The following is a 144,179-nucleotide window of genomic DNA, read 5'->3' as shown; positions in this document are numbered from 1 at the left end:
TTGTGTCTTTTTTCAACCTATGTAGTGTATTAATTGAATTTGATTGTTCTTAATGTAGTGTCTGTATTTATTTTTTGTTTACTATTGATTTATGTCATTTAGTCAAATGTATCTTTGAAAGTAGTTTGTCATTATGATCAATTAATTTATGTAATATATGTTTTTTTATTAATTATAGATTATAAATTAATATCACCTTATAATAAGTAGTTTTCATTGTAATGATGAATTTCTATTTTAATACATTTGTGATTATGTGTTGTATGGTTATATATGCAGAATATATGAGTTTATACTTGGCGGATGCTAGATATATCATTTCCGTGGGGACACTGGGTGGGTCAGTAAATTAATCTTTGCTATTTGAGAGTGGGAGTACTTAAATGAGGTTGCCGTGTCGTACAGACAATCCCAGGATGAAGTTGGTATGATGAAACGCGTCAGTGCATGACTGTACGGCAAGTTACGTTCCTGAGTGTTTTGATGAGGTCGGGTGAAATTTTTAGTATTTCTTATGCTCGCCACGACAAGATATTTCTGGCACTGTACACGATACCAATGCAAGCATTCTATTACCTCCTGGTAAGTGCACTACCATTAGGCAAGTGATGTAATGTTATGTTTTAATAAAGCTTTTATATAAGGTATCACACGATTTGGAGTTTATTTCCTCCAAATATTACAGCTATCTTTGGATCTCTACCTGATGGGATGTCGTTTTAACCCTGAGGGGTGATTTCTGTTTTTGCCAATACACGAGAGAGTGAGGCAATATTAGCTGGTGAGTGTACATTTGATTGGGGAAGCGGTGGCACATTTGCTCACATGGTGTGGTGACAATTGGAGCTCAGCAACAAAGTGTATGATTATTACACTACTCATGGACTATTAATTTAATCTCTCTACACCCTATTACTGTGGGGTTTTATATGGGTAGCACTACCGCTTACCTTCATTATTTATATATATATATATATATATATATATATATATATATATATATATATATATATATATATATATATATGGTATATTATTGTTTTTAAATGCTTTTCTTTTCATAGTGGCTGCCATATATCTTAATATTCAACAATCAATTATTATTGATTTGCTTTGTGGCGTGGTGTTTTTATCTTTGTTAGTGGTGCATATTAAGATTTTTATTACTGTTTAAACAGTATCACAAACTAATTTTGTTAACATAAACAGCTAGTTCTTGTAAGTTGTTAGGACCCATTCACAGAATCACATTGTGGCAATACATTGTAAGCCCTTGTACACACGGTCGGAGATTCCGACAACCAAATCCGTCAGATTTTGTCCGAAACTGTTGCATACACACGGTCGGACAAAGTTGTCGGAAAATCCGATCTTTCAGAACGTGATGACGTAATTTCAGGCTAGTAGCCAATAGCTTTGATGTAGGAATTTGATCTGAGCATGCGTGGCACTTTGTCCAATCGGAATTCTCTACACATGATCAGAGTATGTCCGATCGGAGCATTTTGTCGGAAAATATTTCCGGCAAGTTGGAAAAGTTGGTCCGATGGAAATTTCAGACGGAAACAGTCCGATGCAGACCACACACAGTCGGAATATCCGACAAAATGCTCCGATCGGACACATTCCGTCGGAATCTCCGATCATGTGTACAAGGGCTTAATGTGTTAATGCAATACCATTTCATTCTGAATGGCACGCCAACACACCTGCTGACAGATCTGCATTACAGCAGTGTGGTGTGCTGCCACAAAATGGTGCATGCTCCATGTATTGGCAGCACACCACACTGCTGTAATGCACATCTGCACAACGCACTAAAAAAGCACATTTACCGGAAGGCGTGTCAAGTGCCATTCAGAAAGAATGGCACTGCATTGTATCAATGCATTTAACGTGTGCTAATTTGAGCTACAGCAACAAGATGGTGTGTGAGTGGGCCCTTGGAAAACTAACTGAAACCCGACTCAACTCTGTTGCAATTTGAGGAAACATTAACCACTTAAGGACCGCCGCATGGCAATGTACGTCGGCACAATGGCACCGACAGGCACAAGCACGTACATGTACGTGCTTGCCTTCCAGCGGGTAGGGGGTCCGATAGGACCCCCTCCCGCTGGCTGCGGCGGTCCATTTCGCCTCAGGAGCGATCCGGGATGAGGGGAAAAGGAAAGGAAAAAATTTGTTTCGTTTCGTTTTAATTCGTTAATTAATTAATTTTGTTTAGTTATATTCATTAAATTCTTTAAATTCGTTTTCGTATTTCGTTTAGTTTTCTGCCGAATTAGAAAAATCGGTGGCATTCGAAAATGTTTCAACCAAATTCGAAAATATTTCTACCGAATTCGAAATGATTTCAACATGATTCGAAATTATTTCAACCGCATTCTAAACTATTTGAACCGGATTCGAAAATATTTTGTGACCCGACTTTAGGGCCATGTATCTCGGGGTCAAATTTGGATGTGTTGTAGTGCTAGTTCTATTGTGTTTGCATACCAAATTTGGTGTTTCTAACTATAAGTGACCCCGAGATATGTGGCCCCAAATTCAGGTCGCAAAATGTAATTCTCTGCTGCACAAAAGTGCTTGACATTTTGTGACCCGACTTTGGGGCCACATATCTCGGGGTCACTTGGTGCTAAATGTCATTCTCTGCTGCAGAAAAGTACTTTCATATTGCCCATATCTGGGGTCGCTTGGTGGCAGTTGACGTGGCAAGTGGACAATCCACAACTTGGTCACATGGCACTCATGTTAAGTCATGTGGCACTCGTGGCCGGTCACGTGGCACTCGTGGCAGGTCACGTGGCACCCGTGGTAGGTGTCGTGGCAAGTGGACAATACACAACTTGTGACAGGTGACGTGGCAAGTGGACAAATACAATACACAACTTTTGGCAAGTGGAAAATGACATACAGCATACTTGCCTTGCGATCGACATCCGTGACTTCTTCAATCAGGCATGCTGACAACTTCATTGATACCATAAATATAAATAAGATGTGTGTGTTTTTTTGCACTGGTACACTGCAAGTATGAAAAGTTGATGTGGGACAGATATATATAAGTACGTATAAGTAACTAACCATCTTCCAAAATTTCTAATTCAAATCGAAAAGATTAGAACAGAATAGAAAAAAAATAATTGAATAGAATAAAATAGAAAGAATATACAACAATCTTCTGAAATTCAAATTTGAATAGAATAAATTTGAATTTCAAATAGTATGAATTCAAATTTTTAAATGAATTAATTTTAAATTTGGATAGAAAAGATTATAATAAAATAGAAAATAGACTAGAAAAACGATAGAACAGAATAGAATATATTATATTTTATTCTGTTCTATTGTTTTTCTAGACTATTCTTTTATATTCTATTAAAATCTTTTCTATTAAAATCGAAATCATTATATACTAAATTTGAAAAAGATTAGATGCTAATAGTCTGCAGGAGTTCTTTCTATTTTATCCTATTAAATTATATATTTTTCTAATCTTTTCTATTTGAATTATACATTTTGGAAGATGGTTAGTTACTTATATACATCTGTCACATCAACTTCTCATACTAGCAGTGTACCAGTGCAAAAAAACACACACATCTTATTTCATTTATATTACTTTTCTGCAGAAGAGAATGACATTTTGCGACCCGACTTTGGGGCCATGTATCTCGGGGTTATAGTGTTATAGTGCTAGTTCTACTGTGTTTGCATACCAAATTTGGGGTTTCTTGCTCTAAGTGATCCCGAGTTATGGGGCCCCAAAGTCGGGTCGCAAAATGTCAAGCACTTTTCTGAAGCAGAGAATGGCATTTTGCGACCCGACTTTGGGGCCCCGTAACTCGGGGTCACTTGGAGCTAGAAACTCCAAATTTGGGGTTCCTAGCTATAAGTGGCCCCGAGATACATGGCACCAAAGTCGGGTCACAAAATGTCATTTTTCTAATTTGATTTTCGTTTGAAATCGTTAGCATTGCAATTCGGTAATTCGGATGCATCCGAATGTCCGAATAATGAAAATTCGTCCGAATTTCGATTCGTAACGAAACAAAATGCACATGTCTACTCGATCGCTCCTGGCGAATGAGAAGCTTCCCCCGACTGTGTAGTGTAAACACAGGCAGGGAGGAAGTGATGTCATTCTCCTCGGGTCTTTTTGACCGGACTGCAAGGAGAACACATAGTAAGTGCACCAAACACTACACTGACATGTAGGTACACATAGGCACTTTTTTTTTTTTTGGTGTCATTATTCATTCACTTGGGACAAAAAAAAAATATTCAATGGGCTCAACATGCCCCTAATCAATTTCCTTGGGGTGTCTACTTTCCAAAATGGGGTCATTTGGGGGGGGGGGTTTGTACTGTTTGTACTGTAATGTAAATTCCAGAAAATGTACTCTAGTTTGTAGACGCTATAACTTTTGCGCAAACCAATAAATATACGCTTATTGACATTTTTTTTTTTTTTACTAAAGACATGTGGCTGAATAGATTTTGGCCTAAATGTATGACTAAAATTTAGTTTATTCAATTTTTCTTATAACAAAAAAAAAAACGGAAGGCGGCAGCGACAGAAGACCGGGCCACCGCTAGTAAAAGAGCTGGAAGAAGCGGTGGCCCGGCAAGAAGAACCGAAGAGGGGGACAAGACCCCCGAAGTCGGAAGAAGAGGGCGGCGGTGAAGAAGAAAGCCGGGCTCCACCGCTAGTAAAAGAGCTAGCAGAAGATAGCGGAGGAGTCCGGCGAGAAGACCCCAGAAGACAGAAGACCCCCGGAGCTGTGCAATAAACTATTTTAACCCTGTGTTGTTTTGTTTTTTTACTTTTTTCACAGGTGCATGGGTAGGGGTACATTGTACCCCATACTCATTCACATAGGGGCTGCCGGATTCCGATAAGCCCCCCCGCCCGCAGACCCCAACAACCAACGGCCAGGGTTGTCGGGAAGAGGCCCTTGTCCTCATCAACATGGCCGCACGCCCCCCTTCCCCAAGGCACCCCCCCATGTTGAGGGCACGTGGCCTGGTACGGCTCAGGAGGGGGGGGGCTCGCTCGTCCCCACCCCCTTTCCTGGCCGGCCGGGTAGCGTGCTTGGATAAGGGTCTGGTATGGATCTGGGGGGGACCCCCATGCTGTTTTTTTGGCCTAGGGGGTTCCCCTTAGAATCCATACCAGAACTAAGGGCCTGGTATGCTCTCGGAGGGGGAACCCACGCCAATTTTTTTTCATAAATTTGGCGTGGAGTTCCCCCTTCAGAGCTAATAATTCTGTCAGAGTCGCCTCCGTATATACGGAGATCCGACTTGGAGGCGACCTCCATTGAAATCAATGGGTACCAGTCCCCTACAAGTCGGATTGAAGTAGTACAGGAACCTCTTCTGAAGTCGGAGCGACTTCAGTAGCGTGCATTAAGACGGCTCTCATTCACTTACATTGATTTTTAAATGTTGTCCGACCTGAGGCGACTAGGGGCGACCTGAAGTCAGATCGGAGTCGCCCCTGTGTGAACCGGCTCTAACTGTTACGTAACAGAATAACGTTATCTCACTGATTTTAGATCTGCTTATCAGCATGTTTTGTAACTACGTTCATCATTCCACTATTCAACCAGACACAGATGACTTACTGCTGTTAGATTAAAAGGGACATTTGTGTATCTTGCATATGAATTCAAATTTCCTAACTATGACTCTCAATCGTGAGGGACATGACATTTTCTTAGTGTGGACTCTACTCTCATTAAAGTGGTTGTAAATCCTTACATAAACCAAGTGAATTGACTGGCCACAGGTGACACACAAATCAATCTTCCTACCTCTGCTGTACCTGTTTGCAGCCCTCATCTACAGTAGTCTCCAAAAGCACACATTTTACAAAGCATTTATGAGCTCCAGATGGTAGAAGGCAGGGATCTGATTACACTTGGTGCTATGCTGTGCAATATGTCTCATCTGAGACCTGGCTGGAGGAAATGCACATTCCCTTTCCTCTAAACCAGGGATATGCAATTAGCGGACTTCCAGCTGTTGCAGAACTACAAGTCCCATGAGGCATAGCAAGACTCAAGCATGACATCCAGAGACAGAGCATGATGGGACTTGTAGTTTTGCAACAGCTGGAGGTCCGCTAATTGCATATCCCTGCTCTAAACAGTCGCCTTAGGAAAGATGCACAGCCAAGGCTGTCAATCACATGCTGCGTGCTGCAAGGGGTGGGGGGCGTCTCCTGGGATTGCTTGGCATAGACTGTCAAGAGGGACATATGCAGATAGCAGAATAATTTGAGCGCAGACAGGCATTCTACTAAGTGCTTTGTATAAAGGCAAGTACACACTATAGAGCAGGGATATGCAATTAGTGGACCTCCAGCTGTTGCAGAACTACAAGTCCCATGAGGCATAGCAAGACTCTGACAGCCACAAGCATGACACCCAGAGGCATGATGGGACTTGTAGTTTTGCAACAGCTGGAGGTCCGCTAATTGCATATCCCTGCTATAGAGTATATGCTTTGTTCATATCAAGAGCTTTATAACCATTTTAGCATGTCATAACTGGGGTAGGGCTAAAGCAAAAAGATAAAGGCTTATTCTTTGGTCAGTGCTCTTTAGGTTTACCATCAACTGTGTAGTACAAGGGCTATTTAACATTTTATTATTTTTTTTAATTTGATTTATTACCCCCTCACACTTCATTTTTGCTTCATTTTTGTAAACAGCAGATTGTAATGTGTGTGGCCAGTTTGGCTATAAATGTAAATCAGCATGTGTGACAGTTGCTGGCTAGACTGAGAACTGAGGGATCAGCAGTCTTTGATTGATCAGTTCTCAATCTTAGAAGCTGCAGGGGACAGAGGCAGTATTGAATCAATGCTGCATCCACTTAGGCAAGTATAAATGTTAATATTTGAAACAAACTCTTTATGCCGGTTCTAAACATAAAGCTGTGTTAACAGTCCGGCTGCAACAGTTAAAGTGTTAAAGAATATCTAAAATACCAATAGCAAAAAGGAGAAAGCATTGCTCCAGGCTCCCTTTTGTTCTTGTCGCATGATCAAAAGTCCAGACATTTAGTCATTTGACCTCTGCCTAAATGAAATCTTTTTGAGACAAACCTGAGGGTTATCATTGCGGACATCAAATTCTAATAGTGCTAGCTTGTCATCTATTGTCAGACCCAAGTATGAAGATACTTCTCTGACTTTACTGCTATGCATACATGTTCTAAGTAATGCATTCAAAGTACTGAAGGCAGTCATGAAGGGGAAGTTCCACAATAGTGAACTTACATTTTCTCCTTTTATTGAAGACAAATGTGACCAAATGTGTAGTATTTTGGATTTGACCAAATACCTACATTACTATTTATTCATTCTAGTAGGACTGTTAAGATTTAGGAAAAAGGACGGCTTTAACCACTTCAATACAGGGCACTTTCGCCCCCTTCCTTCCCAGCCCAATTTTCAGCTTTCATCGCTCTAGCGCTTTCAGTGACAATTGCGCAGTCATGCTACACTGTACCCAAATGAAATTTTTATCATTTTGTTCGCACAAATAGAGCTTTATTTTGGTGTTATTTATTCACGACTCCGTTTTTTTTTTTGCGATATAAGCGCAAAAAAAGCGGAAATTTGGAAAAAAAACAATATTTTCTTTTTTCTATTTTAAAAGAAATCCAATAAAATCAAATTTTGTCATAAATTTAAGCCAAAATGTATTCTGCTACATGTTTTTGGTAAAAAAAATTCTGTTAAGTGTATAATAATTGGTTTGTGTGATCACGGACATATGTACGCAAATGATCATGTACATATGTGTGCAGGTGATCACATACATGTGTGCAGATAATCATTGAGACATGTGATTTTAGTGGGACATATGTGGGGGACATGTTTTTATTATTAGGGACATGTGTTTTTATTATTTGGGGACATGTGTGTTTTAGGGACATATGTGGGGACATTGTGTTTATACTGTGTGGTGTGTTTACACTAGACTGATGATCAGTGAGTAAAAAGCTGTAAAAACAGCTCATACTCACTGATCATCAGCCGGCTGCAGCGATCTGCTCTCCTCTCCTCAGTGATGACTTCTGTGTGAGGAGAGGAGGAGCCGATTTGCCTAGCAACCGGCTGTTTGTTTACATCACATGACGGCCGTGATTGGACATGGCCGTCATGTGATCAGGAGGGCCAATCACAGAGCCCTCCTGCCGATCTGAGATGCGCCGTGTCCGGGTGATACAAGCACATCGGGATCACGCCGCTGCTCGCGCGCGCGATCCCGCTTCTTCCTATCAGAAGTAGACGTCTCCCACCCGGCCGTATATGTGCATTGGCCGGGTGGGAAGTGGTTAAAGAATGACTAAACAATGTTTGTTCCAAAACAAATACACAACACTTAATTTTAAATTCTAAAAAATTAAAAGAAAAATAATGTTCCAAAGTCTTTGCGAAGTGCAAAAATTTTACTACACATTCTTTCTAGCATGTAACAGCCGATTAGGAAAATTTACACTTTGTAAAATAAAGATCAGAGAGAATATTTTATAAGCCTGATCTGCCAATCAGCTGGACTCCGTGGAGGGTCTGGTTACAAGCACATAGTACATCAAGAAGAATATCTAAACCCAAAAAACATTCAATAAATTGCAGGATAACGATACTAAAGTGTAAGTAAGCCCCCCATAGTTTTTAGCCAAGGAAGCTGCCATCTTTGCCTCTGTTTAATCTACAACTGCCATGATGCAGCATATGTGATCAGTTATAAAACCAGCCATTGGATGGTTTGACAGTTTGGTTGAGAGCACAACCAATGGGAGTCGTCACATACCGGAAATGAAACTTTTATGTATGGGGTTCTTCTGCTTGAAGATGTGGCAGCTGCTTTAGTTTTCAGTTTACAGGCTGTTTTTCTATTAATTTCACCATGTGATCTGGCCAGTAACACACTTCCTGTCTTATGCCGCATACACACGGTCGGAGAATCCGTCGGAATGCGTCTTATCGGACCGTGTCATCAGATAATCTGACTGTGGGTGGTATGCATCGGACTGATTCCGTCCGAATCTCCGTCGGACCCAATTTTCCAACATGTTGGAAACATTTCCCGACCAACTGGGCCGGTCGGACGTAATCCGATCATGTGTAGAGAATTTTGATCGGACCAAGTGCCACGCATGCTCAGATCAAATTCCTACATCAAAGCTATTGGCTACTAGCCTGAATCTAGTCCCATCGTAACGAAATTACATCATCACGTTCTGAAAGATCGGATTTTTCGACAACTTAGTCCGACCGTGTGTATGCAACAGTTTCGGACACAATCCGTCAGACTAAATCTGACGGACAAAATCCGACGGATTTGGTTGTGGAAATCTCCGACCGTGTGTACAGGGGCTTAGAGTCTCTCCTCAATCTATGAAGAAGCAACAGAGACACCCTTAAACCTCATACACACGATAGGACTTTATACAAACTTTCCCTTGGATTTTTGTAAAAGGGCGTCGGCCCTGAACTTGTATTGCATACACACAGCAGGACTTTTTCAGCCGACTTTGCTCCATCAGACTTTTGTTGCCAGAAAGTTTGTCCGTTTGCACAGCCAACAAAAGTCAGATGAAAACCAAAAAAGTTTGTCCGATGGAGCGTACACACGGTCGGGTGTTGCTCCAAAACAGCTAATTTGCATGTTTGTTGTCAAAAAGTCTGATCGTGTGTATGGGCCTTTAGACAGCAGTACTGTCTGGAGCCAGTCTATTAACCACTTGACAACTGAGCACTTAAACCCCCCCCCCCCCCCCCATGTGACCAGACCAATTTTCAGCTTGTGCTCTTACACTTTGAATGACAATTACTGTTGTGTAATACTGTATCCAAATTAACATTTTGTCCTTTTTTCATACAAATAGAGTTTTCTGTTGGTGGTATTTAATCACCTCTGGGTTTATTTTTTTTGTGCTATAAATGAAAAAAAGACTGAAAAAAAAACCAAACAAAAAATCCCACATTTTTCTGTGATTAAAATTTGTCTTTATCTTTGGTAAAAAAAAATAACCCAAAATTAGTGGATATTAGTTGGTCTTTGTAAAAGTTAGAGAGTCTACAAACTGTGGTGCAAATCATAAAAAATTTATCACACCTGATGTACTGGTGGCCAATCATTTCTTGTGACCCAAACAGAAAAGTACAAATACACCCCCCCCCCCCCCCCAATAACCCCTTTTTTGAAAGTAGACATTCCAAGGTATTTAGTAAGAGGCATGGTGAGCTTTTTGATGTCATTTTTTTCCCACAATTCTTTGCAAAGTGAATTTTTTTTTCCCACAAAATTGTCATTTTAATAGGTTATTTCTCTCACATGGCATGTATATTCCATAAATGACACCCCAAAATACATTCTGCTACTCCTCCTGAGTATTATGATACCACATGTGTGGGACTTTTCCACAGCCTATCCACTTAGAGGCCCCACAGGCAGGGAGCACCATCACATGTTCTAGGAGCATAAATTACACATCTAACTTGTTGACTACCTATTACACTTTTGAAGGCCCTGGAGCACCAGGACAATGACACGAGACACTGACGTGGCACTGAGGACAGGTGGAACTTACATGAACTGTGGGCACTTTATTTTATTTATTTTTTACACTCACCACTGCAGCAGTTCATCTCTCCCTTCTCACACCCCGTCTCTGAGATGAGAGATATGTTTACACAAGATCATCTCTCATTGGAAGCTCCGATCACGCTGTAAACAGCCACTGTGATTGGCGATTTACAGCGATCTGTGACTGGCTGTGTCCAAGGGACACAGCCAGCACAGAATCTCCGATGCGTGCTTGTGGGAGCACGCATATCGGCAGTAAACAGGACGTCCAGGGATGCCTTCCCAGCAATTGGCATCCGCACTGTATCTGTGTACACCCCAAAATACATTCTGCTGCTTCTTCCGAGTACAGGGATACCATGTGTGTGGGACTTTTTGGCAGTCAAGTTGCATACAGGACCCCAAAAACCAGGCTAAGAGTGTCAATTTTTTTATTTCACTCCTCACTACCTATCAGTTTCGGAGGCCATGAAATGCCCAGATAGTACAAACCCCCCCAATTACCCTATTTTGGAAAATTGACACCCCAAGCTATTTGCTGAGAGGCATGTTGAGTATTTTGCAGATCTCGCTTTTTGTGACCATTTTTCTTTCTTCAATTTCCAAAACAAATAAGAGCTGCAAAATACTCACCATGCCTCTGAGCAAATACCTTGGGGTGCCTACTTTCCAAAATGGGGTCATGGGGGGGGGGGGGGGGGGGAAGGGATGAACTGCCACACATCACCCACTCTAACCACTTGAAGACAAAGCCCTTCCTGACGCTTTTTGTTTACATGTAAAAAAATTTTTTTTTTTGCTAAAAAATTACTTTGAACCCCTAAACATTATATATATTTGTAAAGCAAAGGCCTAGCAGATTAACTTATTCAGAAATTCCACGCTATAGGTGAATGACTGCTACAGCGCAGACCTACTTTGCCGTGACGTGCTCTGTGATCAGAGAGTCAGACTCGGCTGATCGGAGTAAGGGGTCGATCCCGACTGCTTACCACGTGATCAGCTGCCAGCCAATGACAGCTGATCATGTGATGTAAACAGAGCTGGTAATCGGCTATTTTTTCTCCTCGCGCCGATCACCGGCAGCTCTCAGAGGGACATCGGTCCCAATCAAGGAGAGCTGCCGACAGCTCATCTGTGCCCCCCTGTGCCACCTACCAGTGCCCACAGTGCCACCAATCAGTGCCTCATCAACAGTGCTGCCCATCAGCGTCACATACCAGTTCCCAGTAACACCCATCAGTGCCATCTTAGTGGCCATCAGTGCCGCCTCATCAGCACATATCAATGAAGGCGAAATATTACCAGTTTGCAAAATTTTATAACAAACTATGAAACATGATTTTTTTCTTCAGAAAAAAATAAAAACTCCAGCTGTGATTAAATATCACCAAAAGAAAGCTCTATTTATGTTGCATGACCACGCAATTGTCATTCAAAATGTGTCAGCGCTGAAAGATGAAAATTAGTCTGGGCAGGAGGGGGGTTTAAGTGTCCAGTAAGCAAGTGGTTAAAATGGTGGGTGTTGCAATTTTTTTTCACATAGTATTTGCTCAGCGATTTTTCAAATGCAATTTTTTGGGGGAAAAAAAACACTTTAGAATTTGAATGCAGTAAAACACACTATATTGTACAACAGGTTTGGTAAAATATAAAAAGATGATCTTATGCTGAGTACATGGATACCAAACACGACATGCTTTAAAATTGGGCACAACCGTGCAGCAGCGACAAACTTTATACATTTTTAAAAGCCTTAAAGGCTTACCACTTTTACAGTTACAGAGGAAGCCTATTGTTAGAATTAGTGCCCTTGATCTGACGTTCACGATATACCTCATATGCATGGTGCAATTGCCATTTACATACGACACAAGACTGACGCTTGTGTTTGCCTGAACGGCTGGATTTTGCCTTCTTATTTTTACACTGTTACTTTCATTTTTTTTTTTACCTATTATCACAGGGACTGTAAATATCCCCTATGATAGTAATAGGTACGCTTTAAAAAAAAAAAAAACGGTGTCCATTAGACTCTATCTCTCTCCTTTGCCCTCAAAGCATTCGACCACACTAAGATTGGTGTAATCAGATACTTTTCCAAATTTCCCAATGTCACCATTTATATCTGGCAAAACCCAACTCTTAAAATGCTCGTAGCTTCCGGTTTCTTAGGCCATAGAAATGATTGGAGCCATTCTGGTCTTCGATCAACTCTATGGTCAGCTGGCAGAACCCCGGCTGCATTCTCAGGTTCCCCGGTGGGACAGGAGAGCCTGAGAAAATCATGGAAGACGGCGGGGGGGGGGGGCTGCTTCTAAAAGCAGTCTAGCTGCTAGGATTGCTTTTACATGAAAGCCAATCGCTGGCTTTAACCACTTGCTTACTGGGCACTTAAACACCCTTCCTGCCCAGACCAATTTTCAGCTTTCGGTGCTCTCACACTTTGAATGACAATTACTCAGTCATGCAACACTGTACCCAAATGAATTTTGTGTCCTTTTTTTCCCACAAATAGAGCTTTCTTTTGGTGGTATTTGATCACCTCTGGGGTTTTTATTTTTTGCGCTATAAATGAAAAAAGACCGAAAATTTTGAAAAAAAACGCATATTTCTTTGTTTCTGTGACAGAATTATGCAAATTATTAATTTTTCTTCATAAATTTTGGCCACAATTTATACTGCTACATATCTTTGGTAAAAATAACCAAAATTAGTGGATATTATTTGGTCTTTGTGAAAGTTAGAGAGTCTACAAGCTGTGGTGCGAATCGCACAAAATTGATCACATCTGATGTACTGGTGACCTATCTCGCTTCTTGTGACCCGAACAAGTCAGGAAAGTACAAATACCCCCCAAATGACCCCTTTTTGGAAAGTAGACATTCCAAGGTATTTAGTAAGAGGCATGGTGAGCTTTTTGATGTTGTCATTTTTTTCCCACAATTCTTTGCAAAATGAAGATTTTTCATTTTCTTTATTTTTCTCCACAAAATTGTCATTGTAATAGGTTATTTCTCTCACGTGGCATGTGTATACCACAAATGACACCCCCCAAAAAATTCTGCTACTCCTCCTGAGTATTTCAATACCACATGTGTGGGACTTTTTCACAGCCTGGCCACATAGAGAGGCCCAACATGCAGGGAGCGCCATCACGTGTTCTAGAAGCATAAATTACACATCTAACTTGTTGACTACTTATTACACTTTTGAAATACCAGGACAATGACACGTGACACTGATGACAGATGGCACTGATACGTGGCAATGATGACACTTATACGTGGCACTGATGACACGTGGCACTGATGACAGATGACACTAATATGTGGCACTGATGACACGTGGCACTAATACGTGGCACTGATGACACGTGGCACTAATACGCGGCACTGATGACACGTGGCACTAATATGTGGCACTGATGACACGTGGCACTAATACGTGGCACTGATGACACGTGGCACTAATACGTGCCACCGGTGACAGATGGCACTAATACGTGGCACCAATGACGCGTGACACTGATGACAGATGGCACTGATAAGTGGCATTGATGACACGTGACACTGACAACAGATGGCACGTGACACTGACAGGTGGCACTGATGACAAATGCCACTGATACGTGGCACTGATGACAGATGGCACTAATACGTGGCACTGATGACAGATGGCACTATGTGGCACTAATAACACGTGGCACTGATGACAGATGCCACTTATACGTGGCACTGATGACAGATGGCACTGGGGACAAATGGCACTGACAACAGGTGGCACTGGGGACAGATAGCACTGCGGGCAGGTGGCACTGGGGTGGGGTGGATTGCACTGGGGTGGATGGCACTGGGGCAGGATGGCACTGGGGGGGGGGCATGGCACTGGGGGGGGTGGCACTGGGGGAGGATGGCTCTGGGGGAGGATGGCACTTTTTTTTTACTTTTTCTTTTTTACACTGACGGCTGCTGCAGCCGTTCTTCTCTCCCCTCTCACACGCTGTCTGTGTGAGGAGGGAGAGCGGCGCTGAGAGATGATCTCATATGTTTACATATGAGATCATCTCCCATTGGACACGCCGATCACGCTGTAAACGGCCGCTGTGATTGGCCGTTTACAGCGATCTGTGTTTGCCTGTCCCCGGGGGACACGGCAAACACAGAACTTCCGCGATGCGCGCCCGCGGCGGCGCGCATTGCGGAAGTAAACACCAGGCCGTCCAGGGACGGCCAGGCGAGGGAAGCCGCCCGCCCTAAAGCCGTCATTCGGCTATAGGGCGGGCAGGAAGCGGTTAAAGAACGATACCTAGATGATACCTAAACCTGCAGGCATCATTCTGGTATAACCACTCAAAGTCCAGCAGCATACCAGTACATTACTGGTCTTTGTTGGGCATAGATTGTAATGTTCTTTTTTTCATGCAGCCTGTGGGCTGAATAAAAAGAGACTGATCGGTGGGTATGCCCACCATTAGAATACTGCACCTGCATCCACCCACTTCTAATGATGAGTATACATGCACAGTTTTAACTGTGGTAGTGAAATCACCTCCTACAGTGCTGGAGTTGCTGATTTACATATCATGAGAGCAAACACTGTTGCTGTCAAGATAAATAAATCAGTGCTGCAGCTGAATGGCATACCTGAAAAGAAAATAATAGTTAACGATAAAACACAAATGCTAAGGTATAAAAGAATTACATACCTGAAACGCAAACATGATAAAACATAGTAAAAATAAAACATTGCATAAAATACAGTAAAACAGAGCAGAACAATAGAGGGAGAATAGAGAAAGAAGAAAAATGACAAAAAAGTGTGTAGCAGTGTTTGAAACATTCACCATTGCAAAGACCAGGTTGGTTAAGACAGGAAGGACAATAATAGAGGGTATATCCGCATTTTCTATAGACACGACATCTTCTTTGGGGTGATCATTGGGTAGTGGTACCAGCAAGGACAGACCGAAAATGCCTCTCATGCAACCAATTCCACAATCAAACAAGTGTCTAAAAAGTGGCACACTTGTGTAATAATTGTCCACATAAAAGTGGTACTCTTTCCGAACAAGGGTGACACCAAGTCCCACACAATCTTACCAGCGCTCCCTATGTAAACTGGGCAGTTCTCTGGCTCCGGACTATCCTTTCCCTTGTAAACCATAAAACTATATGTATAGTCTATTGCCCTGTCACAGAGCTTATACATCTTGATCCAATATCTGGCACGCGTGCTGAGAAGATGCTGTTTGAAAGACAAGCGGCCAGAAAACGTAATCAGGGACTCATCAAAATGCAGACAACTTGATAAGGAGTAAACAAGGCTGCAAACTGTTGGTTGAAATGGTTTACGAGGGGGCCAAATTTTGTGGAGTCGATCGTATTCAGGGTTGCCCTGAGGGTAAGAGTTCATGGTCATTAAAATGAATGAAACGCAAGATCTGCTCGTATCGTGTCCTGGTCATGCAAGCAAAGACCACAGGCATATGGTGAATTGGGTCAGTGGACCAATATGACCGCAACTCACTTTTTTTTTTTTTTTTTTTAACTATGCCCATGAGGAGGGATAGGCCCAGAAAGGTCATAAAATCGGTAACTGCAATAGGTTTCCATTCTCTGGCAAGGGTCAAATGGGAATTAGTGATGAATTGACCAGCATATTATTATTAGGCAGGATTTATATAGCGCCAACAGTTTGCGCAGCGCTTTACAATATGAGGGCAGACAGTACACTTACAATACAAATCAATACAGGAGGTATCAGAAGGCCCTACTCGTTAGAGCTTACAATCTAGAAGGGAGGGTCAAGTTGAAACAAAAGGTAATAACTGCAGGGGAGGAGCTGATGGAAAAAATGAAAATACAGTTGCTAGGTGTGGGTAGGGTAGGGTAGGCTTCTCTGAAGAGAAGGGTTTTCAGGGACCGTCTAAAAGCTAATAAAGTAGAAAATAGGCGGACAGATTGGGGTAGGGCATTCCATAGGATAAGAGAGGCTTTGGAAAATTCCTGGAGGCGAGCATGGGAGGAGGCGATGAGGGAGCTAGAGAGCAGGAGGTCTTGAGAGGAACGTAGAGAACGAGTAGGTTGGTATTTAGAGACTAAGCTAGTGATGTAGTTGTGGATGGCTTTGTACATAGTTGTTAGTACTTTGAATTTAATTCTTTGGCTGAGTGGAAGCCAGTGGAGGGATTGACCGAGGAGTAGCAGATACAGAGCGATTGGTAAGGTGGAGGAGTCTGGCAGCAGTATTCATGATGGATTGAAGAGGTGATAGAGGATGCAGAGGTAAGCCAATGAGAAGGGAGTTGCAGTAGTCGAGGCAGGAGATGACCAGCGAGTGAATTAAGAGTTTTGTTGTGTCAGTGGTTTGAAAGGGGCGTATTTTGGAGATGTTGCGGAGGTTGAGGTGGCAGGATTTGGACAGTGATTGGATGTGTTGCTTGAAGGAGAGTTCAGAGTCCAGGACTACACCTAGAACCTTGGTGTGTGGGGATGGGCTTATGGTTGTGCCATCGATTTTGACAGTGAGATCAGGGGAAGGGGCATATGGGGAAGGAAAAATTATAAGTTCGGTTTTGGATAGCTTGAGTTTGAAGAAGTGGTGTGACATCCAGACTGATATATCCGATAGTAAATTAGTGATACGTGAGGAGACAGAGGGAGTGAGCTGAGGGGTAGAGAAATAGATTTGGTCAGCATATAGGTGGTATTGGAATCCACCATCAGTTGACCCAGGGAGGAGGTGTAGATTGAAAATAGGAGCGTTCCAAGAACAGAACCTTGGGGGACCCCCAACAGAGAAAGGAAGAGGAGAGGAGGAAGTAGAGTTGTAAGAAACGCTAAAGGTGCAGTTGGTTAAGTAGGAAGAGAACCATCAAAGAGTAGTCACGGAGACCAAAGGTGTGGAGTTTTTTGAGGAGGAGGGGGTGGTAAACCATATCAAAGGCAGCAGAGGTGTCCAGGAGAAGGAGTACAGAATAGTGTCGATTGTGGTTTTGGCCTTTAGTAGATAGTTTCTTAGGCCGCGTACACACGGGCGGATTGTCTGCCCAACTTAGTCCGCTGAACAGTGTTTCAGCGGACAATCCGCTCGTGTGTGGGCTTCAGCTGACTTTTTCAGCGGATTGTCTGACGAACAAAGTCTTACGGAATTTCCGTAAGACAGTCCGTCCAAACTTTGTTTCAGCGGACAGTCCGCTCGTGAGTAGGCTAGTTCGACAGACTAAGTTTGGCGCATGCTCAGAAAGGATTTACACGGCGAAGGTTGCATTGCAGTGTATTGGACGTCAAATTTTTCGTCCCGTCGTACGTGCCGTACACGTCATCGCGCAAGCTTTCAGCGGACTGTCTGCTCATCGTGTGTGGTCAAGTCCGTTCATGCAAATTTTGAACGGACTGTCTGTCGGATTGTCTGACGAACTTAGTTGGCCAGACAATCCGCCCGTGTGTACGCGGCCTAAGTTTTAGGAGAGCAGTTTTTTTGGAGTGTTGAGGATGAAATCCAGACCGAAGGGGATCAAGAAGGCTATTATCAGTGAGGTGGACGCTTAGTCGGTTGTAGACCAGACGTTTGAGGAGTTTAGATAAGAAAGGGAGCAAGGAGATGGAGCATAGGTTGTTAGGATTGGATGGGTCCAGTAAGGTTTTTTTTTGTATGGGTCTGACAAGTGCATGTTTTAGAGAGTTGGGGAAGATGCCAGAAAAGAGGGAGAGATTGAAGATGTGGGTTAGAGAGTGTAGCATAGAGCCAGAGGGTGAACGTAGCATTTGTGACGGAAGGGGATCCAGAGGGCAGGTGGCAAGGTGGACATTACCAAGTAGTTTAGCAACTTCATCTATAGTGGTGGGGTTGAAAGAGGGAAGTAATGATTGTGCCTGTAGACATGACATGTAAAGTGTGGAGGGTATCAGAACAGTAGAGATCTCTGCGCAAATTGTATCAATCTTCTGTTTGAAGTGATTGGCAATTTCCTGGGCAGTGAGTGAGTTGGCTGGTGGAGGACAAAGAGCGTTGAATGTAGAGAAGAGTTGACGGGGACGGGATGATAGGTTGCTGATGACAGTGATAAAACAGTTCTGCATGGCAGAGAGAAGGCTGGAATTGTATTTTTGGAAGGCAGATTTATATTGGTTGAAATCTCTCTAAGACTTGGTCTTGCGCCACAGGTGCTCATGAGCACGACTATGTTTTTTCAGACTTCTAGTAACATCTCTGTTTGCCAAGGTTGAAGGGGTCGGGGCTTGATTCTGTGTGTAGTGAGGGGGGCCAGTGAGTCCAGGGAGGCTAGAAGTGAAGCATTGTAGACAGAAGTGGCTAGGTTGGTGCAGGATAGGGGTGAGATTGTTGTAGAGGTTGTCAATAGAGAAGAGAAGGGTTGAGATGACGTAGGTTTCTGTGGGTAACTTTAAGGCGGTTGGAGGGAGAAGATGAGAGGGAGAGAGTGAAACTTATTAGGTAATGATCAGAGAGGGAATGGATAGTTAGAGAGGTTGCATGGAATGCAAAGGTGAGAGAAAATGAGGTCAAGCATATTGCCTTCAGAGTGAGTGGGAGCATGTATCCACTGCTTCAGGTCAAAGGAGGAGGTTAGGCTGAGAAGTTTGGAGGGGGCAGGAGTGTTCGTATTAATAGGGATGTTGAAGTCCCCAAGAATGATTGTGGGGATTTCAGAAGAAAGACAGTAGGGCAACCAGGCAGAGAAGTCGTCAAGACATGTTGATACTGGTCCAGGGGGCCTGTAGATCACAGCTATCCTTAGAGAAATTGGAGTGAAAAGACGAATGCAGTGTGCTTCGAAAGAGGAGAGTGACAGAGAGGGAGGTGGCTGAAGTACCTGAAAGGTGCTATGTGGGGCTAGGAATCCGACACCTCCTCCCTTACATCCATTGGATCTGGGGGAGTGAGTCCAAAGAAGACCACCATGGGATAGGGCAGCAGAAGACGCAGTGTCGGATTCATGGAGCCAGGTTTCGGTAATGGCGAGTAGGTTAAATGAGTTGGCGATAAAGATGTCATGGAGAGAGATGAGTTTGTTGCAGACAGAGTGGGAGTTCCAAAGGGCGCAAGAGAAAGGGAGTCTGGTCTTGGGAAGAATAGAAATGGGAACTAAATTGTTATGATTGCAGCTGCTGCCAGACACAATAGATCTGTATAAAGGTCTTCCGTGAAAAACAGCGAATAAAAATCAAGTGACGTAAAATCAACCGTTTCCACCTGAATTATGGGTTGGCCAGTAAATGGGGGGGGGGGGAATAGTACGGTTCCTGCAGAAGTGGTGGGCTCCCAATTCGTATTGGCAAATGCAGCAGGGAGGGCACTATGAGCTTGATGGGCCTGTGCTCGTCTTATTGGTGGCTGCGGGACACTACTTGTGTTAGCCATGCACCATCTTGTACTGCACTTATGGGACTTGCCAAGTCACCATGTCATACTGCAGTGCTGGATGTACAACCAGGATGTACTAGGCCACTGGCGCTTGCCAGTTCACCAGAAAGATGAGCGGCACTAGTACTGGCACTCTGCTCCATACGAGAGCCCTGCGGTTCTTGCACCTCAACAGACGCACAGAGTCGAGTACGCCTGACTTTAGCAGGGACCACTACTCTGTTGTCAGAGCTGTCAAGGTGCTGCTGCTGTCTACTGGATTGTATTCTGAGCCTGAATTTGACAGATAGGGGACTTCTTCACGAATCTGTCATGCTCAGAAATGTGTAGACCTCTTTACTAGTGGACATTGTGGCCTCTAAATTTACTGGTACAACTAGTGAGACTCACAGGCAAAAAGAGCACTTGACTGTCAGAGCCTGCTTCAAGCGCTACCAAAAAAAAACTAAAAAACTGTTAGCGGTCACAGGGATCAGGCCTGACTCTGCAGTTTTGTAAGCGACTGATAATGCACTTGGGTGGGCTGGGCGGAGGGGGTAAACGCAGGTGCTAGCAGGTATCTAGGTTCCCAAAAACGTAGTGGGATCAGCCCAAACTACTGGGGGACGTTAGTATAGATCTGAGCAAAGATACTGATCCGTTCAGACACTATAATAAGGGAAGTGTATATAGTGCGTACGTGGGTGTCAGTGCTACTGGCACTGGGCTGACACAGACCCTAACTGATGCTAAAACCTGATGTCACCCACCAGGTGATCAGGGGGTTAAACCTTTATTAGGCAATATATGGCAGGTACCCTGACCCTATAAAAAACAAACTAACCATTATCATTAGCTACTTGGACCTACTACTAACTGCCCTAATGCTGATTAGTGTCACAAAATGACACCAGTACAGTGAAAAATCTGAAAACTGCACTTAGTGACACTGACAGGGAGGTGAATGGGGTAACTGGGGGGGGGGGGGGGAGATTGGGGAGTGACAGTGTGCCTACGTGTACTGGTGTTAGTGAAACTCAGTTAGAGGTCCTCTCTAGAACAGAAAAAGAGTTCCACAAGGGGAGATGACATCACTTCCCCTGCCTGTGTTTACACTTACAGGCAGAGGAAGCATTTCATTCATCAGAACCGATCAGCAGGTCCAGGCCAGAAATCATTGGCCTGGACTTGAAGATTGATCAGATTCCTTACAGAAACTGATCATCGCAGGCGCCGCACAGGTATGATGATTCACGCAGTGGTGCCATTCTGCCATTGTATATCGGGGTTGGCTGGTCAGGAACCAGTTAAAATATACCATGGAGATAAATTTATTATACAGTTGTGCTCATAAGGTTACAGACCCTGGCATAATTTATAATTTCTTGGCAATTTTTCAAAGAATATGAATGATAAACACACTTTTCTTTCACTCATGGTTAGTGTTTGGCTGAATCCATTTATTATCAATCAACTCTTTTTAAATCATAATCAAAACAGAAACTACCCAGATGATTCTAAGCAAAAGTTTACATACCCTGGTGATTTTGGCCCGATAACATGCACAAAAATTGACACAAATCGGTTTGAATGGCTATTAAAAAGGTAACCATCCTCGTGTGTGTGTCTATAAAAGGTTAATGAGTTTCTGGACTCCCGCCAGACCCTTGCATCTTTCATCCAGTGCTGCACTGACATTTCTGGATTCTGAGTCATGAGGAAAGCAAAAAACTGTCAAAGGAGTCGGACAGTCGCAGTATAAGATTTCGGCTTATGCTGAAGACATGCTTTTTACGCTGACCAATCCAGGGATATCATTACCAAATCTGCTTCAGGAATTTGAGAGATATGGGAGGTTATCCAACATGAAGATAAACTTCACCAAAGCAGAAGCTATGGGACTTTTGATATCGCCACGATTACTGCCTGCTCTGCAATCTAATTTCCAATTTAAATGGACATTCACCACCCTGACCTATCTCGGGACTAACATCCCATCTGACCTATCGGACCTGTACGAACAAAATTTTCCCCCTCTGCTCACGAGGGTGAGGCTGCTCTTGGACTCATGGCACAAAGGGATTCACTCATGGTTCGGTAGATGCAATTTGCTGAAAATGTGCATCTTGCCCAAATTTCTATACCTTTTTCAGGCTCTGCCGATCAAAATTCCACCCGCATATTTTAAACAAGTACAGGCGTTATTTACCCGTTTTGTCTGGGCACAAAGACAGCCTCGGATACCACGATCCAAACTCTGCCTACCGAAACCTTATGGGGGGTTGGCGCTCCCAGACGTTAGGCAGTATTACTCTGCTGTACACCTAGGTAGGATGTTAGATTGGGGTCGCAACCTTGATGCTAAGTTATGGGCACAAATTGAGCAACAACAATGCTCTATTCCATTGAAGACGGCTCTCTGGTGCAGAGAGGCACTACCGCGAGCGGTGAAATCCCACCCCATCATAGGTAACACGATCTCCCAAGGCGCGAAGGCGGCACTGCAACAGTCCCTGACGACCACAGTGTCACCGTTGACACCGATCCTAGGTAACCCCAGATTTACACCAGGTTTGTAGAATATACAATTTCAGTCGCTACGGAACTCCAATCTCTCTACGGCCTCTCAGTTCGTAATACGGGGTAACTGGACTTCCATCCCGGATCTTATGGACCCTTCTGGTCCGTATCGTCTGGATTTCTGGAACGCCACACGCTTACACCACTTTCTTCAATCTCTCCCGAACCCCTTAGACTATGCCAGACCAATTACTGCATTCGAGGAATACTGCTCTGACACTGAACTGATTTCCCGAACCCTTTCTAAAATGTACGTCTTAATACGCCTACACAACCACCACGCATCGCATGTCTCACAAAATGGGAAGAGGATCTAGGCCGCACCTTTACACAAACACAAATTAATAACATACTGCGGTTCGCTCGGAGGTCCTCGCTATGCACCAAAATACAAGAGACGAACTATAAAATTCTTGTCAGGTGGTACTTGACGCCTAGTCGCCTGCACCTTATCTACCCTGACGCATCTGAGTGCTGCTGGCGCTGTCGCGAGGAAAGGGGCACAATTCTTCACATTTTCTGGTCCTGCCCCTGGCTTTCGGAGTTTTGGGCAGCGGTCTGGACCATCTCTCAAAAATTTACCGAGTGGCAAATCCCTAATGACCCAGCCTTCTTTTTACTGCATGTTTCAGACATACCCCCTAGGAAATACACACGATCGATACTACGTCACCTAACGAATGCGGCCAAGTCCTGCATCCCCTTGCTTTGGAAACAACAGACACCGCCTTCCGCGGCAATGTGGGTGCGGAAGATATAAACAAAATGGAGGACCTGGTGCTTACAGCCCAAGATCTACAGGAAACATATCGAAAGACTTGGTCTCTCTGGAATGCGTTTGTGTACTCAGACGAGGGCAAAGCCCTGTTTGGCAACTAATTGACTTACTACTTGTATCTGGCAGACCGCGTTGGGAACGCCAATCCCACCCCTCCCCCCCACCCCTCTCCCCCATCTCTCCCTCTTTTCTGTTACTCTCATCTCAGTCTTCACTCTTTCTCTTGGCCGCGGCCCCAAACCTGCTCACGGTGACCTTATGCCGAGGCGCTAGATTAGGCTTCGGCATGACTGATTCATATGGAGTGGCAAGGGCATCTTTACCAGCTCTGGCCAAGTGGGTGTTACCTACAAGGCCGGAAGATAGGGCATGCTATGTTGATAAATCATATGTTGCCATACCAGTACATGTACAGCATGTTTGTGAGGCTGCGACCTCTTTTGTTTCAATTATTATTGTTTGTTTTGGGGCTTTCCCCATATGTGTGTTCTTGATATTCATAATACTAATAAAATATTTGCAAAAAAAAAAAAAAAAAACTGTCAAAGGATCTGCAGGGAAAGGTAGTTGAACTGTATAAAACTGGAAAGGGATAGAAAAAAAGATATCCCAGGAATTGAGAATGCCAATCAGAAGTGTTCAAACTAATCAAGAAGTGGAAAATGAGGGGTTCTGTTGAAACCAAACCACGGTCAGTTAGACCAACTAAAATTTCACCCACAGCTGCCAGGAAAATTGTTCAGGATGCAAAGAAAAAACCCACAAAACAACTGCAGGTGAAATACAGGACTCCCTGAAAACATGTGGTGTGGCTGTTTCAAGACTCACAATAAGGAGGCACTTGCAGAAAGCTAGGCTACATGGTCGAGTCGCCAGAAGAAAGCCATTACCATGCAAATGCCACAAAGTATCCCGCTTAAAATAAGCCAAACAGCATAGAGACAAGCCTCAAGCCTTCTGGCACACAGTTATTTAGAGTGATGAGACCAAAATGTAGTCATGTTTTCAGGCTTTCCATTATTTTACAGAGGTGATTTGATCAATCACATTGCCATAGTAATTACCACATCTGAGGGAGAGCCTGAAAACATGACCTGTTGGTGCACCTTGAGGACTGGAGTTAAAAAACCCTGCTCTGGGGAGATCTCAAAACGTGCAGTTCACGCAAGACAGCCCAATAAATTTACACGAACTGGAGCTTTTTATCAGGGCCATTTGAGTAGTTTCTGTTGTCATTATGATTTAAAAAGAGTAAACACAGTTGTTTGACAATAAATTGCTTCAGCCAAACTAACCATGAGTCAAAGAAAAGTTTGTGTGTTATTCATATTCTCAGAAAAATGGCCGTGAAATAATAAATTCTGCCAGTATGTGAACTTATGAGCACAACTGTATATAAAAGTTCGAAAAAATACAGGTTGATCTTGCCAGAAATACAGTCAGTGGAGAACAGTTCCCAGAGGCAGAAAGCACAGAAGGTAATTGGTTACTATTTTTCTTAGCGCTCTCTCAGGACTACAGAACCCAACTATCTATGTTATGGAATAAAGCGAGCATTGTGTTGGCTGTCCTGATACAGTAAGGGTGAGTTTTCCTAGAACAGAAAATTTGTTACTGTCAACAGGTGAAAATTAAGGAAGAATACCTGAAAAAAAAAAAAAGAAGAGAAAATGAATGCAACCATTTTATTCAAGGAATGGTTAGCTGCAATATATATTTTTTTCCATGTTTAAATAAAATTGCGCATCTGGGATATTGCGCCTCATAAAAGGGCACCTGATGTCAGGTACGTCTGACGCAGAACTGTGGTATGATTGTCCCTATGGTTCTTGCCATAACATGCATGCCCAAATATATACAGCAAAGTCAGGGTCTGTGAGACAGGTGGACCAGCTTGAGCATGGAATACTTCAGTAAAACTTACACAAGTTTTTTTTTTCTTAATAGTAAGTGGCTTCTTTTAGGTTTGAACATGCACAGGATACTGGCACCATTATTGCCTCCTTCAGCAATGCAAGGTTCGGGCTTGCCCTCTTTGGTCCATCACCACTGCTGCAATCTTCCTCAGTCTGCAGCCTTCTCTAATGGCTAGCTTGGGATGACATGATGCTACCATGTGCACCAGGGTTACTTACTCCTGGCATTTGTATACATCTCAATTTACCATTTTTAAAGAAACTGATATAAGGAAAGAAAAAGGAGGAAAAGATTATGTTGCTATATGGGCCATAAACAGACTTTAGAGCAGCTTGGAAGACAGGTTGAAGCATCTAAGGCTAAGGGGTTTCGAAGGCATTTCTAAGCCAATAGTCTGCAAGCGTTTGGCCCCTTTCACACTGGGGCGGGAGATGTGTCACCAGTAAAGCGCCGCTATTTGGCTGCTAGCGGGGTGGTTTTTGACCTCCCCGCTAGCAGGCAAGGGTTAAAAACCACTGCAAAACACCTCTGGAGAGACGCTTTGCTGGCAGTATAGCCGCAGTGCCCCATTGATTTGAAAGGGGCAGGAGCGGTACACATACCGCTCCCAAAGATGCTGCTAGCAGGACTTTTTTTTTACAGTCCTGCTAGCGCACCACTCCAGTGTGAAAGCCCTTGGGGCTTTCACATTGGAGACACAGCAGCGGCTCTTTCAGGGCGCTATTTTTAGTGCTGTAGCGCCTGCAAAGCACCCCAGTGCGAAAGGGGTCTTAGAAATATTTGACACGCTCTAGAAGAAAAATCAGACACAGTGTCAAATACCCCCAGGGTGGCACCCAAGAGCCAATTTTTACTACCATGGGACAAAGTTTGCAAAAAAAAAAAAAAAAAAAAAATGAACTCCAATCTGCATCAGGATATTCAGATGCAGATCACACTGAATCCAAGACTGTACTAAGGGTTCACAAACAAATTCTTTCATTAGATTTAATGTAGATTTGTCTTCCCCCCCCCTATAGCAAGCTATCTAGGTAAAATGTGATAACCAGATAATTTAATCATTCCTACAGCCTTTCATGTTATGATTTTTTTCCTGCTATTCTGCACTCTTTAGCTTGTGCTCTAAACAAAATATATAGATTAGTTTGGAGTACGCTTACTAGAAAAAAAAGCAAGAGACACATATTGGGTAAATAAAATACCTCTTGTCTACAGATATTTGAAGTTGCTAATTCAGTAATTTTAAACTATACTCATTACAGTTCAACTGAAACTAAAAAGTGATAGCTGGTCAGGATGCACTAAAAAGGCACTTTGTTATAATTGAAAATACATAATAAAAAAAAAAAGCAGTCTGAGAACATCCATTCACATCCCTTTTTAAAATGGTAAAAACATAACCCTTACAACTTCATTGTAACATACATATCTCAACAAAACGTTTAAAATGGTTACATTTGTAAACAAATGTAGTAGAGTTTAATAGCTCAAGCACAATATTAATCTATGGGTTAATAATCTGCATACATTTTTTTAAATGAGAGGTACCAATCCAAATGCCAAGAGTCACCACTGTTTACGTGTCAGAGTAAATGAAGCTTCTTAAAGCTGAACTTCAGTAATTTTTTTCATCTTTCTATTAAATCGTCTGCTCTTGTTGTTTTAGCTATGGGTAGTAAAACTTTTTTTCTGCCGGTAAATACCTTATACAACCCACTTCCTGTTTCTTGTCTGTCATTAGCCTAGGCTTATGACATCTTGCTCAGTTCTCTTGAGAGTTTGCCAGGAAGGGAGTCATAAAAGCGCCAATGAGAGCTGCAGAGCTGGAGGTGTGCCCCTGTGTAAATCCAGGAAGTGAACAGGCAGCAGCTTCAGCTGCCCACAGTTAAAATTATTGCAGCCAGACTCAGAGGGAGAATTATGCAGCATATTTGGCAAGTACAGAATCACAGTATATATAAAATATGCAAAGTGGTTGGAGGGAAGCTTAAGAATGGCAAAGATGTTTTTATTACAAATTATATGAGCAGACTGCAGTTCCTCTAACTCATTTACAAGCAAAGTGGTGAAGGGAAAAATTTGTGCTGAATGAAACTATTACCGTATTTATTGGCGTAAAACACACACCTTAAATTTTAAGGGCCGGTTCACACAGCGAGGCGAGGCGACACGGCTCGGCTCGCCTCGCCTCGCTCCCGCAAGTCGCCCCCATTCAGTACTATGGAACCGTTCTGAGAGGAGCGACTCGAGTCGCTCCGACTCAGAAAAAATGTACTACTTCGGGGCGACTTCGGGGGCGACTTGCATTGACTTCTATACAGAAGTCCTCTGCAAGTCGCCGCTGAGCTCCCCGCAGGTCGCGGCGAGGTAAGTCGGAGACGCCTCGCCGCGCCTCGCTGTGTGAACCGGCCCTAAGAGGGAAGTTTTGGGGGGGGGGGGGGGGAATAAAATGTACTTTTTAAATAAAGACGTTTAAAGCAAAATAAAGGTCAGTGCCCATCAATGCAGCCTTATCAGTCCCCATTAACCACTTAAAGACCAGTCCTCTTTTTCAGACTTGGTGTTTACAAGTTAACACTTTTTGCTAGAAAATTACTTAGAACCCCCAAACATTATAAAAAAAAAATTTCTAACACCCTAGAGAATAAAATGGCGCTCATTTCAATACTTTGTCACATTGTAATTGCACAGTGGTCTTACAAGCGCACTTTTTTGGGGAAAAAAATTCACTTTTTTGAATGAATAAAAAAAAGTTAGCCCAATTTTTTATATTGTGAAAGATAATGTTACGCTGAGTAAATGGATACCCAACATGTCACGCTTCAAAACTGTGCCCGCTCGTGAAATGGAGTCAATAGCAGCGATACCAAAACATGTGGTCTGACCACCGGTTTCATATGCAGGTGCTACTCACGCATGCGCTCGCTTCTGCGCGCAAGCTCGTTGGACGCTTTAGAATTTTTTTTTTCTTATTTTTGTACTTAAAAAAAAAAAAAAAAATTTGGGTCACTTTTATTCCTATTACAAGGAATGTAAACATCCCTTGTAATAGAAAAAAGCATGGCAGGTCCTCTTAAATATGAGATCTGGGGTCAAAAAGACCTCATATCTCAGATTTTGGACTTAAAGGCAATTAAAAAATAAATCTGTCATTTGAAAAAATGACAATAGAAAATAGCCCTTTAAGACGCATGGGTGGAAGTGAAGTTTTGACGACGCTTCCGCCCCACTATGGTATGGAGACGGGTGGGGGCCATCTTAGCCTTACCTGCCTCTATACCCAGCCAAGACAATGACCTGATCGCCTCTGCTGCTGGCTCCGGTAAGCTGTGGAGGGCACGGGAGCTCGGCAGGTGCACCCCTCTCCCGCTGCCAATAAAAGGTGATCTCGCTGCGAAACTGCCACAGAGACCACCATTATAGTTTACCGAACCGCTGCCTGAAGAGATGGATACCTCAGTTGTGGCAGCAGCTGCTGTCGTTATCAAAGTCAGGACATATATAGTCGTGTGGTGGTCGGTTAGTGGTTAATGAAGCCAGATCAGTGCCCATCTGCAGCCTTGCCATTGCCCATCATTGCAGCCTAATCAGTACAAATCTGCAGCCTTGCTCATCATTACAGCCTAGTCAGTGCCATCTGGCAGCCTTGTCCATAATTGCAGGCAGATCCATGCCCATCTACAACCTCATCTACGCCAGGATAGACAGAGCCTGATCTCCTGTGGGCTCGGCTCGCAGTCACGCCCAGTCCCGCCCCTTGGCTTTGCTCCTATGATGGACATAACAGTGGTCCAATGCCAGGACATAAACACTAGGAGCTGTCCAGGGGGTGGGACTGGGCAAGACTGCGAGTCAAAGCCCACAGGACATTGAAGCTCTGTATTTCAGCGGGGCTCGTTCCCTCCTCCTCCAAGGCAGCCTATATAGGCATATAACACGCATACATGATTTCCCCCCTATTTTAGAGGGAAAAGTGTGCGTTATACGCCGATAAATATGGTATCTGGGGGTAGTAGTGCCAATAGAGCACATACAAAATCTAAAATGTTATCTTGTCTGTAAGCCAGTTAAGCATTAAATGTTTGTTTTATTTAACATGGATGTAATTTTTGCTGATAATTAGAATGTGATAGATGACTTTACTTTAAAATACCACACCACATTAAGGTTATTCATACAAGATTAGCCTGTATCAAGGCTATTAAAGATGCAACATGGCTATTTCAAGCTCTCTGGTTAAAGTTAATCAGGATGAAATTCCACAGGGCCAGCACAATCCTCAACATTGTAGGCCCAATATCACCTAACTAGCAAAAGCACCCTGAAGGAGTTGAAGGCCAACTGTGTTCTGAAGAATTATACTGTTCCACTAGTGAAGGCATCAGCTTCACCAAGTATTCATTTCATGCCCATCAGAGATGAAAAGTCAATATCTATCATGGAGTTCAAACTTTCGCCTTGCTGCATGTCAAAAATCCCATTCATTAAGGTGCTGTCAAGTCTTTCAGAGCTTTCCTCTCCACCAGGCCCTTCATTAGATCCAGATGCCATGAGCCGAGCAATCGATTCTGGATATGCCATGAGGGTACTCTGATTATGCCCAGATTCATGCAGGGCCTGTGAAAGAGAACTTGAAGACTGAGATTGACTGAGAAGCTGGCCAAAATCGCTATTGTCAATGGAACTTAGGCTGGCACAATGGTTGTCAGGGTCATTTTGCAGCATGTTTACTAAATCAAGGTTTCCATCATCTGTAAAAGAAGGGTAGTCCATATCTATACGATCTTCAGGTGATGGTGGAGGCTGATGCATTGGAGGCATAGGGGAAAAGCCAATACTGGCAAAATCACTAATATTCACAGTAGAAAGAAGTGTGGACATTGCATCTCCAGCATCAGGTTTTACCATGTACGAAGGGACAGAAGAAAGGACTGGTACCAACATCTGAGAACTTGGACGAATGGGAGTTGGTGCAGGTTCTAAATCAAACAAAATAATAGAAAATGGTTCCATTATCGAGAACAAATAAGAGGAGAGAGAAATGAGCAAGAAGAGGGACAAGAACAAACCTGGTTTTGGAATGTTGCGGTTTGGTATAGCAATCCTGCGCTGGTGCTTAGTTTCATTTCCTGAAAGTATATTAATATTTGTGTCAGGATATTTGGATGTTCTTTTCTAAGGACACATGCCCCAGTGGCAACTACACACACACACACACTTTAGGGCAAATTTCGTTTTTGCTTTACCTCTAATGTGAGGGCACTGAAACTAAACAAGTACTAAAGATAACACAAGAAATGTCTGTTGAAATCAAAATGTCCTGACGGCTAAATGAAAGCTAATGCTTTTTGTCCCTTGTAAAAATAAAAAAAATAAAAATATTAGGGGGTGGGTGATGGCTAAAATGTAGCAAGTTTCTCCCACATATTAACTACTTCCTACCCAGCCAAAAAAAAAAAAATATATATATATACACACATATATACACACATACATATACACACACACAGGAATGTCCTTCAGAAGGAAAGGGATTGCATGCAATCCCGAAGCGCTCCTGCCGGACACGGCGCATCTCAGATCGGCAGAAGGGCTCTGTGATTGGCCCTCCTGATAACATGACAGTCATGTCCAATCACAGCCGTCATGTGATGTAAACAAGCAGCCCGTTTCTAGGCAATCAGCTCCTCACACGGAAGTCAACGCTGAGGAGAGGAGATCACTGCAGCCGGCTGGTGAGCAGCGAGTATGAGCTTTTTTTTTTACAGCTTTTTACTGATCACCAGTCTAGTATAAACACACATGTCCCCAAAAAAACACACATGTCCCCAAATAATAAAAACAGGTGTTCCACTAAAATCACATGTCTCAATGATTATCTGCACAATTATGTCCGTGATCACCTGCACACATCTGTACATGATCATTTGCGTACATATGTCCGTGATCACACAAACCATTTTACACTTAACGGAATTTATTTTAACAAAAACATGTAGCAGAATACATTTTGGCTTAAATTTATGACAAAATTAGATTTTATTGAATTTCATTTAAAATAGAAGAAAATATTGTTTTTTTTCCCCAAAATTTCTGCTCTTTTTTCGCAAAAAAAAAAAAAAAAAAAAAAAAAAAACGGAGTCGTGAATAAATACTACCAAAATAAAGCTCAATTTGTGCAAAAACAAAAAAAATTAATTTGGGTACAGTGTAGCATGACCGCGCAATTGTCACTGAAAGTGCGAGAGCGCTGAAAGCTGAAAATTGGTCTGGGAAGGAAGGGGGTGAAAGTGCCCTGTATTGAAGTGGTAAAAAAAAAAAAAAAAAAAAAAAAGAAGATTTGGGGGTTGATTTACTAAAACTGGAGTGCAAAATTTAGACACAGATCTGCATAGAAACTAATCAGCTTTTAGTTTTTTTTTTTTGTAAAAGCTAAATTGAATAAGCTGAAGTTGGAAGCCGATTGGCTATTATGTAGAGTTACACCCGATTTTGCACTCTCCAGTTTTATTAATTCACCCCCTTAGTATCAAATGGTGGCCATACGTGGTTATTTTCCAATTACACAAGTTTCCAAATCTGACATCAAGTGACCTAGACAAAAATGTCATGGCCAAGCGATGAGACAGACAGCCGAGATTTCGATAGCCAATTGCTTGTGGCGTGATTAAAAAAAAAAAAAAAAAAAAAAAATCATGCGGGGTCAATCAAATGGTCTACATGTAAATAAGCATTTCTCAGATTGTGAAATTATGCAACCATCTCTCCACTTCACCAATCCTAGGAAGCACTGTACCTGAACGATAAAAATACAAAATACAAGGTTCCCTCTAAATGGCTGACTTGATTTTGTTCTGGCAGCAGACAAGAAGCTGGAACACAGCACAGCATACTGTATGCAGCTGATGCTAATACAGTATGATGCAGTGCTCATTGCTGCCAAATAACTAGCATTGAAAATAGTTTGTTTGGGCCAGCTTGGCCCAAAATGAACTATTTAAAGTGACAAGAAACCTAGACTTGGGCTTCAAGCTGTCCATACATTGATAGATTTATTTTTGTTCAGACCACAGGCTGAACTAAAATTTTTTAACAGGATCCCTGCTATACAGTGCAGATGGACAAATTCTCCCGCTGGGCTACTGTCTGAACAACGGAATGCTGGCTACAATGCTGCATACAAGATTAAAACACTGCTATGGCTGAAATTCTCTCACCTGCAAATGGATTCCTTTTTACAATGTGCTTGAAGTTTTCCATTGTTCTCTTTCTTTTCTCCTCAATGTGATGAAAATCTCCTGTAAAAATAGGTAAAAAGATAATTGAAAGAAAAAACAAAAAAAAACAAAAAAAAATTCACTACACACCCACCTATTTTAAACAAAGCCAACATACCTTCATCTGGTAGATATTGAAATTCCATAGGTTCGCTAACCTCCTTATCAGATGGCCGCCTCAACTGCATTTGCACCTTCACAGGTTGACGTATTCCTGGATCATGATAAGGCGGCGTTCTAAAAACTATAGCCACTTGTCTGTGCACATCTGCTTGGGAAAATGATCCTCGTGCCTCCCAGTTACCTACTGCAAACACCACTTCGATATCTTCTGAAAAAGAAAACAAGATAAGTTTATAGAACAAGACACCCTTCTAAAAATAAGATTTTTTATAACAGCTTACCTTTAAAATCATTTTCTTGGAGTACATCACAGGACACAAAACCATAGTCGTTACTATGTGGGTATATAGGCCATGTATATGCGATGGACACTGGCAAGCTCACTCCTTATATAACCCCTCCTATTACTGGGAGTATCTCAGTTTTGTAGCAAAGCAGTAGACTTAACCAAAGAGGGGAGGGACCTGTGTCCCGTGATGTACGCCAAGAAAAGGATTTTACAGGTAAGCGGTTATAAAAATCCTATTTTCTTTATCATACATCACGTGACACAGTCATAGTAGTTACTATGTGGGAGGACCCAAAAAACAGGGCACCAGACTTTAGGACCTATACGGCAGCCTGCAGCACACTGCGCCCAAAGGAGATATCCTCACGCCTTTTTACATCCACCTGATAGAATCTAGTGAATGTATGGACTGAAGATCAAGTTGCCGCCTTGCAGATTTGAGCCATGGAGGCATGGTGACACACTGCTCATGAAGCATTAACAGCCCTGGTAGCGTGCGCTTTGATTTGAAAAGGTAGAATCTTCCTCTTCAAACCATAAGCTTACACAATTTGCTGAATCCACTTAGTAATAGTAGATTTCGCTGCTGCCTGTCCTTTCCTAAGACCTTCAGGTAGCACAAACAAAACATTTGTTTTTCGAATCTGAGCAGTCTTTCAAGTAGACTGACTGCTCTCACTACATTCAGCTAATGCAGCAACTTTTCCTCTGTAGAACAGGGTTCTGGAAAAAAATGAAGGCAGAACAATATCCTGGTTTAGATGAAAACTGGACACTACCTTTAGTAGAAAGTTAGGATGCGGATGCAATACTATACTACCCTATCCTTGTGAATAATTAAATATGGCTCTTTACAAGAAAGAGCAGCCAACTCTGATACCGTTCATGCAGAAGATATGGCTACCAGAAAAACTAGCTTCCTTGTCAAAAGGACCAAGGGAATATGTCGTATTGGCTCAAAAGGCTGTTTCTGCAATACCAACAGAACTAAATTCAAGTCCCAAGGGTTCAAGGGTTGCTTAATGGGTGGATTGAGCCACGTTACCCCCTGTAAAAAGTTACGGACCAAAGAATGCAAAGCAAGTGGTCATTGAAACTGTACAGATAAGGCTGAGACCAGGCCTTTGCTAGTACTCAAGGCCAGCTTCATCTCTAACCCTATTTGTAGAAAGGCAAGGATTCTACCTTTGACATATGTTCTGGGATGCCAACCCCAGGATTCACACCAGGAAACAAATGCCTTCCAGATTCTATAATATATGACTCTGGAGGCCGGCTTTCTTGCATTAATCAAAGTAGATACAACTGATCCTAACAGCCCACACTTCCTCGGAATGTGGGTTTCAATGGCTAAACCATTAAATTTAGCGCTTGTAAAGTAGGATGGAATACCGGACCCTGCAAGAACAGGCCCGGACGTGGTGGAAGGGTCCCATGGGTCCCCTACCACCATCTTTACAATCTCTGCATACCAAGATCTTCTGGGCCACACAGACTTTCTTTCTGGCTTGATCCTGCAAAGAAGTCGTGGAAGCAGCAGAATAGGAGGGAATGCATAAATCAGTGAAAACAGATCCCACCGGGTTATCAAGGCATCTGTCCCGCATGCTGGAGGATCCCTTGTTCTTGACACAAAGTTGTTGATCTTTTTGTTGAACCTGGACGCAAATGGGTCTACGTCCAGGATCCCCCATCTCTGGCATATTGCCAGGAAGATATCGGGTGAAGGGACCATTCCCCCAGGAACAACTGCTAGCGACTCACTCAAGTAGTCCCCCTGCCAATTTTATATTCCTGGAATGAAGACTGCCAATAGGAAAGGAACATTTTCTGCCCAAGCTAGGATATGGTTTACCTCTCTGTAGACCACAAGACTTCCTGTGCCCCCCTGGTGGTTGATGTAGGCCATTGTCGTGGCATTGTTGGACTGGATTCTGACAGGACAATTCTGTAATCTGAATTTCCAGGCCCTCAGGGCCGAGCATGCTGCCCGAATCTCTAGAATATTGATGGGCAAGGTCATTTTGGATCTGGACCACTTCCCCTGGGCAGTTGCCTCTTCCAGGACTGCTCCCCAACCCGAAAGGCTGACATCCGTTACCACTTTCCATGTGACCGGTAAGGAGGATTTCCCCTTCTGCAGATTCTTGGTTAGCCACCACCAACTGAGGCTCTGGCGCACCCTTGGAGATAGAGGCATTGGGACCTCTAAGGCTTGAACATTTTTTGTTTCGAGCGGATAGGATACTGTGTTGCAGCAGTCTCGAATGAAACTGAGCATAGGGAACAGGAAAAACATGCATAGCTTGGGGAGGCTTTAGGGAACCCAAATAAGAAGTGGGTTTTTCAGCTGACTCATTTAAAAAAGGTAGCTTAAATGTGGAGTGAACCATTTGTCAGCAATTGCACCAGCAATTTTTCAGATTGTGAAGCTGAAAAAAGCTCTTCCACAATTGATTCCTTGGAAGAGTAAATGTGCCTTGGGGAATGCCTGTGTCCCACACTCACATGCCCAGGACTGCTTCTGTGTCTTTCCGTTAGTTCAAACGAGGCTGACAACAGAATTTATTATTTTTATTTTTTATAAGCCAATCCGCCCTGCGCCGCCCGCACCAATGCCGTGCTAAGCCACGCCCCCTTACTTCCTCACTACGCCTCCCTTTTCCAAAAAAAAGTGCATCCCGTCCGCACGCCGGTCTCCGATCAGCATGGGGGGGGGGGGGGGGAGCACAGGTGAGAGGAGAGCCGCCACTGAGTGCAGTGGCGAGGGGAGAGAAAAAAAAAAAAAACATTCCCGGATGGAGAAACTTCAGCCAAATCTCCTCCCTCCAACCTCTTACTGGTGGCCAGGACGGATAGCTGGAGGAAGCCATGCAGCTTCTGCTGACAAAGAGCGAGATATGAATGCATGGAAACAGGTACCTGCTCTTTACAGCCCCCAGTGGTGACTTTAGGCATGACGACATTTACTGTATAGGAGGAATCCAAAAGGAAATGTTAGAATAATAATTTTATATATATATATATATATATATATATATATATATATATATATATATATATATATATATATATTTTTTTTTTTTTTTAATTCCTTCGAAATCTCCACTTACCTTATCCCGCCGCAGGGATCTGTGGTACAAATCCAATAGTCGCCCATCACAGTGGGCGCTGTTAAAAAAACCTTCAAGGACTGGGGTCCCTTTTTATTGGGGTTCCACTGCCCTGGACCCCTGTAGCACCCTGTCAGTAAGCTTTATGGCACTGCAATCTGACCAAAGCACTAAATCCCAGGGTCCAGCTCTCAAAAAGAGAAGCATTACAGGCAAAACCTTGTTTTTCTGCCACAAGGCCCAGGTACCATCCACATTGGCACTCTGGATTGATCCAGTTGCAAAGCTTGCTTCAGCATAGCACATCTTTACTCGTGACCAACACCTAAGACATGGGCGAAAAAACTGAGGTACTCCCAGTAATGGGAGGGCTTCTATAGGGGGTGAACTTCCTGTTTTAGGGTGAGTCAGTGTCCATCACCCAACGGTGGCTTATATACCCACATAGTAACTACTATGGCTCTGGGTCCTGGGATGTACGATAAATCTACTTTTAATAAATCTACAATGAGAAAAAAAATATATAACTTTATAAACAAAACCTAAAAATTGGATTTCTTTACGTACTACAAATCAGTTTTTGGCATCCATCCAAGGACATAGGAATTTACAGACTGTCAGGCTATACTGCCATCTGCAGGAGGTTATAACACTGGCAAATAAAAAAAATAAAAAAGGTGGTGGGTTAGCCCAGTATAGCCCCCCCCCCCCCCCCCCCCCCACTCCCAAGCATTTCTCAGCTTTGAGATAAAACAGTGACACCAAGAGCATAAGCAAAGGACTCAAAAAATTGGATTTTATGCCAAGTACAAAAATAGGATTTCTGTATTCACCGTAAAATCCTTTTCTCTGAAGTTCATTGACGGACACAGCTCCAGTAATCTTGACCGTAGGGTTATTATGCCACATTCAGGAGAGGGCTAGGCAGAACATGTAACACGTGAAAAACAATAGAACTTTACAGTTCCGCCCAGGGGGCAGTCCCTCTGGCAATAACCCCTCAGCCTGCTTCCTGCAGCTCAGTATGTCAACAAGCAGTATAACGTAAACCAATAGGAGGGGAGGGTGCCGTGTACGTCAATTAACGTCAGAGAAAAGGATTTTACAGTGAGTACAAAAATCCTATTGGCCTAGGGGTACTAAGGACGCCGAAGCCAATCAGTATCACTGGATTGATTGGCAACTTGGATTCCTCTCTCGACCAGAGACCCTAGTGCAGCGATGGCAAACCTTGGCACCCCAGATGTTTTGGAACTACATTTCCCATGATATGCTACTACACTGCAGAGTGCTTAATCATCATGGGAAATATAGTTCCAAAACATCTGGGGTGCCAAGGTTCACCATCATTGCCCTAGGGTGACTGTACCCCCAGTACTCCACCCCTGCCGGTCAGGCTGGTGTCCGTTGTGATCACTGTCCAATGCAGAGGTAGGAACAACTTCCTGGACCAAAGGGCCAGAGATCTCAGCCAGAGCAGGGAATCCCTGACTGACTCGCCTGAATCTGGGGATAACGGAGATTTGTCCCATTTTGTCAATATCTCCTCCTGCGAGACTCTGGTGTGAAATTGGGAATACGGTACCGCCTTGAAGGAGGCCATCGCGAGGCCCAGGACTCGCATGCAGAAGCGCAGCGACGACCACCTGCGGTTCATCAACAGCTTCACTGCAGCTCTGAGAGTCTGCAATTTGTGGAAGCGAGAGTGTTTCTCCCTTCAGACAGAGTCCAGCAGTAAGCCTAGGTACTCCAGGCGCGGAGTCGGCATAAGAACCGACTTTTTGAGGTTCAACACTCACCCAAATTCCTGCAGGGTTTGCATGGCGATTGCCACATCCTTCCTTAATTATGAGGCGGGAGCTGCTCTCAGGAGATTGTCTAGGCAACCCACACTTGCAATCCCACGTTGTCGCAACAACGCCAAAACTTGAGCCAATATCGTGCTAAAGACTCTGGTTGCTGAAGCCAAAAGGGGAGAGCCACAAACTGGTAGTGGTTTTTCCCTACTGCAAATCGCAGAAACCTCTGATGCCTGAGGCATATGGGTATGTGCAAGTACTTGTCCTGGATGTCCAAAGCCGCCAGGGAGTCCCCCTGATTGAGTGCAGCGACTACGGAGCAAACTGATTCCTTTCTGAACCTCTGTACTTTCACAAAGCAATTGAGGTCCAAGATTGAACATATCCCTTCTTTTTTGGGGACTATAGATTGGAATAGAACCCCTGAAACCTTTCCGTTTCTGGAACAGCCATTATCACCCTGCTGCTTAGCAGGTCCCTTACTGCCCCAAGCAGGGCCTCCCGGGGAGCCAGGATTTCAACAGCCATATGCCATTAAAGTCAGCTTCTGCCAAGAAATCTGATCAAGTCAGAATACCAAATCCACCCAGGATTTCATATTCCAGAGCTATGAGGTTCACTAGAATGTAGTTTGTCACAAATTCTGTGAAGTAGTCAAGGAAGAGGTTTTAGGAGAGGAGAGGCGCAAGTCAGGCTGTACTTATCCCACAGAACCACTAGAGCATCCACTGCTTCTGATAGAGCAGGGATCTGCAATTAGCGGACCTCCAGCTGTTGCAAAACTACAAGTCCCATCATGCCTCTCTGTGTCATGCTTGTGGCTGTCAGTTTTGCTATGCCTCATGGGATTGGTAGTTCTGCAACAGCTGGAGGTCCACTAATTGCATATCCCTGTGCTAGAGGATCCATGTATCAAAGAAAAAACAGGTGGCTATTGAACCTAAAGACCAGGAGTTCCACAAATCCAGCAAATCATACCTGTAACACAGGTTCTGAACATTTTCAGTTGTAAAGACCATCCCCCCAGGTCCAAGCCATGCTGGCTGAGGAGGGACTGTCTGCCTGCCAAGTCACAACACCTTGGATTGTAAGGTTAAAAAAAAAAAAAAAAAAAAAAAAAAATCTAGTTTAGACAAACAGTCAAAAAATAAAAAATAAAAAAATAAATAAATAAATAAATGTAAAAAAATGTTACTGTGGTGATGTAAAGTGTGGACAAGGCTGGAATATAAAGGACAGGATCTTTAACTCTCCTGGTGCGGTGACACATCTGGTTCCTCCTGGATGCCATGGCATTATCTGACTGAAACAAGACTGGATGACCAGCCAGATTATTCAAAGCTCCAGTATGTTGATTGGGAGACGAGATTGCTCAGACATCCAAGCTCCCTGCACCAACAATGTACCCAGGACCCCTTACTATTCCAACAGGATGGTAGCCATCATGAGTAACACTAGGGAAGGAAAGGAAGAAAGGTCTTATCCTAACTCCAGAGCCAGTCTCCAGGGTCATCAAGCTAGAACAGTCTGTTCAAGAATTTGATTGACATGCCCCATGATGACAGGATGTTGTGTTGTAAGGGTCTGGAGTGGAATTGGGCAATGGGAAGGCCTCCAAGAAGGCTTGAAGCCCCTTGCAGCAGTGAAGATCAGATGACTCCTGAACAGCCTTGAGTTTGGGAGTGGAGAGTTTGAAGATTCCCCTGGAACAGTCTAGAGCAGTGATGGCAAACCTTGGCACCCCAGATGTTTTGTAACTACATTTCCTATGATGCTCAGCTACACTGCAAAGTCCATGAGAATCATAGGAAATTTAGTTCCAAAACATCTGGGGTGTCAAGGTTCGCCATTACTGGTCTAGAGCGTGCTAGAGAAAACAAGGTTTTGGAAAGGTCGATGGGGTCCTTAAGGGAGGGCACATCAAAGCTTTGTAAATCCAGGATCCTGCCAGATCCACAGAGGAGGCAGTCCACTTTTCTTTATCAAATAGGTACAATATTGACAGTCATTTAGGAAGGATACACAACTTGTCAGGGTTCATCCCGTTTCCATAAAAGTAAACCATTGGAACAAACAGGAGAAATCCTGGCAGACTTGGAGAGCCTAAAAAAGCCTATACTTAAGACAACACTGATAAAAGCTACAGGCTGAATTTCATGCTTTAAGGTGGCATGTACTGTGCCCATATGAGCCAAGACAGTCTCAAAGTTTGAGTAATGGCAGAGGCCTGCAACACCCCAGGAGTAGGATTGTCTAATGACTTAGAGAGATAAAGTATTTTTTTTGGTTTAAAAATAAACATGTTATGCTTACCTGCTCTGTGCAGTGGTTTTGCGCCGAGCAGCCAAGATACTCCTCTTCTCGGGTCCTTTTTGGTGCTTCTGGCCCCTTCCTCCTGTTGAATGCCCCCACAGCAAGCAGCTTGCTATGGAGGTACCTGAGCCAAGCCGTAGCTCCATATGTCCATTCAAACATGGAGCTGCGACCCCTCTCATCGGCTCACTGACAGCGGTGGGAGCCAATGGCACTTCACTCCTGTCTCAGCCAACGAGGGAGAGTCTCAGACAGCCGAGCTTCTTGTGCAACATTGCTGGCTCAAGATGGGGCTCAGGTAGGTATGGGGGGGGGGGGGGGGGGCTGCTACACACAAGTTTTTTTTATCTTAATGCATTAAAAGGAGTTGTACAGACAGGTGCTTTTTATCTTAATGCATGAAGATAAAAATCTTTGTGTCCAGAAGCCCCCCCCAGCACCTCCTAAAACTTGAGTCATCCAGGACTCTCTTCCTGATTGGCGGAGACACAGCAGCGGCGTCATTGGCCAATCTTAGTTAGCCAATTAGGAGAGGGGAGGCAGGGCAGAATGGCAGCTCCGTGTCGGAATGGACACAGCTCTGACTCTGCTGGGTGCTCCCATAGCAAGCCGCTTGCCGTGGGGGGCACTCGACAGGGAGGGTCTAGGAGCACCGAAGAGCCACTCGAGAAGAGGATTCAGGCTGCACTGTGCAAATCTACTTTTTTTTTTAAACACACGAGACTTTACAATCGCTTTAAGATCAAAAACCTTCTGCCTTTACAACCGCTTTAACAGAGATCAGATATAGATTCTCCAGGGTAAATCGATGAAAGAACATGACCTCTGTAGTCAGAGTCAGCAAAGAAATGCACTATTTGGCCAAAAAAAATCATCCTGCATTACTGGTGAAATTCTCCCAAGATGAAGCCAAGAAGGGGTCATTCCTGATGGAGCCATTGTAGACTCCAAAGATAGACTCCAGCAGAGGGCAACATTCAGTCTTTCTGTATTTGGCACCTTGATGGGGAGGATCGGAGTCACACTGCAGGTAGCACTGGAGCGCTTAGTGGATTTTGATATGAAGGCATCTGGGACAGTGGGACTATTCTGCACCAGAAGTTAATAATGTAGCTCAAGGTACAAGGCTATCCCTCAATCAATCACAAATCCAGCTGCAGGTAGCAGGAGAGTAGCATATTGCCAAAGGTGTCAAAGTCACTGTAGATGGGCAGCAGAGATGAACCAAGGAGGTTTTCATGTGTCACTTGAAGTTAAAGAGCAGCAGTGAGAAACCTCTTCGGCAACACTGAATGGCACAAAGAGCAAAAAGCCTAGCCGATATTAACACTCAGTCCCTCAGCATTAACCCCCCCGAGCCTGGCAGGAGACTGGCAGGGAGACTGGCACAAAATGTGATTTAAACGGTGCCTGCAGTCCTTTGGTTTCCAATGCTCAGCTCACATGGCCTATTCACTATGCAGGGTCATAATACATGCACATTAATGGCAGAAGTCTCCCTTATTGTGTCCACATGCAGTGACCACTTCTGTTACTGTTTCTGGGTCAGCCATTTGGTAGCCACTGATGAGGTCAACTCCTGCGAATGTGCGCAACACACTCAAACTGCAGAGAAAAAAAAACGCTAATATTTAGCTTCTTTGCAGTGTTTAGGAGCATTTTCGTTAAGGAGTGAGAGGTCACTGGCTTCCATAACCAGTGAACAGTTGGTTGTTAATCACTTCAATACTGGCTCTATTCTGGCACTCCTCTCCTACATGTAAAAAAAAAATTTTTTGCTAGAAAATTACTCAGAACCCCTAAAAATTATATAATTTTTTTTTTTAGCAGACACCCTAGGGACTAAAATGGTGGTCATTCACGTTTTAGGAATTTAAAAAAAAACAAAAAAAAAAACAGTAAAGTTAGCCCAATTTTTTTGTATAATGTGAAAGAATGTTACGCCGAGTAGATGGATATCCACCATTGTCACACTTTAAAATTGCGGGAAATTTATATATTTTTTTTAAATTCACCGATCTCATGCGAACAGCCAGAGCTTCGTTTACATGCGGGGTCCAGGTGCGACGTCATAACATCAAGTCCGGGTCTCCAGCGGTCATAGGAGATGACTGGGGACCATCTGGTCATCGAAAATCTCTATGGTCATCATCCGGTGGCATCCGATTCTTTCTCCGAACCCCCGATGGCATGGGAGAGCCTTGAGAAGCACCAGACACGTCCCCTCCCGTCACCTATAAGAACGATCAAGCGGCGGAACTGCCACTATGATAATTTTTTTATTGTGCACAGAATCACTGCCTGCAAATGACATCTGTCGGTGGTCAGGCTCAATGGTGGGGGTCATCTATTTCATATCTAACATATGGGTCAAATTACAATTATACTTTGTAAAACAACATTGCTAGTGGTGTATTGGATCAAGGGCGCTATATATATATATATATATATATATATATATATATATATATATATATATATATATATATATATATATATATATATATATATATATATATATAGCCTATGAATCATTGCACTTAATTACCAGATTTTAAACTTTTTTTTATGTTTTCTCATCGTTTGGCATAATTTTTTTTAGTGTTTTAATGTCTCTGTAGCATATACATTTCCAGGAACCATGTAGTATTGAGGTGGTGCTCCCCTGGATTCCATTCTCCAAAAAAGTGGGAGCAATTAACCTTAATAGTTCTGTTGACAATTAACAAAAAGTTAACAATGTAGTCAAAATGCCATGGTTTTTACAACAATTAGTCCAATAACGTTTACCTTTTTGCACTTTATCACAGAGTAAAAAGATTTCATCTCCACCTAAACAGGTACCAGAATTCTTGTTAACTCTGCAAATCTTCAATTCGGCAGTGTTCGGAGCTCCTAAAGAACAAAAAATATACAACAAAAAATAGTGTCACAAAGAGGGAAATTAATAGACATTTGCAACATGCCTAAGCATTTAACAAAGTATTAATAAAACATAGTGCTTTTGTCTATTAAATCAGCTCCAAATGTTCTCAAATTAGGAAGGTACTGTCCTAAGCAATAAAACAATCCAACAAGGGCTTGTGTTGACATGCTGAATGCTTTCAGGGGCATTCAGCCTGCATTTGAGATCAGCTTGTAATGTGTTTAAAAAGCAACACGACAAGTTCTTCACAGGTGAGCCTAAGCTACACTAAGCGGGTTTTGTTTTTCCAATTGACTTGTATTGGGAGGGAGAAAAAAAAAAAAAAAAAAAGACTTTATATACCAGCTTACCTGTAAAATCCTTTTCTTTGATGTACATCACGGGACACAGAGCCATAGTAGTTACTATGTGGGTTATAGGCCACCTTCAAGTGGACACTGGCACGCATTAAATTAAAAAGTGCACTCCCTATATAACCCCTCCCACAGGTGGTAGTACCTCAGTTTTGTAGCAAAGCAATAAATGTGTATAACAAGAAGGGAAGGACCTCTGTGTCCCGTGATGTACTTCAAAGAAAAGGATTTTATAGGCAAGCGGTTTTAAAAACGTTTTTCTTATTGTACATCATGGGACACAGAGCCATAGTAGTTACTATGTGGGATGTCCCATAGCAATGCCAACTGAAGGGAGGGAGACACAACAAAGTAGGGCACCAAGACACTAGAGGACTCATACTGCAACCTGCAGTACACTGTGCCCAAAGGCAATGTCCTCATGCCTTTTACATCTACTTGATAGAATCTGGTAAAATGTATAGACTGAAGACCAAGTTGCGGCCTTGCAGATTTAAGCCATGGAGGCATGGTGATGCACTGCCCAAGAAGCACCAACAGCCCTGGTGGAGTGCGCTTTAATATGAAAAAAGGAAGAATTTTCCTCTTTAAACCATAAGTTTGAACAATCACTTGACAAATCCATTTAGAAAAAGTAGATTTTGATGCTGCCTTTCCTCTTTTAGGACCATCTAACAGACAAAACATTTTTTGTTTACGAATCTTAGTGGCCACTTTCAATAGACCTTGACAGCTCTCACCACATCAAGAAAATGTAGTGACCTTTCTTCCACAGAAATGAAGATCTGGGGAAAAAAAAAAAAAAAGGAATGCAGAACAATATCCTGGTTTAAATGAAAACCTGATACTACCCTCGGTAAGAATTCAGGATGAGGCCGCAACATAGCCTCATCCTTATGAACAACCGATTTGGCTCCTTACAAGAAAGAGCAGCCAACACTGATTCTCTTCTTGCAGAAGATATGGCAACCAAGAAAATTTTCCCCCTGTTGAAGACCTAGGGAATCTCTCATACTAGCTCCATAAAATGCTGCTTCTATAAGCCGACAGAACTAAAATTAAGTTCAAGAGTTCAGGGGTGACCAAACCGGAGGATTAAGCCACGTTCATAGGATTCAATAGGGTTAGAAATTAAGCTGGCCTTGAGTACCATCAGTAGGAATTCAAGGATCCTACCTATGACATTTCCTGGAGTGTCAACCCCTGGATTTATACCAGGAGACATATTCCTTCTAAATTCTTGACTCTGTAGGCCGGCTTTCTAGCATTTAACCAAAGTAGAACTACTGAGGCTAACCACACACGATCTTACAAAATGTGGGTCTCAATAGCCAAACCGCTAAAGTTAGCATTTGTAAAAAGGTAGGATAGGATAGGATAGGATAGGATAGAATACCGGACCTCACGAAAGAAGGTCTGTCCATAGTGGTAGGGTCAAAGGGTCCCCCACCGCCATCGTTATGATCTTGGCAAACCAAGATCTACTGGGCCACACGAATCACCTCCTTCCCTTCCTGCTTGATCCTGTGAGGAAGGTGTGGAAGAAGCAGAACAGGAGGGAACGCATAGATCAGTAAAAAACTGACCCCACTGAAAAAAATCAAGGCATCTGTTTCGTATTCCATCGGATCCCTTGTCCTTGACATCTTCTGGTATATCAACAGAAACATGTCGGGGTGAAGGGATCATTTTCCCGGGAACAATTGTTGGCGACTCAAGTAGTCCACCTGCCAATTCACTATTCCTGGAATGAAAATTGCTAATAGGTAAGGAATGTTTTCTGCCAAGATAGATTATTCACCTCTTTCTGGGCCGCATGACTTCTCATGCCCCCTTGGTGAATGAGAAAAGCCACAGCGGTGGCACTGTCGGATTGGATCCCGATAGGACAATTCTGTCGTTTGAAGGTCCAGGCTTTAAGGACCAGGCGTACTGCCCGAATCTCCAGAATATTGATGGACAAGGTCATCACTGACTTGGACCATTTCCCTAGGTCAGATGCTTCTTCCAGGACTACTGCTCAGCCCAGAAGGCTGGCGTCTTACCATCCTTCCAGGTAACTGGTAGAAAGGATTTCTCTTTTTGAAGATTCTTGTATACCAACCACCAACTGGGGCTCTGACGCACATTGGGGGATAAACACATTGAGAAGCCCAGAGCTTGGGCCTTCTTGTTCCCAGTTGACAGGATACTGTTTTGCAGCAGTCTTAAATGAAACCACACAAGGAACGGCCTCGAAAGAAGCCATCTTTCCCAACAAATTCATGTAAAGTCGAATAGAATTCTTCTTTGACTTGAGTAACTTAGACAGTTCCCTTATGGAACAGATCCTTTCCTGGGGGAAAAAAAAAAAAAATCCTCTTCTGAGCTGTATCAATGATCAGCCCCAAGTACTGCAATCTCCTTGATTGATACAAGGAGGATTTCTCTAGGTTAAGAATCCAACCTAGGTATTCCAGGTAGCTCACTGCGGTGACCAAAGTTTGCATTAGCAGGCTACCGAATTGATCTATGAAGAGAAGATCTAAGTAGGCTAGTATTTTTATACCTCAAGCCCTTACCCTGGCTAAAGGAGGAGCCAGGACCTGTCTAAACTCTCAAGGTGGAGTAGCTAGACCGAAAGAAGATTTTCTACCTTGGAACCGTAAAAAAGGTTGGAATAAAACCCTAATCCTTGCTCTACCAAAGGAACAACCGACATCACTCAGACAAGAGATGATCCAAAGCTAGAAAGACTTCTTTTCACTGGATCTCTGGGAACGTTTTGATCTGATAAAACAAGGAGATGGGAACTCTGACATTGTTCCTGAGACCTTTGAAAACTGTAGAGAAGCCTTCCCCCCACTTGACTGAGTGGGGGCGCCCTTTCATAATGCTTTAGTATTTTGTTTTGTGGGTTACCTCCTCCAGGTCCTCTTGACCCTGGGACTGACCCTATTCAGGTTCTTCAGAATACGAGACATCAGCCTTTTCCTGGTCCTAGAGAAATTTGCCATCCCTCGCTCCTTGTTCCTCAGTATGAGGGTCCTGAGCAATGGAAGGGGACCTGTTATGCTTAGTCCCACTCTGGGATGCGATTAAAGCATCAAACTTTTACTTCAAGCCTAAAATGGTTGACGAAAAAACCTAGTAATATACACAGCCTGCAGTGTTTAAGAGCAGCTGCAACACCTGCCCCTCCTGACAGCTCACCATGACCAGCCATAATTACTCTCAGGGGGAGGATGCCATCTTACTGGGATGGATCTAGGCTTCTGTGTGACTAAATAAGTGTTTCTAGAGCCCTTTATTGAGGTGTTTTTACCCCCTTTCTGCCATAGCCCGATACACAAAGCAGAGGTACTACCAGAAGGAATACATCCACTGCTTGTAAAATAGTTCAGCTCCATCACTGCTATTAATGCTCATCTAGATGCAGTAGTAAAATGTGTTAAAGGAATGCCTGTGTCACCAACCTCATTGCTAGTGTCCCTCCTGCAGCATAAATAACACAATGGTGCTTTAAAAACCAGACATTTCTGCGCCGGATGTTGGACGACACCAACGCCGCGCTAAAACCCGCCCCTCTCCCTCTGCCGTCTACGGCCCTCCCTCCTTAAAAAAAAAAAAATAAAAAAAATAAAAATAAATAAAAATAGCCTTTTCCCACGCGAGTGGGTGCCCCAGATCCTATAGGCTCCACCGAGAGGAAGGAGGAATGTCGGAGGGGGGCCTGGAAGCCACCGAGCGGCAAGCCGTTTTTAAAAAAAAAAAACCTTTGACGCTCTTTTCCCGAGAAGAGGGGGGGGAAGAAAAAATGTCAGTGTGGGGAGAGGGAACCCCCCCCCCCCCAGACTTATCTGGAGGTCTTGCTGCACCGGAAGAGAAACTTGCTGTTTGCTGGACAAACGTGAGCTCCCTGAGAAGCATGAGACACAAGTGCTCAATACAGCCCATAGTCATAAGAAATTCTTTAAAAATTTCTTAGAAAACTCCACTTACCTTTCCCGCTGCAGGGTTTTCTGTGGTAAACCAACAGACCCAATCTTCACCCTTCACGGTGGGTTCTGTTAAACCTTCAGAAGCTTGGTATCCTCAGGAAACCCACTATCCTGGACCCGCAACAAACAGCCCCCCCCACCAGTAAAACTATGGGCTTACTACCAAAAAGTACTGGATCCCGGGGTCCAGCCCTCTAAAAAGAGAAGCATTTACAGGCAAAACCTTGTATCTTCGCATACAAGGCCTGGGTACCATTCAATTTGGCCAGAAGAGACACTTTGCATGGATCTGGGCAGCATAGCTAGCCCCAGCAAGGACTGCTCCAGTGGAGCTCAGCACAGCTTTACTCGTGACCAACACCTGAGATCAGCCTTTCTCAACCTTTTCAACACAGAGGAACCCTTGAAATAGTTCTCCAGTCTCAGAGAACCCCCTGCTAAAAATTTGAAATCTACAACTCATGATACATTAGTGTGATGTCCGTGGGAAGAATGGTCCTTACACTTGTGGTCACTGGGAAGAATTACCTCCTTACAGATAGCTAAAAAGCTCAATGTTGTCAGTTCAAACTTATCCGAGAGGCAGGAATGGCCCAATGCTGAAGGAACCCCTAGCAACCTCTGGAGGAACCCTGGTTGAGAATCACTGCCTTAGACACTGGCAAAAAAAAACTGGAGGTACTCCCACCAGTGGGAGGGGTTATATAGGGAGTGCCCTTTTTAATTTAAGGCGTGCTAGTGTCCATCAACTAAAAGGTGGCCTATAACCCACATAGTAACTATGCCTCTGTGTCCTGTGATGTACGATAAGAAAGCAACTAAATGCTCATTTACACAAGCCCTGCTTCTGGTTTCCAGAGTCCTCAGTTTTTAATCTCGACACATACAAGGCAATACTGCCCAATGCTTGCGCCAGTACTACCTATCGATTGTGTCATAATTAATTTTGCAATGCATGTCAAAATTAAGATCTACATTTAAAAAAGGTATTGCTTGCTTGTGGAAAGAACAGATTTTTTTCAGAAGCACAGAGGCAAGATCTCTGCAGCAGTGCTTCTGGCTATTTACCATAGCTACTGTCAATGAAGAAACAATAACCTAAGCAATATTCCGTAAAATAAAATTCCAGTTGGAATCTAGCAAGTCTTAAAGGCCAAGTTCACCTTTTTTGTTTTTCTAAAATTCAAGCTCCCTTATGTACCAATATAACATTTATGTACTTTTGCAAAAATAAAAACAGCTTCTCATTAATTCTACACCAGTTTACCTTTCTTCATAGCTGTTTAAACACACTGCTCGATAAGTTTGGCCTTACTTCCTGGTCAGACTTGATGATCTTATGTTCTTAACCCTAGGGTTCCAGACTTATGTTCTGTTAAGCGTCAAAGAATAAAGCAAAGGGCATCTGTTGTAACTGATCTCCCTCCACCTCCTCAAACAGATATGAAGATAGCAGTGGTAATACACATGTAATAACACCACTCTGCTTTGCACTTCCTCCCAAGCAATACTCTGAAGCAAATCTTTCAAATCATGAAGCAGGTACAGGGATCCTTGTGCAGCGCAACGATCATATAAATACAAAGAAACGACATCGCTCATTGTGCAGATATCTTATAGAACATTCATCAGTTTATTGTTAAAAAAAAAAAAAAGTTCCACTCACATTTTAGTTGAATCAAAAAAGCAAAAAGCTGAAGCATCCAGCGCTTCAGAAACAGTCGCTGCAGTGTGGTTTGTCCACGTCCCACGTCAAGCCAAGCTCCGCCCAACATTTCGTCACACAAAGTGCATCATCAGGGGCGTGGTTGACGTCTAGAGGCACGATTTTAAATGGACAAACATACCCGGAAGCGGAAGTGCTGTGCGTTCTGCGCAACAAGCGGGAACAGCCAGCGTAACCGGAAGTATCCGTTTACCGGAACCCCCAGTAACCAACCGCTACTATTCGTCAAACAAAACAAAGTTCCTTAAATACTTAAAAATACCTCTCCGCTTTATCTATAAAAATAGAAAAAGGCATCAAATAGGTGATCTAACCTACTAACAGACTTAATCCTACGGCAAGGCTATACTAGAATGCGGACAAACCCCAAAGCAGCGACACCTTCTGGTAGTACAATAAACATGCATATATAAAACATTGAATGGCGCCATATTCAAAAAATGAAAAATAATGACAATGAAAACAGCAGAATTATCCCTCTAGAACCCCAATTGACAGCAACTGGTGGCAACAGTTTGACTATCCCCTATGACTAGGGTCTTTTTTCCATGTGTGATGGTATGTTATTAATTGGTTTGGCATATTTTTTAGGGTTTCATTAATTTTTTTTATTGTTGATTGCCGTTTTTGTATTTACGTAATTTTTTATTTTTGTTTTCATTTTTTTTTTTTTTTTTGAGTATGGCGCCATTTAATGTTTTATATATGTCCGTTTATTCTACTACCACAAGGTGTCGCTGCTTTGGGGGTTGTCCGTGTTCTATTATAGCCTTTGCGTAGGAATTAAGTCCATTAGTAGGTTAGATCACCTATTTGATCCCTTTTTTTCTATTTTTATAGATAAAGCAGAGAGGTATTTTTAAGTATTTAAGGAACTTTGTTTTGTTATTTGCCGAATAGTAGTGGTTGGTTACTGGGGGTTCCGGTAAACTGATACTTCCGGTTAGGCTGGTTGTTTCCGCTTGTTGCGTAGAACGCACAGCACTTCCGGGTGCGTTTGTTTAAAATCGTCCCTCTAAACATCAAAACCACACCCCTGATGATGCACTGTGTGTGACGAAACATTGGGCGGAGCTTGGCTTGATGTGGGACGCAGACAAACCACACTGCAGCGACTGTTTCTGAACTGCTGGACGCTTCAGCTTTTTGCATTTATGATTCAACTAAAATGTGAGTGGAATTTTAACAATAAACTGATGAATGTTCTATAAGATATCTGCGCAATGAGCGATGTCATTTCTTTGAATCTCCCACTTTGTCCATCCAAACATAGAAAATTTGCAGATAATCTATAGGTGCATGGCCAGCTTTACATGCCCGATTTTAAGTATTACCTTGGGGATATACAGACTAGAATACTGCAGTCACTGAGCAGCAAATTATCTCACCTGTGATGTATTTCAGTTATCTTGCAAACCTGGGCTGTTAGTGGATGGAGAACTATAATTTTTTTTCCCACTTCACAATTAAGTGCCAATTGGTCCATCACATAAAAGCCCAATAAAATACATTTAAGTTTTTGGTTGTAACATGACAAAATACAAGGCACTGTATATAAGAAGGGATCATCACCTGAAGCAGTGGTGGCCCGTGCACGGTGGGCGCCACCCCCCCATCCATGCACCCGGCCCCTTTCAGGACACCAGACGCATGGATTCCTATGGCAGGGGCGAGAGGGGGTGGTATTTTATTAAGCACGCGATTAGAGCAAGAGGCTCTAATAGGCTTCAAAATAGGGTGGGCTCAGTGGGCGCAGAGCATGAGCCCTGAGCCCACCCAATTGTGTGACCATAGCGAATTACATAATTTTTACACTAATCTTCCTCCCCACCAATCAGGAGGCAGGACGTCAGACCTGCTTCCCGATTGGCCAAAGCACCAGGCCACCATATTGGATGCTTGGCGCTTAGAAAGAGGAGCCTCGAGCTGGAGCAGAGGTCGCCACCGCTCTGAGGTGGTAAGTCCCCTTGACTGCACCCCCCCCCCAGGTCAATGATCTCAAGGCAGCTGGGTCCACAATCCCCAAGAAAACAATTGGTAACACTATGCCATGAAGGAATGAAATCCTACAACACTTGCAGAAAGCACATGTACAGGCTGTCTGAAGTTTTGTAACAAAAATCTGAATGATTCAGAGGAGAACTAGATGAAAGTGTTGTGGTCACATGAGACCAAAATCGAGCTCTTGGGCATCAACTCAACTCATCACTGTGACTCCAAGAACACCATCCCCACTGTCAAACATGGAGGTGGAAACATGCTTTGGGGATGTTTTTCTGCTAAGGGGACAGGGCAACTTCACCGCATTAAAAGGGAGGATGGACGGGACCATGTCCGGTCAAATCTTGAGCAAGAACCTCCTTCCCTCAGCCAGGACATTAAAAAATGGGTTGTGGATGGGTATTCCAGCATAATGACCCAAAACACACGGCGAGGGCAACAAAGGAGTGGCTCAAGAAGCACCTTGAGGTCCTGGAGTGACCTAGCCAATCTCCAGACCTTAATTCCATAGAAAATATGTGGAGAGAGCCGAAGGTTCGAGTTACCAAACGTCAGCTTCAAAACCTTAACGACTTGGAGAGGATCTGCAAAGAGGAGTGGTACAAAATCCCTCCCGAGATATGTGCAGACCTGGTGGCCAACTACAAGTAATATCTGACCTCTGATTGCCAGCAAGGGTCTTGCCACCAAGCCATGTTTTATAAAGGAGTCAAATATTTATTACACTCATTAAAATGTAAATCAATTTATACAATTTTATTGAAATTAGTTTCTGGATTTTTGTGTTATTCTGTCTTTCACTGTTAAAATAAACCTACCATTAAAATTATAGATGGATCATTCTTTGTCAGTGGCAAACGTACATCAGCAAGTGATCAAATACTTTTTTCCCTTACTTTACCATGAAAAAAAAGTAGTTGCCTTGCCTATGATGTAAAATCCCTGCACTAGGGCAGCAAATGTTTTTGAAGTTCAAAAAATGCTTATTGTATGCATATTATTCTCTGCATGGTCTAACCATGCTAGAAAGCAGCCTCTGTTTTCATGAGATGGGGTACACTGCATTATCAAAAAGGCCCTCGAGAATGCGTTCATATAGATTTTTTTTCTTTGCTTATAAAGGGATAAGTTAATCTGTAGTAACATGTTACACACTTATATTAGGGTGTAAACATGTAACATGTCACTAAAGAAGCAGCCCCAATCCCCCACTGAAAGCAGGCGGGGATCTTCTCCCTGCGGTCACATTTGAAAAACCGCGTGGCTGTGCAGGGCTCTGCCCACACAGCCATATTTCACAGCAATCTATGAATGAACTACAAGTAGTTGGCTCGTAGTTCATGGACACTTCCTGCAGCTGAGTAACTGTCTGCCCATATGGAGGTACAGACAGTGGTCAAGAAGTCTATACATTGCACTCCCGGATCTACTTATCACGGGTACAATTCTTTGCAAAGCTCCATGGTTAAAAAAAAATATATATATATATATATATACCACATATATATTCTCAACAGCAGCACATTTGTTTAACCTGCAAAATCATGTGCATTTATTTTACAAAAGGTGAACTTAGCCTTTAAAATGCTTGCATTCTGCACTAGGGATAGGTTATAAAATATGGCATTAATATTTTGTCGATTTTATAAAGATCAAGCTTACGGTTGTCATATATAGGATGAGAAACCACAAACGACAAAGGAATCAGGCCTCCACTTGGGTCACGCATGTACACTTGGAAGCAAAGGCACACCGTATTCAGGTCAAAGTCAGACTTGAGATCTTCTACAGATACTGCAAACAAAATCACATAACATGCAAGAATTATAATATTGATCACACACAGATACATAGACGCTTAAATCCAATAACTTCAACAGGAGTCAATGGTATTTAGATCTCCACTCCCAACTTTCTGCACTTTTTATCTATTCTTAAACTGCACTGATGGGAAAAACCCCAAAAAGGAGACAAATTTCAGAACGTAATTTCTGTGCAAACTCAATTACTTAATGAAAAAAAAAAAAAAGTTTTGCTTTAAGAGGTTTCTTTTTAAAGCATTTTTATTAAAGTGGTTGTAAACCCTTACAGACCACTTTGACCTACAGGTAAGCCTAGATTAAGGCTTACCTGTAGGTTCATGAAATATCGCCTAAACCTACAAGGTTTAGGCGCTATTTGCAAAAGGACAGACACCGCTGTCTACGGCACATGCGCCGTAGACAGCGGCGGGCAGGTGCACTGAGCACGCCGCTGCCACCAGCGATTTGCCATTAGTGGCGGCTCCCGTGCGCATGCGTGGGAGTGACGTCATCGCTTCTCTGGCCACTCACAGCGCCAGAGCAGCAATACCCGGAAGAAGATTGACGCTTCGTGCTACAGGGGACAGCAGTGACATCGCTGGTTCCTGTGTCAGGCAAGCAACACAAAATGGGCTCAGGGTTTACTTCCTCTTTAAGCTACAGGCAGCACACAAACTTCATGGTCTTCCTTAAAAGAGAAGTATGGAAGTATTCCCCCCCCCCCCCCCCCCCTTTATACTTGCCTAGGTGGATGCAGCATAACCGAGCCATCGAATATCGCAGATGGCGCTGTTCTCACAGATCCGTTAGGAGAACTGCTGACCGTCAATCAGCAGCTCTCCACTCGGATCTGTGAGAATGGAGCCATTGGCAATATTCCAAAATGAATTGCACTCCTGTGACCCGTAGGAGAAGCCCAGCTAAACAAGCTCAAGCTGGACTTCTCCTTTAACTCTGATTAGCCAGTATTCAATGCATCATTACTAGTAGGATACAGAGTGAGAACAGAAGGGCTATCTATGCAATGTTTTTTTTTTGTTTTTTTTAATTGATCAAGCCAGGGATGTGAATGGCAGAGAACTGAAATGTGACTTTCTACCCAGGAGTGTCAAAGTTGAATTCTCTTAGGCCAAGCTCAGCCTCCGGTACCCTCCTGATACTTTATGCAGGCTATTGCTATGGCACTGTCTAATTGCACCCCGACTCTGACCTTGTAAAAGGGGGTCCAGTGTCAAGAGTTAATTTGATGGCTCTAATTTTCGGAAGGTTATTATATGCATTAAGATAAAAAGCCTACTGTGTGCAGCCCCCCCCCCAGCCCCTCTAACACTCACCTGAAGTCCCTCTCTGTCCAGCAAAAGAAAAACCCCCCCCCAAAAAAACCAACCCATTTCCATGCTTCTCTTTTACATGACCTGGGTTGATTTTTCCAGTCTTTTAGTGCCTATAGGGGCTTGCTTCAGCTGTGAAGAATCAAATGCTGATAGGCAAAGACTAGTTTACACTAGGTCAGTGTGCACACAGTGGAGAGAAAATGTCAAGACATGTTGAAGCTTGTGGCTCATAAAATTTGGGTGTTGGAAAATCCTCTGCAGATCCTGCTACAATATCTACTTCTCTCTTCTATTTCATCCTCAAACAGGTTAGGAAGTTCCATCTCCAATTCATGAACAGTCAGGTGGGAGAGAGAGGCAGTACAGGTTTTTTTAGCCTCTGGAAGCCCAAGGTTCTAAGAGTGCCAAAAGTATTCTGAATAATTCGGACATAGTAGCAGAAAAGTCTGCTTTTGTCAGACTGGCCACCTGGTGTGCGCCTGACAGGGAGTTAGAATCAGAGGATGTAAGCAGTTTCATTAGTAGGATATTATTCTGGCACAAGGATCAGCTATTACCCTGAGCAGTTTATGGAATTTCCTGTAGGCCATCAGCAGAGCACATTCTTTGTCTCTATTGTTCCAGTATCACTTCCCCTCCTTGTGTGATCCACCATTGTGAAAGTGAGTTACTCACGGAATGGATGCAAAAGGAATATGGTTTTGCATGTCTGGAATGCAGGAGTTGCTATAACCCAGGTGCTACCTACGTTTCGTGGCATTGTCTCTGTAGTAGGAGTTGGTAAGGAGTGCAGCATGTGTGTTGCGCATGTTTTTTTAGCCAATATCGCGGGCAGAAGTGCACCAGAGAGCATATTGCAACTACCTCTGAGTAAAGGCCATTACATTCAAAATGAAGTCAAAATACTTATGTTGAAAAGGGTGTTAGAAAAGTACAATGAAGAGCAAAACTTTAAGGCCTCTTTCACACTGAACAATGCCCCGTGTTAGCAGTAAAGAGCTGATCGTTTTAGCTGCGCTTTAACACTGCTGTGCGGGGCAGTAGCAGGGTGCTTTTAACCCCAAAGAAGGGGTTAAAAGCGCCACTGGCAAATCGCTTTGCAGGCGCTGCCTATTAATTTTAATGGGCAGGGCATTTAGGAGCGTTGTGTGCACCGCTCCCACACCAGCCAGGCCAGGTCCAAAATTACAGGGAAACCCCCAATTTGCCATCTTTTTAGTGCTGGGCCCATTAATGGTCAAGGCTTTCCCAGCCACAGTGGGCATACCCCAACCTAATCCCCCCCCCCCCCCTTTACTAACCTGATAGCTTATTCTTCTAAACAGGAAACCTTCATTTTTGTTTGCAAATATTAAAGATTCTAACTACCAGCAAGAATCAGTCCTTACATCTAAAGAGCACCTGTCATTTCAGATTCATCACAACAGTGCCCGTTAGCAAGCATCCACTCACCTGCTGCCACCACATCCCTCACCTTGTCATGTCACTGCCGCACCACCAGCTGTCCCATTAAAGTGAATGGGACTGTCGGTGGGACAGATGACAGTTGCTCTTTAAAAATTGAAATTCAGTGGATTTAAATCAAGCCTTTTTACTAGTGATTTAAATCAAATCCACCCTGCAACATATCCATCAGTGTAGGGTTAAACCACTATCTGGCTTAGATAGGATTGTGGAAAATGGTTGCAAGTGGCAATTCCAATAAAGATATCCCATTGTTTGAGTTCCCAATTGATGGAAAAAAAAAGAAGATTTCAATTACAGTGCAAGCTTAGTGACAGACAGAATATTTATAGTAAAGATATAAACATGATTTACCATTGAAGGGATTATTATTTGTTCGCATTCGTTGGGCAATGGCTTCCTCAACTTCTCTCTTTTTAACACATTGAATGCCCAAATTCTGGAAACTAGGAAGAAAAATAAAATTATAGAAATACACACACACACACATTATGTATACATACAAAAACTATAAAAACCAAGTATGTGGGTATGTTTTCGCTCTTGGGCTTTACTGAGATTTCATTTTCCCCCAGGCCAGCATTATTTACAAAGCATGCCGATAACGCAACTTTTACATACAGTACACGTTACCAGACCATAACCTGTCTAGAAGATGGGCATATCCGTACAGAAAAAAAATATATAGTTTTCTCCAGTCATATTCCAGGACAGCAAACCTGAGAGATGAGTGGCTCCTCCCTAACAGGAAACACAATAAAATAAGCAGTTAAAAAATAGATTTTGGTCACTACCCTTCTTAATGGCAGACTCAGGAGGATGGAAAGGTAGGCCCGGCAGCTGTGGCAAAGAAAGGACAAAAAGGTGGGGAGTACTATGCCTGGCGGGTTGGTCCCTAACACAGCCAGGTGGTTCTGAGCATTTAGATAGTGTCCTCCTTCCCAAGTTAAGGTGCTACTATATTTTTCCCATGTGTTGCAAGTATTAAAACAATTTTTTTGGGACACTCATAGCAAGCATCCGTAAATTTATACACAAAAGAAAAAAATTAAAAAATAAAATAAAATGGGGATATCTGACTGTACAGGCCACAAAGGAGCATACACTAATGCTACTTTCACACTAGGGCGTTGGCGGTAAAGTGCAGCTATTTTTAGCAGCGTTATTCAGACGCTAGCTTTTAACCGCTGCTAGCGACCGAAAAAAGGGTTAAAAGGGTTCGGCAGCACTGCCCATTGATTTCAATGGGCAGGGGGTACTTTAGGAGCGGTGTATACACCAAAGATGCTGCTTGCAGGACTTTTAACGTTCTGCAAGTGCACCGCTCCAGTGTGAAAGCACTCGGGCTTTCACACTGGAGTGAGAGACTCTTTACAGGCGCTATTTTTAGCCCCATAGCACCAGTAAAGCGCCTCAGTGTGCAAGCAGCCTTAAGTTAAATAAAAATTATTTCCCAAATTTGTGCTTCGTCAGCACTTATGAAGACCAACCAGTACTCATCTACAAGATAGACAGTCATGTACACAAATCTATATAGGTGTATACTCAAGTAGAGGTCGACCGATATATCGGCCGGCCGATATATCGGCCGATATTTGCCGTTTTTTAAATAATCGGCATCGGCCGATTTGTGCTGATAAAAAGCCGATTTAGAACTACAGCGGGACTTTGAAATGACTTCTGTATAGAATGGTCTAAGTTGACTGAGTCGTCATAGCAACCCTTTCCTCCACTCTGGGCAGACTGCCAAGAAAAGAACAGAAAGATACAATGTTTACACTTGAATGAATTAAGTCATCTCAGTGTGTAGAAGTTCTGTTTAACCTTTTAAAGACTAAATCTTTTCTGACACTTGTTGCTTACAAGTAAAAAATCCTGTATTTTCTGCCAGAAAATCACTTAGACCCCCCAAAAATTATATATATTTTTTTAGCAGAGATCCTAGGGAATAAAATAGCGGTTGTTGCAATATTTTATGTCACACGGCATTTGCACAGAGGTCTTTCAAATGCATTTTTTTGGGAAAAAAAATACACCATTTAAAAAATAAAAATAAAATAAAAACAGTAAAGTTAGCCCATTTTTTTTTTTTTTTGTCCAAAAGTTTTGACTACCTGTTTTTATTTAAAATTATACATATACATATACATATACATATATATATATATATATATATATATATATATATATATATATATATATATATATATATATATATAAAAATTTTTTTTATCTAAATCATACATACAAGTAAACTGATTGGAGGTTTGTTTTGTTTAATAAATGTTTAAGTGTAAGAAATTTTCTGTATCACGTATGAAGGCCGCTTTCACACTGGAGCGGGCAGGCGTTGATGGTAAAACGCAAGTTTTAGCGACTCTTTACCATCATTTTAGCGGTGCTATTTGGCTGCTAGTGGGGCACATATAACCCAGCTAGCGGCCAAGGAAGAGGTTAAATGCGCCCATGAAGCACCGCTGCCAAATCGCATTGCATGCGCTTCGGCAGTGGTGCCTATTCATATCAATGGGCAGGAGTGGTGGAGGAGCGGTATACACCACTCCAAACGTGCTGCTTGCAGGACTTTTTTTTAAGATCCTGCCAGTGCATCGCCTCAGTGTGAAAGCACTCTGTCTTTCACACAGACTGCAGGGGAGCCATTTTACAGGCGCTATTTTTAGCCCAAAAGCGCCTGAAAAACGCCCCAGTGGGAAAGGTGTGTTAGATCAAGGGGGATTAAAAATAAATAAATAAAATAAAATCGGCCTAACATATCGGCATCATATATCGGCTATCGGCCGCCATGATTTCTAAATATCGGCATCGGCCAGAGAAAAACCCATATCGGTCGACCTCTATACTCAAGTTAGAAACAAACTAATTGCAGCCATATGTTTAATGTGCGGAACCCACCTCGACGCAAAAACCACATGCATACAAATTCCCTGGGACGAGCAGCACCAAGGAAAAAAGGACTTGACTGGGGAGATATAGTCCTAAACAAAATACTATTGAATATAGGGCTGCAACTAACCATTATTTTCATAATCGATTAGTTGGCCGATTATTGTTTTGATTAATCGATTAATAACCTTAAAAAAAGTGTGGTCTATAATTTAGTTAATAGGTAAGGTTTAAAAAAAAAAAAAAAAAAGGCAATTTATTCTTAAATATCTCTATATGCAGTGGTAAATATAAATAACTAACTATATGGTTAGGGAGCAAAATATCGAATCCACTCTGAGAATAACAGACAGAAGAGATATACTGCATATACTATTAGAGGGGAGGTATACTGTAGATACCATTAGAGGGGAGATATACTGTAGATACCATTAGAGGAGAGATATACTGTATATACCATTAGAGGAGAGATATACTGTATATACCATTAGAGGAGAGATATACTGTATATACCATTAGAGGAGAGATATACTGTATATACCATTAGAGGAGAGATATACTGTATATACCATTAGAGGAGAGATATACTGTATATACCATTAGAGGAGAGATATACTGTATATACCATTAGAGGAGAGATACTGTATATACTATTAGAAGATATATACTGCATATACTATTAGAGGATAGATATATTAAAGGGTCAATCTGGTAAATATCAGACTCATCAACTTTAAACCCATTTTGTTACTGGCCGATTAATCGATTATAAAAATAGTAATCAATTAATTTCATAATCGATTAGTTGTCGATCGATTAGTTGTTTCAGCCCTAATTGAATATATGTGTTTTAAAAGGAGAAGTCCAGCCAAAGCTCATTTGGCTGGACTTCTATGGATCGCAGGAGTGCAATGCGTTTTTCACTCCTGTGACCAGTCAAAGAGCGGGCTAAAGTCAGCTCTCTGCTGACCACAGATTTAAGTCCAGGCACCGCGTCATTGCGCTAATAAAGTCTGGACTGACAGCCCACTCCGCACCCTCCATAGCTCAGTGCTCCAGTGAGCATGGAGGGAGAAGAGCACAGAGCTGTGACTGACAGTCTACAGCTCTCTGCCCACAGAGCTGTGTGGTTTTCAGCGCAGAGGCGCCATCAGACCGATGCTGCATCCACCTAGACAAGTATTAATGGGGGGGGGGGATCTCTCTCTTTTAAACATTCTACCATTTAAGATGAGTAGTGTTAATAAATGAAGGACTCACTATTAGCTCGTAGTGATGTGGGAGAAGGGGGGGGGGGGGGTCAATCCAACGGGGGCCTAGATCATCTATATCAGGTGCACACACCGGAGCGTATGGTGCAGCTGAAGGACATCATATATCCAATAGGTGTACTATATTTTTGCGATGTCACTTTAAAACAAACGAACGGATGATGTTAGATTACATGGCATGTATATCTCAGTTGTGTGAAGACATGTAGTACAACTACATACCTAATCACACTCTAGCTTGCATCTATACGCGTCTTCCAAATAACTAAAAATAAGGTTAAGTCTTATTTGGACCCCGCTACCTAGGCTATATTTTTAGTCATGCTGGAGAGACACTTATAGATGCAAGCTGGAACACAATTAGGTATATTTGTTGTACTACACGGTCACGCATAACAGATATACAGTGCCTTGCAAAAGTATACATCCCCTTGGCTTTTTACCTATTTTGCTATATTACAGCCTTTAGTTCAATGTTTTTTTTTTTTTTTAATCTGAACTATATGTGAAGGATCAGAACACAACAGTCTAAGTTGGTGAAGAAAAAATATATAAATAAAACTATTTAAAATAAAAAATAAAAAAAATAATGATAATTGGCATGTGCGTATTTTTTCACCCCACTTTGTTATGATGCCCATAAAAAGCTCTGGTGTAGACAACTTCAGAAGTCACAAAATTAGTGAAATTCACCTGTGTGCAATCTAAGTGTCACATGATCTGTCATTACACACACACATTTTTGAAAGGCCCCAGAGGCTGCAACACCTAACCAAGAGGCACCACTAAGCAAACACTACCATGAAGACCAAGGAACTCTCCAAACATGTAAGGAACAAATGTTGTTGAGAAGTACAAGTTAGGGTTAGGTTATTAAAAAAATAAATAAAAAAAAATCCAAATCTTTGATGATCCCTAATCTATTGTAACCAAATGGAAAGAACATGGCACAACAGCAAACCTGCCAAGAGACGGCCGCACACCAAAACTCATGGACCGGGCAAGGAGGACATTAATCAGAGGGACAGCACAGAGACCTAAGGTAACCCTGGATTAGCTGCAGAGTTCCACAGCAGAGACTTGAGTATCTGTACATAGGACAACAATAAGCCGTATGCTCCATAGAGTTGGGCTTTATGGCAGAGTGGCCAGAAGAAAGCCATTACTTTCATCAAAAAACAAAAATGGCATGTTTTGAGTTTGCAAAAAGGCATGTGGGAGACTCCCAAAATGTATGGAGGAAGGTGCATTGGTCTGACGAGACTAAAATTTAACTTTTTGGCCATAAAAGAAAAACGCTATGCTTGGCGCAAACCCAACACATCACCCAAAGAACACCATCCCCACAGTGAAACATGGTGGTGGCAGGATCATGCTGTGGGAATGTTTTTCAGCAGTCGGGACTGGGAAACTGGTCAGGGTTGATGGAAAGATGGATGGTGCCAAATACAGGGATAGTCTTGAGCAAAATCTGTACCATTCGGAGTGCAATTTGAGGCTAGGAAGGAGGTTCACCTACCAGCAGGACAATGACCCCAAACACACTGCTAAAGCAACACTTGAGTGGTTTAAGGGGAAACATGTAAATGTGTTGGAATGGCCTAGTCAAAGCCCAGACCTCAATCCAATAGAAAATCTGTGGTCAGACTTAAAAGTTCCCAAGTGTAAAACATTCAACTTGAAGGAGCTGGAGAAGTTTTGAAAGGAGGAATGGACAAAAATATCAGTGGTAAGCTCAGAGACTTTTCCAAAGCGACTTGGAGCTGTGATGGCCGTAAAAGGTGGCTCTACAAAGTATTGACTTTAGGGGGGTGAATAGTTATGCACATTGACTGTTATTTTGTCCTATATGTTGTTTACTTCACAACAAAACAAAAATTTTTCAAAGTTGTAAGGCAACAAAACACGAAAAATAGGTGGGTGAATACTTTTGCAAGGCACTGTACATATCATGCAATCTTACATGAGCCATTCGTTTTAAAGGGACATTGCGAAAATATAGCACACCTTTGCCATACGCTCTGGTGCATACAATACATACACAAAAAAAAAAAATAGTATTTAACTACTTAAGGGCCACCTCATGTACATATAAGTCGGTACTTTGAAGAGGGATATCTTGGTAACGGCAGCAGCTGCTGCCACAACCGAGATATCCCTCTTTACAGGAGGCGGTCCCGTTTATGATAATGGTGGTCTCCGCGACGGGGTCGCCGCGAGATCAAAGTTATTGGCGGCTGGAGAGTTGCCACCCCCCTCCCGCACCCTCCGCCGCTTACCGGAGCCGTCGGTAGCGGTAGAGGCGATGGGGGTCCTTTCATCTGCTGGGTATGGAGACGAGTGAGGCTAAGATGGCCCCCACTCGTCTCTATACCATAGGAGGGCGGAAGCGACGTCAAAAAAGGTAAATTTTTTTCAATGTAATTTTTTCAAAATGACCCCAGATCTCATATTTAAGAGGACCTGTCATGCATTTTTTCTATTACAAGGGAGGTTTACATTCCTTGTAACAGGAATAAAAGTGATCCATTTATTTTTAAAAAAAGTGTAAAAATTAATAAAATCAACTAAAATATATAAGAAAAAAACACCCCGTCCCGACGAGCTCACGCACAGAAGCGAACGCATACGCGAGTATAGCAGAATTTTTTAAATGTTGCTTATGGAGATTTGAGGGTAAAAGTTTGATGCAATTCCACGAGCGGGCACAATTTTGAAGCATGACATGTTGGGTATCAATTTACTCGGCGTAACATTATCTTTCACAATATAAAAAAAAATTGGGCTATTTTATTTTAAAATAAGTAAATTTTTTTGGGGGGGAGAAAAAAAAAAGTGTGCTTGTAAGACCGCTGCGCAAATACGGTGTGAAAAAAAGTATTGCAATGACCGCCATTTTATTCTCTAGGGTGTTCGAAAGAACAAATATAATGTTTGGGGGTTCTAAGTAATTTTCTAGCAAAAAAAAAAACTGTTTTAAACATGTAAACACCAAATCTGAAAAAGAGGCCTGGTCCTTAAGTGGTTAATGTTTAGGGCTAGATCTCTCTACGGTCAAGTCTCTTCCTTATTGCTCCGACGCCTGCCCGGGGAATTTGTATGCTTGTGTGGTTTAGCGTTGCAGTGGGTTCCGCACATTGAATATATGGCTGCAATTAGAGATTGCCATTTGTAATTTGTGTATACACCTAAATATATTTGTGTAAATGACTCTCTCGTGGAAGAGTACTGTATGGTCTTCATAAGCTCCGATGAAGCACAAATTGACAAAACACATTAGCACGAGGCTTACTACATTAGTACTCCGTTTTGTGTCACTTAACCACACGTGTCAAACTGTTCTCTAAAATACTAAAGAGCATCCAGGTCCAGATAGAAGTGTTGTGCATTAATATCAGTTTTAAAAAATTGTGATATTTCAATAAAATATGAAATTTTTATGCAGCTTTAGTGTATGCTGCTTTCTGGCCTGTACAGTCCGATATGCCCCCTTTTTTCTTTGGGTGTGTTGCAAAGTAGTCGTCCACAGACAAGCATGCCCCTGAAGTTTCAGCTAAACCAACATCTATGGCTTCCTCTCACATCAGTTGATGCTATGGTTATTGCAATAAAAAGTTGGCAGCCTCTTACTAAGCCCTTCTGTTATAAAATGTATTCACAAGCTATCAGGTAGTGGAATATCAGCCTTTATGAAGGAATTTATGCCACAGTGTGGGCTGAGATGGTTGCCATCTTCAGTCCTTGAGGAATGCCTTTCCAGTTCTTTGCCTCACTCCTCGCAGGCAGGTCCCTCTGCTGTAATTGCTTCTCCTCCTGGATTTCTATTCTCACTGAGCTTGGAAAAGGAAGGCAATGGTGAGGAAACAGATAGCTCATCTTCTCTTAGACTGAACTAGCCCATAGTTTCCCCAGAGGAAGAAAGAACTGGATACCAGAAGTGAATCTAGTGAAGAGGTGAGGTCTGCTAGACACTAGCTCCCTCTAGAATACAGGGATTTTTTTTTTTTTTTGAATAGGCCATTTGTCACCAAACAAATTCATGTCACGCCTAAGGAGCCATCAGTAAAGTATAGGATGTACAGAGGATTCAGGGATCTGGATCTTCTAAAAGAATGAAACCAGATTTCCTCTGGTCAGCAGTGCTACACCCTGCAGGCTGAATACCCTATGCCAACTGCTATGAGTTTGACAGATATCTCGATGGTAGATTGCTTGAAGTTTTCCTATAGCTCTCCCCTTTATTTTATCAGTACTGTAGGAGGGCAATGTGGGGTACCCTTGGAAACATGTCCTCTTTTTGGATTTTGGTTGCTATGATTAACCCCCCTCAAGCTGCCGAGCAGCATAACCGTACCTCAAATCTAAAAAAGCTTCAACCTATTAAATCCTTTTTACAATGCTGTTATAAATTGTTGGCGTACCAGGGCCTTCAAAAACTCATAATAAAAACCCTATTTGGGCTCAACCGACTCCAAGGACTGGCTGGTCAGAGGCAGTGTGGTTCAGTCTATGCACAAAAGCCCACTGAGCTTTTATGCCTATGAAAGGTGTTGCTGATCGTTGGGCATTTCTTAGATTAATACACCATGACTGACTGAGAAATACACAACATTGGAGCTTATGCTCATGTTCTGTCTATATTCATGGCGTATTGGTTATTCTTGTTGAGTATCAGAAATACACAACATTGGTGCTTACAGTGCATCCGAAAAGTACACAGCACTTCACTTTTCCAAATTTTGTTATGTTACGGACTTATTTCAAAATGGATTAAATGCATAATTTTCTTCAAAATTCTACAAACAATACTCCATAATGACAACATGAAAGACATTGGAAATCTTTGCACATGTATTAAAAAATAAATAAAACTATCCCATGTACAAAAGTAGTCACAGCCTTTGCTCATTACTTTCTTGAAGCACATTTGGCACAATTACAGCCTCAAGTCTTTGAGCACGATACTATAAAATTGGAACACCTATTTTTTGGCCAGTTTCTCCCGTTCTTTGTAAGATTTCTCACGCTTCATCAGGTTGCATTGGGAGCGTGTCAGTGTATAGCCATTTTCAAATCTCTTCAGAGATGGTCAAATCGGGTTCAAGTCTGGGCTCCAGCTGGGCCACTCCTGTGACATTCATATAAAAGTGTCCTGAAGCCACTTTGTGAGTTCAAAATTTGTTTCATCAGACCAGATCATTTTGTTTCTCCTGGTCTGGGAGTCCTTCAGGTGCCTTTTGGCAAACTCTAGGTGGGCTGTCCTGTGCCTTTTCTGAGGAGTGGCTTCTGTCTGGTCACTCTACCCATTAGGGGTGTAACGGATCAAAAAAACTCATGAATCGGATCGTTCCTCAGATCAGAGTCACGGATCGGATCATTTTTCGGATCAGCAAATAATTGAATTTGCAAAAACCTGTGAAAATTCCACCACCATATAGTCCCCACTGTAACATCCACGTCATCTCCCCCACTAATATTGGCTGGACATGGCAGGGTATGGCAGAGTATTGAGGGATGGCTGTGACTGCAATTGTCACAGAGCAGCGTAGTGGGCACTACAGATGCAGGGGAGGGGAGAGGGGAACTGGTGTCATGACGCTGGTTTGTTTACAAGTGATCGCTCGTCATTTGATGGCGCAATCACATTGTAAAACGCTGACGGGTGCACCAAGGTGGCCACCGCTCCGGAACTAGGCCGAAGCTGTGGCCTTTCCCAAGGCCGAAACCGGATCGCTCCTCAGATCGGAGGGCGTGCTGATCCGAACGGGGTGACCCGTTCGGCTCACAATCCATTGCACCCCTATCTACCATACAGGCCCGATTGGTGGAGCGCTGTTGGTTTGGTATTGGTTATTCTTCTGGAAGGTGCTCTCTCCACAGAGAAATGCTGGAGCTCTGTCAGAGTGACCATTGGGTTTTTGGTCACCTCCCTGACTAGGGCCCTTAGCCCCCGAACGCTCAGTTTGGCTGGATGGCCAGCTCTAGAAAGAGTCCTGGTGGTTCCAAACTTCTTCCATTTATGGATGATGAGGTCACTGTGCTCATTGGAACCTTCAATGGTGCAGACATTTTGCTGTACTCTTCCCCGATCTGTGCCTCGATACAACCCAGGCTCGGAGGTCTACAGACAATTTATAGGACTTCATAGCTTGGTTTGTGATCTGACATGCACCGTTTACTGTGGTACCTTATATAGACAGGTGTGTGCCTTTCCTAATCATGTGCAATCAACTGATTTTACCACAGGTGGACTCCAATCAAGTTGTAGAAACATCTCAAGGATGATCAGTGGATGCACCCAAGCTCAACTTTGAGTGTCATGGCAAAGGCTGTGAAGTGTTTTTATTTTTAACAAATTTGCAAAAGACTTCAAACTTCTTTCATGTTGTCATTATGGGGTAGGGTCTGTAGAATTGAGGAAAATTAATTTTATTCCATTTTGGAATACAGCTATAACAAAATGTGAAAAAAGTGAAGCAGTGTGAATACTTCCCGGATGCACTGTATGCTTGTGTTATTCCATATATATTTATGGTGTATTTTATTTTGCTACACAATCAGAAATACACAAAACTGGCTGCTCATTAGAAATTTGCAACATTGGAGCTTGATGCTTGTGTTATTCTGTCTATATCTATGGTGTATTTTCTTTGCTGTGGGTCATGCATCACATATCAAATTCACAATCTGTGGCTCTGTGCAGGTGATATTTCTTTGTTTGCTTTGTAGCACAAACCTAATTGACATAACTGGCTTCATGAATTGGAAGGTTGTTTCTTACAGTGGTTGTAAAAAAGGTATTTTTTTCTATGCATTAAAAGGAAAAAAAAAAAAAAAAAAAAAAAACAAAAAAAAAAAAAAACACACACACAACATTTTAAGTGCAGCTACCCCTAAATACTCACCTGAGCTCGATTTTGGTCTGGCACCTCTCCCCATTTTCACAGGCTTTGCCAAGAGTGGAGGGAGCCTTTGGCTCCTGCTGTCAGTCAAAACCTGTAGGGCGTGTGGGGCTGACAGCCTAGCACAGGAACGAGCCCACACAAGTGCACACCAGAGCAGGCGAGTATGACAGGTTTGTTATTTTAAGCAAAAAACCTGGAAGCTTTACTAATACTGACTGTGCAATAGAGTTGTCTTTATACATAAAATGTAGAGGAACAAGATGGGCGCAAAAAGCTTGGGGGACCGCCACAATAAGTGAATGAGGTCCCCGTGATTTTAGCACACCTAGTGCAATTAGCATTTTCACTGACACCCATCTCATGCAGCCTAGCAGGCGTGAGGTGAACCCTCAACACAATATATAGTTGTGACAGTCATTGTGCAGTGTTCAGTGAGCACCTTTGTATTGCCTGTAGGGCTTCCGCCGATTGGTCCTCAATTGTACCGACGTCCCGTTCCCATGAGGATGCCACTAGTGGGAAAGCCTGTTAAGAAAATGGATAGTAGCATGGCGTATGATCTAGATATGAAACCCTTAAAAGTAGGACACTTCTGTCATTTTGTTTAGTGGGCTTCCTCCCCAAGGGCCTCTTGACCCTGGGGTTGACCTCTTGAACTTGACGGTGGAGGCCGATGCTCCTGGCACTGGAGAAGAAGCTTGTTTAAAAGAAAAATGCTTAAAGCTTCTTAACTGGTAAAAAGGAACTTTTTCCAATAAAATTTATTTGGATATATTTATCCAGATTGTCCAAACAACTGTTTACCATGAAATGCAAAACTAGCCAAGAGCTTTTTGCATGGCGCTTCGGCTGAACAATTGTTTCAACCATAGAACTCTACGAATATGTACCAGCCCCAGCATAAGCCGTGAGGCTTGGAGAATAGAATCCTTCATAGTGTCTACTGTAAAACAACGCCTTTGATGTCCCGGCAAAATCTTGGGCCTGCTTATCAGGAATAATCCTGAGCACCTCTTTAAACTGGTCTTTTAAAGGACTGACATAAACCGATCGCTGCCAGCGCAGGTTGAACCACTGAACCTGCTAAGGAAACATTGTTTTTAAATAAGAATTCCAACTTCTTATCTGATGGATCCTTCAGCAATGTCTACAGGACAAAGTTAAAGAGGGATTCCACCAAAAAAAAAAAAAAAAAAAAAAAAAAATATTAAAAGCCAGCAGCTATAAATACTACAGCTGCTGACTTAATAAATGGGACACTCACCTGTCCCGGGTTCCAGCGATGCTGGCAGCCGAGGCCGATCGATCGCTCGGCTCTCGGCTGCTGCAGTCACCATTCTAGGTGAGGGAATCAGGAAGTGAAGCGAATCGGCTTCACTTCCCGATTCCCTACTGCGCATGCGCGAGCCGCGCAATAGGAAATCTCCGCGCTGTCACTGGGACCCATGTGTGTCCCAGCAGACAGCGCGGCAGGGCAGGAAATGGCGTAGACTCCCACGGGAGTCTATGCCCGGAAGTGGGTGAAAATACCTGTCTTTGACAGGTATCTCCACCCCCCTCCCCCCTGAAAGGTGCCAATTGTGACACCGGAGGGGGGGGGGGGGGAGGGATCCGATCAGCAGAGGTTCCACTTTAGGGTGGAATCCCGCTTTAAGTTCTTGTTCACAGAGGATATAGTTGCGTCAATTTCTGGAATCCCCCATTTCTTTTTAAGCTCTTCCTTCATAGGATAAAGCGTTGAAAACTTTTTTGGAGGAAAAAAATAAAAATAAATAGGATTTTTTGTACTCACCGTAAAATCCTTTTCTCTGTAATTCACCGACTGACACAGCTCTTTTAGTCATTGGGTTGTTATGCCCTTTTACTAGGTGATACTAGGCATTAGTTGTAATATAACACTCAGAACTCTTAGTTCCGCCCAGGGGCTGTCCCTTGGGCAACAACCCTCCGCCCTGCCATGCAGCCATCAGTACGTCAACAAGCAGTATAACGTAAAGAGAAAAAAAGGAGGGGCAGGTGCTGTGTCGGTCGGTGAATTACAGAGAAGGATTTTACGGTGAGTACAAAAAAAAAAAAAAAATCCTATTTTCTCTTATATTCACCAACCGACACAGCTCCTCTCTTAGCCATTGGGATGTCCCCAAGCAGTGCCAAACAGCATAGAAACGTCATCCACCATGGCAAGTGGAAACTAGTGTAACTTTACTACCCCCCCCCAAAAAATAAAAAATAAAATAAAAACCCACACCCCACACCACAGTACGTGGAGAAAGCCACCACAAAACCAGGGTAACCTCAACAGGAGTGACTACCCACAACCACACGGAAAAACTGCAGAATGTAACGTAACAGCGCATTAACTTAACTGTACTGCATTTATCGAAAAACCAGGAAAAAAATAAAAATTATACATACATACACACACTATCATAGTCAATTGCAACTATACGGACACCTGTAAAACTTTGCGGCCAAAACAGGCATCAGCCGATGCACTGTCTACTTTGTAAAACTTGGTAAACGCGTGGACAGACAAACAGGTTGCCGCTTTACACACCTGTGCGACAGACGCTTGGTGTCGGAAAGGCCCAAGACGTTCCGACTGCCCTTGTGGAGTGGGCCGTGACCGGAAAGGGGGGCACGTGCCCCTTCAAGGCGTAGGTTTGCCCCATCTGTCTGATCCACCTGGAAATGGTGGCCGACGAGACCGCCATGCCTTTCTTTGGACCAGCCACTGAAGCAATGAGCCTGACTTCCAAAAAGGGAGCAGTGGCAGACAAATACACCTCAAGAGCCCAAACCATGTCCAGAGCGTGAAGGGCCACCTCTTTAGGGTGTTTTGGCTTAGGTCACAGACAGTAATACAATGTCCTCATTGATATGGAAAGCCGAGACTACTTACGGCAGAAAAGAAGGTTGCGGAGGCAACACCACCTTATCCTTGTGGGTAATCAGATAAGGCAACTTGCAGGACAAAGCCATCTGTTCCGAAACCCTCCTGGCCAATGTGATGGCCACTAGAAAGACCACTTTTTGGGAAAGTCAACAGGGGAATCTCACTGATATTTTCAAACAGCGGTTTTTGAAGCGCCGATAACACCAGGTTCAAATCCCATGGGGGTAACGGACACACCGGAGGGACTAGATGTCGCACCCCCTGAACAAACGTACTCACTAAATGAGTGAGACGCCAGGGGTCGCAAAAAAAAAAAAAAAAAGCCAAAGCTGAAATTTGCACCTTAAATGGTGCTTAACGCCAATTTCTGGTCTACTCCTTGCTGAAGAAACAGCAGGATCGTGGATATAGAAAAGGAACGCGGATGCCATCCTTCCTCCTCACACATGGAGATGTAGGCCTTCCAGGTACGATGATATATCTTCCGAGAAGATTTCCGCGCCCTCAACATAGTTCAGATTACAGAGTCCGATAGACCCCGGTTCCTCAACACCTGGCTCTCAATAGCCATGCCGTTAAAGCCAGCGATGGTAAAGCAGGATGGAGAATCGGACCTCAAGACAGAAGATCCTCTTGCAACGGCAGTCAACATGGGGCAACTGACATTTGTCCCATTTTGTCAAAATCTTCTTCTGCAGGACTCTGGTGTGGAACTGGGCATATGGTACTGCCTCAAAAGAGGCTACCATGAGCCCCAGTACTCGCATGCAGAAGCGGAGTGACGACCACTTGCAGTTCATCTGCAGTTTGTATGAAGGGAGAAACACTCGCTTCCCTGGAGTCCAGCAGCAAGCCCAAATACTCCAGACCTTTTTGTCCTTCTGTGGGTGTCCTGTCAGGCTGGGGACATTAAACCGAAGCTCCGGGCGGATGAAAAAGCCGCTTGTGAGCGCAAAGAGAGGGCCCTTGCCTACGGCATGGCTTCTTAGCCTTCCTGGCCTGTTGGAGTAGGGTACTCTTACCACCAGTGAAATTTTTAATGTCATCCAAAGAGGCTCCAAAGAGCCGGTCACCAAGGAAGGGAAGATCCAGCATTTTAAAATCAGGCGCCTCAGCACCACTGCTGACACTGAAGCCCTGGATAACAGAGGACGAGTATCCAGGGCCGCGTCACAAACGTACTTAAGGCCTTGCAATAGCTGGTCTGCTAGTTCCACGCAGACAGGAGAAGCCGGTTGCTCTCCCAATTCACGGTGTAAAAGTTTTCCCCCCTTCCGTTAGTGTCTGACACAATTTGACGCACGGTGGACCCCACAACCGTAAACAAGGAACGAGCCACTGCCTCGGCCTTCCTGTCCGTTGGATCCTTAAATGCAGGAGTCCCCTCTATCTGGATCGTGGTTACTTTATTTAACCTGGTACTGGGGGGTCCACGACCGGAGGAGCCGACCATTTCTTGAGAAGGCTTTCCTCAAAAGGGTAACACACCACCATGGATTTGGGGACCGAAAAGTTCCGTTGCGGGCGATCCTATTCCTTGTAAATGAACTTGTCAAAATAAGTCCAATACGGGAATACCTTAGGTGAATGTGCTGGCTTGCGGGATCCAAAGGGGACCGCTATATCAGCAAAGGGATCTGCTGGCTCCTGAATCTTCAGGGTATCACGCACAGCTGTGATAAGTGCTCCAACAAGCGCTTTGTCGTGCACGGACCCGGACAGGGACTCATTCTCACTGTCCAAACGGTCCTGGTCAATGTCACCTGATAAGACAGAGCAGGGGTCACCAGCCTCAGCAGGACCCGAGTCTGCATCAGAGCTCTCCCCAGAGGACGGGCTTCTTTTTTGCACCTTTTTTCCCCCCCATGTACCGCCTCCATCTTGGCAATGACTTAGGACAGTGACAGTCCCACCCTCCTTACTGCTGCTGGCTGAAGGGCTCTTTTCCGCTGGACTCACCACCCTGAAGAGTTCTGCGCTAGTCAGCAGGCAGTGGCTGCAGTCCCTGTTGGCTCCCAGGTGCCAAGGAAACAGTGCTGTGTCGGTAGAAGCAGCTGCAAATGGCACTAAAACTGCTCTGAAGTGTGCTCAGGCTTCAAGAAAACGGCCACCCAGCACAAGGACAAAAAACACAGGGAAAATGGCTGTGAGGGCACAGGAGCACATGCTGCCGCTAGAGAACACTCAAAAAAAATGTGTTCAGGCAACAAGGAAATGGCCGCTGGTGTTCTGAATAGGAAATCCCCAGGAAAATGGCCGCTGAAGCCCAGGAGAGCATGCTGCCTTGCCCACACCTAAAATGGCTGCGAAAAACAGCTCCATGGAGGTACAGGGAGAAATCAATGGCGGTAAGCACACAGCTGGGTGCTGTGGCAGGGTGGCTGCTGGCCCAGCATACTGTGACACAGACATCAGTAGCCCAGTCATATGTATGCCCCAGAGTATAAAAGCTCACTGACCACTTCTGGAGCTGAGGTTTTGTTGCGGCCTGCCTAGCGCGTAGCTGCAGCCTGCACACGATTGATGTGCCGGACTGGGGAGACTACAAGGATAAGAGTATCCAGCCTGTCACCCAGCCAACTGTTGATAGAAGTTCACAGGATCAAACATCTTGCGCAAAAAGCATCTTCTGCAGAAAAAAAAAAAAAAACCACACACCACAGACCAATGGGCCCGCAGGGTTCCTAGGTCCAAAAACAGTTTTCCAAAAACTCTGTAGGCTCTCTGCCTTCCATCTTTTCTGGTAGTCCCACAATGCGGACATTACCCCTTAGATGGTTCTCAACGTCCCCGTTTTTAAGTTCATTGGCAGTTGCAGTTCTAGCTGTGACCTGTATATCTCTAATAAGGGGGGCCATTTTATCCTCCATTGCTGTGGTGCGCTCCCTGATTTTTTTGTATATCATACCGGATCAATCCCACCTCCTATTTTAATCCTCTAAAGTGTTCCTGTAATGTCTGTACTGAGGTGGTGCACTTATGTACTGCTCTCAGGATTTTAGCCAGGGTAGGCTGTTCAGTATCCTCCCCATCTGCCATCTCTGGGGAGAGCTGCTGTGGAGCAGCCTGCAGGGCCTGCATGAATGACTACCCTGTCTGCAGTGCATGTAAAACGTCTGGGGTGGCGTCCAGCTCCTTATCTGAGGGGCGCTCTGCCATACCATTTAGTTTGTGTGTAGTACACCATATCCTTGGGCATATATCTTTCCCCTGGGCATTTTAGGCAATGGCTTACCCAAGTCTTTTTGTTCCCACGTGCGCGCTGTACTACCGCATCGCCATTTTGGAGGTCATGCGGCATCTCGTCTTGTTTGCAGGTCAGCATGCGGTTTACAAAGCTGGTGAGGGGTCCGGATGGAGCCCAGTGTTCGGTGAGCTGTTGGTGGGTTCCCATGCTGGATCGTGTCGTTGGATCGGCCGAGAGAAGGATCTTTGCAGGGAGCTCTGAGACATGTCCTCCCACATGCCACTCTTGTCCTCCAACCATGGCCTCCGCTTTTGTGCGTTTCCTCTGTCATAGTGGTAGCACTACGTTGAGAACCATTGGTGACACTATGCTCTTATCAGGTGGAGGGGTTATATGCCATGTCTGTTTTTTGTGCTTTTGCTGAATTGGTGACTGCCCCAACACACCCAGATGGGCGGAGGGTGTTCGAGTGCTTTCCTCCCTCCAAGCTTCATGAGAGCATTCTGCCCTTGGAGTTTGAAGGGAGATTGTTACTGGTGTTGCTCACTTTCCTACAAGTCCAACGACTAGGGACATCAAATCCGGGGCAGTTGCGGCTTCTGGTCACTGGAACTAAGGGAGGAGGGGGCGGGTCTAGCTGTTGCTTTCAGTTCTAACCCTTGCAGAGGTGGGACCGCCACAAATTTTAATCTTGCTTTTGAAAAGCAACAGCATCTCCAGTGCACCTACTGCATCATGGAGTCTTCAGAGGCCTCCAAATAAGCCGGGTGCATGGGATATTACAAAATATCTTGGCAAGCTCTTCTCTTCCCACATATGAAATAACTCAGGCTTAGGCAATCACCTTTCAAACACAATAAAAAGCACTGAATTGTAAAAAAAAAAAAAAGAAAGAAATAGGTCACTTTTGCCCCTTTCCCAAAACCAATGAAAACCCCCCAAATGTTCTGGCAAAACTGCAATATATAAAACATATCTGGGCACAATTAGCCTCAAATGAAATGTTAAATACAGGGATCTACTGTACAAACATTTTTTACAAAAGATTTAGAAAACCTTCACCAAGAATTCTCACAATTTGTAAATGCAGATTCATTGGACAATGTGATAACCTTTCATAAATATACCCCATAGTCTTCTCTATATTTGGGGGGGGGGGGAGTATATAATTTAGAAGTAGATAATTACCTGTGAATATTGCGATCTACTGACAAGTCAGCCTCGTAATAGCCATCTTTGCAATCCTTTCCAACCAGTTCATGAGGATGGGGTTTATGGGGGGCATCCTTGGTCACCAAGGATATCCGTATACGTGCTGGTCCTTGATAATTGTGTACCTGAAATATGAATTCATATGGTGTAAAATAACAGGAACCTACCAACACACAACTTACTGTCTTCCTGACTAAAATGTCAACTTGCTAGAATGACTAGTTCAAACTATAGCTATAGCAGCTGCTAGCTAGAAACAGTCACAAGTAAATCTGTCAGCATGGTCGTACATCAACATGGTATCATTCAGCTTGCCCGGTTCAGTAGGAACCAAACTGTCTATGGCTGGCCTACGTCACAACAATAAACAAAACCCAATGTGCTTAAAAGGGGTTGTAAACCCTTTGTTATTTAGAAAATAAAAACCAACATACATATACTTACCTCCACTGTGCAGTTTTGCATAGCCTCACGCCTCGTCTTCTTGGGACCCCTAACTGCACGTGGCTCCTCCCCCTATCTGGAAACCCCCTAGGGGAAGCTCTCTCCCTGAGGGATCACTGTGCAGGTGAGCTCCCGAGTCCAGCATTTGCGTCCAGACAAATGCCGGACTCGGCCCCGCGTCATTGGATTTGATTGACAGCAGTCAAGAGCCAATCAAGAGCCAAGACTCCGGCCAGAGAGTGTATGCACGTCTCCGGTATGGGAACGAACGTGCTCACGTGAGTAAAACAGGGGGGCTGGTCATAGTTACATAGTTAGTCAGGTTGAAAAAAGACAAGTCCATCCAGTTCAACCTTAAAAACAAATAAATAAAATAAAAAATTATCGTACAATCCAAATACCCAATTTTATGCCCACAATTGATCCAGGAGGAAGGCGAAAAAAAACCCCAGCAGAGCATGCTCCAATTTGCTTCAGCAGGGGAAAAAAAATTCCTTCCTGATCCCCCAAGAGGCGATCGGATTTTACCTGGATCAACTTTACCTATGTTAGTACCCAGTTATATTATGTACATTCAGGAAAGTATCCAGGCCTTTCTTAAAGCAATCTACTGAGCTGGCCAGAACCACCTCTGGCGGGAGTCTATTCCACATTTTCACAGCTCTAACTGTGAAGAAACCTTTCCGTACTTGAAGATGAAATCTCTCTTCCTCTAGACGTAAAGAGTGCCCCCTTGTCCTCTGGGTTGACCGTACAGAGAACAACTCAACACCAAGTTCACTATATGGACCCCTAATATATTTGAACATGTTGATCATATCCCCCCTTATTCTCCTCTTCTCAAGAGTGAATAAATTCAGTTCCTCTAATCTTTACTCATAGCGGAGTTCCTTCATGCCTCTTATCAGTTTGGTTGCCCTTCTCTGCACTTTCTCCAGTTCCCCGATATGGTCAGTGACAGAAGTTTTCACCTTAATGCTTAGGATGCATGAAAAAAACACAAGGGTTTACAACCCCTTTAAGCTGATCACACAATTTTTTAATTTCATGTCTTGAGCACACAAATTAAAAACATTCAGCGCTGGAAGAAAATGTACGTGAACCCATAGGACTAATCACTTCAACAAAAGCTAATTGGAGTCAGTTTGCACACCCAGAGTCCAATTAATGAAATGAGTTTAGGTGTGGTTTACAGCTACTTTTATAAGACACTCAAACATTTTAGGACTACTGTTCATACTATTGTTGACGCATCAACTGATGTGAACCATGCCTGTAAAAAAAAAAAAAAAAAAAGCTCTCTGAACATACAGTTGTGCTCATACTTTCACATACCGTGGCAGAAATTATGATTTCTTGGCCATTTTTCTGAGAATATGAAAGATAGCACAAAAACATTTTCACTCATGGTTGGTGTTTGGCTGAAGCCATTTATTAAAAAAAAAATAAAAATAATAATAATAATAATAATACCCAAATGACCCTGATCAAAAAGTTGACACACCCTGGTGATTTTGGCGTGATAATATGCATACAAGTTGACACAAAAGGGGTTCGAATGGCTATTAAAAAAAGTAACCTGTGATCCGTTTGCTTGCTACAAATGAATGAATGAATGAATGAAATACTTATATAGCGCACAATGCGAACTGAATCGCCTCTAGGCGCTGTGGCGAGCTTTGATCATCTGCTAAAAGAGGAAGGTCTTGAGTTTTTTCCTAAAAGCCAGGTGATTTTCTTCCAGGCGGATGTTGATTGGTAGAGCATTCCATAGCCGAGGCCCTTGGACAGCGAATCTCCGATCCCCCTTGGATTTATACCGGGCTTTGGGCACGAGGAGGAGGTTTTTGTTGGCTGATCGAAGACTGCGGTTTGGTGTGTAATGATTTATTTTCTCCATTAGGTATTGCGGAGCTTCTCTATGCACGCATTTGTGGGTGAGGCAAAGGGTCTTGAACGTGATCCGATTTTTCACGGTTAGCCAATGTAAGCTCCTCAGTGAAGGAGAAATGGATTCCCAGGGTTTTTTTCCTGTTATCAGCCTTGCCGCCGTGTTTTGGATCAGTTGTAATCGCGCAAGTTGATATTGTGGTAATCCTATGTAAAGCGAGTTTGCGTAGTCCAGTCGTGAATTAATGATTGTTCCAACTACCACTGCTTTGTCATTCTTTGGGATAAAAGGGATGAGTCTGCGAAGCATGCGCAGCAGATGGTGAGATCGACTGACTACTGCTCCTATTTGCGCATCCATTGACATTTGTGCGTCTAAAATAACCCCGAGACTCTTGGCTTTGGTCTTTGGGGAGATAGTCTGCCCAAAGACGGTTGGTGGAGACCAGGAGGTTTTGGTTGCGGGCTTATGATTTGGGTGTAAGATAAGAAGCTCTGTCTTTGATTGGTTCAGCTGGAGGGAGTTGGTGGTCATCCAGTCCTCTATTGATTTGAGGCAGTTTTCAAGTTGTTGTTGGTGATCTTTTTTTCCATTGATCCGGAAATAAAGTTGCGTGTCGTCAGCGTAAGAGTGGAAGCAGAGATCTGAGCATCTGATGATTTGAAGGAGTGGGCGAATGTAAATGTTGAAGAGAACGGGTGACAACGGAGAGCCTTGAGGGACTCCGCAGGTGACTGCCCGAGTTTCGGAGAGGAATTTTCCTAGTTTCACTGTCTGTGACCGATTTCCTAGGAAGGACGCGAACCAATGGAGATCTATGTCTTGGACTCCGGCTACTTCTGTGAGGCGGACGAGTAGAGTATTGTGATCTACTGTATCAAACGCTGCACTTAGGTCTAGCAGTACGAGGAGACACGGCTCTCCGTCATCTGCCGCTTCGAGGGCGTCATCCCAAATCTTGAGGAGAGCTGTTTCTGTTCCATGACCCGGGCGGAAGCCTGATTGCAGCGGGTCCAGGAGTTTGTGAGTATCCAGGTGAAGTTGTAGCTGATGTACTACAGCTTTCTCCATGATCTTAGAAATGGTGTTGAGGCTTGTAATTGGCCTACGGTTGTTTGGATCCTGAGGGTCCAGGTTTGGTTTCTTGAGTAGAGGTTTGACGATGCCTTGTTTGAGGATGCTGGGAACAATCCCTTCGTGGAATGATCGGTTTATGAGGTGGGTTATGGTTGGAGCCACGATGTCGGAGCATTCTTTCAGTAGTTTTGTGGGGATGATGTCAATAGGTGAGGTACTGTCACGCAGTTTATTAATGATGTTTTTTGCGGTGTCTACGGTAATTGGGGATAGTGAAAATTTTGGCTGTTGCGGTATGTTGGTGCGGACATCCTCTTTATGTATTTGCTGGCTGAGGTCGGATGTTTTCTTCTGACAAATTGTTTCCCTGATGGTTTTGACTTTATCGATGAAAAAATCTGACAGTTTGTCACAGTAATCCTGGGATTCGCTTTCTGGGGGTTCTAGGCACACCGGATTCATTGATTGATTAACCAGTTTAAACAGTTCCCGTGGTTGGTTTGCGGCCGTTGAGATTGTATATGAGAAGTGGTCCTTTTTGGCTTTGAAGATTGCTTTCCGATAATTCTCTGTCAGACCTTTGTAGTTAAATAGGTTTTCCTCGGTGGGATTTCTTCTCCATGTTCTTTCCGCTCTTCTGCGTTCTTGCTTTAGTACGGAGAGGGAGCTATTAAACCATCCAGCATTTTTCTTCCTGATGAGAGCCCTGCGTTTTGGTGCTACCGAGTCTGCTGATTGCAGTAATGCCTTGTTCAGGGAGTTGAGTGTTTCCTCCGTAGAGTGGTTTAAGGTTATTGTAGATATTTTTTTGGACAGAGTGGTTTTGAAGGCTTCGGAGTACAGTTTTTTATGCGATCTGGCCCAGTGCGTTGTTACAGGTTTCCGTTTTGCGTTGGTGATGTTGGTAGTGATTTTGAATTTGATGGCGTTGTGATCCGTCCATGGCAGAGTTATGTTGTCGCATATGTTGACGTCGATGTTCTGTTTGAAAATGAGGTCCAGGGTGTGTCCTGACCCATGCGTGGGAGTCTTTATCAGTTGCTGTAGACCCAGTTCTTCTAGTTGATTGATGCAGGCAGTCGCGATGGGGTCTTTAGGCTCGTTTGCCCAAAGGTTGAAATCTCCGAGTGCCAGGAAATTTTTGAATTTTAGGGTGTGCATTGCAAAGGATTCCGTGAGGGGTGAAAGAAGATTGGACTTTGGTCCCGGTGGTCTGTAGCACAGTAGAATATGAGTGGTGTCATGGGGTGTTGGTTGAAAATGTAGCATCAGGGTTTCCATAAAAGACACTGGGTTCTGAGATGATGGTTTAGTGAGATCCAGGTGACCTTTAAAGATCACTGCTAGGCCTCCTCCTTTTTTCCCTATCCGGTGTTCGGTTAGGATCCTGTAGTTTTCCGGCACCAATTCGGTGAGGATGGTGTTGCAGTCAGAGGTTAACCAGCTTTCGGTGATGAAGAGACAATCTACATTGTTCTCGATGATGAAGTCGTGTACTTCCAGTCTATGTTTGACTGCAGACCTGGCGTTAATCAAGGCGCAATCTAATTGTAGTGGTCGAGTAGATGTCTTCCTGTGGTTGGGAGCTGCTTGTCGTCCGGTTTTTAATAGTTGTTCTCTTTGAAGTATTTTTTGTATGGAAGATGGCAATGTGGTGTTGATGTTCCTTAGTCTGTGCAGAACTTCAGCTGAGTATTTGAAGTAGCACATGGTTTGTGGATGCTGTTGATGGTACTATGGGCCTAAGATGATGATCCTGATCAGGGTATTGATCCTGAGGTGGGGCTAGGTATCAGACTTGCCGCCGTGCTTGAGGCTATTAGCGCGCAAGTTGATCAGGGGATGCCTATATGGATGCGGAAGGAGTTGTTGTATTCGGTTGCTGGCTGTTCCAGCTGCCTTTACTTAAGGTGGAGGTCTCCGCTTAGAAAAGAAGTCTGGCTGTGATCTGGAATAGTCGTCCTAGGATAGCGTAAAAAATGGAAAGGAGGCCGGAGGTAGGGGTATGCTAACCTATGGTTGTTCCAGAGGAAGGCAAAAAACCCCCTGACAGTAGCAGCCAAATGCACCAGTGGGGCAAAAATTCCTTCCTGATCCCCGTAGGCGGTCGGACAGAGTCCCTGGAACAATCACTGGGGGGGGGGGGGGGGGGAGTGGAGGTGCGAGCTTACCTGGCTGCGGTTGTCCCCTTAAAACACTCTGATCCGGTGAATCTGGCTTGCTGTCAGCCTGACATTTCTGGAAAGCTGTCTGGTTGCCCCTTGCAGTGGGATCTTTAAAATGGAGGGGAGGATGGATGTAGGATAGAGGTTAGAGACTCCTGTCTTAACTCCTGTTTTCAACTCCTGGTTATTAACTCTCCACTTTAGTTCAAAAAAATCCACTTATGTTCAGAAAATCCACATGCAAGCCACAATCAGGGAGCAAGCTCAAGGGGGAGTTTGTATAACTACCTTTATACACCTGTGAACAATTAACCCCTCCCCTAATTTGGGAGGAAGAAAGAGGGGGAAAAAAAATGCTGTTTAAAAAGTGTCAGCAAAAAAGGTCTTTTAAAAACTGCTAGCAAATGTATCAAATAAAAGGAGGGGAGAAAATAAAACACCCCCAAAAACAACACTTGCAAGCAGAAGCAGTCCAGCAGAAGCAGTCAAAGCACAACTCCTGGTTATTAACTCTCCACTTTAGTTCAAAAAAATCCACTTATGTTCAGAAAATCCACATGCAAGCCACAATCAGGGAGCAAGCTCAAGGGGGAGTTTGTATAACTACCTTTATACACCTGTGAACAATTAACCCCTCCCCTAATTTGGGAGGAAGAAAGAGGGGGAAAAAAAATGCTGTTTAAAAAGTGTCAGCAAAAAAGGTCTTTTAAAAACTGCTAGCAAATGTATCAAATAAAAGGAGGGGAGAAAATAAAACACCCCCAAAAACAACACTTGCAAGCAGAAGCAGTCCAGCAGAAGCAGTCAAAGCACAACTCCTGGTTATTAACTCTCCACTTTAGTTCAAAAAAATCCACTTATGTTCAGAAAATCCACATGCAAGCCACAATCAGGGAGCAAGCTCAAGGGGGAGTTTGTATAACTACCTTTATACACCTGTGAACAATTAACCCCTCCCCTAATTTGGGAGGAAGAAAGAGGGGGAAAAAAAATGCTGTTTAAAAAGTGTCAGCAAAAAAGGTCTTTTAAAAACTGCTAGCAAATGTATCAAATAAAAGGAGGGGAGAAAATAAAACACCCCCAAAAACAACACTTGCAAGCAGAAGCAGTCCAGCAGAAGCAGTCAAAGCACAACTCCTGGTTATTAACTCTCCACTTTAGTTCAAAAAAATCCACTTATGTTCAGAAAATCCACATGCAAGCCACAATCAGGGAGCAAGCTCAAGGGGGAGTTTGTATAACTACCTTTATACACCTGTGAACAATTAACCCCTCCCCTAATTTGGGAGGAAGAAAGAGGGGGAAAAAAAATGCTGTTTAAAAAGTGTCAGCAAAAAAGGTCTTTTAAAAACTGCTAGCAAATGTATCAAATAAAGGAGGGGAGAAAATAAAACACCCCCAAAAACAACACTTGCAAGCAGAAGCAGTCCAGCAGAAGCAGTCAAAGCACAACTCCTGGTTATTAACTCTCCACTTTAGTTCAAAAAAATCCACTTATGTTCAGAAAATCCACATGCAAGCCACAATCAGGGAGCAAGCTCAAGGGGGAGTTTGTATAACTACCTTTATACACCTGTGAACAATTAACCCCTCCCCTAATTTGGGAGGAAGAAAGAGGGGGAAAAAAAATGCTGTTTAAAAAGTGTCAGCAAAAAAGGTCTTTTAAAAACTGCTAGCAAATGTATCAAATAAAGGAGGGGAGAAAATAAAACAAAGGCACAGGAACTTTGGTAAAAATTGATAGCAAGACCCAACAGATATTGGGGAGGTAGGGTATATAAGGGATAGAGGAGGGGAGAGAAAATAAGATAAAACGAAAGTAATTAAGTAAGATAAATAGTTACGATTTGTAATGTATAGAACAACTGTTATTTGTAACCTTTTATTCTCCCTGTCTGTTGTAAAATGTAAAAATTTATAAAATTTAAGATATCAAAAAAAATAAAAATAATTGATGGCAAGATGAATGCAGTATGTTATCAAAAAATACCAGATGAACATTTGCATTCATCAGCCAGGAAGCACATGACAATGATCCAAAACAGAAGGTCAAGTCGACCTGTCATTGGCTACAGCATAATAAAGTGAAGGTTCTGGAGTGGCCATCTCAGTTTCTTGACCTCAATATCATTGAGCAGTTTAACTCTGGGGAGATCTCAAAAGTGCAGTTCGTGCAAGACAGCCCAAGAATTTACAGGAACTGGAGGCTAGTTGCCAAGAGGAATTACCATCTGAGTAGATAAAGACCTCATCCAAAAATAAAACAAAAGGACTTCAAGCTGTCATTGATGTTAAAGGGGGCAATGCACTGTATTAAGAACTGGGGTATGTAAACTTTTGACCAGGGTCATTTGGGTAGTTTCTGTTGTAATTAAAAAAAAAAAAAAAAAAAAAAAAACACACACAAACTCCACACACGCATAGCTGCACTCCTGAAGTTTGCCAAAGGGCACCTTGGTACACCTCAAAAAGGTGCTGGAGAAATGGTTTTGTGGACTGATGAAACAAAAGTTGAATAGTTCAGGGATAACACTCCCCACTATGGTGCAAAAAAGGCACAGCTTACCATCAAAGTCATCATCCCAACAGTGAAGTATGGTGGGAAATCATGATTTGGACTTGCTTCACTGTCTCGGGGCCTGGACCCTTTGCCATAATTGAGGGGAAATGGCAGGTTTGCCAAAATATCAAATAAGGATAATGCCAGGGTGTCTGCCCTTCTACCCGAAGCTTAGGAAAAGTTGGGCGATGCAGCAGGACAGTAACCCCAAGCATCCAAGTAAATCCTCCAGTCTGGCTTTAGAAAAGAAAATGCAGTGTCAGACAGATTAAGCTTGTTGAGAAAGAACCTGTCAGGGGGATAGAAAAAAGAAAAAGGAAAAGAAAGAAGAAAAAAAAAAAAAAAAAAAAAAAAAAAACACGACTTCTAGTAGTCCAAAACGATCAGTTCACTGACCCATCTGTCCATAATGCGAATTCAGGGATCTGTAAACCAATTCAATCATCCCCCACTGAGACAAATAGCTGGGGGTAAACTTTCATGCTGTAGTAGATTTCTCTGCAGGCTTAATTTATTCTGCCAAGATAATTTTGAACCAAAGAAAGGGGACTTGAAGGATTTTGAACCAAAAGCACCATAAGGTCAAAAAAGCAGTTTGGGAGTGGAAAGAAAAAGGAAGAGTCCCATTTACCCACAAGTCTGACAGATGGCGTGTGACCTGTAGGAGCATCACCCTGCTCCCTAAAAACTTTAAAATGATGGAAACCGTTCTCCTGCAAAATGTCTTGATAAACTTGGGAATTCATTTTTCCCTTCGATGATAGAAATCCGTCCAGGCCCCGACGCAGCAAAGCAGCCCTAAACCATGATGCCCCACCATACTTCACAGGGATGAGGTTTTGATGTTTGTGTGCGGTGCCTCTTTCTCCACACCTAGTGTTGCGTGTTTCTTCGAAACAACTCAACTTTGGTTTCATCTGTCTGCAGAATATTTTGCCAGTACTGCTGTGGAACATCCAAGTGCTCTTGTGCAAACTGTAAACGTGCAGCAATGTTTTTTTTTGGACAGCAGTGGCTTCCTCTGGTATCCTCCCATGAAATCCATTCCTGTTTAATGTTTTACATATGGTAGATTCGCTAACAGGGATCTTAGCTTATGCCAGAGACTTTTGTAAGTCTTTAGCTGACACGCTAGGATTCTTCTTCACTTCAGTCTGCGCTGTGCTCTTGCAGTCATCTTTACAGGACGCCCACTCCTAGGGAGAGTAGCAGCAGTTCTGAACTTTCTCCATTTATAGACAATTTGTCTTACAACGGAGTGATGAACAGCAAGGCTTTTGGAGATACTTTTATAACCCTTTTCAGCTTTATGCAACAATTCTTAATTGTAGGTCTTCTGAGAGCTCTTTTGTGAGAGGCATCATTCACAACAGGCAATGCTTCTTATGAAAAGCAAACCCAGAACTGGTGTGGTTTTTTATAGGGTAGGGCAGCTGTAACCAACACCTCCAATCTCATTGACTGGACTCCAGTTGGCTGACACCTCACTCCAATTAACTCTTGGAGATCGCAGTCTAGAGGTTCACGTACTTTGCCCACCTGCACTGTGAATGTTTACATGGTCTGTTCAATAAAAACATGGTAACATTTAATTCTTTGTGTGATTAGTTTATGCAGACTATTGTTGTGACTTAGATAAAGATCAGATCACATCACATTTTATGACCGATTTGTGCAGAAATCCATATCATCCCAAAAGGTTTTTTTTGCAACTGTATAGCCCAACTGCTTCCAGGCATCACTCTGCTCTGTCCAGCTGCTGCCCTGCCAAGCTATGCAGATACCAGAGAACTAGTAAAGATATTATACAATGTGAGTGCAATTGTAACTTTCTATGGTTTCAAATAAATCTACACTTAGATGGCGGTGCCCATGGTTTTTGTTTTGAGGGAGCACAGGAGCAGCTGTTTTAGTGAGCACAGGCACAAGTTCTGTGGATTAGGAAGCCCAGGAATGTGTAAACCACAGAAGGGATAGCTGAATAGGGGGCAAAAGCTGAAGTTGGTTCCCTAAAGTCAGTCAAACAGCCTTCGGGGGGGGGGGGGGCACCACAGCAGGGACACTGACAGATCAATTAGTGGTCAGTTATTAGTGTTCCTCATGAGATCTCATAGCCGTAGCCTAGATCCTAGGCAGCCTGTCACAATTGACCCCCCACACACACACACACACACACACACACACACACTCAATGAGGGAACTGAGGAGACTTCAAGTATCTAAAACACTCTCAATCTAAATCACTGTGGGTCAGTGGGAAAAATGCCCCTTACACTGATGGACAGGGGAGAATGGACCAGTCAAGTGGCATTGGACTGGGAACTATGCAGGCACTTTCAAATGGCAGGGCAATCAGCCACAGCCCAAGGGACCCCTAGCAACCTCTGGAGGAAGGCTCCACGGAAGCCTGATTGAGAATGGCCGATTTAGAACAGCCAGTCTATCAACCAGCATGTAGTTGACTTTAGGTCTAAAAGCAAAAAAAAAAAAAAAAACCCAACACACACACACACACACACACACACACACACACACACACACCCTCCTCTAGCAGATGAGAGGATTGACCACCAGCAGAGTCGGTCACTAGACTGACCTTTGTTTTTGTGCCTAGCATTCTAATCCTGCATTTGAAACTTGGGCTACGTTTTTTTGCAGCACTTTTCGGCTGCTAGTGGGGCGATTTTAAACCCCGCTAACGGAGGAAAAAAAAAAAAAAAAAAAGAAGAAGGGATTAAATGCACCCCAAAGCCCCATTGATTTAAAATAGACACCGCTCCTATAGCACCTCAAAGATGCGGCTTGCAGGACTTTCTTTGGCATCCTGCCAGTGCACCGCTCCAGTGTGAAAGCATCCGGGCTTTCACACTGGAGTGAGGACAGAGGCCCTTTTACAGGCACCATTTTTAGCACCCGTAAAGTGCCTGAGTGTGAAAAGCAGCCTAAAACACAATGGTCAGATCTTCAAGATCTAACCACGGAGTTCTTCAATGAACACAAGAGAAATAACTGCTGATGTTCCAGAAACACAGTAGGTTCCCACCTTCCTTTTTGACATAACACACCTCTGAACTTCTAACATGCAGTGTTAGCAAAGCCCACTTCATTTGATGGGAAAAAAAAAAATTTAACCGTTTTTTTTTTTTTTTTAAATAATTTTTAACATCATTAAATGTCTAGTGTGCAAATAACCTTACTGGTAAAAGTGCATTTTGGACCTCCACGTTGCCCTTTCGTGTAAAAATAAAAATTGTCTATTCCAAATTGAGGCCCATAGGACATGCCTGGTCTCTCACAGAAGTAGCCCCACTGCACAGAAAGGTTTTGGAACAAGCCCCATTTAGGTAATTTAACCACTTAATCCCCAGACCATTTTGCAGGCCAAAGACCAGAGCACTTTTTATGATTAGGCACGGCATCGATTTAACGGACAATTGTGCAGTCGTTCGACGTGACTTGCAAAACAAAATTTACATTGACTTCCTTTCCCCTCCTCCCACAAATAGAGCTCTCTTTTAGTGGTATTTGATCACACCGCTGCGATTTGTGCAAAAAAATAAAATAGCGACAATTTTGAAACACACACATTTTTTACATTTGGCTATAATAAATATCCCCCAAAAAAAAAAAAAAAAAAATATATATATATATATATATATATATATATAATTCCCCTCAGTTTAGGCCGATATGTAGATGAATACCTATTTTTGGTAGGAAATAGTTTTATGGCATTTTTATTAATTTTTATTTTATTTTTTACTAGTAATGGCGGCGATCAGCAATTTTTATCGTGACTGACATTATGGCAGACACATCAGACCTTTTTGAGACCAGTCATTTATACAGCAATTTATACAGCAATCAGTGCTATACAAATGCACCGATTCCTGTGCAAATGACAATGAAGGGGTTAACCACTTGGTTGGAGTGTATGGGTTAAGTGAGGCATGGGGAGTGTTTCGGCTGTGTATGACACGTCACTGATCTCTGCTACGATGACAGCGAGCAGAGATCAGTGGACACGGTCACTAGGCAGAACAGGGAAATGCTTGTCTACATTAGCATTTCCCCATGAGACGATCGCGGGAGGAGAAGAAGAGAAGAAAAGAGAAGAGAAGGAGAAGGAGAAGGAGAAGGAGGAGAAGGAGGAGGAGGAGGAGAAGGAGGAGGAGAAGGAGAAGGAGAAGGAGGAGAAGGAGAAGGAGGAGAAGGAGAAGGAGGAGAAGGAGAAGGAGGAGAAGGAGAAGGAGGAGAAGGAGAAGGAGGAGAAGAAGGAGGAGGAGAAGGAGAAGGAGAAGGAGGAGGAGAAGGAGAAGGAGGAGAAGGAGGAGGAGAAGGAGGAGAAGGAGGAGGAGAAGGAGAAGGAGAAGGAGAAGACTCAAGGCCTAATGCACACTGGGCATTTAGCCACTGTGCATGAGTCTCTGGCCTTTAACTGGATGGACGGCAGAGGTGCATCTTGTCCAGCACTACACTGGAAGCCTGGCAAACGCAGAGTGACAGGTACCACAGCTGGGCAGCACACCTGCCATCGGCGAACCGGAGAAGGAACCGACCGGCCCTGGATGCTGACCATAGAGATTTCCAGTGGACCAGATGGTCTGATCGGAGTCTGATCGTTCGGAGGCTGGGCGCAATGTTAGGACGTCACATCCAACCTCCGAATTTGAAAAAATGCTGCCGCCTCAGCTGGGAAGCTGAGATTTTTTTTTTCCCCCTGTACTTCAGGCTTCCAAGCCTAGAGGAGAGATCTGGGGACTTATTGACCCCAGATCTCACTGTAAAGAGGACCAGTCAAGCACTATTTATATTACAAGGGATATTTACAGTGCCTTGCGAAAGTATTCGGCCCCCTTGAACTTTTCAACCTTTTGCCACATTTCAGGCTTCAAACAAAGATATAAAATTTTAATTTTTTGTAAAGAATCACCAACAAGTGGCACACAATTGTGAAGTGGAACGAAATCTATTGGATACTTTAAACTTTTTTAGCAAATAAAAAACTGAAAAGTGGTGTGCAAAATTATTCGGCCCTTTACTTTCAGTGCAGCAAACTCACTCCAGAAGTTCAGCGAGGATCTCTGAATGATCCAATGTTGTCCTAAATGACTGATGGTGATAAATAGAATCCACCTGTGTGTAATCAAGTCTCTGTATAAATGCACCTGCTCTGTGATAGTCTCAGGGTTCTGTTGAAAGCGCAGAGATCATCATGAAGACCAAGCAACACACCAGGCAGGTCCGTAATACTGTTGGAGAAGTTTAAAGCCGGATTTGGATACAAAAAAGATTTCTCAAGCTTTAAACATCCCAAGGAGCACTGTGCAAGTGATCATTTTGAAATGGAAGGAGTATCAGACCACTGCAAATCTACCAAGACCTGGCCGTCCCTCTAAACTTTCAGCTCAGACAAGGAGAAGATTGATCAGAGATGCAGCCAAGAGGCCCATGATCACTCTGGATGAACTGCAGAGAACTACAGCTGAGGTGGGAGAGTCTGTCCATAGGACAACAATCAGTCGTACACACTGCACAAATCTGGCCTTTATGGAAGAGTGGCAAGAAGAAAGCCATTTCTCAAAAGATATCCATAAAAAGTCTTGTCTAAAGTTTGCCACAAGCCACCAGGGAGACACACCAAACATGTGGAAGAAGGTGCTCTGGTCAGATGAAACCAAAATCAAACTTTTTGCCCACAATGCAAAACGATATGTTTGGCGTAAAAGCAACACAGCTCATCACCCTCAACACACCATCCCCACTGTCAAACATGGTGGCAGCATCATGGTTTGGGCCTGCTTTTCTTCAGCAGGGAAAGGGAAGATGGTTAAAATTGAGGGGAAGATGGATGCAGCCAAATACAGGACCATTCTGGATGAAAACCTGTTGGAATCTGCAAAAGACCTGAAACTGGGACGGAGATTTATCTTCCAACAAGACAATGATCCCAAACATACAGCAAAATCTACAAAAGGAATGGTTCACAAATAAACATATCCAGGTGTTAGAATGGCCAAGTCAAAGTCCAGACCTGAATCCAAATCGAGAATCTGTGGAAAGAGCTGAAAACTGCTGTTCAAATGCTCTCCATCCAACCTCACTGAGCTCGAGCTGTTTTGCAAGGAAGAATGGGCAAGAATTTCAGTCTCTCGATGTGCAAAACTGATAGAGACATACCCCAAGCGACTTGCAGCTGTAATCACAGTGTGTCAAAAATAGTAAAAGTAAAATTAACAATAAAAAAAGTTTAAGCGCCCCTGTCCCTGCGTGCTCGTTCACAGAAGCAAAAATGCAAGTCGTACCCACATAGCTAAACTGCGTTCAAATTAAATGTTTGGTATCGCTGCAAACATTAGATTGAGAGCAATAATTCTAGCGCTAGACCTCCTCTAACTCCAAACATGAAACATGTAAAAAAAAAAAAAAAAAAATTTAAAGCGTTGCCTATGGGGATTTTTAAGTACTGAAGTTTGCCACCATTCCATGAGCGTGTGCAATTTTGAAGCATGACATGTTTGGTTTCTATTTACACACACACATACATACATACATACATACATACATACATACATATATATATATATATATATATATATATATATATATATATATATATATATATATATATATATATATATATATATATATATATATATATAAAAAATATTTTTTTTTGAAAGAGTGCTGCGCAAATACTGTTCAAGATATAAAAGTTGCAACAACCGCCATCTTATTCTCTAGGGTCTCTGCAAAAAAAAAAAAAAAATAATAATAAGTTTGAGGGTTTTGTGTAATTTTTCTAGCAAAAAAGCAATGATTTTTTACATCTAGGAAAGAAATGTCAGAATTGGCCTGGGAAGCAAGTGGTTAAGCTGCCCTCAAAGTTCATTCCTTTGATCTACAGAACAAAACGTTACAATGTTTATAGTTAGCTCTGGGGCTGAGGAATGATGTGAAACTGCAAACTGCTTTTTTTTTGTTTTTTCTTTTTTGACAGCTGTGGTCTTGAGTAGAGAAATCTCTGCATAGAAATCTGAAAAGGCTTTAAGATCGCAATCTCAATTCTTAACGATTAATTAGTACTAGCACCTACCCTTCCATGAGGTCTATGATCTGAAGATGCCAACGTGCGAAATAAAGACTCCTCCAGGGATAATTCTTACCTCGGGGATTGATCCATTTGCAGTAGATAAATGGCTTCTACAAAAGATTTCTTCCTCCACTATAAAATGATTTCACATGATCTGACCATACTGCAATAGCTAGCACTATCATGGAAGATCAGATGCCCAACCCTTTTATGGCGATAAAATCCTCAAGTGTTGAAAATCCCCCAAACTACCTCACTGCTTACACCCAAGATTTCTTTAATATTAAATCACAAGCTGCATCTGACTCTTGTACTCTGGAACGCTCATAAAACTGAGGATTTTAAAACTTTGTGCTAGGGATAAAAACGGAGGCCCCAGCATACAGCGAGTATGGAAAAGAATTAACCCCCTTAAAATTATTACATATTATAAATACAAAAACAATGTACTTTAGAATGCAAAAAAGTCTCAAAAATAGTGCTGCTACTTAAATAAACATGACAAAAGATGAAACAAATATATAATTTACAGTAACGCTCTTAAATGTGCCAAAAAAGGGGGGGACCTCTAGTCTGCTCTTGTCGACGGACGCGCAAAAGGCCTTCGACAGTAGACTGGGGGTTCATGTTCCACACAATAGAAAGGATGGGGATAGGCCCGAAAATGATCCAGAATGTCAGTTTTCTATAATTAGCCAACGGTACGGATAAAAGTCAATGGGCAGGAGTCATCCCATTTCGAAAATGAAAAGGGGTACAAAGCAGGGATGCCATTGTCGCCCCTCCTATTTGTGTTGTCGTTGGAACCCCTCCTTGCGTCAATTCGGGAAAGACCAGATATAATAGGTGTAAAAATTGGGAAGGAGGAACAAACTCTCCGCATTCGCGGATGACATACTATTTTACATTAGCAACTAGGGATGCACCGAATGGGTTTTTTGATGCCGAAACCGAAAATGAAAAATACACTAGGCCGAAAACCGATACCGAAAATGACCGTTTAAAAAAAAAAAAAAAAAGAAAGAAAGTTTTATTTCATGGTATAAAGGGTGGGGTAAAACGGCATAAGGAGTCCCTAATCCCGCTTTTATTAAATGCAGGGAAAAAATGAATCCCCAAAAAAATGGCAGGAGACTGAGGTGCCTTCAATATGGGATTTGGTCAATGCTGTAGAAGAGACCTATAAGATGGAGACCTATAAGATGGAATGTATGTGATAGTCTGGAGGAGAGGAGCAATAAAACACACTACCACGAAATGGAAGAGTTGGCAAGAATCTTAAAAACAAAAATGGTGCATCACAGAAGGGTTAAGGGCATAATTCTCATATGGGTGCAAATCTGGTAGAGAATGGAAACTTCGAGGAGGTGGTCTACAGGGCATGTGGGGGGGGGGGGGGGGGGGGGATAAAGTTAAGCTGTTAGAAAATATGGGTGAGGATAGCACATTGAAAAATTTTGGAAAATATCCTAAATAGCATAACATTTTTTTCCCTTTAAAAATAAGGAAGATAAACTGCCACAATGATGTGAAGTTGTATGAGAGGGATTCTGAGCGACAAGCTGATTGGGGTCCTTTGGATATTATTGGATTCACTGAGGTGGCAAATCATACATACATACATACCACACATACAGTTTCTCACAAAAGGGAGTACACCCCTCACATTTTTGTAAACATTTTTTCTTGTGACAACCCTGAAGAAATAACACTTTGCTACAATGTAATATAGTGAGTGTATAGTTTGTATAACAGTAAATTTGCAGTCCCTTAAAGATAACTTGCACTGCCATTAATGTCTAAACCGCTGGCAACAAAAAGGGAGTAAACCCCCTAAGTGAAAATGTCCAAATTGGGCCCAATTAGCCATTTTCCCTCCCTGGTGTCAGTGTTAAACTTGGCGTTAGCGCTCTCACCCTCTCATACTGGTCACTGGAAGTTCAACATGGCACCTCATGGCAAAGAACTCCGAGCATCTGAAAAAAGGAATTGTCGCTCTACATAAAGATGGTCTAGGCTAAAAGAAGATCGACAAAGCCCTGAAACTGAGCTGCAGCACCACAGCAAAGACCATACAGCGGTTTAACAGGACAGGTTCCACTCAAAACAGACCTTGCCATTTTCGATCAAAGTTCAGTGCGCATGCTCAGCGTCATATCCAGAGGTTGTCTTTGGGAAATAGACATATGAGTGCTGCCAGCATTGCTGCAGAGGTTGAAGGGGTGGGGTCAGGTCAACCTATCAGTGCTCAGACCATACGCCGCACACTGCATCAAATTGGTCTTCATGGCTGTCGTCCCAGAAGGAAGCTTTTCTAAAGCTGATGCATAAGAAAGCACACAAAGTTTGCCGAAGACAAGCAGACTAAGGACATGGATTACAGGAACCATGTCCTGTGGTCTGATGAGACCAAGATGAAACTTATTTGGTTCAGATGGTGTCAAGCATGTGTGGTGGCAACCAGGTGAGGAGGAGGAAACCCCCCCCCCCCCCCCCCCCAAAAAAAAAAAAAAAAAAAAAACACACAAAAGTATGTCTGGCCTACAGTCAAGCATGGTGGTGGGAGTGTCATGGTCTGAGGCTGCATGAGCGCTGCTGGCACTGCGGAGCTACAGTTCATTGAGGGAACCATGAAAGCCAACATATACTGTCACATACTGAAGCAGAGCATGAACCCCTCCCTTTGGAGACTGGGCCGCAGGGCAGTATTCCAACATAATGACCCCAAAACACACCGCCAAGATGACCACTGCCTTGCTAAAAAGGCTGGAAGTTAAAAAAGGTGATGGTCTGGCCAAACATGTCACCAGACCTAAACCCTATTGAGCATCTGTGGGGCATCCTCAAAAACTGAAGGTTGAGGAGCACAGGGTCTCCAACATCCACCAGCTCCGTGATGTCATTATGGAGGAGTGGAAGAGGACTCCAGTGGCAACCTGTGAAGCTCTGGTGAACTCCATGCCCAAGAGGATTAAGGCAGTGCTGGAAAATAATGGTGGCCACACAAAATATTGATACTTTGGGACAATTTGGACGTTTTCACTTAGAGGTGCACTCATTTTTGTTGGAAGCGGTTTAGACTAATGGCTGTGTGTTGAGTAATTTTGGAGGGGATAACAAATTTGCACCATTATACAAGCTGTACACTCATTACTTTACATTGTAGCAAAGGGTAATTTCTTCAGTGTTTTCACATGAAAATATATAAAAATATTTACGAAAATGTGAGGGGTGTACTCACTTTTGTGAGATACTGTATAGCTGTAGTGTTTACTTATCTCTCTCCAAAGCCCTAAGGTCCTGTGTCTTTCTGCGGTTTCATTCCTCTTAGCATAACTTCTGGGGAGATAAAACCAACCTGAGATTTGTGTCAGGGTGGGTGCTATAAATAGGTTAGCAGAGAGCTTGTCTTGTCACAGCACAGCTCTGAAAGTTATCTTCATTCCCCTGCCTATGTGGAGTAGGGATGTGCGCCTTTCCTCCAAATCAGCTGTCACACAGTGCAAGTCCAGACACCACTACTACTGCAGAACAAGAAAGTACAAATTCCAAACAGGATATAAGCATTCTAAAGAATATAGCAAGCTGAAGACAGCAGATATACATGTAAAACTTATGTAGGGAGATTGGTTTCATACCTGTGTATCATCTGAGGCTGTTTAATCCATTCAAAATTGGAAAGTGAATGGCATTATCTCTTTTTCACAAACTTTACAAAGACCACAAACTCAATAACTTTGAGGAGCTGACTGAGGAATTCACCTATTTCAACACAGTATTCTTTAACTACCACCCGGCCACCATCATGCGACAGCGGGATGTTGCAGCTCTAGTTCTGGGCGGAGGTCATATGACGCGATCACCTTCCCGGACCACCAGGGGGTAAGTGACTGCTGCTTCACTGGGGACCCGATGTGTGCCTGTCCACCGCGATGTCTGCCGGGCACCTGCGATTGTCCAGTAACAGAGCAGGACCTTGGATCTGTCCTGTCAGGTGAGAGGAGACCGATGGTGTGTTCCTTGTACAGAGGAACACCGGTTGGTCTCCTCCCCTTGCAAGTTCCCTCCCCCTACAGTTAGAATCACTCCCTATGTAACAATTAACCCCTCGATTACCCCCCTAGTGTTAACCCCTTCATTGCCAGTCACATTTATACAGTAGAATGCTCCTTAAATCATATAAATGTAGAGTTGCACTGATAACGTTTTCTTATCTATGAGTACCAATACTTTCGGTCAAGTACTCGCCGATACCGAGTTTCAATTCCTTGCGTCAATACAAAAAAATAAAATAAAATATTGGCGCAAAATTGACGATAAAAGCAAATCAGAGCCGCTGGAGGTGCTCACAGGGAGGATAAGTGACCCTGGGTGTATAGGGCGGAAGTGATGTCAACTTGGGGGCGGACCGCCTCTACATCTCCAGTGATTTTTAAATTGAAGTAAAGGATTTTACTTTTTTTTTCTGTTGGGAAAAGGTTAAATACTGTTCCCATTTGGTTAGGATTGGGGTGGTTGTCATCCTTGGGCAAGGAGTTGAAAATGTAATTGGAAAGAGAATGTCTGTCTGAGTGGGATCTTGTTCATTATCCAACTTCTCATACTCAAATTTTCATCAGGTCGGAATAATGAGAAAATCGTGCAGTTTTGAGGTTTTCGACACATCCAAATAGAAAGAGCATTGAGGGATGGCCAACCTTTGTTCAAGAGGAAAGTGGATGCCTGGAATATATTACTGTCCACATGGTCACAAAATGGTCCCGATTGTGTGCGGTCAGAAGGCAGGGTTGCCTAGAACCGAATAGACAGTAGAAGGGGAAAGGGTGACTAGATTTTAAAAGGGCAGTTGTGCTATATTTGAGAGTGGGTCTGATGCTCGGGTGCGTTTCGAGATTCATTGGCACGTGTGAAGCTCACCATCCTAAGTGGTGCATGAGGAAAATGTGTAGATGCCCTTTCTATGGAAACCATGGCTTTCAAGCCCTTATATCTGTGCCAGCCAGGGAAGGCTAAGCCACTACGGCCTTTGGGTAAAGTAACTCTGTTTTAATTCTGGGGGAGTATTGGGCCCATAGAAATTTAGAGAAAGTAGAATTAACTGATTTCAGGAACGATGTGGGAATGCGAATCACATTTCAAGGAATCAATCCATGAATAAAACTGACCTTTACCTCCCCAATAGACAAAAATAGGGCTGCATGAAGCTGTGCATGCTGATATCAAATCATCTTAGCTTCCAAGGCGAAAAAAGGCACTTGGCTGTTTCTTACTTGTAAATAAATCACACTTCCGAGTCTCTAGAGGCACTGGTGATTTAGCCATGGCCCCGCAAATGCATCTTGGGTAGGCTGCCTAACCCAATACCTTCTTAGAAAAGCTTGCTTATGCACTGCGAGATCATGAGTTTTCTGCCAGACTTCTCTCTATTCAGCTGAGGTCTAGTTTCACTGGGGCAAAGGGAGGCAAGTTGGAACTCCAAAGAAGGGGAGAGTGAATCCATTGCTCTTTCTTAAAATGTCTGCCAGGAGGCGAGTGCTTGAAAGAAGAAAGTGAAAAAAATTCAGAAAGAAAAGCCTACAAGAGAGTAAATATGTCGGTTTTGTTATGTCGTATTACAACCCTTTGCATGGCGAGTTTTCTTTGTGAGGGTCTGGGGGAAAGACAAATTTAAACACCCGACACTGAAATATAGTTGTGTAGTTGGCTTCAACTTATTGCCATGACAGAATTAGGTTAGTGGTTCATCCTCATATTTCTAGGGTGGTGCAGAACGCAAAGCAGCCCTCAGTGGCAACTTAGAGGAAGATTGAGGAATTGGGAATACAGTATAGGCCTATTATCCATAACACCGTGATACAGCCAGTTTTTAATCATACGGACAAGCACCTCGGACCACTGAGCGACTCCGCCCCTGCATTTATGTGCCCGATTTTGCTTCCCTTTTGTGAGTAGTCATTTGGCTTGTTTTAATATAATTAAATGGATATCATAATAGTGCATTGAGTCTGGCGCACCTTGTTTTTGCTTTATTTTTGTCCTTCCTTCTACTCTCAAGGCTGCAGCCGCCAGTGTAAATTGGAACTTTTATTGTAACCATTTCTCCCTTGAGAAAATCAGTTCATCATTATTATACCCCTCTTGTATTTTTAGTAACTTTATATTTTTTTATTTTTTATTACCCAGTTGGTTCTTGCGCCATCATCCCTCTTTCTCCTAGAGTACAGAACAGGCCTAGATTGCAAAAAGGTTTTACGGAGATAATGCTAGCACTTTTTAAGGCTAAATTCACACAACGCACAGCTGCCAGAGAGTTGAACCGCAGGCAGCAGTTTCCTCCTCAGCAGCGGTCCATTCTGACTTTGGTAGGGGCAATGTGGTGTATGATTAAGCACATGACAACTCCTATTTTTTTTCTTCTTTTTAGAAAACTTTATATGAAGTGCACAAAAGTGATGTGTGATCCTGTACGGTGCACTGCAAAAACAATTGGTTTTCTGTGTTTTCTAGTGGCGAGTGGCATTTGACATTGCAGTAAAGCGATTTAGTCCTAACCAGTTCTTGGTTTACAAATCTAGGCAATATCTTCTACTCCATTAACCACTTATCTACACAAATCTTTAAAGTTGGTATGTATACCTTAATAGTGGGATGAGTTTTAGTAGTATCCGTACTTCGCTCTCCCGGAATGCTTCCAGCAGAACGCCCTTCGCACTTATAGCGAAACCGCATGCCTCGCTGTTTTGGCTGTTCAATGATCTCCACATAAGGCACAGAAGGCGGCATACTTGTACCTGTTTTGAAAAATAAGACCGAATGGGAAGCGTAAAACAAAAAGAACAAACCCCTGAAAAAAAGGCAATACAGAATAACAGTTTTCTAAAGTTAGACTTTGGCAAGACAACACCTAAAAAAAGGAAAACAAAACAAAAACATGAATTGAACTTACAAAATGAGAAACCTGAAAACACATGGTAATGTAAGAATTAAGCAAAAGACTGAACAAATCCCAGTCACCAGATCCCCACAGCTGCTGGAAATATGTCCCTAGGAAACCAGGACCTGACCATGAGCTAGCCTACTGAGACTTGCTTTGCAGAATGACAATGATTTGAATTGCTAAAAAGCAGATCATGGGTTCTCCTATTGAGTCAGGTATGTTATAGTCAACTTCCACTCACAAGAGAGGTGCACAGGATGTCAAGTTCTACTACGCAGCTATGTGCAATGGTTAAAATACCTGACAGGTAGGACTGAGTAAAGGGAGCATTGTGATAAGCGAGTACTGTTATATTCAACTGCCACTGATACTAGAGCCAAGGGTTGGGATGGAGAGTGAGGAAGGCATTAAGAGAACTATATATGCTGCGCTGGACAGCAAGAGGTAAATCAGAAACAATACATTACACATGAAGTATGACAACGGTGTATGCTGACTCAAGTTTTAGAAAGATTTCTCCCCGCTTAGTAGTCAAGGAAGGAGGGTCTGAACCTAGGTCAGGGGTGTCCAAACTTTCTTCAAAGAGGGCCAGATTTGATGAAGTGAACATGCACAAGGGCCGACCATTCTGCCTGACATTCTTTGAACCATTGAAAATTCGGTCTAAGTGTGTCCATCCGAGCGCTAATACACGGCCCAACAAGAATTCTTGCCTTTGTCGCTCTCGTTCCCAACACACAGAAGAATGCTCTGCACTTTAGGAGGCACCGTTAAATCTTAATGGTACCCCACACATTGGAAATTGAAGGGTGCTTTTGGTGCAGTGCAATAGAGAGAGAAAAAAAAAAAAAAAAAGGAAGAAGCTCGGGGACTTCTTTCCCGGAATTTTTGCGAGTAGGGAAGTCCATTGAAATGAATGGGCTTCCCTACACACAGTACACAGCCACACAGATGTGAACCAAGGGCTTGTTCACATGTCAGGTTGGAGGGGCAGTAAAACCACATGGTTAAGCTGTTTTTACCACCCCCAACTTCTCCCCCTTTAGCTGCAGAGGGAGCAGCTGGGGGTGTACACATGCTGTGGCTGCAGCTGGAGGTATACACAGTGAATGAGCCTGCACTTCAAGTACACACAATTGCGGTATAGTGGCGCTGCATTTACGGGCTTAAAACAGGTGGTGAGGAGGCAACATAATGCCTCTTTACCGCCATTCAAATGGCTCTGAAAAGAGATCTGTGCATGGATTGCTTTTCAGAGGAGCAGCAGTACTGGCCAATATCACACAAAAGCCCTACAAAAGCAGTTTTGATGGTACAAGAATGGGGGGTCCGGATTAAAAGCAACATACACGCACGCCACTTAAAGGGCAACGTACCTGTACGTGCTTGTGCCCAGCCGTGCCATTCTGCATGACGTACATCAGCGTGAGTTGGTCCTTAACCGGTTCCCGACCGGCGCGCACCGATGTACGTCGGCAGAATGGCACGGGCAGGCATATTGGCGTACAGGTACATCCAATCTTCAATGCCGCCTTGCCATCGCGAGCGCACACCGCCGACTCGATCGCCGCGGGCATACCCGCGATCGTCTCACGGGACGGCTGAATGGAGGAAATGCTGTATAAACAGCATTTCCCCATTCTGCCTAGCAACTAGTGACGCTGATCTCTGGAGCAGAGATCAGTGTTTACTAAATGAAATTCCAGTCTCCCCCCCCCCCCACAGTTAGTAACACACCACTACACTGCCACCCACTGGTTAACCCCTTCACTGCCAGTGTCATTTACACAGGAATCGCTGCATTTATATAGCAAAAAAGGAAGAAGGGCTGATCGCCGCCATTACTAGTAAAAAAATAATAAAAAATGATTCATAAAAATGCCATAAAACTATCCCCATTTTGTAAACGCTATAACTTTTGCGCAAACCAATCGCTTGTGATTTTTTTTTTTTTTACCAAAAATATGTAGAATACTTATCGGCCTAAACTGAGGGAAAAAAAATTTTTTTTTTTTTTTATATATTTTTGGGGGATATTTATTATAACAAAAAGTAAAAAATGTTGCGTTTTTTTCAAAATTGTCGCTCTATTTTTGTTTATAGCGCAAAAAATAAAAACCGCAGGGGTGATCAAATACCACCAAAAGAAAGCTCTATTTGTGATAAAAAAAAAAAAAAAAAAAAACGTCAATTTTGTTTGGGAGCCACGTCTCACGACCGCGCAATTGTCAGTTAAAGCGACGCAGTGCCGAATCGCAAAAAGTGGCCTGGCCTTTGACCAGCAAAATGGTCCGGTCTGTAAGCAGTTAAATAAAGAAGAAACTTTTTTTTTTTTTTAAAGAGCCCCGTCCAGACAAGCTCGCGCGCAGAAGCGAACACATACGTGAGTAGTGCCCGCATTTTAAAAACGGTGGTCAAACCACACGTGAGGCATCACCGCAATTGTTAGAGCAAGAGCAATAGTTCTAGCCCTAGACGACCTCTAACTCAAAATATGCAACCTGTAGAATTTTCTAAAACGTCGCCTGTTGAGATTTTTAAGGGTAAAAAAAAGTTTTAGAAAAGGAGAATTCGCCTAGGCGGAAGGAGGATGTCCCCTTCCTAATGAAGCCCCCCCCAAAAAAAAAAAAAGGACATGGCAAATGTGGCATGTAAGGGGGCGAGGAGTGTTTAAAGCGGAAGTTCCATTTTTGGGTGGAACTCCGCTTTAAGTGGCTAGAGCTGGCGTGCGCTTCCCCAGTGTGAGAAAGAAGGTTCAGGTAAGTAAAAGATAGGGGCACTGCTGCAAGAGGTTTTTCACCTCAATGCATATAACGCATTTAGGTGAAAAACAAGGGTTTACAACCCCTTTAAAGGCCAAGCCTTTTTCTGACTTGTTACTTACAAGTTTAAATTTGTATTTTTTTCTAGAATTTTACTTAGAACCCCCAAACATGATTTTTATTTTTAAAGCAGAGACCCTAGAGAATAAAATGGCGGTTGTTGCAATATATTATGTCACACTGTATTTGCACAGCAGTCTTTCAAATGCAATTTTTTTTAATAAAAAATACACATTAATGAATTGGAAAAAATAAAATAAAGTAAAGTTGATCAAATTTATGTATAATGTAAAAGATGTTACACTGCGAGAATTGTGATTAGTCAGAATCGTGCAGCTCTAGTGTCCATATAGCTGCCATTGTGCCCATATACAGCCCTAACAAAGTTTTGAGAATGACAATATTACATTTTCACAAAGTCTGCTGCCTCACTTTTTGTGATGGCAATTTACATTTGTAGTCAGAGTCTTCAATGCGATACTCCTAAGAACCAAGGCCTGAGGTGTGCCTTGGCCTAGCTGGTCAGTATGCCTAAAAAGGAGGGCAAAAAAGACACAAATTTAGGTGAAGAAGGGAAGGTAATGAACCATCACGGATAATGGCGTGCTCCCGGATGGCGACAGTAACTACCCAGCAAGTAACCAGAAAGTATATGCTGTGACAAAAGAACACACCGACTCCTGACTGGTGATGAGAAGGAACCCCCTAAAGAACCTGCAAAACAACCCCGAACCCAACTGAAACATCCCCTGAAAGATTGAATTGAGCCCGATGCCCGAGACACCCAGACCCGAGAATGAACTGCTTGTGAAATGAGCAGATACGTGGGGAGAAGGAACAAGGCCTGGCCCAAGGAACCCCTGCAAAAGATGGCGAAACGCCTCAACACCAGTGAAATAGCTCAGGGACATAGCCCCCACCCCCAAAAGGGTGAGATGAGTGGCAAAAAAGACCACTAGCAGGAGAGCGAAAAGCTGGATACCTGATGGATGTGGTGGAGTATGCGGATAAAGCCCATGCACCATGGCAATAATGTTGTCAAACCTGAACCGAGGAAGGAGGGCCAGACTCCCTCCCAGGGAAATAGTCCCATGGCATGTGACAGTCATACCCAAGGTGACTGAAGTCCTCCCCTACTTGGAACAGGCTGGGGAATCGGAAAAACCGACTGGACTGACATCCCCAAGTAAAACTCCAGGCAATACGTTAGACAAAATCAGAGCCAAGAGTGGAATCCAGAATCATTAGGACGTCCGCCCAAACTCCAAGGACCATCAAGGGCACGTGGCTTAGCACACACCCTGAGAGAGACCATGCATCCCTGGGCAGTAACCAGGGCCTCAACACAATAGGACATCAACTAAAGAAAAAAAATTAGCGACTGCTTTTGACCCAAGGGTGAGCCTCGTGGCGAAATGACATCAGCACCAATCAACTAGCCCCCAAAAACGGCCGGGCAGATGGAAGTGAGTGCAAGCATGGTTGATATCAATATGGATGCCAAGACGGCCCAAGCTGAAACACAAACTAGAGAAATGACAGACAACCAGACCGGAGAACAACAATGCCGCCACCCAAGAATGAAACAGGAGCAGAAATGTCAATACCACTGCGGGTGAATGAACCCGACGACGAACCCCCCGCCCCATGTGAGTGGTAAATGAGCCTGCAGCAGAGACAGATAACTAACTGAAAACTCAGGGCTAGTGTGGCGAATGAACATGCATCGTATGACATATGGTATACGGGCGAGAAGATTGCGGACAATTAAACAAAAACCTCAGCCCGTATGGATCCGCAGACGTGACAGATCCTGACGTGTGAGCCCTAGCTATCTGACCCAGGTACAAACAAGACACAGACACGCTGGGATATGACAAACTACGACAAAGGACTACCAGAGTACGCCATCAAGGCTGAAATACTATGACAGACATGCTAGGCAGCAACATAAAGACATCAACGCTATGACAGAGACCACGCTATGATAGAAACGCTGAAACTTAACGCTGATGCAGAAACGTAGAGACAGAAATCCAGGGGCAGAACACCATGACAGCAAACCAAGACTGAAAACGCTGGAGGCATAAATGCAACGCCAGAAAACCTGGGGCAGAAACGCTATAACAGAAAAACTGAGACAGCGAAGCAACAGTAGAATCCTGGGGCAGAAACGCTATGACCGAAATGCTATAACAGAAAAACTGAGACAGCGAAGCAACAGTAGAATCCTGGGGCAGAAACGCTATGACCGAAATGCTAAGACTGCATGCCGAGCCAGAAAAAAGCTGGGGCAGAACACTGACAGGAAAGCATGCAATGACAGAAATGCTGGGGCAGAACACTATGACAGAAAAGCTTGGGCAGAATGCTGGGCAGCATGCTGGGGCGGACCCCTATGACAGAAAGCTGGGCGGACCACTGCGACAGAATTCTGGTGTGAAAACCCTGACAGAAATCCTGGGGTAGAACACTAAGACCGCAACCCTGGGGCAAAACGAAAAAATGCTTGGCAGAACGCCATGACAAGAAAACGCTGGCAGAACGCCATGACAAGAAAACGCTGGCAGAACGCCATGACAAGAAAACGCTGGCAGAACACTAAGACCGCTATCACAGAAAAACCTGGGCAGAACACTGGGTGTGATAGAAACACTGACCAAAGAAAATTAAACAAGTAAAGCAGCAACCTGGTGGACTGAGATCCTCTGACACTGCTGCAGCGATGCTAGCATGCGGGGAGGAAATGAGCGACTGGCGGGTGGCAGCCCATTACCTCCCGCGAGCACTAAGACCCACAGAGATGCACATTAGGACAGAAACACCCCCCCCCCCCCGGCCACATGACCAAGGGGAGAGAGGATCTAGCAGCCGCCAATCACCAGGCGGGCTCTTGACAGCTCTTGGCGATGGCCGTGTATGGGAGCAGAGCCAGCGGCGGCTGATCACCCCCTCCCTCCACTCAGGGAGAATCAGCCGGCCGGCAGGGAGAGTGACATGTAAAATAAAAATAAAAATAAAAAATTACAGTTGCACCCCCACTCCCCCCTGGCATGAACACGGGCAGGCGACATGCTATCCAGAGGGAGTGGAGGGTGGTGGAGGATGGCTGGACTGACCCCCCCCCCCCCAACCACACACGCTGCTGGAACATGGGCTGCAAGGCAGACGGCAGAGCGGCCTCCACCCAGGTGAACGCGGTGAAACCCAGAAATGACGGGGGGGAGGGGGGCGACATCGCTCCAACCCAGAAAACGCCAAGCCCAAACACCAGACAGGCTCTACTGCCGCCCACGCAGAAGTCCCAACAACCCCGGCCCTGACAGAGGAGGAGGTTTAACCCTTTCATGACTAAGCCTATTTTTGGAATTTGGTGTTTACAAGTTAAAATCCATATTTTTTGCTAGAAAATTACTTGGAACCCCCAAACATTACTAATATATATATATATATATATATATATATATATATATATATATATATATTTTTAGCAGAGACTCTAGAGAACAAAACGGCGATTGTTGCAATATTTTATGTCACACGGTATTTGCGCAGTGGTGTTTTAAACGCAACTTTTTGGGAAAAGGGACACTTTCATGAATAAAAAAAAAACAGTAAAATTAGCCCAATTTTTTTGCGTAATGTGAAAGATAATGTTACGCCGAGTAAATAGATACCAAACATGTCACACTTTATAATTGCACGCACTTGTAGATTGACGACAAAGTACGGTACCTAAAAATCTCAAATAGGCGACGCTTTAAAAAATTTTTTACGGTTACCAGGTTAGCGTTACAGAGGAGGTCTAGTGCTAGAATTATTGCTCTCGCTCTGACGATCGCGGCTATACCTCACATGTGTGATTTGAACACCGTTTACATACGCGACTTCCGTATGCGTTTTCTTTGCTTCGCGGGCTCGCGGGGACGACGGGCGCTTTAAAAAAAAATTTTTTTTTTTTTTTTATTTATTTAAAAATAACTAAATTGTTTTAAAAAAAAAAAAAAAAATTGATCACTTTTATTGCTGTCACAAGGAATGTAAACATCCCTTGTGACAGTAATAGGTGGTGACAGGTCCTCTTTATGGAGGGATCGGGGGTCTAAAAGACCCCCCACCCCTCCTTTACACTTCAATGTATTCAGATCGCCGAAAACGGCGATTCTGAATACCGGATATTTTTTTTAAAACCGGCGCCATTGGCAGCCGAGTAAACGGGAAGTGACGTCATGACGTCGCTTCCGTGTTTACGATGAGGAGACTGTAACGAAGCCGATTACGGCTTCGTTCCAGTTCCTCCGCAGCAGCCGGAGGCATCGGACACGGAATCGGTGCTCCCGATCAAGCGGGAGCACCGGTAGCAGCCGCGAGAGGTGGCGGGAGGGGGGGGGGACGTCCCCTCCCGCTCCTCCGGCATAACAGCCAAGCGGCTTTTAGCCGCATCGGTTGTTATACCTGGATAGCCAATCGCCTGCTGCAAAAAACGGTACCGGGATGATGCCTGCAGGTGCGGGCATCATCCCGGTATAACCCCCGGATGCCTGCGTACGCTCGGCGGGAAAGGGTTAAATAGCCCTCTCAGGCTCCCCCTACAAAGCCTTTCAACATACTCCAGAATGAGTGATCATATGAATTGCAATGTCCCTCTTTCAACATACTCCAGAATGAGTGATCATACAAATTGCAAGGTCCCTCTTTGCCATGAAAAATAAACTTAAAGTGGAGCTCCACCCAAAAAAGGAACTTCCGCTTTAAGTACTGGTGACCCATGACATGGCAGATTTGGCATGTCATTTTTTTGGGGGGGGGGGGGGGCTGAGAGGGTGCCCAGCATTGACAGGCATCCTGCTCCCCCTTCCTCCCTGGAATCTTCTGAAATTTCAGCAATCCTCTCATTAACAGAGGTGTCAGTGTTGACAAGCACAAGGCTGGAAATCACTCTATAAACTCTGTAACTAATGTTGATCAAGTTGGAATCAGGAAAGTCCAAAAAAGCCCAAGGAAATCCAGCAAACACCAGGACCATCTCCTACAATTGATTCAGCTGCAGGATCGGGGCACCACCAGTGCAGAGCTTGCTAAAGAATGGCATGAGCCAGGGGCGAGTGCATCAGCACATAAAGTGAGGCGAAGACTTTGGAAGATGGCCTTGTGTCAAGAAGGGCAGCAAAGAAGCCACTTCTCTCCAGGAAAAAAATTAGGGAAAAAAAAAAAAAAAAAAAAAAAAAAAGTGCAGGGATTGGACTACTGGGGTAAAGTCCTTTAGTCTTCAGCCCTTTCCGATCGGCCCTTTCCGATTGTTTGGGCCATCCGGAAAAAAACAGAAAAGGCGAGTGCTACCATCAGTCCTGTGTCATGCCAACCGTAAAGCATTCTAAGACCATTCATGTGTGGGGTGGCTTCTCAGCCAAGGGAGTGTGCTCCCTCACAATTTTCCCTAAGAACACAGCCATGACTAAAGAATGGTACAAAAACAGCCAAACTAAGCATTAATTATGCAAGAATGGGCTGCCATCAGTCAGGATGTGGACTGGAAGTTGATTGACAGCATACCAGGGTGAATTGCAGTGGTCTGGAAAAAGACAGGTCAACACTGCAAATATTGAACGTAACATAATTGCCAATAAAAGCCTTTGGATAGGAGAAAGGGAAAGGGGAAAAAAATGGACAGCGGGACTTTGCATGAAACAGATTGCTTGGGGTGAATTACTTCAATCAAATACAGTCAATTACTATTTTATTGGAAACACATCGGGAGGTAGTACAATAGGTATATTAATAGTAATCAAGTATATGATGTACAAAATTAAATAATATAATGGTCGCATAGTTCAATAAAATTCATGATACAATAATAATAATGAACATGACACAGTAAACAGTAGACCAGCAGTACATTCCAAAGTGTATATATAATAGCCAATAAAATGGATTAATGATTGGAGTAGACCAGACCCATAGTGAAATCATGGCCGCCAGGGCATGGCGTTCATTGGTAAAGAGCTCGACGCGTTTCGTGGATCGTCTCCACTCATCAGGAGCAGCTGTATATTGGAACACCTATGATAACTCATATATTAGAACAATAATCAATGGTAATTGATTATATACATAGGCACAGAGGGGGAGCATATCAATGGTCCTAGCCACTCTTACCTATGGATGACAGATAAAATATATGGTGAATAATGATGATAGTTTACATCAGAAAACATTGGAAGGGGTATAGTCGCTCAGACGTGGATGCTTCTACTCCTTCAAATTGGACATATCTTTTGCGTGACGTCGGTGTACATCCTTGGTGGTGCTACGGACCCTCTTTTTTCCTACACTGCTTTGTCTTTATAAGGGTTCAATTTCGGCTCCAATTGCCCTTACACTTATTTTTCACTCCTTTACTGGACACTGCTTTGTGTAATCCCAGGTAAACCTAACTTCTGGGTTGGGGCCCCTGGGGGCTCTTTATGGTGTGTGTGCCACTTCTCTGTTGGTTATTTTTACCCTAATGTACTAGTTTGCACAATTTGTTCTGTTTCTTTTTTGGTGACCATCACGGATCTTGCTGGCACTCCCCACCTATTCCTTTCCTTTCTTATCTGTCTATTCTACTTTCCTGACTTCACACTTGACTAATATTAGTTCTATATATATTTTTTTGTCTTTCACTAGTGTTTCTGGATTCATTTTTATGAGTGCCACTTGGCCGAATGAACCCTACCCACAAGGACCTTTCAAATAATCTTTATGGTCCGGTTGCTAAATCAAGGTTGTCACCCCAGCTCCCGGGGAGGCTACTATACCCCTTCCAATGTTTTCTGATGTAAACTATCATCATTATTCACCATATATTTTATCTGTCATCCATAGGTAAGAGTGGCTAGGACCATTGATATGCTCCCCCTCTGTGCCTATGTATATAATCAATTACCATTGATTATTGTTCTAATATATGATTTATCATAGGTGTTCCAATATACAGCTGCTCCTGATGAGTGGAGACGATCCACGAAACGCGTCGAGCTCTTTACCAATGAACGCCATGCCCTGGCGGCCATGATTTCACTATGGGTCTGGTCTACTCCAATCATTAATCCATTTTATTGGCTATTATATATACACTTTGGAATGTACTGCTGGTCTACTGTTTACTGTGTCATGTTCATTATTATTATTGTATCATGAATTTTATTGAACTATGCGACCATTATATTATTTAATTTTGTACATCATATACTTGATTACTATTAATATACCTATTGTACTACCTCCCGATGTGTTTCCAATAAAATAGTAATTGACTGTATTAGATTGATTGAAGTAATTCACCCCAAGCAATCTGTTTCATGCAAAGTCCCGCTGTCCATTTTTTTCCCCTTTCCCTTTCTCCTATCCAATATTGGGGATGGAGTCTTGTGTACTGGATGGTCACGGCTCATATAAAGTCCCATTTGTTTTTTAAGTTTTATTTTCATTTTTGTCCCAATAAAAGCCTTTGACACTTATGAAATGCTTGTAATTATACTTCAGTAAACCATAATAGCATCTTTATGTGCCCTTGGCAGCCCGACGAGTCTTCAGAGACAGGGCAAGCACAGGAGACAATGCCAACAGCCCTGGACCTGAAAATGGCTAATTTCATACCAGAACAGGGTCTGGAAAGCTTAAAGTTTTTGTTATCCTAACCTCTCTCGTATCTACCTATAAACACAGTGTAAGTATTTGTGGCCAACGAAGCTTCTATATACCTTTTTTTGCAGGTCTCGTCAGGCCGGTCACGCGACTCCTGTCCACTTTTCTACTGCAATCCAGGGATTCAGCGGAAGGAGCTGAGGTCTCCTGCTGATGTCAGCCAGGAAGTCACATGACCACTGTGCTGCCCACTCAGCTCCTGCTGCGGTAGCTCATAGATGGGGTGGAGAATGGCCAGGAGTCACGTGACCTCTCTGGAGAGATCTGCAAAAATGGTATTTAGAAGTACTGTTTTCCACATAAACATATACCTAGTGTTATACCCGGATACAAGAGAAGGGCTGGCCGTATGTTTAAAGTTTAAATGCCTACTACTAATAGTGTCAGGAGAGGGGTAGCTCTAACACACATACACAGATGACAGGCGGGGAGGGGGTGAGAGAGAGGACACAGGAGTCAAAACTGACCATGATATCAGGGCTCAGCAGCCATGATAAATCATGGTCAGTTTACAGAGAGGAGGGCATAGCCAGGCATTTCAGGTGTTACAGGAGGCCAAATGACACAGCACAAGCACTGTGCTGTATAACATGCTTTTAAAAAGGAGCAGAATTAGTTTTTTTGGGGTTAAACACTTTAACGCAGAATCCAGTGCCTGAAGGTCACTTTCAGGCAAGCACCCACAAAATCCAGTTCAGTGGGGTCAAGGTAATGCACCCTAGGCCGAGGCAAGACCAATCCAGATAGATGGTTAGTAGAAACTAGTTTAAGCAATGATGCTAGTGAATCATGGTTAGACTTTTCCCCCAGCAGAGCTGGATAGTCCATTCTTCTAAGACTCCAGCCATTTTCTTGTTAGCATCATGAGGCGTTGTTCTGTAAGTTTTATGGCAGTACAACCTGACAGCATATAGCTTCCCTGTATTTTACTCTGCAACTTGGCATCTACTCACAATGCTGGACTGGATGACCTAATGGACCTTCTGAAAAGATCCTGGAAACACAGAGGACCCCCAATCTCAAGGAGAAGGCACTCCAGCACTGTGCAGGAATCCTCACCAATATGGATGGAAAGCCCATGAGGTGACTCTCATACACAAGGAAATAGGCCAACGGTATATATTTAATATGAAGTACTCCTGCGCTAAAAGGGAATTCAAGTATTCTATATAGGTGAGGCATCCACAGTAAGGGTCAAACTGTTAACTAAATATAAAAAATATTAAAATAGGTGGTGTTGCGCTCCTAAATTATTTGAAATTCATAACATAATTATTATATATCCAAGTGATGCTAGGTACAGAGTAAGATATAATATCCAGTTACGTCTTTTGAAATAAAGTGCTATTGTGCAAAATCAAAGCAATCTGGTCCACAATGTGCAAAATAATTAAATAAATGAATGTGCAAATAAATAGAGCAAATGTGCAAATATGCAGAATAAAATGACAAAAAAAAAAAAAAAAAGAGAAGTAACTGGATATTATATAACTTACTCTGTAACTAGCATCATTCAGATATGTGATAATTATGTTATGAATTTCAAATAATTTTAGGAGAGCAACCCCACTTACTATTTTAATCTTATATTTAATACAGATGTGCAGTACACTGTATTTCAGTAAAAAAAAAAAAAAAAAAAAAAAAAGGTTAAACTTTGTCAAAAAAACTCTGGCCACTTTTGGTTAAATAGGTCATTAAAAAATAATAATAATAATTAAAAAGTTGATCCTGCCAGACATTTTGTAAGCAAATAACATCCAATGTTCTGCCTCTGCTGTATTTATAGACATTACATTGTGCCCAGCTATCTATGTTGACTACAAACCACACAAAGTTATAGATCAGAGAATGGGAGGCGTTCTAGTCATGTCTTAAAGTGGGGTACCCCCTAAAAAAAAAAAAAAAAAAAAATTAAAAGTCAGCAGCTACAAATACTGCAGCTGCTGGCTTTTAATAATCGGACACTTACCTGCCCCAGGGTCCAGCGATGCGGGGGAACGAAGCCCCCCCGCTCCGCTCGCGGCGCCGTCATGCATACTGTGGGCACCCGGCTGTGGCTTCACAGCCGGGCACCCACTGCGCATGCGCGAGCGGCGCAGGGCGCCGTGATACGCCGTACAGTCACCTGGGACACATGACAGGTCCCAGGTGAATGTGCAGCGCGAGGGGAAGTGATGTCACCAGCCCGGGCAATGAAGAAGGCAGATTACGAGGGACCCCCTAGCAACCGGTATTTAGAGGTGAAGTAAAAATTTTTTTTTTTGCCAATTATTTTTTTTAATGAATTTTAAGCAGCTTTTAATTTTTTGGTGGCAACACCACTTTAAGGTAGAAATGCTGCTCCTCTACAGAAGCAATATAGTGAATGTTATCACTCTAGGGTAGGAAGTGCATTATAGGCAAAATAAGCAGGTAATAAAAGGAAAGTGCTGAAAAAAAAAAACCCTACCGGAGCTACCACATCAAAAGGCTGCTAAGCTGCAATGCATTACACTTCTGTTCTTGGGTTAAGATATGCTTTATGCAAAACATGCACAAAAAACAGATATGACAGCAAATATCCTCTTACTTGATACAATCCACTCTTTTGACATCAACGTATTTAGTAAATCTGTAAAAGATTAAAAATACATTTTTAAAAAAAGGACATATTGCTCATAGGACAATAGCAGGAATTTAAAACAAAATATAAAACAAAATATAAAACATTTCTTAATTGCAAGAGTCTGGTGTACTGAACAATTTTGTTTTACCCTGGCTGGCTGTTCTTCAAGTCCAATACAGAGCTTTGTATTTGTCTTTATGACATGGACCGCTGGAGCATGGGAAAGACACAGTGGGGACCAGCCTAGTAGCACGGAGGAGCGGGTAAGCAAATCCTCTTTTCCATACCCCCTAGACTTAAATGAGAAGTGATCCCTTGCAATGCAGGCGCAGCCCCACACCACAAGGGGAAATCTTCTAATCTCCTGGAGTTGTACTTTACGGTGCATTCACACGCCCCTGTACATAGCTTCTTTCATTAGGTGATCCTCCATTTCGCAAACTGACAGCGCCAACAGAGATTAGTAAATGTGTTCTTTGTAAGAGGAATGCTGCCAATGTCAAATAAAAATCCAGGACTCCCTGCTCTCTAAAGTGAGAAGGCTGGCTGTTGCCATTCCTTTTGTTAAAGCAGAGTTCCACCCAAAAATGGAACTTCCGCTCTTCGGATTCCACCCCCCCTCCCGTGTCACATTTGGCACCTTCCAGGGGGTAGGGGGGGTGGGAGCAGATACCAGTCTAAGGCTGGGTTCACACCGGAGCGATGCAGGAACGCCGCGAATCCGCTGCGTTTTCCCGCATCGCATGCCTCCCGCCGGCAGTTCACACTGCCCTATGCGGACTGCTGGGAGTGTCAGTGAAATGTTAATGACACCCCCAGATCAGTTCGCATATCGCAGTGCGATCTGCAAACTCGGACAGGAAGCTGATCGCATGGTGTGAACACCCATGCGATCCGATTCTGCTGCGGACCAAAAAAAAAAAAAAAAAAAAAAAAAAAAAAAAGAGGGTCCCGTGCGAGTTTGCGGCGGGTGCGATGCGAATTCAGCCATACTATCTGTATGGCTGAACTCGCATTGCACAGAGATCGGATGTGATTTGCACTGCAGTGCGGTGCGAATCACATCCGGTTCTCGCTGCCGCAGCGGTGTGAACCCAGCCTAATACAGGTATTTCTCGATCTTTCGCCGCAGCATCTGCAGTGATCTACGCCATGTCTGGCCCCTACTTCGCTGTCTTCTGGGAATCACACAGGTCCCAGAAGACAGAAGGGACCACTCAGAACATGCAGTGCGACTTGCGCATGTACAGTAGGGAACCAGGCTGTCACTTCCCTATTCCCTTACTTAAGATGCCAGCGCCTCCACCCAGAGCTGAGGGATGGGTCGGCTTCAGGTGCGGACATTGCGGGTGCCCTGGATAGGCAAGGGTCCATATTTTAAAAGTCAGCAGCTGCAGTATTAGTAGCTGCTGACTTAATGTTTTAGGTTTTGACAGGTACCCGCTCCTACTTATGGTCAGATCTCTGTGGTGCTCCAAGTTGTCCAACCCCCTCCTTCCACCGCAGCCTTCTAGGACACATTACAGGTCCCAGATGCAGGACCATTCAGAATGCGCAGTGGGAACCAAAAACAAGCTCAGGTGAGGACAGTGCTGAATCCCTGGACAGGCAAGTGTCCTATTGTTAAAAATCAGCAGTATTTGTAGCTGCCGACTTAATATTTTATTTTCAGGGAGAAGAACCACTTTAATCTGTCAGGATGTCAGACATCTGCTAATTTGCATATCAACTCGTCTAGTCGGGAAATCAAAATTTCATATTACTACATTAGAGGTTTTAAAATCTTGTACCCCAATAAAAGATATAAAATGATCATTAAGACTGGAGATTTTTTTTTTTAAAGCTGTGGCTTATTTAAACAAAGCGCATCATCCAGCAGCCGAAATCTGTCATGTAGCACCCAGGTTTAACACCATAGTCACACTTATATTCACTGCCTTGCAGGCTCATCCCCTCTTCATTCCATCATGAATCTTGCTGCCAGACTCATGCACCTTACCAGACATTCAGTGTCTGCCACCCCTCTCTGCCAATCCCTCCACTGGCTTCCCATTGCCAAACGAATAAAAAAAAAAAAAAAAAAACCCCAACAAGAACATACAAAGCTAATTTACAACTCTGCCCTAAGCTACATCACCAATCTTGTCTCCAAATATCACTCAAACCATCCTCTTCGCTCCTCCCAAGACATTTGCTTCCTAGCTCCCCATCTCCTCCTCAGGACTTCTCCAGAGCCTCCCATCCTATGGAACACCATACCACAAACTGTCCGGCTATCTCCTACTCCGTAAACTTTTAGGACATCCCTGAAAACAATGATGTCTGAACATTTTCCAGCAAATAGAGAACTCTTACTATATTTAGCAAGCCGTGTATGTAATTTCTTATTACCTTTAGGAGGGACTTATCCCTGGTTCACATGGACATGTGGGAATTAAAGTGCGCGAGTTCATCTGAACTCACAGGATTTTCATTCCTGCATGTCAGTCCCGACTTTGGGGGCAATTTCAGAGACATTTGCGTGGGTTGCTGTACAGAGGTCTATGGAAATTGCACCCTGTAGTACAGAAACTAATTTTGGGAACCAATGCAGCAGTGCACCGATTCTGGCAACGCCATTGTCGGCAATTGCCGCTGATGGAGATGTACCGGTTTGATCCCAAGCCAGGCTGCATGCATCGAGACATACAAATAACGCGGTTCGGCCCTGCCCACCTCACAGGATTTGACTGACAAGCGCAGGAGCCAATGGTTCCCATTGTTGCAGAGTCTCCTGTGAGAAGAGGGGGAAAAGAGCTGTTGCAAACAGGCACAGCGCTGGACTGAGAACTGGCTCAGGTGTTTAACCACTTGCTTACTGGGCACTTAAACCCCCCTCAGTCCCAGACCAATTTTCAGCTTTCAGCGCTGATGCACTTTGAATGACAATTGCGCGGTCATACAACACTGTACCCAAATGAAATTTTTATCATTTATTTCCCACAAATAGAGCTTTCTTTTGGTGGTATTAAATTACAGCTGGGAGTTTTATTTTTTGCTAAACAAACAAAAAAAGATGCAAAAAAAAAATAAATCATGTTTAATAGTTTGTTATAAAATTTTGCAAACAGGTCATTTTTCTCCTTCATTGAAGTGCGCTGATGAGGCAGCACTGATAGGCTGCACTGGTGGGCACTGATAGGCACAGATAAGGCGGCACCGATGGGCACGGATGGGTGGCACTAAAAGGTACCACTGATAGATGGGACTGATAGGTGGCACTGGGGTGCAGCACCTTAGTTGAGGCAGATTGTGGGCACTGCTGGGTGGCACTGTGGGCACTGCTGGGTGGCACTGTGGGCACTGCTGGGTGGCACTGTGGTGATCGGCTTTTTTTTCCTCCTCGCGCTGTCAGCACGAGGAGGAATAATAACCGATTACCGGCTCCGTTGTATCACATGATCAGCTGTCATTGGCCACGTGATAAGGGATCGGGATCGACCCCTTGCTCGGATCGGTGATTAGGCGAGTCTCACAGACTCGCCGATCACAGAGCGGGGCGCGCAGGCCGCTCGTGCACGGGATGACGTCAATAGACGTAGTCCCGGGAAAGGAGATCCGCGCTGTAGCCGTCATTCGACTATAGCGCGGGTCTCAAGTGGTTAAGGGGGGCTGGGGGGGAGCAACTTTTGAAAGATTTTTTTACCTTAATACAGAAAATGGTAAAAACGTTTTGCCTTTATAACCAGTTTAAGCCTACTGCTGTAGATTAGAGAAAAAGTCATTCCATTAGGATCTGACTTTTTTCATCGTGTAAGAGTCGTGCCTATTTTGGGATTTTCTCTCAGTGATGAAAACAAAAACAGAGAGGGTACATTTCTCCAACCAGGACAAAAAAAAGCAATAAAAAGAAAACAAATAAATCATGACAGGTGTCCTAATCCCTCTCCAGTCTATCTAAAAGTAAACAAACATTCTAGAAAAAATGGTGTAGCACTGGATTAAAAAGAATGCGGTGGTTACAAAGCTCTGTGACAAACACCAAATCTTTGCTACTCTGAAAAGGTTGCTGGAAACTACCGTTTTCTCCAGTCATCTTAGGCCTCATGTACACTTCTGCTGGTAAATGGATGTTTAGGGGCTGTTGGGCATTTACTTCAACTGCTTTTGAACTCTCCTCTGTTATCTTATCAGTACACATACACAGGATGTTTATAGTTGTTTCTAGGCAGTTCAGTTTAGAGGCCTTTTTTGGACAGCAAAAAAAAATAAAAAAAAAAAAAGAGTTCAGACGCTGAATTTGAGAAGCGTTTGGCGCTTGAAATGCCTCTAAATGCGGTAACTTGCGTGTCGTTCAGAGGAGTTTCTTCATTTTTGGCTATTTGAGAAAAAAAATAAAAAAATAAAAATGTATTGCCGCCCCCCCCGCAACGCTCATAAGGCTTGGGACTTTTTAAAACTCACCTGAGCGATTTAACTTGACAGATAGTAACCAACATTCGTTTTGCCGCGTTTACATTTAGAAGAGTTTTAAAAAAATAAATCAAAAAAAATAAAAAATAAAACCCACACAAACACCCACACACTTTTTTTTTCAAAATAGCCAAAAATGAAAAAACGGCTATAAAACGAAACGCGACTAAAAACGCAAGTTACCGCGTTTAGCACTTGAAATGCCTCTAAACTCAGCATCTGAGCTAATTTTTTTACTTTCCAAAAAAAGCCTCTAAACTCAACTGCCTAGAAACTACTATAAACGATCCTGTGTACATGTACTGATAAGATAACAGAGGAGAGTTCAAAAAGCAGTTGAATAAAATGCCCAACAGCTCCTAAATGTCAGTTTAGCAGCAGCGTACAAGAGGCCTAAAACGCAAACACAGCAAAACTGACCTTTTAAATGTGGGTTATTATCTGTCAAGTTAAATCGTTCATGAAAAGTTACAAAAACGTCCTATGTACATTAAAGCGGTGTTTCAGCTATAAAAAAAAAAAAATGTATTTTATTTTTTTAAAGTCAGCAGCAAAAAAAAAAAAAAAAAAAAAAAATAAGTAGCTGCTGACTTAATAAGCAGACTTACCTTTCCAGGGCGCCCACGATGTCGGCCGCCGAGGCCGACATGTCCCTCGGCTCTCGGGTCCCGGCGCCGCCATTCGCACTAAGGGAAACAGGCAGTGGAGACTTGCGGCTTCACTGCCCGTTTCCTACTGCGCATGCGCGAGTCACGCGGCGCTTTGTGAATGGGACACCCCAGGGTTAGGGAACATACAGTTCCCAGAACACAGCGCGCCCCATTACCCAGAAGACCGAAGATCACAGAGGAGCAGGAAGAAGGCAGATTAGGAAGACTGCCTAGCAACAGGCATTTTTTTTTTCACATTTTTTTTTTTTCCTTTTTTTAATAATATTAATGCTCTTTTTTTTTTCAGGGTGGCCCTCCACTTTAAGCCTTACAGGAAAGCAGATACTGTAAGCAAGGGAATGCAGAAATAAAAAAGGAAAAAAAGGAGGCAGCGGGGCCTGAACAAAAACCCTGGGTCTTTGATAAAGCTACAAGCACCCCCCCCCCCCCCCTCTCCATCTGATCACTGGGTGAAAGTGGAACTATGCTGCATATTGGCTAAAAAAAAAAAAAAAAACACCAATTCCATTTTTGAAACAGAACTACGTTGCATCTGAACACCACAAAATACTGTTTAATTGTTACGTTTCAAACGCAAACTCACCCATCCATGTCTCCATGCTTTATTTTGCGAAGAAATAATGTTGAAAAACATCCTCTAGCATTTCTGGCCTTGGCCATCTTGATAAAGAGCAGATGATTCATGCAGCATTTGCTTCCTGGAATCCATCTGACCTCAGCTCAGGCATGCAGGAAGGAGGGTGTGCTTAGATGAGAAAATAGGCGTATATTGTTTGGTTGGTGCAAAACTTATCAGGTCTACAAACTATGGGATAGATTTAGGGACTTGATCGTTTTTACTGGCGATGGCAGCAATCTGCAGTTTTTAGCGGGACTGACATTGCAGCAGACAAATCTGACCCCAAATGACACTTTTTGGGGACCAGTGACATTGATCAGGGTATTTTACCAATGATCAATGTAAAAATGACACTGGCAGGGAAGGGGTTAACAGTAGGGGACAATCAAGGGGTTGTGTTCCCCGGGTCTGTTCTAACTGTAGGTGGGATGGGCTGGACATTACAGAGATCACCGTTCCCAATCACTAGATCTGTCATGTCTGTCAGAATGGGGAGCCGCCTTGTTTACAAAGGCAGATCCCCATTCTGCCTCTGTACTAGGTGATCATGGGTAACCGGCGGACATAGAATCCACTTGAGCCGACGTACAGCTACGGCTATTTTCACAGGAGCGCCAACCTGCTGCCGTATGGGGGGGGGGGGGGGGGTTAAATGACCCTGGATTGGTGGGGGGTGGTGAGGTATAAGCAAAAATATTTTTGCTGAAGTTGGGCTTTAGGCTGCATTTGCACACGAGTTTTCTGCTCATAAAAAGCCTGAAAAAAAATAAATAAAAAATGCCCGAAAAAAAATGCCCAATAAGCAAACTCCCATTCATTTAAATTGCTCCTGTTCACATCTGAGTATTCTGGAGCCTGAGGCAAAACGCCTGAAGCTCAAAAGTACATGAGCTCCTTTTTAAACAGATTACAGCAGTTTTTTCACATTGGTGACCTTTTGAACGGTGCAAAATTTGCAGCAAAAATACACAACTTTCTACCTGAAAACGAAACGCTTCGAAAGTAGCCTTACGGAAAAAAAAAAAAAAAAAAAAAATAATATCCCCCCCCCCCCACACACACACACGCACACGCACACGCACACGCGCTGCCTCAGGAGGAAACTACTGATCTTATGACTTTATTAAAAAGGTATTTGTTATTTTTATAAGGATAAAAATAAAAATAAAGAAGAAGAAGAACAAGGCTTTAAAAAACATGTTCTACTTACCTGCTCTGTTTCAGTGGATTTGCACAGAGCAGCCCAGATCCTCATCTTCTTGGGTCCCTTCTGTGCTCCTGTTCAGTGACCCCACAACAAGCAGCTTGCCATGGGATCACCCGAGCTGAGCCACTTCATTCAGACATGGAGCACCGACCCAGCCCCCTATCTCTCCAATTGGTTGAGACACAGCAGCTAGCCAATCACAAAGGAAAGTCTCAAAAGGCTGAGACACTCATGGCAATCGCTGGACAAACAGGGACCTCAGGTAAGCATGGGGGGTGCGCTGCACAAAGAAGGATTATTTTAATGCATTAAGATAAAAAGCATTCTGACTTTACAACCCCTTTAAAGCCTACTTTATAGATTTGTAGTCTTCTGTTTGCAGCACACTATCCCCATTATAAAGTCGTGCTCATGCCTGAAGTCATTTAATCAGTCCAGGCTCGGGAAAGATCTTGATTTTACAGTTGGGATCCACCCAGATGCCTGGAACAGGCCCTGGTTCAGCCTCTGCACGCCGAGCGCCCTCCACAGCCCGGCGCTCCAGTGAGTGTTGGAGGGATGCACAGAGAGCTGGCGACTGAGTCACAGCTCTCTGCTTAGAATGTAAAGGAGAACCGAGTGATCAGCGGCGCTTGATCATTCGGTTCCTGGGGTGGAGCTAGCGGGGAACAGATGCAACTGGGATCGGTGCTGCCGCCATCTAGGCGAGTATGAATATTTTCAGTGCAGACTCAAGATTTTTAGTCATAAACGCACAAGAAAACTGAGGTAAAGCAGTCCCAAGGCAGACATAACCTGACAGATTCTGAATTTGACTACTTTTATGTTGACCATTGTAGCAATAATAGAATTTTCACTTCTACTAGGAATATTTTCATGAAAATACTCAAATTATCTGAAATTTGAGGGGGATTAACCATGCTATAGCTGAATAATGTCCTCCCAGAATCAAGCACCCGGGAATATGCATGACCTCTGGAGTCAAGGGGACCCGGCGCATCACTGTAAATGGCACCGGCCATTTACCACATTATCACGCCATCCACTGACGGCGTGATCACTTTTAAACAAACCGGAGCGCATCCAGTTCAGCTCCTCCCTTCTCCTGCCGATCGGTACAGCGTGTGAGGAGAGAGGGAGAGCCGGGTGCAGCAGCGCGGTGGCAATTTCAGTAATTTGTGGTATGCTATTGCTGTGAGAACCTGTTAATATGACAATTTGTGGGGGGGGGGAAATCTTAATTTTGCAAAGAATTGTGGGTAAAAACAAAACAAAAAACACACAAACTAAAAACGCACCATGCATTTTACTAAATACCTTGGGCTGTCTACTTTCTAAAAAGGGGCATTTGTACTGTCCTGGCTTGTTAGGGTCTCAAGAAATGAGATGGGCACCATAGCTTATAGACAAACTTTTTACACATAATAATTCACACTAATTTGGGTTATACTTACCAAAGATATGTAGCAGTAAACATTTTGACAAAAATGTAAGAAAATCTAATAATTTGCTAAATTTTATAACGAAAAGAAAAATTGCATTTTTTTTTTTCCTAAACAACATTTTTGGTCTTTCCTCCCCCCCCCCCCCCCCCTCCATTTATAACAAAGAAAAAAAAAAAAAAAAAAAAAAAAAAAAAAAACACAACAGGAGGTGATCAAATACCACCAAAAGAAAGGGCCCCAGATCACCACATTTTTTACTCCATCTTTTTGCCGACTTCAATACTGTGCAAAAAAAAAAAAAAAAAAAAAAAAAAAAAAAAAAAAAAAAAAATTGTAATTAACTGAAAACCTCAATGTTTGATTCATGGGGTAGGGATGTTCCAAAATCATTGGGAGGGGGGAGGAGGAGAAAAAGGTCTTTATTTAGGGTAAGGGTCTTCTTTAAGGCCTACTTTCTGTATTCAGTGGTCAACTGGGACCGACTTTCTTAGAGCCCTTTCATACTGAGCTGCGCCGGGCGTTTAACGGTAAAATGCCGCTAGTTTTAGCAGCGCTTTTCGGCTGCTAGTGGGCCGCTTTTGACCACCACTAATGGCTGAAGAAAGTGTTAAATGTGCCCATGTAGCGCCGCTGCCGAATCACTTTTCGGGCGCTTCGGCAGCAGTGCCAATTCAATTGGCAGGGGCGTGGAGGAGCGGTATATACACTGCTCCTCCACCACCCCAAAGATGCTGCTTGCAGGACTTTCCAACGTCCAGCAAGCGCACCGCCCCAGTGTGGAAGCACTCGGGCTCTCACACTGGGGCTGCAGTGTTTTTTCAGGTGATAACATTCCAGGGCACTCTGCGATTGCTAGTGCGGTGTGTCCCCGATTGTGGTAAGGAGGCCAAGTACCACTTGATCAGCTGTGACCAATCAAAGCTGATCATCGCGGGAACCAGGAAGTGCCGGTAAAACGGCATTCCTCGGTTTGCGCTGACAGGGAGAGCCGATTGGCGACTCTCCCCGTCAGAGTGGGGGTCTGTGCCAATAATCAGTACATTATCAGCACAGCCCATCAGCCGCCAGCAGTGCCCCAATAACAAATACTGTCAGTGCCAGACAGAGCACAGTAGTAACACCTGTCACAGCCGCTCATCAGTGCCAACTCATCAGTGAATGAGAAAACCAAAAAGTTATTTTTTTTTTTTTTTTTTTTACATTTTGGTCTTTAGTTTGCTTAGCAAAAAATAAAAACCCCGGGAGGTGATCAAATATATCACCAAAAGAAAGCTCTATTTGTGGGAAGAAAATTATAAAAATTTTGTTTGGGTACAGTGTTGCATGACTGCGCAATTGTCAAAGTGCGTCAGTGCTGAAAATTTTTGGTTTATACATTCCCTGCATTATGGAAAATAAAAATAAAAATTATATGTGGTTTAGGTAGCAACGTCACCCCACCCCCCTTATACTTACCCTCACTCGATCCAGCCCTGTGCCCAGTTCTTCCCACTCTTACAATAAGACAGGGGGGAGTCTTTGGCTCCCACTGCTGTCAGTCAAATACTATGGTGAAGGAGCGGGGGGGGGGGCAGAGTTGTGCTGTCTGTGTCTATAAAAGCAGGTAGTGTGACTAAGGATCGAGCCTGCAGGTGTACCACAATAAAAACTGCTTCCTATAGTGGTACACTGAGAAGGGAGAAGCCAGGAGGGATAGCAAGTGACCCCAGAAATAGAGTATTGGGCCCACGCTAATGTGCAAATCCATTACACAGAGCAGGCAAATATAACAAGTTTGTTATAAAAAAAAAAAAAAAGTAAAGTTTATAATTGTATTACTTTCATCTATACATAAAGGAAAACCTTTTAGGAGTTTGAATACAGAACACGGCCAAGTTTTTGCTGCAGTCCATGCCCCTGCTGTGGAGATTAAAGACCTCTATGTGCCCTGGCAACCACAGTCAGAGAGAAAACGTAAGGGGAAACTGTCATAACAGCAAGAGGTGAGGGGTAAATCTCCCAACAGGGGATGCCGTTTGTATATCCAAGACAGGAAGTTAAAGGGAAAGTTCCGCTTTAGGTCATCCCATTACCCAGTTTTGATAGGTAGGTCTGGGACACATTACAGGTCCCAGAAGGTTGAGGGACCATTCACAAAGCACAGCCCAGCTCATGCATGTGCAGCAGAAAGCTGGCTTTCAAACCCAGATCTCTCCTAGGCCCTTAGTTTGATCAGATGCTTTCACACTAAACGGCTTGTTTACATCTGAGTGAAACCAGAAGTGAAAAAAATCCTCTTCGCATCCAGTTTCTTAGACCATAGTGATGATTGTGGAAGTTCCGAGCCTCAGGAAATTGCTTTTAAATGATTCAACATCTCCAGCTGAAAAAGGACAAATACCGGGGTCATGACTGCAGCTATGTTCCTTGTAGAGCTGCACGATTCTGGCCAAAATAAGTCAAATAAAAATAATCACAATTTTTTTGCTTAGAATAAAAAGATCACGATTCTCGCAACGTAAAATCTTTCACATTATACAAAAATGGGCTAGCTTTACTGGTTAGTTTTTTCTTATTATTTAAAGTAATAAAAAAAAAAAAATTGGATTTTTAAAACTGCTTACCTGTAAAATCCTCTTTTCTTTGATGTACATCAGGAGACACAGAGCCATAACTAAATATTATATATATATATATATATATATATATATATATATATATATATATATATATATATATATATATATATATATATATATACACACACACACACACACACACACCATATAACCCCTCCCATTACTGGGAGTCCTCAGTTTTGTAGCCAAGCAATACAAGTGTATACCAAGAAGGGGCGGACCTCTGTGTCCCCTGATGTACAAAGAAAAGGATTTTACAGGTTACAGGCCGTTTTAAAAAAATCCTATTTTCTTTTCTTAGATCAGGGGACACAGAGCCATAGTAATTACTATGTGGGATGTCCCATAGCAATGGCAACTGAAGGGAGGGGAGACAGAAGAAAAAAACAGGAGGCCAGAGGACTCATACTGCAGCCTGCAGTATATGCTGTGCCCAAAGGGCAATATCCTCATGACCCTTAGTGCTCATGCACACGGACGTTTTAAAAAACTGGCTGCAAAGCTAGCTCCGATGCCTGGAAAAATTGTTGTTAAAAACGTGATTTTTACCGCGTTTTGCATTGGCGTTTTTGTGCGTTTTTTAGCGTTAGCGTTAAGTAGCGTTTTTAAAGAAACATCTCTTGGCTATAGCACTCAGAAAACAAAGAAAATATGTTGCGCGTTTATGCGCGTTTTTGCGCGTTTTCCTGCGATTTTACAGCTCTAGCTCCACGCCACGGAACGCACTGGTCCTGGGTTTTTTTTACAGCTTAAAAACGCCTAGGTGGGCATGAAGCCATAGACTAACATGGACAGCCGTTTTTAAGCTGCAAAAAAAGCTCAAAAAAGTGGCTGTAAAAACGTCCGTGTGCATGAGGCCTTAATATCGATTTGATAAAATCTTGATAAACGTCTGAACCAAAGACCAAGTTGTGGCCTTACAGATCTGAGTGATAGAGGCCTGAAGATGCACCACCCAAGAGGCACTAATCTCCCTGGATGAATGTGCTCTTAATATGAGAAGGAAGAATTTTCTTCTTTAAGCTGAGCTTAAATAATCACTTGACAAATCCATTTGGAAAATAGTGGATCTTTACGCTGCTTGTCCACATCTTGAACCCTCTGGCAGTACAAACAAAACCTGTGTTTTGCGAACCTGAGCGGTCAACCTTAAATAGACTCTGATCGCTCTTAATACATCTAGAGAAAGTAGCGCTTTCTCTTCCCCAGCACCCAAATACACATCCCATAAATGATTGGATTAAGTCTAATGCCCGAGAACTTAGACATGGGAACAAACTGGCTTGTAATGAGAGGATAAGTGGGGGAAAGGGAGCAAGGGCTGGCCGAAGAATATTGAACACTTCAAAAAAATAGACACCAGTTTAAGTAGTCCTTTGAAATCTCCACAAACCCCTGACCTACCTATCCTTGGTATGGAGAAGTGAGAGGATAAGTCGCAAAAAAAAAAAAAAAAAAAAAAAAAAAAAATTAAAAAGGGGGGGGGGGGGGGGGGGGGGGGCGAACTGGCAGGAGTCTGGAGTGCTGGATACCCTATGGAAATGTTTGGTGGAGTTGGCAGATAAGGCCAATGCGCTATGGCAATATACATCGTTAAACATGGAGAAACCATACCAGACACACCGAAAACATGATTTCAGCAGGTCATACTTCTGGTACCAGAGTCCGAGCCCTAAACAGGGGAAGAAGGGCCAGACTGCACCCTGGGGAATAAGTTTTGTGGCATGATTCAGCATACCAAAGTGACTGTAAACCTCCCCCCCCTTGTGGGAACAGGCTGGGGATTGTATGAAAAATGAATGGTCTGACATACCTGCGTAGTTCCCCAGGCAACCTCGCAATCAACCTCTTGGAGGCTAGAATGGACCCCAGGAAAAGAAGGATATATGGCGCGGACCTACCACTTGTGGGCCATCAAGAGGACGTTGGCTCAGCAAACACCCCGAGAGGGACAGCAGATCCTCGGGCGGTAACCAGGGTCTCCCACCTAACAGGAAATCAACTAAATGAATTGAACCCCTGACCCCCCCCCCCTTTCAGGAACCCAAGATCCAAATGGAGTGCTGGTGAAAAGGTTTTCGAAGAAAGGACTACTTTTGACCCAAAGGTAACCCAATGGTGAAATGGCATATGCACCATTATCTTGCACTCCCAACGGCAGGTCTGATGGAAGTAGGTTCAAGCATTGGTGACATCAACTTGGAAAGCAATACACAGCCCCCAAAACTGTAGCAACTGCTGAAGCGTGAAATCTCAGGACAGTACCATTATAAAAATGTTTCTGCAGGAAGAGAGGGCAGCCAAAAAGTAACAAGCGATATGGGAAACTTGCCATTGGACATACCAGTGGGACGACCCACCACCTACCGAACGAAGGTGAAGAACCAGAGCAAGCCCTTCTTGGAAATTACTGCCTCCAGTACCTTGATCGGCTATGAAAGTACGACTGTCTGCTGAAACCAAGACACTACACAGGAAAGACTGACGAGATGGTGATGAGGCCCACATGCAGGCCTGAAAAAAAAAATAAAAAATTCTTCCAGCCGGGGCTGTCTGATGACCGGATTCCCACACAGCCCCTGCCAAGGAACATGACTTGGCTCAAAATATTAAGCCAGAAGGCTTGATAAGACTGGTGGACTACACGGATGCCAACTTGCCTGCAGGAATGTTGGAAAAGCAGGAGCTGGGGGTGAATCAGTGCCTTCCCTCCCCGCCATGCTACCAGCATGGCCCCCGGGAGACTTTGTGAATAGCCCCCCTCTTGTTGCCAGCGTGACCTTGTGAGGAGTGTGTGCATGCCCCTGCTCCCCCCCCCTCACCCAGATGCTAGCATGGGCTCAGGAGGAAGAGTGGGTGGACAATCGGGTGGCACTGCCCCGATGATACCGGCGCGAGCCTGGGAGGAAAAGTGGGGGGGGCACCCTCTCATCCACCCCATGCTGCCCACCATGCGCACCGGGAGAAAAACTGTGGTGCGGACCCCCTTTGAGATGCTGGATGAGCACTGGATAAGTAGGTGGATGGATGGGCAGCCAGCTCCCCTCTCCAATGCTGCCCGGCATGAGCCCCCCTGTGAGAGATACCACCACGAGACGTCTGCAGCCAGCCGCCACTCTGCCAAATCCAAAAGTGACTTGTAACCCTGAACGCAAGGCAAACAATGGATCAGCAAGGAGAGAAAGGATATGTACCCCTCAGACTCCTCCCAGAAATACAGGCCCACCCCCAATCAGCCATAACTTAATGACCACTGACAGGTTAAGTGAATGACACCGACTGACTATCTTGTTACAATGGCATCCGAAGTCAGTGGGATATATCAGGCAGCAAGAAAACATTTTGTCCATGAAGTTGATGTGTTGAAAGCAGAAAAATAGGCAACACAGTTTGTTGTGAATGAGGCTGTGTAGCCACATACCAGTCAGGGTGCCCATGCTGACCTGTTTCCAAAAATGCCTACAATGGGCATCAGAACTGGCCCACAGAGCAATGGAAGAAGGTGACCTGGTCTAATGAATTAAGTTTTCTTTTACATCATGGGGATTGCTGAGTGAGTGTGCATCTCTCACCTGAGGAAGAGATGGTACCAAGATGCAGCATGGGAACAAGGCAGGGTTGATTAAAAAAAAAAAAAAAATCAAATTAATTTTCATAAAATGCTTTTGGAGTAAAAATCTATCTAAAGATAGTTTTCTATTTAGGATACAGTAAGGATTTAGTTTATTCAGCATGAAATTGAGCTTTTTAACCACTTGCCGCCCGCCCTATAGGCAATTGATGGTGGCAAAGTGGTTGCATAATCCTGATTGGACGTCATATGACATGATCAGGATTATGAGCCGCTGCGCACCCCCGGGGGCGCGCATCGCAGCGATCGTTGTTGTGGGGTGTCAGTCTGACACCCGGCAACTACGATCTCAGTAAAGAGTCTCCGACGGAGACTCTTTACCATGCGTGTAAATAGGAAGAGCCGGCTTTTCCTCACTCGCGTCTGTCAGACGCGAGTAGAGGAGAGCCGATCGGCTGCTCCTCTGACAGGGGGTGGGTCTGTGCTGATCGATTATCAGCACAGCCCCCCCCCCCCCCCCCCCCAAGGATGCCCACACTGGACCACCAGACACCAGGGATGCCCAGCAAAAGGTAATCCTCTCTAGACCACCAGGGATGCCAATCAGTGCCCACAATGGATGCCAATCAGTTCCCACAATGGGCATCACTGATTGGCATGCATTATTGTTTGGCATCCATTAGTACAGTATAACAATACAATGCCGCCTATGAGTGCCCACCTGTGCTGCCTATTAGTGCCCACCCATGCCCATCTGTGCCGCCTATCCATGCCCATCTGTGCCAATCCGTGCCACCTATCAGTGCCACCTTATCAGTGAAGGAGAAAAGGTACTCATTTACAAAGTTTTGAAACAAACAAAAAACTTTTTTTTTCTTCAAAATTTTCGGTATTTTTTTTTATTTGTTTAGCAAAAAATAAAAAAAAACGCAGATGTGATCAAATACCACCAAAAGAAAGCTCTATATGTGGGAAAAAAATGATAAAAATTTAATTTGGGTACAGTGTAGCATGACCGCGCAATTTGTCATTCAAAGTGCGACAGCGCTGAAAGCTCAAAATTTTAAGTGCCCGGTATTGAAGTGGTTACATTTTTGGTAAACTCATGCAATGAATCTAAGCTCTGCAAGCTGAGATAACATGCACTGGCAAGGTTATTGTTTTAATTAAATAAAATAATTTAAGTAGTTGAACTATGTGTGATTAACTTAACCACTTCAATACCAGGCACTTAAACACCTTCCTGCCCAGACCAATTTTGAGCTTTCAGCGCTGTCGCACTTTGAATGACAATTGCGCGGTCATGCTACACTGTACCCAAATGAATTTTTATCATTTTTTTCCCCACAAATAGAGCTTTCTTTTGGTGGTATTTGATCACCTCTGCGGTTTATTTTTTGCTAAATAAAAAAATACCGAAAATTTTGAAAAAAAAAATGTTTTTTTTTTTGTTTGTTTCAAAACTTTGCAAATAAGTAAGTTTTCTCCTTCACTGATGGGCACTGATGGGTTACACTGATGGGCAATGATAAGGCGGCAGTGATGAAGTGGCACTGATGGACACCGATATGTGGCACGGATGGGCGACACAAATTGGCACTGATAGCTGGCACGGATTGGCATGGGTAGGCGGCACAGGTGGGCATGGGTAGGCGGCACAGGTGGGTGGCATTGTATTATAATATATTGTACTAATGGATGCCAATCAGTGCCAATCAATAATGCATGCCAGTGATGCCCATTGTGGGCACTGATTGGCATCCATTGTGGCACTGACTGGAATCCCTGGTGGTCTAGGGTGGCATACCTTGTCCTGGGCATCCCCGGTGGTCTGGTGGCGTCCCTGGTGGTCCAGTGTGGGCATCCTCGGGGGGGGGGGGGGGGGGGGGGGGCTGTGCTGATAATCGATCAGCACAGACCCCCCCCCCCCCCGTCAGAGGAGCAGCCGATCGGCTCTCCTCTACTCGCGTCTGACAGACGCGAGTGAGGAAAAGCCGATCACCGGCTCTTCCCATTTACACTGTGATCAGCCGTGATTGGACACGGCTGATCACATGGTAAAGAGTCTCCGTCGGAGACTCTTTACCGAGATCGTAATTGCCGGGTGTCAGACTGACACCCCGCAACAACGATCGCCGCGATGCGCGCCCCCGGGGGCGTGCAGCGGCTCATAATCCTGATCACGCCATATGACGTCCGGTCAGGATTATGCAACCACTTTGCCACCGTCTATTTGTTATAGGGCGGGCGGCAAGTGGTTAATATCGGTTCTGATATCGCTGTTTTACTAACCCGACAGCTTTTTATTCTAACTAGGAAACCTTCATTTTGTTTGCAAATACTGGAGGAAAAGAAATCTGTGTTCCTGATCAGACCGTCTGTCAGAGAGGAACATCTACCTTGTTTACATAGGCAGACAGCAGTTCTGCCTCTCCGGCAAACAATTAGCAGGTCCTAGTGGCCATCGGATGCACCGATTGGCTCCCGACGTGTCCAATCACCGAGGCGGAAACAACGTGCTGGTACGCCCTGCCGCAGTAAATGTGCAGTGGGCAGTCCAGCGTTTAAGGATTCTAACTATCAGCAAGAATGAGTCCTTACATTTAAAGAGCACCTGTCATTTCAGATCCATTATGTCAGCGCTTGTTAGAGGGCATCCACTCGCCTGCTGTTGCCACATCCCTCACCAGCCGTCCCATTAAAGTGAATGGGACTGTCGGCGAGTCAAACCACGGGTCAGAGGAGGAGCTGCTGTGGGACAAATGATAGTTGCTCTTTAAAAATCATGATTTAAATCGAGTTGATTTAACCACTTCAGTCCTGGAAGAATTTACCCCCTTCCTGACCAGAACACTTTTTATTACAGCACTGTCGCTTTAGATGACAATTGCACGGTCATGCGATATTGTACCCAAACAAATAGACGTTCTTTTTTCCACCGCAAATAGAGCTTTCTTTTGGTGGCATTTGATCACCTCCGCGGTTTTTATTTTTTGCACTATAAAAACAAAAGAACGTGACAATTTTGGTAAAAAAAAAAAAAAAAGAGCACTATTTACTTTCTGCTATAATAAATATCCCCCAAAAATATATACAAAAAAAATTTCCTCAGTTTAGGTCAATATGTTCTTCTACATTTTTTTTTTTTTTTTTAACTAAAAATATTGCAATAAGCGTATATTGATTTGCTTGCGCAAAATTTATAGCGCTAACAAAATGGGGGATAGCTTTATGGCATTATTAATGTTTGTTTTTATTAGTAATGGCAGCAATCTGCGATTTTTATCGGGACTGTGCCATTATGGTGGACAGATCAGACACTTTTGAAACCATTGTCATTTATACAGCAATCAGTGCTATAAAAATGCATTGATTACTGTGTGAGTTACACTGGTAGTGAAGGGGTTAGCCACTAGGTGACGTTGAAGGGGTTACGTGTCTCCTAGGGAGTGATTCTAACTGTGGGGGGAGGGGCTACAACACACATGACAGTGATCACTGCTCTGTCATCGAGAGCAGTGATCTCGGTCCTGTCACTAGGCAGAGTGGGGAAACCATCGCCCCGTTCTACTTCTCCGTGACGCAATCGTGGGCACCCAGCAGACATTTAGTTCGCGGGACCCACGGTTACGGAGAATGTGGCGGGCGCACGACCGCATCGCCGCTTCTTAAAGGGGAAGTACCTGTACACCCTTCTGCCCACCAGTGCAATTCTGCCTACGTAAATGGGCGTGTGCTGGTCAGGAAGCTGTTAAATCAAGCCTTTTTACTAGCAATTTAAATCAAATCCACCCTGGAACAAGGCAAGCAGGCAAAGCCAGTGTGATGCTTTGGACAATGTTCTGCTGGGAAACCTTGGATCCTGCAGTCATGTGGATTTTAATTAACTCATACCACCTACCTAAACATTGTTGGTGACCGAGTCCATTCCTTCATGGAAACAGTATTCCCTGATGGCAGTGGCCTCTTTCAGCAGGAGAATATACCTTGCCACACTGCAAAAATGGTTCAAGAATGGTTTGAGGAACACAATGAGTTTGGAGATGTTGACTTGGCCTCCAAATTCACCAGAACCCAATTGGGCATCTGTAGGATATACTGACAAAACAAGTCTGATCCATGGAGGCCCCACCTCACAACTTATAGGACGTAAAGGATCTACTAATGACACCTTGGTGCCAGATACCACAGCACACCTTCAAGCGGTAGTAAACTGATAAAACGGATAAACACGTACCATGTTCCAGCTCCTGCCACCAATTCCATCGATCTCCCCTCACCTGCTGTCACATCTTTAAAGGAACGCGGCTGTGTGGTGCTCCACCCACTCAGCTGCATAATTCATTCATTTTCCTGTGAATGAATGAACTACAACTGTCAGCCATTGTAAATGACCACTTGTAGTTCTCAATAAGCTGTGGGGCACTGGTGAGCTCCTTTGTAGTTCATGGATTCTTCCTGCTCTCAAGTAACTATTTGCCCCAACAAGGTACAGTCTCACAGCTATCTTGAGAGTCTGCAGGATCCCTGTATTGCACCCATGATCTGCTGATTGCAGGTGCAATGCTCTGCAGGCTCCCTAGAAAAAAATAAATGCACTTTTTTTACAAAAACAAAACTGCATTTAGACCCCTTTCACACTGAGGCAAGTTTCAGGCATTTTAGCTCTAGAAATAGCGCCTGTAAAGCACCTGAAAACTGACACCCATTCATCGCAATGGGCGCTTTCACATCCAGCCAATGCATTTGCGGGGCGTTAGAAAGTCATGCAAGTTGCATCTTTGGGGTGGTTTGGGAGCGCTCCCCATTGAAATGAATGAGCAGCACCTCTGAAGCGCTTGAAAAGCAATTCTGAAGGAAGTGCTGCAACGCGGGAATTTTTAACCCCTTTCTTTGGAGTTAAAAGTACTCCACTAGTGGTGCAAAAGCACCATTTAACTGCTTGCTCCCTGCCCACTGTCAAATGACGGCAGTGCCCACCAAAGCCAGCTATCAGTTCCCACCACTGCTCACAAAAGTTTCACCAGTGCCCATTAGCGATGCCAGTCAGTGACGCCTATCAGTGCTGCCAATCAATGCCACCTATCAGTGTGGCATATTAGTGCTTCCTCATCAGTGCCACCTCATCAATGCCCACCAGTTCAGCCTATCAGTGGACATCAGTGAAGGCGAAAAAACACTTAATTACAAAATTTACTGACAAAAAAAAAAAAAAAAACATAACACGACCGCACAATTGTCAAAGTGCAACAGCGCTAAAAGCTAAAAAATGGCTTGGGCATGAAGGGGTGCAATTGCCCAGTAGGCAAGTGGTTAAACAGCAGTAAAGCGCCACTAAAATGAGAAGCACTTTACTGCTAACAGCCTGCACGTTCAGTGTGAAAAGCAGCCTAATTTTTTATGAAAAGGTGAACTTCTCCTTTAAAACAAAGCCCTTCATCTTCACTTGGGTCTTCCAGGTTCCCGGGCTCCAATCGTTTGAATGGCCAAGCGGACCTCACTCCCACATATGCGTGAGGGAGTCGCGCTGTGTAGGGGGTGCAACGGCTCCGCGGCTTTGGCCTAGTTCCGGAGCGGCGGCCATCTTGGTGCACCCGTCGGCATTTACAATAACCTGTAAACAAAGCGGTGTCATGACAACGCCGCTCCTCTCTCCCCTCTGTGTACAGATCTGTACAGTGGAGGGGAGAAGTGGGATGGCAGCAGCACTGTGGGCTGCATCTGTAGTGCCCACAGCGCTGCTCTGTGACAATTGCAGTCACAGCCATTCCATTGCCGAAATCACGTGGTTCAGGTAGAGTTGCCACCTCATCCCTTTAAACCCAAACACTTATGAATTACACAGGTTCTGTGGCTGATTAAGGTGGCAATTAAACTCACATGGTGTTTTATCTGCACTAAATTAGTCTCAGAACCTGTGTAATTCATAGGTGTTCGGGTTTAAAAGGGATGAGGTGGCAACTCTAGGTTCGGGGTTCTAGTCCAGAAGTTGTTGCGGACTCCGTGGTCCTGGTCCTCCTGACCAGCCCCCCCGGGGCCCTCATGGCCTGGGGTGCGGATCCATTTGTTTCCAAGCCTCAGAACTGGCTAGTTCATGGTACAGTAACTGGAAGGAGGATTCTAAAGTGTTCCGGTGCCGTCTCGGGTTTGGAGAGGCCCAGCAACTCTACACACGACCAGGGGGAGGACTCTTCAGTAAGAGAGCCATGCACAAGGCTGGCTGCTCGGTAAGAGCCTGGAAGCTGAGCCGCAATGGACATTGAAGCCACAATTCTTACGTTATCGCCCGACCGGCTGAAAGATTCTGGTACAGTAAGAAAGGTTCCTACTTCTACTCTTCCAGTTGTAAATAAGTTTCCAACCAAGTCTGTGTGAGAGACTTTGAAAAGCTAGAATTACCTGTTGGCTGCTAAACTCAAACTTAAGGATTTAGCCAACAGTTGAAGAATCCAGTTGCAAGCGGCTGTTCCCTGGATTGTGTACAGTGAGAGACTTTTATTGAAGCCAGCAGTTCCAAGCACCTAAGCTAAACTCTACCCTGATAGTCTCTATTCCCAACTTAGAGACTGAGTTTGTTCAACTGTTTTAAGTGTCGGTCTCTACATTTACTGGGTCATCAACCCTAGGAACCCCTAGACGAGGACAACGAGTATGAGCGGCGGAGGTAATCGATAGGCCCAGAGAAATTCAGCAGCTCCTTCGGGGGTAAGCGCTGCATTTATATCACCTGGCCCATTGGGGTGTCCAGCTCCTCCTCAGGCCTGCCATGACTGGAATGACTCTCCCAGGATAAGGAGCCTTGTGCCGCCTGTGGTGAGGTGTCAGCCCTGCCAGTGTCTGTATTGCTCTGTATACACCATGAATTCTAGTCATTCCAGATCAGTAATAACAAGCCCGGGACTCCACAACCTCCCAGCCTCCCCGGGCCCGTCCTCAGCCTTCCCGCACTTGGACTCCTCCAGCCGCTCTTACCGTCCATTTCAGCTCCCGGTGTCAGTCACTCCCTCTGACTAGACCGTACAGAGCCCCGCACAGCGCACACGTTCTCTCCCGGTAGGTTTTCCAGCAAGCCTTCCCGTTCGCTGTTTAGTTTACCCAAATCCACTCTTCCTTGCTTGTGCCCACGCCCCCCTTACAAACATTGATAGACAATCCCTTACAGCGCATCGGAAATACCCAAATGACATCAGCAGTGAAACGCCCTAACCAATAGGCATGTGCATCCTCCCTGCTATCAGCCTACAAGCTTCTTAGCCAATCGCTGACTACGTTGTAACTTTTTCCTCCTGTCGCAGCTCAAAGCAACTTATGAGCGGTGTTCCGTCGGTATGTGTAACGGAAGTGACGTTTCGTTTTCGCTATCTTGCTACACCCCACACTTCACAGTAAGAATACACTGTGAAGGGGCAAGCGGCCATCTTGTTACACCCACCGGAGTTTTGCACTTTAGGCGCATTTATAACAGTAAACTGAGTTTATATAGTGAAATACGCACTTGGAACTCCACCTGACTGTTTAGATGTTGAATTTTAATAGCAGCGCAAGCCTGTTCATCTCACAGGTTTTCTAATCTGAAAGAAGTTGCCTGCTAGAATTCAACATCTAAACATTGAAAAGGAGTTCTAAATACTGTATTTCGCTTTATAACTACTGTTATAAATAAGGGTAAAATGCAAAATACCGGTGGGTGTAAGAAGATGGCCGCTTGCCCCTTCTCCGTGTATCCTTAGTGTGGACGGGTGCGGGGTGTAGCAAGATGGCGGCGAGGAAACGTCACTTCCGTTACACATTCCGACGGTGCGCCGAATCTGACGGAATAGCGGCTGGAGAGTACTTTAGGGACAGGATACAAATTAACACATGTAATCGAAACCGGAAAAAAAAAAGTTTGTTTTGTCCTAGTTAACACGGTTCCCTGCAAGTTGAATTGTTATCCTCGCAGCCATTTTAAAGTTATGATTAATGTGCTATGACAGCCAATGTTAGAAGGTGATGCCGCGGTTAACTGATCTGGGTTCTGCTTCTGATTTCTAGGAAATGTATTATCTGTACGAGTAGGACAGACATTGGTTAGAAATCCACACTATTGAAGGAGCCGTTTCCAATTTCTGGTTTGTAGACGATTTCCGCATCCACCAAAAAATATATTTAATACAGCAATCACTGAAATCTCATGGAAGCTTAAACATGATCATTTCATTTCAAAGGTTATTTTCAATAGCCGCTTCCGTTAAGCACTGGCTGCTTCACACTGATGCAATGCGGGAAACTCAGCAATTCCTGTGCATTTCCTGCACCACATAGCAATCGCACTGCGTTCATGTGATCTGCTGCGGGTGTCAAACATTAATGACACCCCATAAGCAGATCACAAAACAGTGTTTGCCTGAACCAGATCACATGGGTGTTTATTCATCCGGTTCAAATAATGAAAGCTGCCCGCACCCTTTTCATGCAAATGTATGCGATTTGAGCTATTCAATTCGCGATGCAATTCCTGTGTTGATCACGTGCAATGTGACAGTGTGAAGTGGGGCTAAAGTAACAACTAGTGATGTGTGGCATTTTGGGGAATTGAAAGTGTTTGTTACCCAAAAAAAAAAAAAATGAATCCCGTTTCCTTAACCACTTCAATACCAGGCACTTACACCCCCTTCCTGCCCAAGCCAATTTTCAGCTTTCAGCGTTATCGCTGGTTAAATGGCAATTGCGTGGTCATGCTACACTGTACCCAGGGCTGGACTTACCATTGGGCTTGACTGGGCTCAAGACCATGGGCCCCGCCGAGATACATAGCCGAGTGTACTCGGCTCAACTCCGCTCACAGTAACGCCCAGTCCCGCCCTATGATGGAAATGACACAGGGACTGGGCGTGACTGTGAGCCGAGCCGAGTACACTCGGCTACTATCGGCTCCGCTGCCATCTTGCTACACCCCACACTCGTCCACAGTAAGGATACACTAAGAAGGGGTAAAGCGGACATGTTATTACACCCACCGGAGTTTTGCATTTTACATGTATTTATAACATTAAAGTTAGTATATAGTGAAATACAGTACTTACAACTCCGTCTGACTATTTAGATGTTGAATTTTAAAAGCAGCGAACTTCGGTCAGATTAGCAAACCTGTGAGATGAGCAGGGTTGCCGTTGCTTTTTAAATTCAAGATCTAAGTAGCCAGACGGAGTTCTAAGTCCTGTAATTCACTATATAAACTGACTTTACTGTTATAAATACGTGTAAAATGCAAAACTCCGGTGGGTGTAACAACATGTCCGCTTTACCCCTTCTTAGTGTATCCTTACTGTGGACGAGTATGGGTGTACCAAGATGGCGGCGACAGCAAACTGCGATGGCTCACCGAATATGTTGTTACACTGCCGAGAGCCGCTGAGATACACAGGACTTTGTATCTCCACTTTTAAAATTCAAGACTGCAAATGACACTGGGACAGGGCTGCAGATGGACACTGATAAGGCTGCATTGATGGGCATTTAAATGTAAGTTTTTCCTTAATCTTCCCTCCTAAAAGTTTTTTTCCTTAAAATTCCATCCTAAACTGCCGGTATATACGATAATGTATAGAAGGTAGGACCCGAAAGTGACGCAAGACCAGGGGCCCCCACCACCCTAAGTCCTGCCCTGACTGTACCCAAACTAAATTTTTATCATTTTGTTCCCACAAATAGAGATTTCTTTTCATGGTATTTGATCACCTCTGTGTTTTTTATTTTTTGCTAAATAAAAAAAAAGACCCAAATTTTTTTGGGAAAAAAAAAAGTTTCTTTTGTTTCCGTTATTAAATTTTGTAAATAAGTAAGTTTTCTCCTTCACTGATGGGCACTGATAAGGTGGCTCCAATGAGGTGGCACTGACGGGCACTGATAGGCAGCACTGATGGGTGGTACTGATATGCAGCACTCATGGGCATTGATAGGTAGCACTCATGGGTGACACTGATGGGCACTGATCGGCAACAGTGATGGGTACTTATGGGTGGCAATGATAGGCGACTCTGCTGGGCACTGATAAGCATCACTGGCAGGCCTTGGAGATTGGCACTGATTGGCATTTCCCTGATGGTCTAGGGTGGCATACCTGGCGGTCCAATGTGGTGGCAATCCTTGGTGGTCCTGGCGGCATCCTGGTGGTCCTGTGTTGATAATCAGCACAGACCCCGCCTGTCAGGAGAACAGCTGATCGGCTCTCCTCTACTCGTGTCTGTTAGACGCGAGTGAGGAAAAGCCAATAAACAGCTCTTCCTGTTTACATCGTGATCAGCCGTGATTGGACACAGCTGATCACGTGGTAAAGAGCCTACGTCAGAGGCTCTTTACCAAGATTGGTGTAGTGGTGTTTCAGACTGATACACCGCACCACCGATCTCACCGATAGGCGTGCGGTGGCAGTTATCCTGCTGGACATCATATGACACCCAGTCAGGATAACTGAACCACCACCCAGCCGTCATTCTGCTATAGGCCGGATGGGACGTGGTAAAGGATGTTATACAGCGCAGTGCTTGTGCTGTGTAATTTGGCCCCTTGTATAACCTAAAAAGCCTGTCTGATCCTGCCTGGTTCTGCCCGCCCCCCTGTAAACTGACCACAGTTTATTATGGCTGCTGACCCGACACCGTGGTCAGTTTATGTGCCTCCATCATCCGCAGCTCTGCTCTCTAACTACAGTATAACCATACAATCCCCTCTGCAAAACAACATTATGTGTCCCAGTGTCTGTTATATAAAAAAAAGACTCCTATTTCTACCTTATTTCAGAGCATCTCACAGCTCTCAGGTGGCCGCCGTTTGCTCAGGTGGGTTCGGACTAAAAGCCAACCACCCCCGAGCTCATCCCTACTCTCCAGATTTAAGGAAAGGATACACCTTCACCACAATCCCATTTAAAAAGATCAGGACCATTTAATACCAAAAAAGCTGGTTGAAGCCCCAGTCCAGGCAAAATTTATCTTCCTACCAGCCATCCCTCTTATCCTCCTGCAACCCATCCTGCCAGTCTAAGTGGTCTTCTTACTAGGTCCCAAACCAAGGTCATTTCCAAGAAGGGGGACTGCTTATCCAGCACTGCAATGGCTTCCTCGGACCACCAGTCCCCTCTGCTGACATCAACCTTCTCCTTGATCCTGACCACGCCGCTATTCAGCCAATAGGAAGTGTCCCCATCATGCAGCCAGTAACAAACACCTGAAAAAGAACCAATACAGGAGGTAAACAGAGGAGGAGACTCAGGACCAAAGAGTCACATGTCAGGAAAGCTACAGTTAAAGGGATTGTAAACGATCACCTGGTAAAACAACCCAAAATAGAAATGAAAGGCAAAACATTTTTGTATAGATAAAAAAAAATATTATCCCCCCTCCCCCCCCCCCCAGCCTGACCACCAACCAACATTCCCCCTGGCATGCCCACGGGCCATCCTACTGAAACCGCACAAAGGCCACCTCACCTGTACGCACTCAGCCCCCTCAATCCTGTATATATGTCCACCCTCCTCACATCTGTATATATGTCAGCGCCCCCCCCCTTCCCACACACACACACACCTGTATATATATATCAGCCTCCCCCCCTTCCCACACACACTATATATATATATATATATATATATATATATATACACACACACACACACACACACAATATAAATATATATATATATATATATATATATATACACACACACACACACACACCTGTATGTGTATACATTAAATATCAGCCCCACACACCCCTGTATATATGTCAGGTATACGATTCTGAAGTGTTGGAGTAACAAACACTATGGATGGCTGAACTGTTTGCCCGGCGGTCGTTTCACGTCAAATTTTGGGGGTTCGTGATTCGCCCAATCGGCGGACTATTGCCGCTGTTCGCCCGGAGGACATATGTGTTTACAGTGTGAAAGAACTTTGACCCACGATGACACATCCATCATGGGGTACAGGACAGCCAATTGAGACATTTCAGCACATGGACAATTGGACATTCCCCCTACCTTATAAATAGACCTGATCTGGCGGCCATTTTACATTCGGTCTTATTTCAGTGTAGGGACAGGACGCTGTGTGGAGCAGGGAGAGACTTTAGTGACACATTGCTAGCTATTAGGTCCACAAAAGTCCTTTTAAGGACTGGTATGGTATAGGTGTAGTACAGTATATTGGGTTGATTGCACTGCTGTGCTGGTGATTGCAGCAGCCTGTCTTTTGTCAGTGCAGGGAGGGACAGGACACTGTGTGCAGCAGGAACAGTCAGTTTAATCACTAGCTATTACTATTAGGTCCACAAAGGTCCTTTTAAGGACTGGCATAGGTATACAGTATATAGGGTTGTACACGTATAATATACTTTCTTCCAAATATAGAAAGAATATTATACTTGACTGCTGCCCTATTCTGCAGCAGTCCTTTATCAGTGTAGGGACTGAGGTACAGTCTGCAAATCACTAGCTACTTGGTCCACAAAGGTCCTTGTAAGTACTGGTATAGGTGTACAGTATATAGGTGTGTAATACACATATAAAATACTTGCACATATAGAAAGCATAGTATAGTGCATTTCCACTGTGCAGCATTGTGACTGCTGAGCGGTTCTGCAGCGATACTACAGAGAGGGACAAATGCAATAAAAAAAAAAAAGGATTATAACTGGTGTGATAGACCAGTGGCCCCCAAAAACAACAGATTGAAGCGGGGTGTTATATACCTTCTTCCACATACATACTGCACTTCTGTAGAGACTTTTGTCACAGGGTCATTTAAAAAATGACAGGCAGAAGCAACAGACTTGAGCCAAAGTGGCAAATTGCAGAAGGGGCGTGCGATTACGTAAAAGGACACACCAGACTTGGTTGAGTCGCTCACTCAGCCTTACTCTTCTGCACCCATCTCATCCTCTCGATCTGCACCCTCTTCTTCACTCTCTGCTGTGTGCACCCCCAAAGACACTACCACCAACACCACCACCACCATATACCTTCCGCTTGAGTCACAGGAATTATTATCTGATCCATATCAAGACATTTACGATGCTGAGCCACTCTTGGCATTGGATCAGGAAGAGGAGGTAGCGACAACCGCCGCTCAGCAGTCTGACGACAGTACCCAGATCAGCCCAAGGAGGAGGTTTGTCCCTGCCTACTCCGAGATCTCTAATTATAGCGGTGGGGAAGGGGACGTCGATGATGACGTATCTAGTGATGCCACGTGGGTGCCCACAAGAGGAAGAGGAGGGGTGTTCAGAGAGATATGGACCAGCAGATAGGGAGGAGAAGCAGGAAGAACTTACATTGTACAGGAGGGACAAAGCAGAATGCAAATGTATCAGGAGCAAGGCATCAACCATGTACGGTCACATCTGGCGCTCCCAGGACGCCGGCACATGGCTCCGCAGTGTGGCCATTTTTTTTTTTTAACGTGTCCGCTAATGACAATAGTGTTGCCATCTGCAATCCTAGGGACGACCGCCTTAAGAAGGCACATGAGCTGCCATCATCGAGCCCAGTGGGAGCCACGGAACACACAAAGCCACACTCCAGGCTCTCACCGTCCAGCCTCATCTTCCTTCTCCTCTCTCCTCACAATTGTCCTCCACTCCACCTTCCATCACGGCAAGCTCATGTTTTTATGCAAAAAGGCAGGCTTCCGTGGGTCAAATGTTCGGGCATAAAAAAAAAAAAAAAAGGCGCCGGATAACCCTCTTGCCCAATGGTTGACGGCTGGCTTGTCAGAACTCATAGCCCGCCAACTACTGCCATATAAACTGGTGGACTCGGAGGCCTTTCGAAAATTTGTGGCCATTGGAACACCACAATGGAAGGTCCAAGGAAGGAAGTATTTCTCACAGAAGGGCATCCCAGAGCTATATGGCCATGTTCAGCGGCAAGTGAATGTATCTCTGGCACACAGTGTCGGTGCCAAGATACATCTGACCACAGACACGTGGTCTAGCAAACACGGGCAGGGAAGGTATATCACTTTTACTGCCCACTGGGTGAACCTTCTGACGGCCGTCAAGCATGTAACCCGTGGCACCCGTGTAGATTTGGTTTTACCGCCACGGATTGCATGCAGGCCTGGCTCTTCCATCCTCCTCCTCCATCCTCCTCCCTCTCCTCCTCGGCTGACTCCTCCTTTTCCGCTGCTAGCGTCTCTTCCGCTGCGCCGCCTAAGCTCCCCAGAACCTATTCCACATGCCAGGTGAGACGTTGCCATGCCGTGCTGCGTCTGTTGTGCCTGGAAGCCAAGAGCTACACTGGCCCGGCACTCCTTTCAGCTTTGCGTTCACAGGCAGATCAGTGGCTAACACCACTCAATTTGACAGATGGTAAAGTGGTGTGTGACAAAAGTGCCAATCTGCTTAGCGCATTGACACAGGGCAAAATTACACACGTGCCATGCATGGCACACGTCTTAAACTTGGTCGCGCAGCGATTCGTTGTCAAATACCCTGGGGTCCAGGACATCTTGCAGCTGGCAAGGAAAATCTCGGCCCATTTCAGAACATCTTACACAGCCATGGCGCAATGGAACTCAACCTATATGCTTGATAGGCTGCTCCAGCAGAAACGTGCAGTTAACGTCTACCTGTATGAACTCTGCGGCAGAACAGGTTCTGGGGAGCTGGGGTTTTTTTCACCGCACCAGTAGCTGCTCATGCGCGACGCATGCAGACTTCTGCGGCCATTTGATAAGATCACCAAACTGGTCAGTCGCAGCCATGGTACCTTATGCCTTCTTTATGGAGCGTGCATTGTGTCGTGTCATTGATCAAGCCGTGGAGGAGCAGGAGCGGGAAGATGAGGAAGTCACAATGCTGGATGAATTCCCAGGGGGGCTACTCTATCTGAGACAAGTCAACAACAGGAGTCTGAAGAGGAATCAGAGGAGGATGGTGCCAGGGCGGATGAGGAGGAGCAAGGAGAGCATGCTTTAAACCTTTCTGGGATCCCTGTTGTGCATGGATGGGAAGAGGAGGGCGACATTATCCTGGATGATGAGCAGGAACCTGGCCACCACACCGCTTCCAGTTTAGTGCAAATGGGGGACTTCATGCTCCAGTGTTTTAACAGGGACCCCTGTATAAAAAGCATAAGGGTCAAGGACCAGTACTGGGTGGCAACGTACTTAGACCCCCGGTACAAACACAAAATGGCGGAAATGTTACCACCATTACAGAGGGCTGTCAGAATGGAGCACTTCCAGGCCTTGCTTCGAGAAATGCTGCATTCTGCTTTTGCGTGCGCTGGCAGAGGAGCAATTCCCACTCCCAAAGAAAGAGTTGCGAGTAACAATCCATCAGCGCCTGCAAGAAGAGCGCAGTTTGAAGATGTGTTGGTGACTTCTGATATGAGGTCATTCTTTCAGCCGACCCATCGAGAGGTCTCATCCGGATCCAGCATCAGGGAACACCTAGACCGACAGGTGTCCAACTACATCGGGTTAACGGCCGATGTGGACGCTCTGAGGAGTGATGAACCCCTGGACTACTGGGTGGGCAGGCTTGACCTCTGGCCAGAGATTGCCCAATTTGCAATGGAACTGTTGGCTTGCCCCTCGTCCAGTGTCCAGTCCGAAAGGACGTTCAGCGCAGCAGGGGGGATCGTGACTGATAAGCGCACTCGCCTAGCTCACGACAGTGTTGACTACCTCACATTTCTGAAAATGAATGAGGCATGGATCTCGGAGGAATTCAACACATGTGACCAGTAGACCATGTATATCTCTATAAACAATTTATTTAATCGAGCACACAGACCTTTTTTCTACATTTGGCTCACTTTCTTGTACAAAAAAAGCACACCGTACTATATGCTCATACCCTCCTGTTTGAAGAGGTTGAGCGGTGTCGTATTTTTGGGGCCCAGCAGCGAGTTGCTGGTATCAGTGCTGCTGTCAGTGCACTCCATCACGGTGCTGGCGTGGCGTCAATGCACTCCATCACGGTGCTGGCGTCAGTGCACTCCATCACGGTGCTGGCGTCAGTGCACTCCATCACGGTGCTGGTGTGCTGTCGGTGCTCTATATATCACGGTGCTGGTGTGCTGTCAGTGCACTCTATCACGGTGCTGGTGTCGGTGCTCTATAGATCACGGTGCTGGTGATCATCTCCTGCACCCTCGTCGTAGCCTACCCTGACCTTCCCTCTCCTCCATTGCCTTCATGCGCTCCTGAGTCCTGAATTGTCAAAATTTCACATATAAAAAAAGAAGCTTGTAGTTGTCGATCCCAGATTCACTTCATACATGTGTTATGTCAGTAGCAATGTGGTGAGACTATGTGTGCACAGCTAGTAATTATTTTGTGGCTGGAAATATGACCTGTAGGTTTTTAAAGTTCGCCTGCCATTGAAGTCAATGGGGCCTGCCGCAAACTTTGCGGTTCGTGAACTTTCGGCCGTGTTCGTGAAACGTCCCATTGGAAGTTCATCCATCTCTAACAATCACTTTAAAGCAGAACTCTGGACAATTTTTTTTCCATATTCTTGTTGCAGATCTCCTATCTTCACCAACTTTGCCATCCTTGTTCTTCTGAGCTCTGTAGTTCCTCTGTAATAGGCTACTGAATTTGCTGAAATAAAAAAAAAAAAAAAAAAATCGAGATACTGCTGATGTACCTGCTTCATGATAATGGACCACTGATATGATCTCCTGAACACCCATTTACTGTTTATACTATGCTCCTATGTGGATTTTTAAATTAAACTCTGCCTAAACTACAGTTAGGTTTGGGTTTATTTGTCTAAAATTTGACTCTTGTATCAGTCTGACTGGACTGTGAGATGTTCTGCCTGGCCACAGGGGACACTGTCTCTTCTGGCAGGCGTGGAACTAGGGTCTGGTCAGATGTTTAAATTACTCTCTCCCTTGGAGTCAGGTCAGTGGGAGTGGCCCTCTCGCTGTGCCCTCTGGAAGAGGGTATTTAAGCTGTGGACATCACGTGGTTCGGGGTTCCGGTCCAGTATGATGTGCTGATTACATGGTCCTGGTCCCCCTGACCAGCCGCCAGAAAAGCCATGGCCTGGGGTGCAGATCCATCCAACTGTAATGCCTTGGGGCTGGCTGGCTAGCCCAGGGCAAGGAAACTAAAGGAGGATTCTGAGGTGGTTGGGTGTAGACATGTGCAAAAGGAAAAAAATGTGTTTAGTTTTGTTTCGTTAATTAATTTTGTTTAGTTATATTCGAAAATATTTCTACCAAATTCAAAAATATTTCTACCGGATTCAAAATGATTTCAACATGATTCGAAATTATTTCAACCGAATTCGAAAATATTTTGCGATCCGGGTTTAGGGCCATGTATCTCGGGGTCTCTTGGTGCTAGAAACCCCACATTTTTAGATTTTGTAGTGCTAGTTCTTTTGTGTTTGCATACCACATTTGGTGTTTCTAGCTATAAGTGACCCTGAGATATGTGGCCCTAAAGTCAGGTCGCAAAATGTCATTCTCTGCTGCAGAAAAGTACTTGGCATATTGCCCATATCTGGGGTCACTTGGTGGCAGGTGACGTGGCAAGTGGACAATCCACAACTTGGTCACGTGGCACTCGTGGCCGGTCACGTGGCACTCTTGGCAGCTGTCGTGGCAAGTGGACAATACACAACTTGTGGCAGGTGACGTGGCAAGTGGACAATACACAACTTGGTCCCGTGGCACTCGTGGTTGGTCACGTGGCACTCGTGGCCGATGTCATGGTGAGAGGACAATACACAACTTGTGGCGGGTGGCATGGCAAGTGGACAAATACAATACACAACTTGTGGCAAGTGGACAATGACATACAGCATATGCACTTGCCTTGCGATCGACATCCGTGACTTCTTCAATCAGGCATGCTGACAACTTCATCGATACCATAAATATAAATGAAATAAGATGTGTGTGTTTTTTTTTGCACTGGTACACTGCAAGTATGAAAAGTTGATGTGACAGTTATATATAAAAGTATAAGTAACTAACCATCTTCCAAAATTTATAATTCAAATAGAAAAAATTAGAACAAAATAGAAAAAAATATATAATTTAATAGAATAAAATAGAAAAAATATACAACCATCTTCTGAAATTCGAATTTTTTTTAACAGAAAATTTTTATTACACAAATCAGCATTACATTGCAAAGTACAGTAGATCCAATATTACACAGTTATAGAAAGAGGAAAAAAAAAATAATAATAATCCAGCAGTACAGATAAGAGGAGTAGCCATTACTCTATCATAAATGCAGGACATCCCCAGCGGAACTTCACAGTCATCATGCAGGTACCTGACATTTGCGCAAGCATGCGGAAGGGGGGGAGGGGGGCCAGGGAGGAAATGGTCGGGAGAGAGAACAGGGCGGTCAACCAGGGGGGGGGGATCCACCACCGTCTCAGTTCAACTCAAAGTTAGGGGGAGGGGGAACCAAGATCAGCAGACGCGTCTATCCAGGAGGACCAAATTTTATCAAATTTCCCTGGGCATTGTCTACTTTCATAGGTCAACTTATACAGCGGGAGCACCAGGTTCACTGATCTCCTCCACGAGGCAGGGGTAGGGGGGTCTTCGAGTTTCCATCTCAATAGAATCTCGCGTATGGCATAATACAATGCGAAGGTAAGGCACAGTTTGCAGTACCTGTCCCCCTCAACGTCTGCCAAATGGCTCAATAGTAGGGTTTGAGGGTCGACCTGAAGGTTCGACCTGGTCACAGCATTTAGTGTAGAAACCACTTCCTCCCAGTAGGGCTGGATTTTGGGACATGACCAGACCATGTGCCAGAAAGTGCCTACCTCCTGTTTACACCTTTGACAATTAGGGTCCCTTTGGGGGTAAATACGCGCCAGCCTCTGCGGGGTGAAATAGGCCCTATGGAGGAATTTAAATTGTATAAACCTGTCTTTCGCAGCTATCATTGATGGAATGTAAGAAGTCAGGCACTCCTCCCATTCCTCCTCCCCTAGGGACGGAATGTCCGAACTCCACTTCTCCCGGGATTTGGTCAAATTAGTGTCATGTTCCACCGTGAGGTAAAGATATAAGGTCGACAGGGTTCTCCCCATCACCCTGGAAGTCAGTAGACGTTCAATGGAGTCCAATTCCAGAGTCAGAGGGGCAGGAAACTGAGCCCCAAAGGCGTGCTTCAGTTGCCAATATCTGAACTGGAAAGAGATTGGAAGCCCATATGTACGTCTCAGTTCTTGGAAAGTCATTAGCCTACCCTGATAAACTATGTGCTTTAAAGTGACGATTCCTCTTTTCGCCCACAGAGAAGGGTCTGGGATACTATTCAGGTGAGGGAGCATGGGGTTGCCCCATAGGGGCATATGTGGGGAGATGTGGTTAGGCTTCCCATAGCTCCTCCTTGCCTCCCGCCAGACCCTCACCGTGGTACGCATCAAGCCCGTCATGGAGGAGCTCGCCCTAAGCCCCTGAAATGGTAGGTTACTCAGAGCTGCATAGGAGCCAAGGATGGCTGCCTCCAGGGTGACCGCCGGGTTCTGTGTGGGCTGGGAGAGCCACCACCGAATTGTGACCAACAAACGGCCGCCCAATAGTAGATCTGAAAGTTTGGGAGCGCCAGGCCCCCCCCCCCCCCCGATAGTGGGAGGTATAGTATCTGCTTAGCAACCCTGGGGGGTCTCCCAGCCCAGACAAAGGATATCAACAGACTCTCCAGTCTCTGGAAAAAAGTCCTGGGGATGTGGATGGGGGTATTGCGAAAGAAGTACAGGTACTTGGGGAGATAGATCATTTTTAGCAAATTGACTCTGCCCACTGGGGATAAAGGGAGAGATCGCCATGCCGTGCACCTAGCCCCTAATTGTGTCATGAGTGGCTGTATATTGTCCTCCAGATAGTTCTGAACTTTACCACTGACCTTAATCCCCAGGTATATAAAACTTTCCACCCATTTAAGCTGTGGATGAGGCACGCGAGGGGTCGAGGAGTGGAGTGGGAAAAGAACCGATTTGTCCCAATTGATGCGGATACCTGAGTACCGACCAAATCGATTAATTAGTTCCAGTGCAGTGCCCAAAGAAGACGACGCGTCCTCTAAGTAAAGCAGAGCGTCATCTGCATACAAGGACAGCTTTTCCTCGATGGGCCCTACTTGTATTCCCTTTATCCCAGTATCCGCTTTCAGCAAAATAGCCAAGGGCTCCATCGCGAGGG

General features: G+C 44.0%; 1 protein-coding gene across 3 annotated transcripts; it reads right to left on the bottom strand.

Annotated features, from left to right (window-relative positions):
• Positions 1 to 28,250: 28,250 nt before the first annotated feature.
• On the bottom strand, positions 28,251 to 131,208 carry RELA (RELA proto-oncogene, NF-kB subunit). 3 transcript variants are annotated; one of them, XM_077456335.1, is made up of 11 exons: positions 130,976 to 131,208; positions 109,385 to 109,426; positions 96,001 to 96,155; positions 74,111 to 74,259; positions 56,114 to 56,205; positions 52,822 to 52,953; positions 42,964 to 43,068; positions 32,655 to 32,864; positions 32,477 to 32,557; positions 30,329 to 30,388; positions 28,251 to 30,238 (listed from the first exon to the last, which is right to left on the bottom strand). In XM_077456335.1, exons 1-11 carry the CDS (start codon positions 130,980 to 130,982, stop codon positions 29,658 to 29,660), a joined length of 1,614 nt encoding a protein of 537 aa, XP_077312461.1. In that variant the 5' UTR covers positions 130,983 to 131,208; the 3' UTR covers positions 28,251 to 29,657. The 3 variants fall into 3 exon arrangements, with proteins under 3 accessions (XP_077312461.1, XP_077312450.1, XP_077312469.1); XM_077456324.1 differs by having other exon boundaries at positions 32,655 to 32,867; positions 130,976 to 131,204; XM_077456343.1 differs by lacking the exon at positions 109,385 to 109,426 and having other exon boundaries at positions 32,655 to 32,867; positions 130,976 to 131,205.
• Between the last annotated feature and the right edge of the window lie 12,971 nt (positions 131,209 to 144,179).

Source organism: Lithobates pipiens, unplaced genomic scaffold (assembly GCF_037356315.1).
Source record: "Lithobates pipiens isolate NorthernLeopardFrog02 unplaced genomic scaffold, aLitPip1_a1.2 Scaffold_10, whole genome shotgun sequence".
Lineage (NCBI taxonomy): Eukaryota > Metazoa > Chordata > Amphibia > Anura > Ranidae > Lithobates > Lithobates pipiens.
The sequence above is the reverse complement of the archived record's forward strand: the minus strand, read 5'-3'. Positions and strand labels throughout refer to the sequence as shown.

Excerpts from the sequence above, each read along its gene's own strand:
- RELA (XM_077456324.1), bottom strand. Across the intron at positions 52,954-56,113 it reads AAATAATAATCCCTTCAATG|TATCTGTAGAAGATCTCAAG; the intron begins GTAAATCATGTT and ends TTTTGTTTGCAG. Across the intron at positions 32,868-42,963 it reads CTGTGATAAAGTGCAAAAAG|AAGATATCGAAGTGGTGTTT; the intron begins GTAAACGTTATT and ends TTTCTTTTTCAG.